Source organism: Scyliorhinus canicula, chromosome 17 (assembly GCF_902713615.1).
Source record: "Scyliorhinus canicula chromosome 17, sScyCan1.1, whole genome shotgun sequence".
In the NCBI taxonomy this organism is placed as follows: Eukaryota; Metazoa; Chordata; class Chondrichthyes; order Carcharhiniformes; family Scyliorhinidae; genus Scyliorhinus; species Scyliorhinus canicula.
In genome coordinates this window covers 90,981,599-91,112,587 of record NC_052162.1, presented here as the reverse complement: position 1 = coordinate 91,112,587, position 130,989 = coordinate 90,981,599, and the positions used below count along the sequence as shown (strand labels likewise).

General features: G+C 48.7%; 1 protein-coding gene across 2 annotated transcripts; it reads left to right on the top strand.

Annotated features, from left to right (window-relative positions):
• The first annotated feature begins 38,096 nt into the window (after positions 1-38,096).
• On the top strand, positions 38,097-124,194 carry LOC119951659 (sodium- and chloride-dependent neutral and basic amino acid transporter B(0+)-like). 2 transcript variants are annotated; one of them, XM_038774846.1, is made up of 14 exons: positions 38,097-38,422; positions 42,583-42,736; positions 49,401-49,532; positions 67,410-67,577; positions 70,378-70,516; positions 80,974-81,106; positions 81,801-81,941; positions 87,541-87,769; positions 95,134-95,259; positions 105,426-105,544; positions 110,264-110,363; positions 117,457-117,566; positions 117,657-117,827; positions 123,179-124,194. In XM_038774846.1, exons 1-14 carry the CDS (start codon positions 38,351-38,353, stop codon positions 123,314-123,316), a joined length of 1,932 nt encoding a protein of 643 aa, XP_038630774.1. In that variant the 5' UTR covers positions 38,097-38,350; the 3' UTR covers positions 123,317-124,194. The 2 variants fall into 2 exon arrangements, with proteins under 2 accessions (XP_038630774.1, XP_038630775.1); XM_038774847.1 differs by lacking the exon at positions 42,583-42,736.
• Positions 124,195-130,989: the final 6,795 nt, after the last annotated feature.

The window sequence follows — 130,989 nt, the reverse complement described above, 5'->3', positions numbered from 1 at the left end:
CCCAATCCACTTTCCCATCCCCCATCCACAATGCCATCCCCAATCCACTCCCCCATCCTCAATCCACTCTCCCATTCCCAATCCACTCCATTCCCAATCCACTCCCCCATCCTCAATCCACTCTCCCAACCCCAATCCACTCCAACGACAATCCACCCCATCCCCAATCCACTCAATTCCCAATCCTCTCTCCCGTTCCCAATCCAGTCTCTCATCTCCAATCCATTCTCCCATCTCCAATCCACTCTCCCATCCACAATCCACTCTCCTATTCCCAATCCAGTCCCCCACCTCCAATCTATTTCCCCATTCCCAATGCATTTCCCCATTCCAAATTCACGCAACCATTCCCAATCCACTCTCCCATCCCCATCCACAATCCCATCCCCCATCCTTAATCCACTCTCCCATCCACAATCCCATCCCCAATCCACTTCCCATCCCCAATCCACTCTCCCATCCCCCAGCCACAATCCCATCCCCAATCCACTCCCCCATCCTCAATCCACTCCCATTACAAATCTACTCCAGTTGCAATCCACTCCCTCATCCTCAATCCACTCTCCCAACCCCAATCCACTCAAACGACAATTCGCCTCATCCCCAATCCACTCCCACATTCCCAATCCACTCCCCTTCCTCCATCCACTCTCCCATTCCGAATACACTGACCCATTCCCAAACCACTCTCCCATCCACAATCTGCAACCCATCCCCAATCCACTCTCCCATTCCCAATCCACACTCCCATTCCCGATCCACTCTCCCAATCCCAATCCACTCCATTCCCAATCCACTCTTTCATCCCCATTCCACTCCAACCACAATCCACTCCCCATCCTCTATCCACTCTCCCATTCCCAATCCAGTCTCTCATCCCCAATCCACTGTCCCGTTCCCAATCTAGTCTCCCATCCCAAATCTGCACCCCCATCCATTCCAGTCTCCCATCTCCAATCCATTCTCCCATTCCCAATCCACTCTCCCATCCTCAATCTGCACCCCCATCCATTCCAGTCTCCCATCTCCAATCCACTCACCCATTCCCAATCAACTCTCCCATTCACAATTCACTCCCCCAACCCCAATGCACTCTCCTCTCCCATAACCAGCCTCCCATTCCCAATCCACTCACCCATTCCCAATCCACTCTCCCATCCCATATCCATTCTCCTGTTCCCAATTCAGTCCCCCACCCCCCAAACCATTTCCCCATTCCCAATGTATTTCCCCATTCCAAATTCACACGACCATTCCCAATTCACGATCACATTCCCAATCCACTTGCCGATCCCCAATCCACTCCCCATTACCAATCCACTCTCCCATCCCCAATCCACAATCCCATCCCCAATCCACTCACCCAATCCTCAATCCACTCCCATTCCGATTCCACTGCCCGATCCACAATCCACTCTCCCATCCCCAAACCACTCCCCAGCCCCAATATACTCCCTCATCCACAATCCCACCTCCCATCCCAAATCTACTCTCCTATGCCCAATCTATTCTCCCATCTCAATCCACTCTCCCATTCCCAATAAACACCTCCATTCATAATCCACTCCCCATCCCCAATCCACCCTCTCATTCCCAATCCACTCCCCCATCCCCAATTCACTTTCCCATTCCCAATCCACTACCCCATCCCAAACCCGCTCCCCCATCCTCAATCCACTCCCCCATCCCCAATCCACTCTCCCACCCCCCAATCCCCTCCCCCATCCACAATCCACTCTCCGTCTCCAATCCATTTCCCCACTCCCAATCCACTCCCAAGTCCCCTGTCTACACATCCCCAATCCATTCCCCTATTTCATTCCCAATACTGTACCCGTCCACACACCTATCCCACGCCCCCAATCCATTTTTACATGCCAAATCCATTTCCCCAATCCCAATACAAATTCCCATCCCATATCCAGTCCCTCATCCGCAAACCAGTCCCTCATCCCCACCCCTTTCCGCCATCACCAATCCACACTCCCGATCCCTATCCACTCTCCGTCGCCAATCCTTGTCCCCATTCCCAATCCACTCCCCATTCCCAATCCACTCCCCCATCCCCAATCTATTTCCCCATTCCCAACCCACTTCCCATTCCCAATCCTGCCCCCATCCCCAACCCTGCCCCTAACCACAATCCATTTTCCCATCTCCAATCCATTTTCTTATTCCCAATAAACACTCCCATCCCAATCCATCCACTGCCCACTCAATTATCCCCAACCCACACTCCCATACCCAATCCACTATTCCATCCCAATCCACTCCCCTCCATCCCCAATCCATTTCCCCATTCCAATCCCACTTCCGTTCTCCCATCCACTCTCCCATTCCCGATCCAGTCTCCCATCTGAATCTAGCCCCTTCCCCAGCCCATTCCTCCAGTTCCCCATCACCAATTAGCTCCTCGATCTCAAATCCACTCTCCCATCCCCAATCCACTCTCCCATCCCCAATCCACTCTCCCATCCCCAATCCACTCTACCATTCCCAATCCATCCTCCCATTCCCATTCCACTTTACCATCATGAATCCACTCTCCCATCCCCATTCCATTCCACAATCCACTCCATCCCCAATCCACTCCCCCGTCCCCAATCCACTCTCCCATCCCCAATTCACTCTCCCATCCCCAATCCACTCTCCCATTCCCAATCCACTCTCCCATTCCCAATCCATTCCCCCATCCCCAATCCGCCCATCCCCAATTCTCTCCCCATTCCAAATCCACTCCCCACCCACAATCCACTCCCCCATCCCCAATCCTTTCCCCCATCCTCAATCCACTCCCCATCCCGAATTCACACCATCCCAAATCCACTCTCCCATCCCTAATGCACTCTCCCATTCCCAACCACTCTCCCATCCGCAATCCACTCTCGAAACCCCAATCCACTCTCCCATTCCCAATCCAGTTCCCCATCCCCAATCCAAGCCCCATCCCAATCCACTCTCCCATCCCAATCCAGTTTCCCATCACCAATTAACTCCTCGATCTCGCATCCACTCTCCCATCCCCAATCCACTCTCCCATCCCCAATCCACTCTCACCTCCCCAATCCACTCTACCATTCCCAATCCATCCTCCCATTCCCATTCCACTTTCCCATCATGAATCCATTCTCCCATCCCCAATCCATTCTCTCATTCCTAATCCAGACCCCCATTCCCGATTCACTCTCCCACCCAAATTCCATTCTCCTATTCCCAATCCACTTTCCCATCACCAATCCACTCTCCCATTCCTAATCCAGACCCCCATTCCCAATCCACTCTCCCATCCCCAATCCACTGGCCCATCCCCAATCCACTCTCCCATTCCCAATCCACTCTCCTATTCCCAATCCACTCACCCATCCCCAATCCAGTCCCATCCCCAATCCAAGTCCCATCCCAATCCTCATGAACAGAAAACGACAGTGTCAGACAGTACTATGTATGCAGCCCAGGGGTTGGTGGGCAGCGAGTGGTCTCAGTGCGACCGGGCACCCGGCCATGGGATCTGGTATGGAGAGGCAGGGTGGGTGTTCGGCCGTGCTCCTGGTGGTTGGGGTGTAGGGTTGCAGGTGTGTGGGACATGGGTTACTGCCAGGGGCACAGTGCTGTCTACTCACCCCGGCCACCCTGAGGAGGTCGTACAGGTTTTTCCGGAGCAGCAGGACATTGTTGCCCACGGCGCTCACAGTCTCTGCCATGTGCGCCCAGGCACAGTGAATGGCAGCAGCTGGCAGCCTCCGTCCTGGGCCGGGGTACATGGTCGTCCGTCACTCCTCCCTCGCATCCAAGAGGGTCTCCAGCTCGGCATCAGTAAACCGCGGAGCTGCTCTTGTTGCCATCATCTTGTTGGCTGGGATAGTGTGTGTGGGGAGTGAAGTGTGTATATGCAGCTGCAGCTTGTCAGCCTTTGAGTGTGAATTGTGAAATCGGTGAATCTGACACCGTTTCTCATTAGAATCGCTTGTATCCCACGTGGTGCCAGTGCTCGCCTCTTAACAGTAGCAGAATCGGTCCGGGTGTCGTGAAAGTCCACGGATTCTGCGTTGACGTCAACACTTAGTCTCTGGGGCGACACGGTGGTGCAGTGCTTAGCAGTGCTGCCTCATGGCGCCGAGGACCCGGATTTAATCCCAGCCCCAGCTCACCGTTCCCGTGGAATTTGCACATTCTTCCCATGTCTGGGTGGGTATCTCCCCCACAACCCAAAACAATGCAGTGTAGGTGGATTGGCCACGCTAAATTGCCCTTTTTTTGGGAAAGAAATAATTGAGAAATCTAAATTTACTTTTAAAAACACATTGGGCAGGTTTCTGCGTTTCGCTGACTGATCAATGGGGGTTTCCCACAGTGGGGCAGCCCCACGCCTTCGGGAGCACCATGAGCTGTGGGAAAAATGGAGATTCCTGACGGTGGAGAAATCAGCCCCGAGTCCCTGAAACAGAGAATCCCACCCAGTGACTTTTATATATCTTTCTCAAATAATAAGGAACAGAGTCGCAGATTCACTACCAGTTTTGAAAACAAAAAAAAACATTAAACATAAAATTCTTGGATTCTGACAATTCTCCTTCATTTCCCCCTTAGATTTATTAAGGTGGATTGCAAAGTACATCTGAAACTACAACGGTCTCATTAATCCTAAAAGTCCTTTTTAAGCACTCAAGATGACTGTGGCCAAGTGCACACTCCACTCTGAACTCAAGTTAGTGTCTGAGGTTTTTGCTTCAAAATCCCCCCAGACGGTTGTCACATGAGAGTTTCCAAATTCAACTCCCAGAAGCAAGCTTTAAATTCTCTCAAAATAATACTTTCACTTGGCGGTTTGCATTCCGAAATCCAGTCAAGGGTTTATCAATGACACTTGTAAACAAAGCTTCCTCTTCACTCTGAACTTGAACATTGAATTCAATCCAACATTTCACTTCAACCCCATTAAAGTCTCTTTGTGTTGACTGCTGTGCAAACTGCTCCTCCTTTGACATCTGCTGTCCCACTTTGAATTTAATTACTGTGATTGTCTCTTTGAGACCCTCCAATCTCCTCATCCTCAGTGCTCCTTGGTTAGTCACTGACAATGTGTTGAAAATACCTGAATGCTAGGACAGCACCGTAACACAGTGGTTAGCATTGCTGCCTCACAGCGCCAAGGCCCCAGGTTCAATTCTGGGTCACTGTCCGTGTGGAGTTTGCATATTCTCCCTGTGTTTGCATGGGTATTGCCCCCACAACCCAAAATATGTGCAGGGTAAGAAGATTGGCCTTGCTAAATTGCGGCAGAATTGGAAAAAATGCCTTGGGTACACTAAATTTATAAAAGAAAATGCCCGAATGATGTTCAGCGCTCTTGAAGCAGAGCCTTTGCAAACTGGTGTTCTGGCACCTCCCCTGCGGGTGTCATCAGCACGGGCCCCACCACCACCTCCTCCCTTGGGATGCCCGATGCCCCCCCCCCCCCTCCCCGGGGATGACGGTGCGAGGGGAGATATCCCCTGTCTCTTGCTCTGCCAGTCCCGGAGGCCTGCTCTGATCTCGACCAGGGTCCGCACACTCGCGGCCGTGAAAGACACGGAGTGGACCATCTCCGCCTGGCCTGGGACTGCAGCACATCACGCTGCAACTGTGCCACCACCTTCTGGATTTGTGTCACATCAGTTAGTGACTGTGCCATCTCCCTCTGGGGACTGGGCAATGCAACCAATATTCCCAGCCATGGCCTGCTGTGACTGGGCCAACCTGGTTGGGGTGTGGTGGTGTTGGCATGAGGGTGGTGTGGCGGTGAGGGTGGTATGGGAATCAGGGTGGTGGGGGGTTTTGAGGGGGGTTGGCACAAGGAACCATCCGCAACTAAGCGGGTTCTCACTTCCCCGCCTGCGGCCGAGCTCAATCTCAGCGACCTCCCTTTCCTCCTGGCCGCCGAACAGGGCCCTCTGCTCAACCATGGTGAGGGACTGCAGGTCCGGCGGTCCCCCTCCTGTCTTCTCCCACTCCTGGCAGGGGGTGGCGGGACAGTAAACCGGAAAACGACAGTGTTAGACAGTCCGACGCATGCAGCTGGGGACTGGTTGGGGGTGACCAGGGGGTGGCCTGTGGGGTTGCGGATGGCAAATCCAGTCCGCGCACGACCAGCGCCACGTCGTATGGCGCGACCACTGCAAGTCATCAGCCGTGCGTTGGGTGGCGACGGACCCGGCCATTCTCCAGCCGTTTTCAGCGTCGGAGCCAGGAGCTTCACCCGGTGCCGCTGCTCGCCCCACACCGGTCCTGGATTCAGTGAGAAGTTGCCACCGATTTTTCCATCGTAAACCTCCCCCTGTAGATTCTCTATTAGAGCCAGGACTTAGCTGCTGAAACGGAGAATCCAGCACCTTATTCTCGTGTTTACCGTTGCAAAGATCAATGGCTTAAAACTATCTTGGTTTTCCTAACAAAGGAAAGGGGGACAGGAGGGGGGGAATATGTTGGTTCCCAGATCCATGGACTTGTTTGGATCACCAGACAATGACCAATCTGCTGGAGAATCTCAGTCAGTCAGGGTAGAGGCTGAGTTGTCTTTTGTTATTTAGTTTCCAGATCCTTTTACTCATCATCTGATTCCCAGGATGCTCTGGAAAATTACAGCAAATGGTGGTTCTGGTTAACCCTTGCCTGGCCTGCAATGGTGCATTTCCTGCATCGTGGTCTTAAACATTGCTGGGCTGTTTTCAGGAGCCAAGTTAGTTGTTGATTAAAGTCGGCCCTACTTTCTGGAAGTGATGCTTCAGTTTTAATTCAACGTCAGCCACACACGGCTTAGACGCTTTTAACTAACAGGGAGAGAAGGGTGGACCCTGAAGGGGAATAGAATCCAGCTCCCAGGACTAATTGACAAAAGTGAGTGTTGTCCAGGAGCACCAGCGGCAGAATCATACAGTAAGCTGATGTGAATTTGGATCATGTCAGCTTCTGATTGTTCAGATGCAATGTCAATTAAATTAGGACAGAGTAGCAATGTGGCACTCATGGATGATGTTCACTTTTATCATGTCTGTCCCTGGTCACTGCAGCGTCTGTTCCCATACAGGTTCCCTCCGGCCTCCTCATCCTTAGTACTACTTGGTTAGTCGCCAACAAAGTGTCGGGAATGCCCAAACAATGATCAGCACCCTTGGAATCTAATTATTTTCAAACTACTCCCTTGTAAGGTCCTCTTCATTCCTCAAGTGATGCTGCTTTTCTACCCTCCCATCAGAGGCGAGGGGTGGGGGTGGGGGGGGGGGGGGTCTTTTGGTCACAGTGGAGGGGAGTGTTTTGTCTGTTGTTTCCTCATTCTGGGTTCTCTTTGGATCATTTGGGGTGTGCTCAAATTTAACATTGCACGGGAGCCGTGGACGAGGGGGTGTCATGACCCACTGGAGATGGGTCATGGAAAAAAATGTCTTAAAACAGACGTCATGCCTCAAGATTTTCCCCACGCAAATTATGCCAATACATCCCATTAATTACATCCACATCCCTGTCCCCGATTCGGTTGCCAATATTTCAGAGATGATGTTCCATCCAATCATTTCTGGTTCTGTAAGCCCCAGTCCAATCCAGCGAATACCCAGTACAAGCTAAAGGAATAGGCATCAACTCCCAGTAATTGAAAAGGTATCATCAAGGTGAGTACTTCAGGGAAATGACTGGAAATTGGAGGCCTGACTCTAGGGTCGTTTGTTCAGATAGTGTCAGAAAAACAGATTGAAAGAGCAAATGTCTTGGGAAGCATTGCATGATCAGGTCCAATGTGATCTCCTGGACTTGTCTCGGCCTGTCCCACGGCAGCCTTTACGATTCTCCGCATTTGCGGAGATTCTCGCCCAGAGTCTTTGCAAACAGTGAACAAAGAGAACAAAGAACAAAGAAAAGTATAGCACAGGAACAGGCCCTTCGGCCCTCCAAGTCTGTGCCGACCATGCTGCCTGTCTAAACTACAATTCCTGGGTCCCAATCCCTCTGTTCCCATCCAATTCATGTATTTGTCAAGATGCCCCTTAAATGTCATTATCGTCCCTGCTTCCACCACCTCCTCCAGCAGCGAGTTCCAGGCACCCACTACGCTCTGTGTAAACAACGTGCCTCGCACATCTTTAAACCTTGCCCCTCGCACCTTAAACCTATGCCACCTAGTAATTGACCCCTCTATCCTGGAGAAAAGCCTCTGACTATCCACTCTGTGCCCCTCATAATTTTGTAGACCTCTATCAGTTTGCCCCTCAAGCTCCGTCGTTCCAGTGAGAACAAACCGAGTTTATTCAAGCCCTCCTCATAACGAATGACCTATGTACCAGGAAACATCCTAGTAAATCTCCTGTACACTTTTGAAAGCTTCCACATCCTTCTGGTAGTGTGGCGACCAGAATTGAACACTATAATCCAATGGTGTGCCAGTACCTCCCCTGCGGGAAGCCCAGACATGGGCCCCATCACACCCTCCTCCCTCGGGGTCCCCGATGGCCCCCAGGCTACTCCAAGGGAAGGGGGTGTGAGTGGAGCTATCCCCTGGGGCTCCCCTGCCACCTGGAGCTGCCAGTACTGGAGGCCCGCACTGCTCTACCAGGGTCCGCACACTCGCGGACGTGGAAGCACCCTCTGGGACTGGGCTATTTTTCCCATGGCGACCGGCGATTCTCCGGCCCGGATGGGCCGAGCGGCCTACCGAACCCGACCGGTTTAAGCCGGCGCTAACCACACCTGGTCGCAGCCGGCGTGATCTGCGGGCGACCGGTGAGTGTGGGGCCTGTGGGGGGCGGAGGGAGCATCGAGCACCACAGGCGTGCTCAGCAGATGTCTGGCCCGCGATCGTTGGGCCGGCATTTCTAAACTACGCACTCTTTTCCCTCCACCACCCCGCAAGATCAAGCCGCCATGTCTTGTGGGGCAGCGGAGGGGAAAACGGTAACCGCGCATGCACGGGTTGGCGACGGGCAACCTGCGCATGCACAGCTGACGTCACTTACAAGCGTCAAGGCCGGGCGCTCGGGATTCACGCGCCGCCGCTCCTAGCCCCCTGAAGGGGGGGGGGAGAATTAGGGGGCGAGGAGCGGCCTCCGACGCCGGAGTGAAACACTCTGGGTTTCACTCCGTCGTCGGCACTCAGTCTCCCGTTTAAAGAATCGCGCCCAACAATCGTCTCATTAACCCTAAAAGTCACTTTTAAGCATACAAGATGACTGTGGTCAAATACACATCTGCTCTGAGCCCAAGTTGTGTCTGATTTTCTCTTCAGTATCCCGCCAGACAATTGTCACATGAGAGTTTCCAAATTCAACTTCTTTCAATTCAAAATTCTCTCACGATCATACTTTCTCTTGGTGGTTTGCATTCTGAAATCCAGTCAAAGATTTCCCAATGACAATTATGAAAGTTTTTCTCCAATCTGAACTTGAACATTGAATTCAATCCATTTCACTCCAAACACATGGGGCGCGATTCTCCGGAGTTATCAAAACTCGGGAAGCTGGCGTCAAAAACGGGCGCGTTTGACGCCAGCCTCCGCCCCCCCGACCGGGAACCGATTCAGCTCCCCGGTCGGGGCTAGTATCGCGCGGCCGTGAACTCCGGCATCGCGGGCATAACGAATTTCGTTAAGCCCGCTAGCCAGAGTTAGCGACGGCTGACGCGTCAGATGACGTCAGCCGCGCATGCGCGGATTGGGCGACTCCAACCCACGTATGCGCGGATGACGTCATCGCGCTTGTGCGTGAAACCCGCGCATGCGCGGGCTGTTATGCCCCGCAGAAGCCCCGCGAATGGATCCATTGGGGCGGCGGTGGGAGAAAGAGTGCGCGGGGTAAGTACCCGCTGCCCGCGATCGGTGCCCACGTGGTACGGCCGTGCCAATCGGTGCCATGGTTCCCGAGAACGGGACTTTACGGCCGTTTTTACGAACGGTCAGACCAGGTGTGTTTTACGTTCATAAAAACGGCCATAAAGGACTTGGAAATCGGCCCATCGGCCAGGGGTGAATAGCTGCTCGCCGTAAAAAAACGGCGGGCAGCGATTCGTGTCGGGAGGCGGGCATGAGGGGGGGGGAGAATAGCGGGAGGGCGTCGGACCAGCGTGTCTGTAAAAATTTACGCCGCCCGCTATTCTCCGAATTTTCGTGAGCGCGGAGAATTGTGCCCATTAAGATTTATTTGTGTTGGCTGCTGTGCAAACTGCTCACAGCTGCTTTAACTTTCATCCTCCTTTGAAATCTGCTGCCCCACTTTAAATTTAATTACTGTGATTGTCTCTTTGAGCCCCTCCAGCCTCCTCGTCCTCAGTGCTACTTGGTTAGTCACCGACAATGTCCGACATCGGGGGCGGCGCATGTTTGATGCAGGTTTCATACTCTCCGCCCCCTCCAAAACGGAATCATCGCGTTGCCTGCCGCACGCCATTGGGATGGCCTCAGCACGTCACCTGAAGGCCCGCCCCTGATGAGACGACCTTCCGACCCCACAGTTGACGTGTGGTCTCATCAGTCGGGAATCCGGCATGGCAGCTGCGGCTTGTGCCCAGTGATCCACAGTTGGGCAGGAGTCGGCCGGGGTGGGGCTGACACGAGGGCTGGAGCAACTGGTGGGGGGTGACCATGGGGGGGCCAGGGAGGCACTATCTGGCTGATCGGGGCCATGCACGGCCGGCGCCATGTTTAACGGCCCGACCACTGCAGGTCATCGCAGGACATGGACCCGACCATTCTCCGGCCATTTATTTCAAGGTGGCCGGGAGCTTAAAGCGGCGTGCCTACTGTCACCTGACTGGTTGCGGGAGCAGAGGGTGGGGGGGGGCGCCGTTGATTTCTCCCATGTAACATGCCACAGATCCTCCGCACTTAGCCTCAGGATCAGAGAATCCCGCCCAAAGTCTCAGGACTACCGCTAGTTTGGAAAAGAAAAAAAAAATTGGGCTGGATTCTCGGATTCGAAGACTCAGTGCTGATACCGTGGGATACAGTGGGAATAGTGACGTTTTGCACCAGAGACAACGGCGTCCAAACTGCACAATCCTCCAGCTGGAAGGGGGGCTAGTAGGCATGCACCATAAAGCTCCTGGCCATACCTGCGATATGGTCGGAGCATTGCCGGGTCTGTGGCCGCGCATATCATGGCGGTGGCCTGCACAGGCCGTGCCATACACCATGCCACCGGCCGCACGAGGACCTGGTCTGCTACATGCTGGCCCCAGTAACCTCCCTCGCCACCTCCGGACACTCCCTCCAGTGCCTCCAGCCAGTGGCAAAGCCTCACCTGCCTGCGCAAAGACTCCAACCCATCACTGTGGCGGCGCTGGACTTAGTCCACAGCCACCACGCTGGGGTCATAAACAAAACAGCATGAGTGACACGCGTCGTTGGGAACTCGGCCCATTGGGGGCAGATGATCGGGGGTTGGTGGGCGGGGGGGGGGGCATCAGGTGTCGTCCTGAGGCCGTCCATACAGTGTGAAGCATACTCCGTGATTAAGCTGTTTTACGAGGGGCAGAGCATCACAAAATAGTCGCTGCCCCCGATTCCAGCGGAAACACAATTCTCCGGCCGATTGCCTGACGCGATTTAGCCGTCGGCAACAGGAGAATCCCGCCCAAAATCCATAACACATTTCTGCTTTACTCCCCCCTTAGATTAGCAAATACGCAAAGATTTAAAGATTAACATGGATTCCAAAGTATACCTGAAATAACAGTCGTCTCATTAATCCTAAAAGTCACTTTTAAGCACACAAGATGACTGTGGTCAAATGCACATCCGCTCTGAACCCAAGTTAAGTGTCTGTGATTTTCTCTTCAGTATCCCCCCAGACAATTGTCACATGAGAGTTTCCAAATTCAACTTCCCAGAAACAAGCTTAAAATTCTCTCATATTAATACTTTCTCTTGGTGGTTTGCATTCCGAAATCCTGTCAAGGATTTCCCAATGACAATTTCAAACAAACTTCCTCTTCACTCTGAACTTGAACATTCAATTCAATCCATTTCACTCCAACCCCATTAAGATTTCTTTTTGTGTTGACTGCTGTGCAAACTGCTCACAACTGCTTTAACTTTCATCCTCCTTTGAAATCTGCTGCCCCACTTTAAATTTATTTACGGTGATTGTCTCTTTGAGCCCCTCCAGCCTCCTCGCCCTCAGTGCTACTTGGTTAGTCACCGACAATGTGTTGAGAATGCCCGGATGATGTTCAGCTCACTTGGAAGCAGAGCCTTTGCAAAAAGCAGTGTTCTGGCAACTCCCCTGCGGGAGTCACCGGCACGGAACCCATCACCTCTTCCTCCCTCGGGCTACTCCATGGGATGGAGGTGCGAGTGGAGCTATCCACTAAGGCTCCCCTGCCAGCAGGCGCTGCCAGTCCTGGAGGCCCGCACTGATCTCGGCCAGGGTCCGCACACTCGCGGCCGTGGAGCATCTTCGCCTGGGACTGCAGCACATCACGCTGCAACTGTGCCACCACCATCTGGGTTTGTGTCACATCAGCCAGTTACAGCACCCTCTGGGACTGGGCCATGTTGGCCAGTGCCTGGGGAATGCTGCTGATGTTCCCAGCCATGGTCTGCTGTGACTGGGCCAAGCTGGAGTGCTGCTGTGATGTCCAGGTGGCGCTGGGACATTGCTGTCTGTGAGACGGCAAGCCTACCCTGGCCTCGGCCAGAGCCTGCCCAATGTTCCAGGCCCAGGAAATGCTGATTAGGTGGTGCTGGGCTGCATTGGTGTTGGCATGAGGGTGGTGTGGGTGTGACGGTAGTTTGAGGGTAGTGGGGGTGGGGGGGGGGGGTGAGGGAGACTGGCACACGTGTCAAAGGAAACCGCTACTAAGCAGGTTCTCACTTCCCCGCCCGCGGCCGAGCTCCACCTCGGCTGCCTCCCATTCCTCCTGGCCGGCGACCACGTCCAAAGCCCACTGCTTGGCCATGGTGAGGAGCCGCAGGTCCGGCAGACTGTCTTCTCCCGCTCCCAGCAGTTGTGGTCAGCCTTCTCCTGGATTGGGGGGGCGTTGAACAGAAAACGCCAGTGTTAGACAGTCCGCATGCAACCCAGTGGGTGGGTAGCTGGTGGCCTCATTGAACATGGCACCCAACCAGGCCATCCAGAAAGGGGGCAGGATGGGTGTTCGGCCGTGCTCCTGGTGGTTGGGGGGGGTACTTCCGTGAAGGCTGGGGCGGGAACTGGTGTGGGATGGTCATGGGAGGCATTATTTGGCAGGTCGGGTCCGTGTACGGCTGGCCCCATGTTTTATGGTGCGACCGATGCAGGTGGTTGCCATCTGCATTCACGCCCACGGACCCGGCCATTCTCCGGCTATTTTTGTCATGGGATCGAATCGGGAGTTTTAACCAGAGCAGCTGCTAGCCCCTCACCAGTCCCAGGATGGATGAGGGTTCAGTACCAATTTTGGCATCCTAAAATGGCACAGTTCCCACGCCTGTGTCGGCACTTTGCCACAAAATTGAAGAATCCAACCCTTCGTCTCTGAAACGGAGAATCCCACCCAGGAACTTTTATGAGCGTGATTCTCCGTTCCCCGATGCCGATTTTGTAATCAGTGATCAGGCGTAGACTCCCTCTGGATGCTGAAATCGGGGACGGCGCATGTTTGATGCAGGTTTCATACTCTCCGCCCCCTCCAAAACGGAATCATCGCGTTGCCTGCCACACGCCATTGGGAAGGCCTCAGCACGTCACCTGAAGGCCCGCCCCTGAGGAGACGACCTTCCGACCCCACAGTTGACGTGTGGTCTCATCAGTCGGGAATCCGGCATGGCAGCTGCGGCTTGTGCCCAGTGATGCCACAGTTGGGCAGGAGTCGGCCGGGGTGGGGCTGACACGAGGGCTGGAGCAACTGGTGGGGGGTGACCATGGGGGGGCCAGGGAGGCAGTATCGCTGATCGGGGCCATGCACGGGCGGCGCCATGTTTAACGGCCCGACCACTGCAGGTCATCGCAGGACATGGACCCGACCATTCTCCGGCCATTTATTTCAAGGTGGCCGGGAGCTTAAAGCGGCGTGCCTACTGTCACCTGACTGGTTGCGGGAGCAGAGGGTGGGGGGGGGCGCCGTTGATTTCTGCCATGTAAAACGCCACAGATCCTCCGCACTTAGCCTCAGGATCAGAGAATCCCGCCCAAAGTCTCAGGACTACCGCTAGTTTGGAAAAGAAAAAAAATATTGGGCTGGATTCTCGGATTCGAAGACTCAGTGCTGATACCGTGGGATACAGTGGGAATAGTGACGTTTTGCACCAGAGACAACGGTGTCCAAACTGCACAATCCTCCAGCTGGAAGGGGGGCTAGTAGGCATGCACCGTAAAGCTCCCGGCCATACCTGCGATATGGTCGGAGCATTGCCGGGTCTGTGGCCGCGCATATCATGGCGTGGCCTGCACAGGCCGTGCCATACACCATGCCACCGGCCGCACGAGGACCTGGTCTGCTACATGCTGGCCCCAGTAACCTCCCTCGCCACCTCCGGACACTCCCTCCAGTGCCTCCAGCCAGTGGCAAAGCCTCACCTGCCTGCGCAACGGCACTGCCCCCTCACTGTGGCGGCGCTGGACTTAGTCCGCAGCCACCACGCCGGGGTCACAAAACAAAACAGCATGAGTGACACGCGTCGTCGGGAACTCGGCCCATTGGGGGCAGATGATCGGGGGTGGTGGGCGGGCGGGGCATCAGGTGTCGACCTGAGGCCGTCCATACAGTGTGCAACGTACTCCCTGATTAAGCTGTTTTCGAGGGGGCAGAGCATCACAAAATCGTCGCTGCCCCCGATTCCAGCGGAAACACAATTCTCCGGCCGATTGCCTGACGCGATTTCGCCGTCCGCAACTGGAGAATCCTGCCCAAAATCCATAACACATTTCTGCTTTACTCCCCCCTTAGATTAGCAAATACGCAAAGATTTAAAGATTAACATGTATTCCAAAGTATACATGAAATAACAGTCGTCTCATTAATCCTAAAAGTCACTTTTAAGCACACAAGATGACTGGTCAAATGCACATCCGCTCTGAACCCAAGTTAAGTGTCTGTGATTTTCTCTTCAGTATCCCCCCAGACAATTGTCACAGGAGAGTTTCCAAATTCAACATCCCAGAAACAAGCTTAAAATTCTATCATATTAATACTTTCTCTTGGTGGTTTGCATTCCGAAATCCTGTCAAGGATTTCCCAATGACAATTTCAAACAAAGCTTCCTCTTCACTCTGAACTTGAACATTGAATTCAATCCATTTCACTCCAACGCCTTTAAGATTTCTTTTTGTGTTGACTGCTGTGCAAACTGCTCACAACTGCTTTAACTTTCATCCTCCTTTGAAATCTGCTGCCCCACTTTAAATGTAATTACTGTGATTGTCTCTTTGAGCCCCTCCAGCCTCCTCGCCCTCAGTGCTACTTGGTTAGTCACCGACAATGTGTTGAGAATGCCCGAATGATGTTCAGCTCACTTGGAAGCAGAGCCTTTGCAAAAAGCAGTGTTCTGGCAACTCCCCTGCGGGAGTCACCGGCACGGAACCCATCACCTCTTCCTCCCTCGGGCTACTCTATGGGATGGGGGTGCGAGTGGAGCTATCCACTAAGGCTCCCCTGCCAGCAGGCGCTGCCAGTCCTGGAGGCCCGCACTGATCTCGGCCAGGGTCCGCACACTCGCGGCCGTGGAGCGTCTTCGCCTGGGACTGCAGCACATCACGCTGCAACTGTGCCACCACCATCTGGGTTTGTGTCACATCAGCCAGTTACAGCACCCTCTGGGACTGGGCCATGTTGGCCAGTGCCTGGGGAATGCTGCTGATGTTCCCAGCCATGGTCTGCTGTGACTGGGCCAAGCTGGAGTGCTGCTGTGATGTCCAGGTGGCGCTGGGACATTGCTGTCTGTGAGACGGCAAGCCTACCCTGGCCTCGGCCAGAGCCTGCCCAATGTTCCAGGCCCAGGAAATGCTGATTAGGTGGTGCTGGGCTGCATTGGTGTTGGCATGAGGGTGGTGTGGGTGTGACGGTAGTTTGAGGGTAGTGGGGGGGAGGGTGAGGGAGACTGGCACACGTGTCAAAGGAAACCGCTACTAAGCAGGTTCTCACTTCCCCGCCCGCGGCCGAGCTCCACCTTGGCTACCTCCCATTCCTCCTGACCGGCGACCACGTCCAGAGCCCTCTGCTTGGCCATGGTGAGGAGCCGCAGGTCCGGCAGACTGTCTTCTCCCGCTCCCAGCAGTTGAGGGCAGCCTTCTCCTGGATTGGGGGGCGGTGAACAGAAAACGCCAGTGTTAGACAGTCCGCATGCCACCCAGTGGGTGGGTAGCTGGTGGCCTCATTGAACATGGCACCCAGCCAGGCCATCCAGAAAGGGGGCAGGGTGGATGTTTGGCCGTGCTCCTGGTGGTTGGGGGGGGGGAAGGGTTACGGGTGTGTGGGACGAGGGTTACTGCTGGGGGCACAATGCTGTCGACTCACCCTGGCCACCCTGAGGAGGCCGTGCAGTTTTTCTGGTACTGCAGGACTGTCCGTACGGTGTTGCCCACGGCGCTCACGGTCTCGGCCATCTGCGCCCTTAGCACCTTATGGCGCCGAGGTCCCAGGGTCAATCCCGGGTCCGGTGTTACTATCCCGACCGGGCGGGGAACGTGTGGCCTGAGCAGTCAGGAACCCAGGCGTGGCAGCTGCGGACTATGTCCAGCGCCACCACAGCCAGAGGGGACCTTGCTGCTGGGTGGGGGGTACTTCCGTGAAGACTGGGGAGGGGGGGGAACTGGTGTGGGATGGTCATGGGAGGCATTATTTGGCAGGTCGGGTCCGTGTACGGCTGGCCCCATGTTTTATGGCGCGACCGATGCAGGTGGTTGCCATCTGCATTCACGCCCACGGACCCGGCCATTCTCCGGCGATTTTTGTCATGGGTTCGAATCGGGAGTTTTAACCGGAGCAGCTGCTAGCCCCTCACCAGTCCCAGGATGGATGAGGGTTCAGTACCAATTTTGGCATCCTAAAATGGCACAGTTCCCACGCCTGTGTCGGCACTTTGCCACAAAATTGGAGAATCCAACCCTTCGTCTCTGAAACGGAGAATCCCACCCAGGAACTTTTATGAGCGTGATTCTCCGTTCCCCGATGCCGATTTTGTAATCAGTGATCAGGCGTAGACTCCCTCTGGACGCCGAAATCGGGGACGGCGCATGTTTGATGCAGGTTTCATATTCTCCTCCCCCTCCAAAACGGAATCATCGCGTTGCCTGCCGCACGCCATTGGGATGGCCTCAGCACGTCACCTGAAGGCCCGCCCCTGATGAGACGACCTCCCGACCCCACAGTTGACGTGTGGTCTCAGCAGTCGGGAATCCGGCATGGCAGCTGCGGCTTGTGCCCAGTGATGCCACAGTTGGGCAGGAGCCCTGTTGCCGACCATGGTTAGGGCTGACACGAGGGCTGGAGCAACTGCTGGGGGGCCAGGGAGGCACTACCTGGCTGGTCGGGCCCATTCACGGCCGGCGCCGTGTTTAACGGCCCGACCACTGCAGGTCATCGCAGGACATGGACCTGACCATTCTCCGGCCATTTATTTCAGGATGGCCGGGAGGTTAAAGCCGCGCGGCTGCTGTCCCCTGACTGTTTGCGGGATCGGTGAGGGGCGCCGTCGATTTTTGCCATGTAAAATGGCACAGATTCTCCGCACCTAGCCTCAGGATCAGAGAATCCCGCCCAAACTCCATAACACGATTCAGCTTTACTCCCTCCTTAGATTATCAAATACGCAAAGATTTAAAGATTAACATGGATTCCAAAGTATACCTGAAATAACAATCGTCTCATTAATCCTAAATGTCACTTTTAAGCACACAAGATGACTGTGGTCAAATGCACATCCGCTCTGAACCCAAGTTAAGTGTCTGTGATTTTCTCTTCAGTATCCCCCCAGACAATTGTCACAGGAGAGTATCCAAATTCAACCTCCCAGAAACAAGCTTAAAATTCTCTCATATTAATACTTTCTCTTGGTGGTTTGCATTCCGAAATCCTGTCAAGGATTTCCCAATGACAATTCCAAACAAAGCTTCCTCTTCACTCTGAACTTGAACATTGAATTCAATCCATTTCACACCAACCCCATTAAGATTTCTTTGTTTTGACTGCTGTGCAAACTGCTCACAACTGCTTTAACTTTCATCCTCCTTTCAAATCTGCTGCCCCACTTTAAATTTAGTTACTGTGATTATCTCTTTGAGCCCCTCCAGCCTCCTCGCCCTCAGTGCTACTTGGTTAGTCACTGACAATGTGTTGAGAATGCCCGAATGATGTTCAGCTCACTTGGAAGCAGAGCCTTTGCAAAAAGCAGTGTTCTGGCAACTCCCCTGCGGGAGTCACCGGCACGGAACCCATCACCTCTTCCTCCCTCGGGCTACTCCATGGGATGGGGGTGCGAGTGGAGCTATCCCCTAAGGCTCCCCTGCCAGCAGGCGCTGCCAGTCCTGGAGGCCCGCACTGATGTCGGCCAGGGTCCGCACACTCGCGGCCGTGGAGCGTCTTCGCCTGGGACTGCAGCACATCACGCTGCAACTGTGCCACCACCATCTGGGTTTGTGTCACATCAGCCAGTTACAGCACCCTCTGGGACTGGGCCATGTTGGCCAGTGCCTGGGGAATGCTGCTGATGTTCCCAGCCATGGTCTGCTGTGACTGGGCCAAGCTGGAGTGCTGCTGTGATGTCCAGGTGGCGCTGGGACATTGCTGTCTGTGAGACGGCAAGCCTACCCTGGCCTCGGCCAGAGCCTGCCCAATGTTCCAGGCCCAGGAAATGCTGATTAGGTGGTGCTGGGCTGCATTGGTGTTGGCATGAGGGTGGTGTGGGTGTGACGGTAGTTTGAGGGTAGTGGGGGGGAGGGTGAGGGAGACTGGCACACGTGTCAAAGGAAACCGCTACTAAGTAGGTTCTCACTTCCCCGCCCGCGGCCAAGCTCCACCTCGGCTGCCTCCCATTCCTCCTGACCGGCGACCACGTCCAGAGCCCTCTGCTTGGCCATGGTGAGGAGCCGCAGGTCCGGCAGACTGTCTTCTCCCGCTCCCAGCAGTTGAGGGCAGCCTTCTCCTGGATTGGGGGGCGGTGAACAGAAAACGCCAGTGTTAGACAGTCCGCATGCCACCCAGTGGGTGGGTAGCTGGTGGCCTCATTGAACATGGCACCCAACCAGGCCATCCAGAAAGGGGGCAGGGTGGGTGTTTGGCCGTGCTCCTGGTGGTTGGGGGGGGGGGAAGGGTTACGGGTGTGTGGGACGAGGGTTACTGCTGGGGGCACAGTGCTGTCGACTCACCCTGGCCACCCTGAGGAGGCCGTGCAGTTTTTCTTGTACTGCAGGACTGTCCGTACGGTGTTGCCCACGGCGCTCACGGTCTCGGCCATCTGCGCCCTTAGCACCTTATGGCGCCGAGGTCCCAGGGTCAATCCCGGGTCCGGTGTTACTATCCCGACCGGGCGGGGAACGTGTGGCCTGAGCAGTCAGGAACCCAGGCGTGGCAGCTGCGGACTATGTCCAGCGCCACCACAGCCAGAGGGGACCTTGCTGCTGGTTGGGGGGTATTTCCGTGAAGACTGGGGAGGGGGGGGAACTGGTGTGGGATGGTCATGGGAGGCATTTTTTGGCAGGTCGGGTCCGTGTACGGCTGGCGCCATGTTTTATGGCGCGACCGATGCAGGTGGTTGCCATCTGCATTCACGCCCACGGACCCGGCCATTCTCCGGCGATTTTTGTCATGGGTTCGAATCGGGAGTTTTAACCGGAGCAGCTGCTAGCCCCTCACCAGTCCCAGGATGGATGAGGGTTCAGTACCAATTTTGGCATCCTAAAATGGCACAGTTCCCACGCCGGTGTCGGCACTTTGCCACAAAATTGGAGAATCCAACCCTTCGTCTCTGAAACGGAGAATCCCACCCAGGAACTTTTATGGACGTGATTCTCCGTTCCCCGATGCCGATTTTGTAATCAGTGATCAGGTGTAGAATCCCTCTGGATGCCGAAATCGGGGGTGGCGCATGTTTGATGCAGGTTTCATATTCTCCTCCCCCTCCAAAACGGAATCATCGCGTTGCCTGCCGCACGCCATTGGGATGGCCTCAGCACGTCACCTGAAGGCCCGCCCCTGATGAGACGACCTCCCGACCCCACAGTTGACGTGTGGTCTCAGCAGTCGGGAATCCGGCATGGCAGCTGCGGATTGTGCCCAGTGATGCCACAGTTGGGCAGGAGCCCTGTTGCCGACCATGGTTAGGGCTGACACGAGGGCTGGAGCAACTGCTGGGGGGCCAGGGAGGCACTATCTGGCTGGTCGGGCCCATTCACGGCCGGCGCCGTGTTTAACGGCCCGACCACTGCAGGTCATCGCAGGACATGGACCTGACCATTCTCCGGCCATTTATTTCAGGATGGCCGGGAGGTTAAAGCCGCGCGGCTGCTGTCCCCTGACTGTTTGCGGGATCGGTGAGGGGCGCCGTCGATTTTTGCCATGTAAAATGGCACAGATTCTCCGCACCTAGCCTCAGGATCAGAGAATCCCGCCCAAACTCCATAACACGATTCAGCTTTACTCCCTCCTTAGATTATCAAATACGCAAAGATTTAAAGATTAACATGGATTCCAAAGTATACCTGAAATAACAATCGTCTCATTAATCCATAATGTCACTTTTAAGCACACAAGATGACTGTGGTCAAATGCACATCCGCTCTGAACCCAAGTTAAGTGTCTGTGATTTTCTCTTCAGTATCCCCCCAGACAATTGTCACAGGAGAGTATCCAAATTCAACCTCCCAGAAACAAGCTTAAAATTCTCCCATAATAATGCTTTCTCTTGGTGGTTTGCATTCCGAAATCCTGTCAAGGATTTCCCAATGACAATTCCAAACAAAGCTTCCTCTTCACTCTGAACTTGAACATTGAATTCAATCCATTTCACACCAACCCCATTAAGATTTCTTTGTTTTGACTGCTGTGCAAACTGCTCACAACTGCTTTAACTTTCATCCTCCTTTCAAATCTGCTGCCCCACTTTAAATTTAGTTACTGTGATTATCTCTTTCAGCCCCTGCATCCTCCTCATCCTCAGTGCTACTTGGTTAGTAACCGATAATGTGTTGAGAATGCCCGAATGATGTTGAGCACACTTGGAAGCAGAGCCTTTGCAAACAGCACTGTTCCGTCAACTTCCCTGGGACCTTCTTCCTCTCTCGGGTTACTCCATGGGCCGGGGGTGCGAAAGGGAGCTATCGCCTGAGGCTCCCCTGCCACATGGCGCTGCCAATCCTGGTGGCCTGCACTGATCTTGAGCAGGGTCCACAGGATCGTGGCCATGGAGCACAGGTTATGGACCATTTTTCTCTGGGACTGCGTCCCATCACGCTCCAACTGTGCCAACACCTTCTGGGTTTATGTCACATCAGCCAATGACTGCGCCATCTCCCTCTGGGACTGGGCCACCTCCCTCTGTGTCTTTGCCACATCAGCCAATGCCTGGGCAATGCTGCCGATGTTCACAGCCATGGCATGCTGTGACTGTGTCATGCGATTTCCAGGTGGCTCTGGGTCATAGTTGCCTGTCAGACGGCAATCCTGTCCTGGACCTCGACCAGCATCTCCACAGAATGTTCCAGGCCTTGGACATGCTGATTCATAGCTGAAACCCCTTGGGTAGTCCCTGGGTCTGCGACTTCATCTCCACTATGGATGGGTCTGTTTTTTTCCAGGGGCTTGACACCCGTCTGGACGGCAGCTAGTTCCTGGGATCAGCCTGGCCTCCGACCGTCACCCCCTCAGGTGCTCCACCTGGTCAACAGCGCACACAATTATGTCCCAGGAGTCTCATTACTAGTGGGTAGTGAGCGTCTCTAGGATGGTGGTGTGTGTCGGGGACACCTGTGATTGGTAATCGGTGTCACACTCCGACCCGAGCACCGGGGTTTCCTGAGACTTGGGCGGAGGGTTGGTGCCACGCTGCTCTCAGTGTCACTGCTCAGCTCATGGGGAAGCCACCGGCACTGGCTGGAAGTGGGGAATACCAGATGGACCAGGTGAGGGGGAGTGGCATATCCTGACCTGAGAAAGGACGTACTGGCGCTGGAGGGTGTGCAGAGGAGATTCACTAGGTTAATCCCAGAGCTGAAGGGGTTGGATTATGAGGCGGGGTTGAGTAGACTGGGACTGTACTCATTGGAATTTAGAAGGATGAGGGGGGTCTTATAGAAACATATAAAATTATGAAGGGAATAGGCAGGATAAATGTGGGCAGGTTGTTTCCACAAAGCAGAACGAGGGGGCATAGCCTCAAAATAAGGGGAAGTATATTTAGGACTGAGTTGAGGAGGAATTTCTTCACCAAAGGGTTATGAATCTATTGAATTCCTTGCCCAGTGAAGCAGTTGAGGCTCCTTCATTAAATGTTTTTAAGGTAAAGATAGATAGTTTTTTGAAGAATAAAGAGATAAAGGGTTTTGGTGTTTGAGCCGGAAAGTGGAGCTGAGTCCACAAAAGATCAGCCATGATCTCATTGAATGGCGGAGAAGGCTCAAGGGGCCAGATGGCCTACTCCTGCTCCTAGTTCTTATGTTCTTTATGTTCTTATATGGGCATGGTTGAGGTATGGTCATGTTGGCATGAGGGTGGTGATTGGGTAAGGGGGTTGAGGGTGTGTGGGAGGGTGGTTACTGCCTGAGGCACCGTGCTGCCTACTCACCCTGGCCGCCCTGAGAAGATGGTGCAGTTTTTCCAGCACTGCTGGCCCGTCCGGACATTGTTGCCCATGGCGCTCACGGTCTCAGCCATCTTTGCCATATTGGCACAGTGAATGGCAGCAGCTGGGAGCCTCCTTCCCGGGCCGGTGGGAAGTAACAGTAGCAGAATCAGTCCAGGTGTCGTGAAAGTCTCTGGGGGAGGCACGGTGGCGCAGTGGTTAGCACTTCTGCCTCACGGCACCGAGGACCTGGGTTCAACCCCGGCCCTAGGTCACTGTCCATGTGGAGTTTCCACATTCTCCCCGTGTCAATCCCACAACCCAAAAAGAAGTGCAGGGTAGGTGAATTGGCCACGCTAAATTGCCCATTTATTGGAAAAATAATTAAATGGGTACTCTAAATATATTTTAAAAACCTACTATGGGCTGGTTTCTATTCTCCGTTTCAGCAGCTAAGTGCCGGCTTGAACGGAGAATTCACGATAGGTTTGCTGTGAAATTATCTGCTGTGAACCCTTACCGATTCCGGGACCTGTGAGGAGTTAGCGCCGGGTGAAATTGGCGGCTCCCAAGCAGAAAACGACTGGAGAATCGCTGGGTTCCAGGCCGTGCATTTGCACGGCTAGCGGTCTGCAGCAGACTCGCCGTGCAACATGGCGGCGACTGTGCGCGGATCAAACCCACCATCAGCGACCCCACAGCCCACCCCCTTGCCACTCCCCACCTATCCCCCCAGTCCTCGCGGAAGCTTCCCCGACCAGTGGCACAGATGCATGGCCAGGGAACCATCCATTGTCTGGCCGTTTTCGGTGCGAGAGCGGGGAGTTTCACCCGGAGCCGTTGCTAGCCCCTCACCATTCTGGAATCGGTGAGGGGTGGATGGCGATTTTAATATCTTGTACCTCCCCCTGGGTCTCCGCTGAAACAGAGAATCCAGAACCTGATTTCTAATGTTTACCAATACAAAGATTAATGGCTTAATAAAACTTCCTTGGTTTTCCGAACAATCGTCAGGATAGAACATAGAAATGTACAGCACAGTACAGGCCCTTCAGCCCATGATGTTGTGCAACTAGTCTGAAACTAAGATCAAATCAACCTACTCCCAATCATTCTCGTGTACTCCATATGCCTATCCAATAACCGCTTGAAAGTTCCTAAAGTGTCCGACTCCACTACCATAGCTGGGAGTGGGTTCCATGCCCCAACCACTCTGAGTAAAGAACCTTCCTCTGACATCCCTCCTATATCTTCCACCATGAACCTTATCGTTATGCCCCCTTGTTTTTTGTTCTTTAGTTTCCAGATCCTTTTACTCAGCACTTGACTCCCAGGATGCTCTGGGAAATTACAGCAAATGGTGATTCTGGTTAACCCTTGCCTGGCCTGCAATGGTGCATTTCCTGCATCCTGGTCTTAAACATTGCTGGGCTGTTTTCAGGAGCCAAGTCAGATGTTGATTAAAGACGGCCCTACTATCTGGAAGTGATGCTTCAGTTTTAATTCCAACGTCAGCCTCGCACGGCTAGACGCTTTTAACTAACAGGGAGAGAAGGGGAATAGAATCCAGCTCCCAGGACTAATTGATAAAAGTGAGTGTTATCGAAGAGCAGCAGCAGCAGAACTAAACAGTAAGCTGATGTGAATTTGCATCATGTCAGCGTTTGATTGATGGTCTGACTGCCCAGATGCAATGCCCATCAGATTAGGATGGAGCAGCAATGTGGCTTCATGGATGATGCTCACTTTTATCATGTCTGTCCCTGGCCACTTAGTCTGTTCCAGATAACGTTGGATTGAAGTTGCCATAACGGAGTTAGACTTCAGATAGTTGGAGGCCAGACTCCAGGGCAGTTTGTACAGATAGTGTCAGCAAAACAGATTGAAAGAGCAATTGTCTTGGGAAGCATTGCATGATCAGGTCCAATGTGATCTCCTGGACTTGTTTCGATCGCCACAAGGGGGTCGGAGAGGAATTTCCCAGATTTTTTTTCCCCATATTGGCTCTGGGTTTTTAACTCTGGTTTTTCGCCTCTCCCTGGAGATCACATGGTCTGGATGGGGTGGGGATGAGTCGATATGTTGTGATGAACAAGGCATCTTAATTGTGTGTAACAAGCTTGTTGGAGCACGGAGGAAGCAGACCGTACTGCAATTAACCTTTCAAATCTCATTATTTCAATGACTAAAATTTGAAAATAAATTTGGACTGCAATTGGACAAACTTTGTGTGTTTTCTGATTCATTCGCGGGTCATAGCCAGGAACTGAAATGGGAAGTATGGAACTCTCCTTATCTTCAGATACAAATGAAATGAAAATCGCTGACTGTCACAAGTAGGCTTCAATGAAGTTACTGTGAAAAGCCCCTAGTCGCCACATTCCGGCGCCTGTTCGGGGAAGCTGGTACGGGAATTGAACCGTGCTGCTGGCCTGCCATGGTCTGCTTTCAAAGCCAGCGATTTAGCCCAGTGTGCTAAACCAGCCCATATACTAGGCAGTTTTTAATCAGTCCAGGGATGGGGGAGAGTCTCTGGCAATGCCAGCCTTTCTTAACCATCTCTAATTTACCTAGTGCCACGTTGTTGAGTGGTTTGCTGGGCTATTTGAGAGGGCAGTTAAGAGTCAACCACATTGCTTTAGTTCTGGAGTCACAAGTAGACAGGACAGGATGAGGTTTGCCAATTTCCTTCCCTGATGACGTTGAGTCAATCAGATGGAATTTTTCCAACAATCCAGAAGTTTTGAGGTCGCCATTGCTGATATTAACTTTATAATTTCAGATTTTAAATAATTTGAATTTTGGGGATTTGAACCTCTTCCTCTGGACCATTGATCCAGGCTTCTAGATGACAGGTACAGTTATATCACCACTATTCTACAGTGTTATCCTTTGATTCAGCTGAATTCTCTGAGTCACTGTTCAGGCAGCTCTCTGAGTCAATCCCCACTCACAAACATACACAAACATGTCCAGATCCATCCAACCCACCCTGTCCAGTAGACAGTATAACCTTTCACACACCTGCCACTGAGTACCACGCCACAGAGAGGCCAGAAAGGTTGTTTGGCTGTCAGTCAATCATCGTCCTATTGTGGCATAAGTCTCTGTGCTGGCCAATTGGTGTAGGGAGGCAGCGTGTCACAAGGATGAATGTGTTGGCCAACTAACGGCTGGAGCGTGGGGCAATTCATGTGATGAAACTGATAGGGTTAATCACGGCTGCGAACCCGGACAGCTAAATAAATAAATAACATTTCAATGAACTGTCAAGTCTTTTGGTTAAATGAAACATGAAACTAACTGATGGAACCATCAATTCACCAGACACGTGTTTCCGATATGAATCTAGGCTTTAATCGACTTACTTCAGAGCCAGCCTGTTACCCATTGATGAACTCTTAGTGAACTCAGGCTGACTCTGGACAAGGGTGTTTCTACAGCTGCACTAGGGGGAGGAGTCATGGGCGGAGCCAAGGGTGGAGCCCAGTACAAGTTCCTGAGTACTCCCAGAGCTACTCCCCCTAGTGGTAGGATAGCACTACTGCGCTTACAAAGACAGTGTGAATTATCATATATACATATATATATATTGCATTCACCACACTAACATCAAAGCTAATGACCTAGATATTGGGCCTAATATCTGACTAAATTGAGAACGAAAGAGGAAAACATTACATTTGCTGCACCTGTCTGTTCACTCGATCTGTTTTTCCAAAAGCAAATGGCAGATCAGATTGCAAACAGGATATCAACAGGACTGGCTTCAAGCTTCATATCCCAATATGAATGAAACACGGGACCTCAGTTAAACTGTTGTCCTGTATCGCTAAATGAACATAGACCTTGTAACATTGGCACCGCTTTCCACCCAGGTCCAATGCTGGCAAACTGCCCAAAGGAAGATTCCAGAAAAAAACATGGGCATCGCAATGAGTGCCAGCATGAGTGTGTAGGGAATAAGGAACACACCTGAAAAAAATAGAAAAGGAGAGAAGTATGGCCAGACGTTGGATTTTACATGCCCCCCCCCCCCCCCCCCCTCCCCCTGCCTCCAAACCTGCTGGCAGCTGAGCATTAAACCCAGTCCATGGCACCCAGAACTGAGTTCAGCAGTGCAGATGGGGCCTCCTTAGAACTGTTGTATTATTTTCTCAACTTTTGTACATTTGCTCTCTTGAGAGAAGGGCTTAGAACTGTCTCTGAACAGCTCACAAGTTCAAATCCCATCAAGCCAAATTCAATAAAAGCTGGTCGCCTGAGAATTAGAATAAATATTAACACAGTGTGGTAAAATGCGACTGGTTCACAGAGGTCACCAGCTAAACAGCTCAAACCTCACTGCTCTGGTTGATGCTATGTCTTCAGTTTCACACCATGTAATCATCTCACACTGGCCTCACTGCAACTAGTGATAGACAATAAATACAACAGGTCACATCACTTGCATTCCAAGAAAAATATTTTAAAAATGGACAGCAGTTTAAAGCTTTGACATTCAATCCATCGTTTCTTATGTCAGAAATATCGATCCTGTGTTATGAATCTCAGACGGCACATTGAATTTGATGCTCTTAATAAATTAATGAATGTAAGTCTGCCTTTCTCTCTCGTGCATTTTTGACTCACTACATTATTTCCTCCATTTCTGTAAGCCAGGTAAGGGAATCTCCAAACGTTGCTCAGACCCACAGCACAGCCAATCAATGGGAGAAAGTCGTCAGCCTTCGAGGACCAGCTGCCACTCTCCACCTTCTCACTATCTGCCTCCCTTTCAAAGACAAATGTGTTAAAAAATCTCGATAACCTGTGAGCCTGCTACAGTTAGCAGTAACACTATTTTTCGTGCATCAGGCTACGCTTGTAGACCTAAGTCTGCCACCTACAATGTGAACTGCTGCTTAAAAGTGCACCAATTTGCATATGCATTACCAGTCACATGGAGATTTTGTGTTTTCAAGCTTTCCATCTTTTTCTGCAGTGAACAATTGAGCATTGAGGGGTGTTCTTTCGATGCTCTTCGTCGATTAGCAGATTTTATTGAGGAGAACCGTTTCCTAAGTTCTTTACTACAGATCTTCAATTCGTAGATCACCACTTCTGGTACTATGTTACGTTTCAGTGCGTTGCAATGATTGAGTCAGTGCACCAAAGAACTTCTAGTTCGTGACTAGTTAAGGTTTATTAAATTACAATAATGTAGGTAGAAATCAATACTAATACTACGAACAAACTCTAAACTGTTAACGAGAATACGAGAGCTCATACAAAATACGACTATCAACGACATTCAGACTCCCCGAGGTTGCAGTGTCACGTGGTGTAGTTCTACTGTCACCTGCTGGTTGGAGGTCTAACATATTAACATACAGAATTGTTTATGCATATCATTACAGTGATAACTGCTCTGAATCTTCAGAGGAGAATGAGGAGCATGCAGGAGGAGTTACAGTGCGTAAAGTTGACGACCCTGATGTGGTAATAGGGCACATGCAGACGCAAACTGAGCTTCCAGAGATACCTGGGTGGACTGATTCAAGCAGACTTCTGTCAATCCGAGACAGTGCATCCCCCACTGTCAGCCCTCAGCACAAAGCTGTCCCAGAAATAACAATCCACTCCATTGAGGGCCAACATACACCGTGTTACCTATTACCTCTGATCTGTTGTGTGGACATTCACTGTTTCCATGGTTGTGAACACTATCACGAAGGTCTGAGACATCATGGCCCTCCTGCAATCCCTCTCCAATAGCCTGCAATGGGACTGCAAATGGTGACAGAGCCTCACACATTTTCTGCTGTCACTCCAAAATTGTCTACTTCATGGGTGATGCCTGAGGTTCAGCACCTGCGCAGGAAATCCTGCACCCTCCGATGGGGAGTCGCCATTGTTGCCCCTGTTTCCCATGTCTACTCCTGCTGAATTGCGAGGATCCAGAGTGTGGGTCATAGTGTGTGTATGTGTGTGTTGGGGGGGGGGGGGTGATGACATCAGCACCCAGGGCAGGGAGATGGCTCTCAGCAGTGGCCCCCTTCACAATGCCGGGTCACTCACACAAGCACTGATTGTCTTTAAATTAGTGAATCCACCCTCCACAAGCAACCCAACAGGGTTTTCTTTCCCCACGTGGCAAACCCCCTGCCCACCATTAGGTGAACGCTTGGGGTGGTGGAATGAAGTCCTTGACCACTTAAGAGCCTCAACTATTGGCGGGACAGGAAGGCCATCCACGTGGACATGCTCAGGGCAGAGGCAGGAATGTGGCAGTGTACCCAACCTCCTGCCCGATTCAATGCCCACTGCCTGCACAGGATATTACACTAAATTCCAGCTGAAATGTCTGCTTCACTCTGTGGCAACTATCCTGGTGATCCTGCCGAATTGTGTGTCTTTGAACCGGTGCAGGACTGCACATGATTCCTGTGATCACACTTCATCAGTGTGAATGACCATCTTTAGGGAGTCTCCATCCTTCTCTGGTACCAGCTCCTGACGGAAGCTTGAAGGAGCTGTGAGAAATGGAAGTCAATTTGAACACTGCAGGAGGCAACACCACACACACAGCAGCCAACATCCGAACACCCAGGGGATGGGACACAGCTCCGGGGACATGTTCATGGCCGGAGGGTAGGTGAGTGCCACGGGGAGGGCGGGATGCCTGGGGAAACAGGCCAAAGGTTCAGAGGTCAGTCCGCAATGCGGCAGGAAGTGACAGGCATCATACTGGTTGTGCACAAAGGTGTTTATTGTTTCTTTACAGTTCCATACCCTCCCAATGGTGCTGCCCCCTCACCCTTACATACACCACCATCCACTCACCCCCTTCTCCCGCTGCCCCCAGTGATTCTCAATGTGCTCAGCCCTCCTAGCTCTACCACCACTTCCCGATATATCCGTAGGAGGTGGGGGCAGCCAGCTGCTTACCACATCCCAAAGCCTTTGCTGCCCCTGGTGGCCGTCCTCTGGGGGATTTGAGGGCAGAGGACCGCGGCTCACTTGTCGACGGTACATGCTCAGCCTGTTCCATGTACTGGCGTGAGAGGTGGCCTGATGAAAGGGGTTAAACTCGGGTGAGCTGGTGGCCACCATCGCCACTCCATGGTGTAATGTTCTTGTCAGATGGTATGATTTACATTACAAGAACACTTACAGCTAAAGCTATAAATGATTCATTAACATTAATGGCCAATTACATACAAAACAGATGAATAACAGTATTAACATGCACAAGCAACCTCTCTCCCAGCTTCCTAGTCAGTCTGAGGTCACCTGGCTCGAACATTAACTTATGTATGAATGAAACCTCTCGAAACACTTCATTATGACTGAAGTCAGGGCCACCGAATGGTAGTCGTCGAGGCACGTTGCCTGGTTCTTCTTCGGCACCGGTATGATGGTGGTCTTCTTGAAGCAGGTGGGGACCTCGGAACAGAGTAGGGAGAGGTTGAAGATGTCCGCGAACAAATCTGCCAGCTGGTCCATGCAGGATCTGAGTGCACAACTAGGGACCCCATCTGGACCATTCGCCTTCCGAGGGTTCATTTCCAGGAAGGCCAATCTGACTTCGGAAGCTGTGATGGTGGGTATGGGCGTGTCCGGGGCTGCTGGGGAAGTCGACAGCAGATCGTTGGTTTCCTGCTCAAACTGCACTGCGTTCATCGGGGAGGGATGCACTGCTACCGAAGATACTGTTTGGCTTTGCTTTGTAGCCCGTTATGTTGTTTAAGCCTTGCCACAATCGACGAGAGTCTGTAACGCTAGTCTGTGACTCTAGCTTGGTCTGATATTGTCCCTTGATATCCCGGATGACTTTGCGGAGGTCTACCTGGATTTCATGTATAGGTCAGTGTCGCCTGACTTGAAAGCCTCAGACCAGGCCTTCAGTAGGAGGAAATCTCCTGATTAAGCCATTGTTTCCAGTTGGGGAATGAACATACTACTTATAATTATTTTTAAAAATAAAATTTTGAGTACCCAATTCATTTTTTCCAATTAATGGTCAATTTAGCGTGGCCAATCCACCTAACCTGCACATCTTTGGGTTGTGGGGGCGAAACCCACGCAAACACGGGGAGATGTGCAAACTCCACACGGACAGTGGCCCAGAGCCGAGATCGAACCTGGGACCTCAGCGCCGTGAGGCAGCAATGCTAACCACTGCTACTTATAATAATAATAATCTTTATTGTCATAAGTAGACTTACATTAACACTGCAATGAAGTTACTGTGCAAATCCCTGAGTCGCCACATTCCGGCGCCTGTTCAGGTACACAGAGAGAGAATTCAGAATGTCCAAATCACCTAACAGCACATGTTTCGGAACTTGTGGGAGGAAACTGGAGCACCCGGAGGAAACCTACGCAGACACAGGGAGAACGTGCAGACTCCGCACAGACAGTGAACCAAGTGGGAATCGAACCTGGGACCCTGGAGCTGTGAAACAACAGTGCTAACCACTGTGCTACCGTGCTGTTTTGGTAGGCAGTCGTCCACACTTTGCTGATGAAGTCTGTGACGGTGGTGGCATACTCGTTTAGGTTGGTCGCTGAGCCCATAAATATGGACCAGTCCACGGACTCCAAGCAGTCACGTAGGAGCTCTTCTGTTTCCTCGGACCAGCATTGCATGACCTTCTTCACCGGAATCTCCCGCTTAAGTTCCTGTTTGTATGCCGGGAGAAGGAGCATCGTCTTGTGGTCTGATATTCCAAAGTTCGGCCGGGGGGATGGAATGGTAGGTGCCCTTAATTTTTGTGCAGCAGTGGTTGAGAATGTCGTCACCCCTGCTGGGGCAGGAGATGTGTTGGTGGAGTTTTGGCAGTACACTCTTGAGGTTGGTCTTGTTAAAGGCCTGCACAGTGGAAATGGCCCCCTAGGTATTTTGAATCGCCCTCAGGGCAATTCAGAAACTATCAAGCTTGGGGCAAGACCAAAACAGGTGCATGTGATCTGTCGGCCCCCTAGAGCACAGCTCACACCTATCCTCCACCCCCATGGAGAACCCACTCATATGTGCCCTAATCAGGTGCGCCCTGTGAACCACCTGGAACTGTATCAGGATTAACCACATGAGGAGGGGAAGGGCCTCACTCCACACTCCCCCTCAAGTACCAACCCCAGCTCACCCTCCCACTCCCTCTTTGCTTCCACCGATGATGCCTGCTCCGTCACCAAAATCTGCCCGTAGACATCCAAAATCTTATCCTCCTCTTATTTGGCCAATGACAGAAACCTGTCCAGAAGTGAAGGCAACGGTACCAATGGAAATGGAGGAAGCTTCTCGCATTAAAAAAAAAATCATGCACATGAAACCACCTGAATACATCCCCTCTCGGGAGCTGGAACTTCTCGAACAACTCGTCCAGGCTGGCGAACCTACCATGAAGTAGCATGTCCCTAAAACCCTCCAAGCCCACCCCCTCTCCCATGCCCTAAACGATGAATCTAAACCAGATGGCTCTTGCAGATCGAAGCCAGCAGTCACATGTAACTCAGTTGCTTAAATTGATGCTAAATCCTCAAAGTGGTTATTATCACCAGGCTCAAAGGGGAAAAGAGAAATGGAGCAGTCACCAGGACCTCAGACTCGCCCCTATGCACAACACCTCCTCCATCGGTCCCCATCAAGAGTCCATATCCTTGAACAAGCCCCGCACCTTATCAATATTTGCCACCCAGTAGCAACATAACAGATTTGAAAGGCTGTCTATCCCTTTACAAAAATATCCTACAAACCTGAGGACTATTTCCAGGCCAGAAAATGCAGATATCATTTTATTAACTCTGGAAAGAAAGCCTTGGGGAAAAAGACTGAGAGACACTGGAACAAAAACAAAAATCTCTGGAGAACATTCATCCTCACTGTCTTCCCGCTCAGGTCAGAGAGAGGGCATCCCAACTTTTCTAATTGGCCTTCATCCCATCTACCAGACTAGAACTGTTATGTTTGAGGAGTGCGGCCCAGTTATGGGCCACTTGATTTCCCAGAGACTGGCAGATGTCCTGGTCAGAAAAAAAATGCAGCCTCCCAGATCAGCTCCCCTCCCTGGGATGTTCACCAGAAAATAGCCCAGATTCAGCTTGTACCCCGAAAAGGAGCCAAACGTCATGAGCAACTCCATTATCTCCTCCACATTGGTCCGTGATGTATAGCAATAGATTGTATGCATATAAAGACACAGAACTACAGAACCTCAGAATTCCTACAGTGCAGAAGGAGGCCATTTGGCCCATTGAGTTTGCACCGACCCCCTGAAACATCACCTTACCCATGCCCACTCCCCTACCCTCATCCTATAACTATTTAATCCCACCTAACCTGCACGTAAGTCCCTATGCTCCCTCCCCCCATCCCTCCATCTGGTAGATGACCTCAATGCAGTGGCCAGCAGCTCGATTGCCAAGGCAAACATAAGCAGAGACAATGGACACCTCCACCTTGTACCACTGTTCAGTTGGAAATAATCCGAGCTGAGAGCATGATTACTTGTGGTGGGGGTCTTGTACAAAAGCCTAATCAATGAAATAAGTTTTGGCCAGAAGCCAAACCATCCCAGGACCTCAAAGAATTACCCCCCAACTCAACCCAATCTAATGCCTTCTCCGTGTCCAATGAAATAATCACCTCTAGCTTGGTCGTTGAGGAGGGTGACAACACAACATTTAAAGATCTTCTATAATTGGCCGACGACTGTCGAGCCTTCACAAATCCAGTCTGATCCCCTGAAATCACCCCAGGTAGGCAGGGCTCCAAATGCATTGCCAACATCTTGGCCAACAACTTAGCATCTGCATTTAACAGTGAAATGGCTGATTCCAGCCATTTATCCTTCTTAAGCATCAAGGAAATCGATGCGCCAGCATGTCCAGCCGGGACACGAAATCATTAAACATGTACATCAGAAGTGGACCAACCGACCACAGTAACTTCATTACAGTGTTAATGTAAGCCTACTTGTGACAATAAAGATTATTATTATTATATCAATCTGCAAAATTGTAAAATTCAATGAGGAACCCGTCCGGACCCCGTTCTTTGCCCGAATGCATTAACTGCATACAGATTATTAAAAAAAAATTTAGAGCATACAATTATTTTTTTTCCAATGAAGGGGCAAGTCAGTGTGGCCAATCCACCTAATCTGCACATCTTTCGGGTTGTGGGGGAGAAACCCACGCAGACATGGGGAGAATGTGCAAACTCCACAAGGACAGTGACCCAAGGCTGGGATTCGAACCCGGAACCTCAGCGCCACAGTCCTAGTGCTAACCATATGTTCTCCTAACTGCATAGATATTATGATTTCCCCCCACCCTATCTGCATCTCCAACTCCTGCCATCTGTGTCCTGCTCCACCTCCAGAAGGGCAATTGAGAACCAACGGTCCACCTTGGGGATGGAGTCCACCAGTCTCTGCCTCTCCACATTCCCAGATTTTTCCCGAAGTGCCTTAGAATAGAATATCTCCCCCCTAATATCCACTTTCAGGGACTTCCCGAATGTGGAAGGCAAGGTCGCCATATTCCTGTTGAATTCAAAGTACTCAATGGCAGAGGATACACTCTCATAAAATCTCTTATCCGCGAGTAACTCTGTGTGCAGTCTCCAAGGGGGTCGATGAGAGCGGCCTGGCTCCAACATCTGGTCCACAAAATGCGGAGCATGGTCCGACATAACGACAGTCGAGTGCCCCTCACCCCATGGAGGAGAGCCCTACCCACTGCAAAGGAGCAAGTACGTGAGTAAACCCGATGGATGTGGGGAGAAAAAGAAAACTCCTGGGGCAGGATTGTCCGTCGGCGGATCCTCCGCTTTTCCGGCAGCGCACACAGGCCCGCGGATTACCCGGTGGAGTAGGGATGGCCAAATTGGAAAACCCTATTGGCCAGCTTCCGGGTCGGAGGAGCCCGCTGCCGGAGGGGGCATGAAGCACCAGCAGACAGATCTGGTGGGACGGACAATCCCCCCCCCCCTATCCCTCGGAAACCTAAATCTTCATTGGTGTGTCTCTCCGCACCCCCTCCCGTCCTCCCCCCCCCCACCCACCCCCACCTGTTCCATGAAAACCAATAAGTCCCTTACCACCCGTGAAGATCTGGGGTAGATGCCAGTACCATATTAAAGAATGCCCTGTCATCCAGTTCGATACATAGACATTGACAAAAAGCACCCATGTGCCCACTACCAACCCACTGATGATTACTTCCCTCCCACTTGGATCTGCGATGAACCACAGAAAAATACATCCTCTTATTAATCAACACAGTGCCCCCCCCCCACCCACCCCCTCCCCCCCCCCCCCCCCCCCCCGTGCCCTACAATCGGAACCCATGTGATAGACCGGACCCACCCACACCTCCGCAGCCTTGTACCTTCATTTTCAAATGAATCTCCTGGAGAAAAAGCACATTCGGCTTCAAATATCACTTGCGCGCAAACAACTGGGACCTTTTTAACTGAGCCATATAACCCTTGCAGATTCCAAGTTATCAACTGGACAGGGGTCTCTAACCACTCCCCCAATCTCCACCCCCACCAATCTGCATCCCCCCACCACCAACACACCACACCGCCAATGCAGGATCAGCCACATTTACCCTGTGAGGCAAGCCAGCAATGTTCCTGCACCAGATTCGGTTTCCGTTCACTGGAACAGAGAGTCTCAGTGTCACTGGAACAGAGAGTCTCAGTATCGCTGGATCAGAGAGTCTCAGTGTAACTGGAACAGAGAGTCACAGTGTAACTGGAACAGAGAGTCTCAGTATCGCTGGAACAGAGAGTCTCAGTATCGCTGGAACAGAGAGACTCAGTGTAACTGGAACAGAGAGTCTCAGTGTCACTGGAACAGAGAGTCTCAGTATCGCTGGATCAGAGAGTCTCTGTGTCACTGGAACAGAGAGTCTCAGTGTAACTGGAACAGAGAGTCTCAGTGTAACTGGAACAGAGAGTCTCTGTGTCACTGGAACAGAGAGTCTCAGTGTCACTGGAACAGAGAGTCCCAGTGTCACTGGAACAGAGAGTCTCAGTGTAACTGGAACAGAGAGTCTCAGTGTAACTGGATCAGAGAGTCTCAGTGTAACTGGAACAGAGAGTCTCACTGTAACTGGAACAGAGAGTCTCAGTGTCACTGGAACAGAGAGTCCCAGTGTCACTGGAACAGAGAGTCTCAGTGTCACTGGAACAGAGAGTCTCAGTGTCACTGGAACAGAGAGTCCCAGTGTCACTGGAACAGAGAGTCTCAGTGTCACTGGAACAGAGTCTCAGTGTCACTGGAACAGATAGTCTCAGTGTAACTGGATCAGAGAGTCTCAGTGTCACTGGAACAGAGAGTCCCAGTGTCACTGGAACAGAGAGTCTCAGTGTCACTGGAACAGAGAGTCTCAGTGTAACTGGATCAGAGAGTCTCAGTGTCACTGGAACAGAGTCTCAGTGTCACTGGAACAGAGAGTCTCAGTGTAACTGGATCAGAGAGTCTCAGTGTCACTGGAACAGAGAGTCTCAGTGTAACTGGATCAGAGAGTCTCAGTGTCACTGGAACAGAGTCTCAGTGTCACTGGATCAGAGAGTCTCAGAGTCACTGGAACAGAGAGTCCCAGTGTCACTGGAGCAGAGAGTCTCAGTGTCACTGGAACAGAGAGTCTCCGTGTCACTGGAACAGAGAGTCTCAGCGTCACTGGAACAGAGAGTCACAGTGTCACTGGAACAGAGAGTCTCAGTGTCACTGGAACAGAGAGTCTCCGTGTCACTGGAACAGAGAGTCTCAGCGTCACTGGAACAGAGAGTCACAGTGTCACTGGAACAGAGAGTCCCAGTGTCACTGGAACAGAGAGTCTCAGTGTCACTGGAACAGAGAGTCTCCGTGTCACTGGAACAGAGAGTCTCAGCGTCACTGGAACAGAGAGTCACAGTGTCACTGGAACAGAGTCTCAGTGTCACTGGAACAGAGAGTCTCAGTGTCACTGGAACAGAGAGTCTCAGTATCACTGGAACAGAGAGTCTCAGTGTCACTGGAACAGAGAGTCTCAGTGTCACTGGAACAGAGAGTCCCAGTGTCACTGGAACAGAGAGTCTCAGTGTCACTGGAACAGAGAGTCTCAATGTCACTGGAACAGAGAGTCTCAGTGTCACTGGATCAGAGAGTCTCAGTGTCACTGGAACAGAGAGTCTCAGTGTAACTGGATCAGAGAGTCTCAGTGTCACTGGAACAGAGAGTCTCAGTGTAACTGGATCAGAGAGTCTCAGTGTCACTGGAACAGAGTCTCAGTGTCACTGGATCAGAGAGTCTCAGAGTCACTGGAACAGAGAGTCCCAGTGTCACTGGAGCAGAGTCTCAGTGTCACTGGATCAGAGAGTCTCAGAGTCACTGGAACAGAGAGTCTCCGTGTCACTGGAACAGAGAGTCTCAGCGTCACTGGAACAGAGAGTCACAGTGTCACTGGAACAGAGTCTCAGTGTCACTGGAACAGAGAGTCTCAGTGTCACTGGAACAGAGAGTCTCAGTGTCACTGGAACAGAGAGTCTCAGTGTCACTGGAACAGAGAGTCTCAGTGTAACTGGAACAGAGAGTCTCTGTGTCACTGGAACAGAGAGTCTCAGTGTCACTGGAACAGAGAGTCTCAGTGTCACTGGAACAGAGAGTCCTAGTGTCACTGGAACAGAGAGTCTCAGTGTCACTGGAACAGAGAGTCTCAATGTCACTGGAACAGAGAGTCCCAGTGTCACTGGAACAGAGAGTCTCAGTGTCACTGGAACAGAGAGTCTCAGTGTCACTGGAACAGAGAGTCTCAATGTCACTGGAATAGAGAGTCTCAGTCTAACTGGAACATAGAGTCTCAGTATCGCTGGAACAGAGAGTCTCAGTGTAACTGGAACAGAGAGTCTCAGTGTAACTGGAACAGAGAGTCTCAGTGTAACTGGAACAGAGAGTCTCAGTGTCACTGGAACAGAGAGTCTCAGTGTCACTGGAACAGAGAGTCTCAGTGTAACTGGAACAGAGAGTCTCAATGTCACTGGAACAGAGAGTCTCAGTGTAACTGGAACAGAGAGTCTCAGTGTAACTGGAACAGAGAGTCTCAGTGTAACTGGAACAGAGAGTCTCAGTGTAACTGGAACAGAGAGTCTCAGTGTAACTGGAACAGAGAGTCTCAGTATCGCTGGAACAGAGAGTCTCAGTCTAACTGGAACAGTGTAATTGTAGTGTAACAGAATTTCAAGGTCTATTTTTATACTCTGATGTGAACTAATTCAGTCTAATCCATTGTTTTTAAGTCCAAAATTTAACAAACAGTTGCGGAGTTCTGTTTTTCCTAAGCTCCTCATTAATGCTGATTCATTGGCTCCTCTCCCATTTCAAACCAGTTGATGCAGAATGGCTGAACTTTGATGCTGAATACTCTTACACATTGTAGCTAAGAGACGCATTTGGGCCATTATATTCCCCTTTTCTGGGAATTTGGATGGCCCTCATCACGTTCCTTTCAAATCACATGCCGAATATTTCCTGCACTTTGTCCTGCTTTCGGACTCTGATTCAGAACTCATGCCTTTCACCAGAGTCACTGCAGCAGTGACATCTCTTCACACTGGACACCCATACCCTCAGTCAATGCAAAATTGTTCATCATTCTTCAATAATGGGAAAGAGAGATCTGGCTTTATCTGCATTCTCACAGCATGATCATCAAACGTACCCTCTAGATGACACAGTGAGTAATTTAATCAATAAGTAAAGTGATGTAAAACTCTGAGAGACGATGATTTGGGGATTTCGGTCCATGTGATTTACAGAGTCTCTGGGCTGAATTTTCTGATTTTGAGGTTATGTCCAGAGCATGTTTGATTTGATTTGATTTGATTTATCGTCACATGTACCGAAGTACAGTGAAAAGTACACAGGGAGGTACACAGTATGTACATAGTAGACACAAGAATAATCAACAGGGAACATTGACCAAATGGTACATCAACAAAACAGTGATTGGTTACAGTGTGGAACAAGGGGCCAAACAAAGCAAATACATGAGCAAGAGCAGTATAGGGCATCATGAATAGTGTTCTTCCAGGGAACAGATCAGTCCGAGGGGGAGTTGTTGAGGAGTCTTGTAGCTGTGGGGAAGAAGCTGGTCCTTTGTCTGGATGTGCGGTTCTTCAGACTTCTGTACCTTCCCCCTGATGGAAGGGTCTGGAAGAAGGCAATGCCTGAGTGGGAGGGGTCTCAGATAATGCTGTCTGCCTTCCTGAGGTAGTGGGAGGTGTATACAGAATCAACGTGGGGGTGGCAAGCCTGGGTGATGCGCTGGGCTCAGTTCACTGCACTCTGCAGTTTCTTGCGATCTTGGACCGAGCAGTTGCCATACCAGCCGGTGATGCAGCTGGATAGGATACTCTCTATCGCACATCTGTAGACGTTTGTGAGAGTCGATGCAGACATGCCAAATTTATTTCGCTTGCGCAGGAAGTAGAGACGTTGTTGGCCTTTCTTGACTGTTGCATCAATGTGAGTGGATCAGGACAGACTGTTGGTGATGGAGACCCCCAGGAACATAAAGCTGTTGACCATGTCCACTTCGGAGCCATTGATGCAGACGGGAGTATGGGTCGTGCTATGCTTCCTGACGTCGATGATCAGTTCCTTGGTCTTTCCGACATTTAGAGAGAGGTTGTTTTCGGTACACCATGCAACCAAGTGATTTATCTCCCTCCTGTAGTCTGATTCGTCGTTGTTTGAGATACAACCCACCACAGTCGTATCATTCGCAAACTTATAGATTGAGTTGGAGTTAAACCTTGCCACACAGTCATGGGCATATAGGGAGTACAGTAGAGGGCTGAGCCCACATCCTTGCGGGGCCCTGGTGATGAGGATTATTGTGGAGGAGGTGTTGTTTCCAATCCTGACAGATTGCGGTCTGTTGGTGACGTAGTTGAGGATCCAGCTGCACAGGGACGGGTCAAGTTCGAGGTTGCAGAGTTTGGTTATTAGTCTTGTTGGGATAATGGTGTTGAAGGCGGAGCTGTAGTCTATGGAACAGCAGTCTTACATAGGTGCCCTTGTTGTCGAGGTGTTTGAGTGTTAATTTCAGAGCCAGTGAGATAGTGTCTCCTGTGGACCGGTTGCGGTGATAGGCAAACTGCAGTGGATCCAGACCGTCTGGGACGCTGGCAGTGATCCGTCACATGACGAGCCGCTCAAAGCATTTCATGATAACAGACATTAGGGCCACAGGTCAGTAGTCGTTGAGACTGGCTACCTTGTTCTTCTTTGGTACTGATATTATGGTGGCCTTCTTGAAGGAGGTGGGGACCTCAGAGCGGAGGTGCGAGGTGGTGAAGATATCTGCGAATGCACTGGCCAGCTGGACTGCGCTGGTTCTGAATGCTCGCCCAGGGACTCCGTCGGGGCCTGTCGCTTTCCGCGGATTCACTTTCAAGAAGGCAGCTCTTCCGTCCGAGGCTGTAATAGTGGGTATGGGTGTGTCCAGGGCTGTTGGGGCGGGTGACACTGATACATTGGCTGACTGCTCAAAGCGGGCGTAGAACCTGTTCAGATCATCGGGGAGGGTTGCTCCAGCCCCAGATATTCCGCCTGGCCTTACTTTGTAGCCTGTGACCTTGTGTAGGCCCTGCCATAGTCGTCGTGGGTTAGTGTCTTTGGCCTGGGACTCTACTTTGATGCGGTATTGTCTTTTTGCATCCCTCATGGCTTTCCGTATGCCGTACCTCGATTTCTTAAATGGGTCGGGGTCGTCAGACTTGAACGCCTCCATTCGGAATTTCAGCAGGAAGTGAACCTTTTGGTTGAGCCAGGGTTTCCGATTGGGGAATACCCATATTGTGTTTGACACACTTACTGATGAAGTCTGTGACGGTGGTTGCGTACTCGTCCAGGTTAGCTGCCACGGCATTGAATGTGGGCCAGTCCACAGTCTTCAAGCAGTCCCGGCGGATGTCCTCAGATTCCTCGGACCAGCACTGCACGGTTTTCTTGATTGCTCAGCACGCTTGCATTGTTGTTTGAAAGCCGGAAGGAGGAATACCAACCTGGGGTCGGATTTGCCAAAGTGTGGTCGGGGAGTGGAGCGGGAGGCTCCTTTGATGCTCGTGTAGCAGTGGTCCAGGGTGTCTGAGAAGGACTTTCCTGAGGTTGGCCTGGTTGAAGTCTCCAGCCATGATTGTCAGGGGAGATTTGTTTCTAGGTTGTTGATGTTGGAATGTAGTTCGTCAAGTGCTTTCTTCACTTCCGCCTGGGGTGGTATGTAGACTGCTGTGATGAGTACAGAGTTGAATTCACGTGGGAGGAAGAAGGGGTGACACTTCATGGTTAGGTATTCTAGGGCTGGGGAGCAATGACACGCTAGCGACACCACATCCGAGCACAGGAAGTGTTGATCAGGAGGCAAACACCCCAGTCTTTCTACTTGCCTGAGGCCTTCGTGCGATCCATTTGGTGGATTGAAAAACCTTTGGGTGTGTCTGGTCTTACGACAAAAATGTCGGCGCCACCCCCGCACTGATGCTCCGCCCCCGGGTTCGCCTGCAGATACGGATGGAGAATTGCTGTGCCTGTGGCGATTTGCAGCGGTTGCAATGTACAACATGGCGTCGACTGTGACCGGAACCTGGCCTGCCAGATAGTGCCTCCCCCCCTGTAAACTACCCTCAATACTGCTGGACAGCCCCCCCACCCCCACCAGCACCCCCCCTCCCCCACCCACCCGCGGAACGGCTCTCCCCAACGGCTCACACCATACAGCATGGCGCCGGCAGCGCACGGACCCGGTCTGTCAGATAGTGCCCCCTTGGAACCCTCCTCGCCAACCCCAGACCACCCCCACCGGTTCCCCCGGCCCCCACCCCCAGCCCATTGGGGGCAGAGCATCGGGGGGGGGGGGGTTTCAGTCGACATCCTGAGGCAATCCCGACGGCGCGCGACGTACACACCGATGAAGCCGGTCAGGAGGGGGCGGACCGTTCAAGAAACCGTGCCGCCCCTGATTTCGGCGTCAAAACCATTTCTCTGGCCCACCTTGCCACTTAACAAATTACCTCCCTACCCAGTTGGCACGCCGCTCACTCCACCAACCTGCTACCTGCCACACAGCCAGATGGCTCCATACCACTTTGCCACCCCAACGTGCTACCCACTTACCCATTGACCTCATTCACCCATGCTGCAAAAAGCTATTTAAATACCCCAAAGCTTTTCACTGTGTTCGTGAATTAATAAAGGCTTGCCGAAATGCAACAGCTAGCAACTTAGAAAGGGGGCATGATTTTACCTGTCAATCCTGCACTATGAAGAAGGATTTCCAGAGATGGTCTGCTCCATATTCCTGAAAAAATTTAGTTCAGAAGTTTGGACTAGAATGTGGAGCTCCGACACTGTGTAAAAGAAAAATAGGAGTCGAGTGTCAATCTGATAGTCATTGCGAGCCCTCGGAAGATTCAACCCAGAGTCTCTGTAATGGTGAAAACAGTACATTTTTCTTGAGTTCCAGTCTGAGAAAGTCTCATTTATGAGTCGGTCACTTCACAGGAACACAGGAATTAGGAGCAGAGGTAGGCAATTCAGTCCTTCGAGCCTGTTCCACCATTCAATCAGATCATGGCTGATCTCTTCCTGCTCTCAAATCCACCTCCCTACCTGTTCCCCATATCCCTTTAACCTATTTTTAGAATCAGAAATATATCTGTCTCCTTCCTGAAACCATTTAATGATTCAGACTCCCCCACACTATGGGGCAGTGAGTTCCACAAATGTACCATCCACTACGAGAAGTAGTTCCTCCTCATCTCAGTTCTAAATCCACCGCCTCTCAACCTATAACTGTGACCTCTCGTTCTTTTCCTCTCTTTCCCCCCCCAGGCTGTCACCAATGGACATGTGGGTGAAAGTGACGAGAATGTGGAGCGGGGCAACTGGTCCTCGAAGACTGAATACTTGCTCTCAATGATTGGTTATGCAGTGGGTCTTGGTAACGTCTGCCGATTCCCGTACCTGGCTTACAGAAATGGAGGAGGTACTGTAAAATACAGGGCAGGGAATAGAAGGGATAAATACCAGGAAATTCTCAAGATATTCCCTACCCTTTCTCAAAATGGCGCCATGGGTTTGTTTCTGCCCATCTGAGGTCCATACAGGGCCTCGGTAGAACAATGTAACTAACAATTGGATTAGTTAGAAAATAGAAAATTAATAATTAGGTTATTACACTGACAAACCTGGTGTCTTTTCCTCAGCGGGATTCTCCATTGGCTGACGCCGAAATTGGGAAACGCGATTCGGTGGAGAATATGTTCCGATGCCGAAATCATGGGAGGCGCCGATTTGACGGCAAATCACGATTCTCCATTACCTCGACAGTGGCGCCAAGGTGGTCCAGAACACACGTACAATAAACATAATTTGCATATCATTAGCAGGCCTTACCCGGTATTCTCCAGGCCGGGTTTGCTGGGTGGGGTTGGGGAGGGGGGGGGGGGGGGGGGGGTGACAGGAACAAACCGAGTGGTCAGGGTGACCCCCCCTCCCCCCCACCCGGCGGGACGGTGGCTATGTCTAGGCATGGATCACCATGGCTGCAGCCTGCAAGGCAGCCATCTCTTGCTGTGCACCCCATTGACCGTGCGCATAGGACCCTGGTTTTACAGAGTGACACTCATCCTAACACTCCACACCCCACGCCCCCATCCCCGCGCCCCACCATCCGCCATACCACCCGCACCCGGCCGCCACCCGCCAGTTGGTCATCAAGCAGCCCACCCACGGCAAAGCCCACTGTAGCCCCTTTGAAGGCATTGGACGGGGACTGTGGAGCATACCACTGGCATGGACAGTGCCAGTCAATGGTGCCCCTGGCATCAGGGACAGAACCAGGGTCAGGGCCAGAATCATAGAATCATAGAATTTACAGTGCAGAAGGAGGCCATTCAGCCCATCGAGTCTGCACCGGCTCTTGGAAAGAGCACCCTACCCAAGGTCAACAACTCCACCCTATCCCCATAACCCAGTAACCTCACCCAACACTAAGGGCAATTTTGGACACTAAGGGCAATTTATCATGGCCAATCCACCTAACCTGCACATCTTTGGACTGTGGGAGGAAACCGGAGCACCCGGAGGAAACCCACGCACACACGGGGAGGATGTGCAGACGCCGCACAGACAGTGACCCAAGCCGGAATCGAACCTGGGCCCCTGGAGCTGTGAAGCGATTGTGCTATCCACAATGCTACCGTGCTGTCCTCACGTTGGGGCCAGGGGTGTCGAGCTTGCGGGGGGGGGGGGGGGGGGGGTGTTGTAACGTGCAGGGGCACAGCCCGCTGTGCTAACTAGGGCCACCATGTAGCCCGTTGGACCTGGTTGGGCACGAGGGTACGCACCATGCTCTCATGCTGGCTTTTCACCCCCTGCAGACAATGGATATTAGAATTCAACCAGCTATGGTGGCCTTCCTGCTAGTCACCACAGCCCTGTGGGATGCCATGCGGCTGTACCAGCTGGAGCTGCTCGAGGAGGAGGAAGCTGCAGCAGTGGAGCGTGCAGCAGCAGAGCGTGCCCCAGTGAAACAGAAGGCAGCCGCCCAGAATGGAGAGCCGGACGCCCAACAGACTGAGGAGGAAGATGTGCCAAGGAGGTGCCACATGAGGCCTTGTGTGTACTGGCAGCATCTGCCATTTGACAACCTGCCAGCTGAGCAGGAAGACAGCGGGGCATATCTGCCAAATCATGACCTGGCATCGCGCAGTTATGGGGGAGGACTCGCGCTCCCCGCAACCATCAAGGTGATGGTCGCCCTGAACATTTACACGGCGGGGCCCTTCCAGGCGTCGAGTGGGCATCTGTGTGGTAACTCACACACCGATGCATCCCAGCCCTCATAGAGTCCCTATGTAACGAGTCGGCACAATACATCTGTTTCAATGTGGACTTTGAGGTGGGTGAGGGGGAGGGGGAAGGTAGTGTGACGGTAAGGGGGAGGGGGAGGATGGTGTGGGCGTGGTATGGTGGGGGGGTTGACACACATGTCACGGGGAATCGCAACTCAGCAGGGTCTCACTTCCTTCCCCGCGGCGGAACTCCACCCTTTCCTCCGGGCTGCGACCACCTCCAGAGGGAATATTTGGGCCAGATTTTACTGTCATGGGTGTCATGACTGGTCTCCAGATGAGGTTCCCAAAATTTCTAGCCCTGGCATTGTTACCATCTGACTGGGATACACACAGATTATTATACCTCAGGTGAGGAGGAATGGACTGGCTCCCTTTCTTTAGTCAACCCCTTCTGCTGGTCGCAAAAACATTAATCGAAAAAAGTCCTTTCCTTTGCGGATCCCAGGTATCTTGAATTAAAGGGAAAGTGAGTTTCATTACTGAAGGCAAGAAAATGATCAATCACATGTACAGGCATTCATACAGATTGGAATTGAGAATTGAGTCCAAAGTATGGAAGTAAAAATAGCACATGAACCGGTCTTTGATTTTTGAGGAGCAGATGGTTGAGCATTGCGACCATTGTGATTTGAGATTCCAATAGTGTTGACTTCAGCAGGCGAATAGTCGGTTTTGAGATTCTAGTGTCCTGCAATTTGGCGGAGAAACTTTCTTGTTCCTTATCAGCGATGGTCTTTGCTGACTTGCCTTACTTCAACAATCAGAGAAAGAGAGAGATAGATATACCTGCAAACAGCTTTTGCAGACACACAAGGGCACACGCTCTTTGTTTTGAGGGGGGGGGGGGGGGGGGGGGGAGTGTCTGGGGTAGCTTTTCAGCTGGCTTTTATCCCAGTCTTTAGAGACTCCTGGAAAGTGAAACCCACAGATCCGTCTGGATATTGCGCACAAGTATTTCTTGATGAGGTGATACTCATCTCCCATTTTCTCCCATTGTCTCCAATGATGACAATCACTTTCTGGATGCTTTATGAGTACCTTGTCTGGAAGTGGGGAGTGGTTCCATTATCTCAGTGTATCACCCACCGACAATTCAGCCAGTGACTGGCTTTACATGATCAGCAATCTTTGGCCGTATGTCAATGTTCAATATTTCTGGAAGTATTTTGGTGTTTTTTCTTCATGATTATGCTGCAGGGAATGTAGCAGTGTCTGCCATAGATTAACTTGTGCTTCTGCACAAAATGTTCTGCCCTCTAATTTTCTGAACGTCTGAGCTAATAATTGTACATGGGGAAAGCTGTGTATCTGGAACCTGAGGGAACAGAGGATATAATGGGGTAACTTCTCATTCATCAAAGTGAAAGATTGTGAACTAAATAGCCCAAGGACTCAGAAATAAATATTTATTTGACTGAATAAAGTCAATGTCAAACAAGGTGTACCGAAGATTAAATCAATTGGGAGGTTAAATAACAATCTTTATTATTGTCACAAGTAGGCTTATATTAACAATGCAATATAGTTACTGTGAAAATCCTCCAGTCGCAATACAATGTGCCTGTTCGGGTACACTGAGGGAGAATTCTGAATGTCAAAATCACCTCAAAAGCGCATTTTTCAGGAATTGTGGGAGGAAACTGGAGCACCCAGTGGCAACCCATGCAGACATGGGGAGAACGTGCAGACTCCATACAGACAGTGACACAAGCTGGGAATCGAACCCGGGTTCTTGGCGCTGTTAAGCAACAGTGCATGTCATTGTCCTACCGTGCTGCCCAGGTTTATAAGATTGTTATGTTTTCGGATTATAAGTGGGAATTTCCAGTCCCGCCCATCCCGAGACTGGAAATTCCCAACTGGCGTCAACAAATGGCCCAACAAATTTTCTGTCCCGCCTTCCACGATTCCCATGATGGGCAGGACTGAAAAATCTACCCCTATGTCTTTAACTTAAGACGAAATGAAAACATGAATTGCTGACTGTGTGTTTCTGGTTTCAGTTTCGTTTGGAGCTGCAGAACTGAGCAGAATACTTTTGAATCTCTCTCCCAGAAGGTGTGAAATTGTCCCTCAAATCTTAGTTGGAACTCCCTTCAGGTACACAGAGCAGTTAGTGAGCATTCAAAACCTGAAGACAGAGCTGGGGTAGGGGAACTTTCCGGATTCCTCTCCCATTAAAGGTACCGGACCACTTGAAGGCCTCGTAAAAACTGCTGCTCCGATATTCTGTTTAACAGAATCAAGCTGTTGGTGAGTCTGCTGAAGCTGACCACTTATCAGAAACTGAGCAAACCTGAAGTGCCTCTTCCAAGGGTAAGGCTGAACTCAACACAGTTGAAGCATGTCCCCAGAGGGAATCCCACAGCCTGAGAATCCAGCATGAGTGGCCCAGCTTGAAACTCCAAATGAGCTTATGGTTCAACACCTCACATTCTGAAGAGATCACCACCTACAAAGATCTAATCCTTAGCAGCAAAGATCGCCAAGTCTCTCATACCCTTTTAATCCCTGTTATTTTTCTTGAACCTTTCCCACTCCCACTGTGCGACTGTCTTGTGTGTGTCAGGGCGGGGGGTGGGATGGGGCTTTGGGAATAGTTAGACTATTGGATCATTGTTCCATTATTTCTATTCTATGCTCATCTATTACTCTTGTTACAAATAAACAGTTTTTCTTTTACATTTTACTTATAAAGCTGGCTCTTGTAACTCATTGTGGCAATTAGTGGTTAAAGATCTTCGGAAAACACTCAAATTATTGGAAAATTCACTTATGTTGGGACTCCGAGCTCTGTGAGGCTGTAATTGACCGTACTTTTCCCAGGGTGTCATAACAATTATGATGGGAATCATGGCAGAAGAAGCAATGGGATTCTCTCAATGGATTTTTCTTGCCTCAAATAATTAATAATCTTTATTATTACAAGTATGGTAACATTAACACTGCAATGAAGTTACTGTGAATATCCCCTAGTCGCCACATTCCAGCGCCTGTTCGGGTACACATATGGAGAATTCAGGATGTCCAATTCACCTAACAAACACGTCTTTCAGGACTTGTGGGAGGAAACTGGAGCACATGGAGGAAACCCACGCAGACACAGGGGGAATGTGCAGACTCTGCACAGACAGTGAGCGGGAATCGAACCCGGGCCCCTGGTGCTGTGAGGCAACAGTGCTACCCAATGTGCTACCGTGCTGCCCCAATGACACCATGGGAGCGTTTCAGAACGATTCCCGCTGGCGCTAGGACTGGCCCAACATTATATTCAATGGCACTTAGAAATTCTTTTAGCCTCAATCAGGTTTTCAGTGCCATTCACTAGCACACCAGGGTTCTCACACGACCTGAATGGGGAAGGTCCAATTCACTGGGACTCCTCCGATCTCAGAATATTGCTGGCAAGGCCCTCACAGCAGGATCATTGGCAACGTTTTCCCCTCCCCCTTAGTTCCCCCTTCAGCCTCCCCCAGATCCCCTTTTCAGACCCCCTTGATTTTCTCCTTTCTGGCCGTGCCCCTTGGCATGCCAACCTGGCATCCTGCCATGTGAGAGATGGAAAAGAAATAAGTACACTCCCTACATTTGCCTACAAAAGGGGGTCCCTCATGGGAGGTGGGAGTCAGGGTGGCTTGTGCTGGGCTGGAGGGGTTCAGGTGGGGGGTCCTTCCAAGAATGGGGCTGTTTAGCTGCTGTTCCCATCTGCAGCCTTTATACCCTTTAAGCTGTCTGTCAGCATCTCAAAAATAAAGTTCTGCGACAATAAAGTGGAAGTCTTCCCATCTGCACTCCTATGCCAAGTTCAATGATCTGTGAAATGAAGGTAAAAGTATTCCCTTTAATGTGGTGGAAACCTTAAAAGAGGTTTTCTCACAGTCAATTTAATTGTCCTTGAAAATATTGAAGCCTGTTTGTTTGTCGAGAAGACTAAAATATTTGACCTGCATTGTTTACCTTCTATTTCACAGACTATTGCCTCTTAAAATATTTTTGATTGACAGGTCCGGACTGTATCAAATGGGGGGATTAAGATTGTTTATTTATATAGCTCTGTAGGGGCCCATTAACAATCTTAATCCCCCCATTTGATACAGTCCGGACCTGTCAATCAAAAATATTTTAACACAGGGGAGCAACTTTTTTTTAACTGGAGTTTTTTTCTGAGAGGCGGCCTCTTTTTTCTCAAGATCTAAGAATATAAGGAGCCCCATTGGGACGGCAGGATGCCCTGATGCCGGCGGTATATGTCCGGGGTTCATGCCGGTGATTACATTCAGGGAAGGGAGATATGCCTTCAAAGGTGTGGGGAGGGGGTCCCGATGTCAGTGGAGGGTGTCTTTAATTTCACTTTGGGTTTCGGGGGCCTTTGAAAACGGCGTCCTCATCTCTGTGAAGCTGGGCTTGCTGGTACATTTCAGCCCTGCCCCTCACACTGACAGCACAGATCACATCCCCCTTCAAAGAAATGGCAAAGTGTGAGAAGATCTCTTCAGGAATCCTGCCTGATTCTCTGGGGAGAGACAAAACGGTTTTCTGACTGAACTTGACACGGCCATTTTTTAGGAAAATTCCGCCCATGATTTTACATGTTTGCATGCTCAGTCTATGAATTTTCGATGTAAGTCACACTATGATTCAGTTTTCAACCTGCAATTGTGTTTCTTGAATAAATTATTATAATTATTCTTTTTATTATTATTGTTACATTTATTCTAAAACTACATAAATAAACCTGGTCTCTCTCACATTCATAAAAGCTATTTAACTTTCCATGACTCTATTTTCCAGGAGCGTTTCTCATTCCTTACACACTCATGCTGGCACTCGCTGGGATACCAATGTTTTTCTTGGAATCTTCCTTTGGTCAATTTGCCAGCCTCGGACCTGTTGCAGTTTGGAAAGCCGTGCCAATGTTCCAAGGTTAGTGTTTGTTGAGCAACACAAGATCGGCAACATTTTAAATGAGCAATAACATTTAATTCATATTGATACATTGATGAATTAAGAAAGTGTTGATGAAGTCTTGAATACAATCAGATTTGTAGTACGCCTTACAAAGGCCGGAATTCTCTGGGCTTTGGGATTCATTTTTCCCGCTGGCAGCGCATCCCCTCCCACCGATTTCCTGGTGGAGTGGCGTGATTTCAATGGGAGGTCCCATTGACAATCGGCGGAAGTGTAGAATCCCGCCCACAGGAATGGCGCGCGGCCATGAAATAGGCGCCTGGTGGACCGGTGTCTCCAGCTCAAGATGAAGAAATAGAAAAGTGAAATGTTTTCTTTTTGATTACAAATTCTGCCAAATATTCAGTTCAATATCCGGATAAATCTCTGTCTTTAATTTTATTGCTAACGTGGATATTGGTTTCATATGAAATGGGTTATAGGATAATTGAGTTGTGTTTGTTTTATTCAGTTGATCTAGAGTTTACTTGGGGCTCATCAGCCATTGAACAGGATTGAAGGACGTAGACCAGCATTATCCATTGATTTTAACTATTCGTTCTTGGCAAACGAGCCTTGCTGGCAAAACTATTATATATTGTCCATCCCTGTCCGTTGAGGGTTGGGGTTGTGGTTGGCTTTCTTCTAACTGTTCTAACTGAGGGCAGTTAAGAGTCAGCCATGCTGGTGTGGACCTGGAGACACATGGGGGTGGATTGTACCAGAGCGGATGGATTATTCATCCTCCCACCTCGAGCTAAAAGTCGGGTGAGACATCGCCAACACTAAATCCAGCTGCTCTGCAATGATAATCCACTGTGGACCACCGGAATATAAATTCAGCCTCCCCCACCCCATAAGGGAGGATGTCCTACCCCTTGAAAGTTGTCAGCCAATCTGATTATCTGGCAGCTCTGTAGTTCCAGAAGCAAGTGGTGGCCAATGCTGGGGCTACAGGAGGTCCCCAGGAAGAGAACATGGATAGCAGACTTGAATGTCAGTTTGGGGATTTTGATCAGGCAAGAACTGGAGACTATAGTGAGGGGGAAGGATTTAAAGACCAGGAGTGGGGCAGGAACAAAGGAGGGATGGGGGAGGGGCGACCACATTTGTGGGGGACATGCTTCTGAAGGGGGTAGGGGACGCCCAAATAAGGTAAATCACCTTGCTTCATGAAAACAGCTGTGCTGTCAAAGCTTTCGGACTGGCTGCCTTCATTCCACACGCCCTATTTGTGAACAAATTTGCAGAGACAGAAAGGGGTCCATTAGTGGCAGTTAATTTTACACTTAAAGGCCTTAATAGGCCTGAAGGTGTGTGGGCATCCTGATATCTTATCGACTTAACGTAATATGTGGGACAGGTTGGGAGCAGGCATGAAGTCAGTGGGCGCGATCTAACGGCTGAAATTCACTGAAAATGGCCGTAGCGAGCGCTTCCCGACGGCGAGACCACAACCGGAATTTAATGGCAATTAGTGCCGGACATTTTCCACCTCAAGATTCATGGTGGAAATGGCTATCCTGCCAACTGATTCACCTGGACCGCGTCCGGCAGCTCCCCGCTAACAAGGGGGAGCAGCTCATGAACTGTTCCCTCTGAACACACTCCAGTCAGCACACAGCCATCACATAGACCTGCTCCAGGCCTCAGAGATGCCAACGTAGCCAGGTTGCTGGATGCAGTGGAGGTGAGATGGGACACCCTGTTCCCTTGAGGAGTTCGGAAGATCAGCCACAGAGCCGCCAATGCTGCCCAGGAGGCAGTGGCAGCGACCGTCAGTTTAGGCAGTGTGAGCAGGAGGACCTCAGTACAGTGCAGGAAGAACACTAGCAACTTCCACCAGGCCGCACGAGTAAGTTGACACAGGCCCCCCGACATCGGTCCCGCCTGCCATCCCCCTGACCTCCCCTCCCCCCACCCCACACAATGGTTCCTGGCGTCTCACACCAACTCCCTTCCCAGCATGAAACTGCCTCTGAGCCCAGCAGACCCTAGAACAGTCACCACCAGCAAGGTTGGCTTGCCCCCCAAAGGTGAGGATCCACAACCTCTTCACCCAAATGACCTATCTCAGGTGAGTTGTTCGGGTCAACCAAATTGATTCTTCCATCTCACTGACCAGGGCCGGGATTCTCCTTTCCGTGGACGAAGACCCCAAGCCGGCGGGAAAACTGCCGCCAACCACTCCAAGGTGAGGAATTCTCCACTTACCTTCACTTTCTCAGGGGCTAGGTGGACACTGGAGGGGTTGGGGCCGCTCCAGCCGTTGCTGAAGAAACTGCGCGAGTTTGCGCCTGTGCCAAAGGGCCGGCGTGATCTCACCAATGCGCAGAACCACCGGCGTGTTTTGGTGCATGCACGAGGGGTTCTCTTCTCCGCGCCGGCCATGGCAGAGCCCTACAGGGGCCGGCCCGGAAGGAAGGAGTGCCCCCAACTGATTCACCTGGACCGCGCCCGACAGCTCCCTGCTAACAATGGGGAGCTGCTCATGAACTACTCCCTCTGAACACACTCGTCAGCACACAGCCATTATGAAATGAAAAATGAAAATGAAAATCGCTTATTATCACGAGTAGGCTTCAATGAAGTTACTGTGAAAAGCCCCTAGTCGCCACATTCCGGCGCCTGTCCGGGGAGGCTGGTACGGGAATCGAACCGTGCTGCTGACCTGCTTGATCTGCTGTAAAAGTCAGCGATTTAGCCAAGTGAGCTAAACCAGCCCATTACATAGGAAGGAAGGAGTGGCACAGGGTTCCGAGGATATCCATCGATGCATCACAGCTATCACCCCCCACCTTCCACCAGCGCAGAGACACAACTCGATGGGTGACATTCGTGGACAGGTTTCTGGGGCAGACTCTGGTGAGCACCACACAGTTGCTGATGAACATCAGGTGGAGGCAGAAATATCCAAGGGAGTCAGTAGTCGGAGGTCTGATGGATCCCAGGACTCAGCTGAGTCCCAGTCAGGTGCCAAGCCTCCGGACACGGTTATCCCAGAACTGATGCAGGTGCTAGAACATGGCCGTGAAATTCAGGAGGGGATGTCAGCAACACGCCAATGAGTGCTTAGCCGTTTGGAGGAGTCCTAAAGGCAATGGGCTTAGTAATTAGCGCTGGCAATGCGTGACACCAAAGCCAACACTGCGAGGGTGGCGACCGCTGTGGAGAGCCTGTAGCACGACGTCAGCGCCATGAGTGGTGGTACCCAAGGCATAGCTCAGTCAGCGACGGCCATGGCTGAGGCCTCGACAGAATATCCCAGTCGCTGGGGGACATGTCCCAGATGCAGGTGGACATTGGCGTGGTGCACTGCAGAGCATGACCAGTCACTGAGAAGCATCATGGTGCAGGCAATGGGGAGCTGCCAGATGATGTAGGGGCCTTTGGAGCCACTCTGCTCCATGGAATCAGCCAGGGCCCCACAAGCACCGTCAAGGAGGTTGGAGCGCCAGGGTCTACTTAGATTTCAGAAGTTCTTTGACACGGTGCTGTCCAAGAGGCTGTTAAATAAGTTAAGAGCCCCATGGTCTTAAGGGTAAGATACTGTCATGGATAAAACATTGTCTGACTGGCAGAAGGCAGTGAGTGGGGATAAAGGGGTCTTGTTCAGGATGGCAGCTGGTGACTGGTGGTGTGCCTCAGGGGTCAGTGTTGGGACCACAACTTTTCACAATATACATTAATGATCTGGAAGGAGCTGCGGGCACTGTTGCTAAGTTTGCAGATGACACAAAAATATGCAGAGGGACCGGTAATATTGAAGAAGCAGGGGGACTGCAGAAGGTTTTGGGCAAGCTAGGAGAGTGGGCAAAGAAGTGGCAGATGGAATAGTGTGAGGTCATGCACATTGGAAGGTGGAATGGAGGCACAGACTATTTTCTAAATGGAAACGGCTTCGGAAATCAGAAGTCCAAAGTGCCTCAGGAGTCCGAGTTCAAGATTCTCTTCAGGTTAACGTACAGGTTCAATCGGCAGTTAGGAAGGCAAATGCAATGTTAGCATTCATGTCTGGAGGGCTGGAATAAAAGAGCAGGGATGTACTTCTGAGGCTGTATAAGGCTCTGGTAAGACACCATTTGAAGTATGGTGAGCAGTTTTGGGCCCCGTTTCTCAGGAAGGATGTTCTGGACTTGGAAAGGGTCCAGAGGAAGTTCACAAGAATGATCCCTGGAATGAAGAGTGAGTCATATGAGGAGCGGTTGAGGACTCTGGATCTGTACTCATTGGAGTTTAGGAGGATCTTATTGAAATGTTATATTCACAAGACGAGCCGGAGTTGTGGTACAAAACTTTATTCAGTCTTTGAGGTTACATGCTGGTATCACTTCTTACTCTTCAATGCCTACAACTGTCACAACTTTTATAACTCCTTTCAAAGGCAGGGCTGTGAGAGTGTCAGTTCCTTAGACGGATTGGATGTAAACTGCCGCAGTGGGACATTACCCCCACTGATTGGGTTTGTTCCCCACTGATTGGGTTTATGCCTTAATCACATACAACCTATTATGTTTTCGGTGACGTTGGTTACTAAGTAACTGAATTTGTGATGTTTTTCACATATAGATTAACTTAGTTCCGCAATATTTGCTGCTGAGCACAGCAGTTGTATACATTAATAACCATCTACTCCAACAATAATAGCCATGTACTCCTGCAGAAACTTACAGGATACTGCGAGGCCTCGATAGAGGGGACATGTTTCCACTTGTAGGGAAAACTAGAATCTGATGCCACAGCCACAGACTGAAGGGCTGATCCTTCAAAACTGCGATGAGGAGGAATTTCTTCAGCCAGAGAGTGGTGAATCTGTGGAACTCTTTACCACACAAAGCTGTGGAGGCCAAATCACTGAGCGTCTTTAAGACAGAGATAGATAGGTTCTTGATTAATAAGTGGATCAGGGGGTTCTGGGGAGAAGGCAGGAGAATGGGGATATCAGCCATGATCAAATGGCGGAGCAGACTCGATGGGCCGAATGGCCTCATTGTGCTCCAATATCGTATACGGAAACAGCTGAGGATGCACATCAGAGGTGGAGGCAGCCTGCTGCTTTTCACGCCCTGTGATCTTTAATGCCTTCGGCAGACGTTCTCTGGAGGATTGTTACACCTGATACATGTGAAGCCTCTGTCACGTGATTTTGCACCCCACACGGCCCGGCCCCATCGGATTGTTTTCCTGCAGGAGAATGGGCATGCGAGAAGGTCGGTGGCCCTAGATCAGGAGTCACCGAGGCGTGTGCTGGCGATGGATGTGCAGGTGATGGGTGTGTAGACGATGGGTGTGTAGACGATGGATGTGCAGGCGATGGGTGTGTAGACGATGGGTCTGCTGGCGATGGGTGTGCAGGCGATGGGTCTGCTGGCGATGGGTGTGTAGACGATGGGTGTGCCGGCGATGGGTGTGCAGGAGATGGGTGTGCAGGAGATGGATGTGCAGGCGATGGGTGTGCAGGCGATGGGTGTGCAGGTGATGGGTGTGTAGACGATGGGTGTGCAGGCGATGGGTGTGCAGGCAATGGATGTGCTGGTGATGGTGTGCAGGCGATGGGTGTGCCGGCGATGGGTGTGCAGGCGATGGGTGTGCAGGCGATGGGTGTGCCGGCGATGGGTGTGCAGGTGATGGATGTGCAGGCGATGGATGTGCAGGAGATGGGTGTGCAGGAGATGGGTGTGCAGGTGATGGGTGTGCAGGCGATGGGTGTGCAGGCGATGGGTGTGCAGGCAATGGGTGTGCAGGCGATGGGTGTGCAGGAAATGGGTGTGCAGGCGATGGGTGTGCCGGCGATGGGTGTGCAGGTGATGGATGTGCAGGCGATGGATGTGCAGGAGATGGGTGTGCAGGAGATGGGTGTGCAGGTGATGGGTGTGCAGGCGATGGGTGTGCAGGCGATGGGTGTGCAGGCGATGGGTGTGCAGGCGATGGGTGTGCAGGCGATGGGTGTGCAGGCGATGGGTGTGCAGGCGATGGGTGTGCAGGCGATGGGTGTGCAGGCGATGGGTGTGCAGGCGATGGGTGTGCAGGCGATGGGTGTGCAGGCGATGGGTGTGCAGGCGATGGGTGTGCAGGCGATGGGTGTGCAGGCGATGGGTGTGTAGGCGATGGGTGTGCAGGCGATGGGTGTGCAGGCGATGGGTGTGCTGGCGATGGGTGTGCAGGCGATGGGTGTGCAGGCGATGGGTGTACAGGCGATTGGTGTGCAGGCAATGGGTGTGCAGGCGATGGGTGTGTAGGCGATGGGTGTGCAGGAGATGGGTGTGCCGGCGATGGGTGTGCAGGCGATGGGTGTGCAGGCGAAGGGTGTGCAGGCGATGGGTGTGCAGGCGATGGGTGTGCAGGAGATGGGTGTGCCGGCGATGGGTGTGCTGGCGATGGGTGTGCAGGCGATGGGTGTGCAGGCGATGGGTGTGCCAGCGATGGGTGTGCAGGCGATTAGTGTGTGGCGATGGGTGTGCAGGCGATGAGTGTGCAGGCGATGGGTGTGCAGGCGATGGGTGTGCCGGCGATGGGTGTGCAGGCGATTGGTGTGCAGGCGATGGGTGTGCAGGCGATGAGTGTGCAGGCGATGGGTGTGCAGGCGATGGGTGTGCCGGCGATGGGTGTGCAGGCGATGGGTGTGCAGGCGATGGGTGTGTAGACGATGGGTGTGCAGGCGATGGGTGTGCAGGCGATGGGTGTGTAGACGATGGGTGTGCAGGCGATGGGTGTGCAGGCGATCGGTGTGCCGGCGATGGGTGTGCAGGCGATGGGTGTGCAGACGATGGGTGTGTAGACGATGGGTGTGCCGGCGATGGGTGTGCAGGCGATGGGCGTGCAGGCGATGGGTGTGCAGGCGATGGGTGTGGCGGCGATGAGTGTGCAAGCGATGGGTGTGCAGGGTGTGAGCATGCTGTCAGCAGGACAGGGGTCAGACTTTGGCATAGACTGAGAAGCACCAGAGCTAACCTCACAGTAAGTTATCATCATTCCCCTGCCCTGTATAGTGACCCGGTGACAGTGCCGACACAAGTCCTTCACCCTGGAATGATGTTACACAGAACCTGGGAGGGTGGAACAGGGTAGTCGGGTGGGTGGGGTGGGTGTAGGAGAAGGTTGGAGAATAAGGGAAGGGGAGGGAATGGGTTGAAGGGTGGGGGATGAGGGTGGGGTTATTCAATAGGGGCTGATCGGGGGAGTTTGAGGGGAAGGGGGGAAGAGGGGGCGTGTGATGATGAACAATGTGCTGTCCTATGAGAAGCGGACGAGGATGAGGTCCTCCTTGGCCCTCCGGGCATGCCGGACGTGCGCTGCCGCCACCTTCCCTGCTGCTCCCACGGGTCCTTCCAGCGCTTGCCTCACTCTCTCGTTCTCTCACCGGCCTGATGGATGGCCTGGTCTGCAGAGTCTGCACTGGCCCCTGCACATGGGATGCTGTGTCAGGCCTGCGCCAACACTGCTGCCGCCTTCTCTGGCGTCTGGACACATGGGCGTCCACCAGCGATGTGGGGGCAGCCGCTGCGGGGAGGCCAACACCATCCATAGTGTTATCTCTGTAAGGACTTGGAGAGGGAAAGAGATTGACTATCAGGAAGGGCTTCCTCCACGGGACCCTCCAATCAGAGAATCCCCGCGGCCGGCATGAATCGTGCCACGCTGCCCCGACGCTGGCACGCGATTTTCAGCAGAGCGGAGATTCAGCGCTATTGGCCCCAGCGTGGTTGGCGCGGCGCCAGTCGGGGGCTGCTCTATGCGGCCGTCCCACCAATTCTCGACCATGGATGGGCCGAGCAGCCATTGTAAAAATGCTGGCGCCGTCCACACCTGCTCTCAGCCAGCGGGAAGGTTTGGGGGGCAGCCTGTGTGGGGTGGGGGGGAGGGAGGGGGGATACGACCCCGGGAGGGGGGATACGACCCCGGGAGGGGGAGTCCTCCGATGTGGCCTGGCCTGCGATCGGGGCCCACCGATCGGCGGGCCGGCCTCTCTGGCTGGGGGCCTCGTTTCTTTCGCGCCGGCCCCTGTGGATCATGTTGCGTCGGGGCCGGCGGGTTGAAGGAAGCCACTGCCCATGTGTGCGTTGGCGCCGGTGCCACTGCGCATGCGCGGACCCCGCGGCGCTCAGTTGACACCAGGATCAGAGGCTGGGGCGGCGTGAACCAGAATTGCTGCTCCTGAGGTCGTGTTGACACCGTCGAGAAACGCGTTTCCAATGGCGTCAACACTTAGCCTCAGAATCACAGAATCCCGCCCGGGTCCCTGTGTATGAATGTTTGTCGTTTCTAGCAAGTGGCTACACAACCAGACTGCACAATACAGACTGTACTCAAACAGCCTGTGCTTGCATAGCCCAAATGTGTACTGTTGAATGTGATTCAGCGACTGCGGAGTACTTGCTGAATGGTTCTAAGAGGGCAAATAGAAACACTAACAACCCATTTAAAATAAATAGTCAAATTCATAATGTGGTTCCCTTATGCTTCCTGGAAGCAACATATATTTGTTCACAGGGACCCAATCTCTTGGTGCAGTCTATAAATCCCTGTTGCTTTCCCCATGGCAACACCTTAGTCAATCAGTGTGACTGCCAACAATCCAGATCCTTTTTCTCCTGTAGTATAAATGGTGATTGTTTGAAATTTGACATCCTTACATTTATCAGAGTGAATGCAAGACAAAAGCTTAAGCAACATGACTCTTTTTTAAAGAAATACTTAATGCTTATTGATGTTGACTGTTTAAATTATTTAACAAATTTACAAGCCCCACGGTAACGGGTTCCCCCCCACAAAGGATGTGACATGCCACTCAAACATCTGGAAGGCCCAGTGGGAGGGGCTGGAAAGTTCCGGTGATTTGGTGCAGAGTGTTCACCTGGGGAGGAGACCAGGAGGTGAAAAACATCTGGGGGAACAAAGCCCAGAATGAGTCAGACCTTGAGCTAATTCGGAAATGAAAATCCAATTGTGAAATTTATCATATTCAATGTTTTAAAAACTTGAATTTTAAATGATGCCTGAAATATGGTTGAAGAATTGAAGTATTCTCCTTTCGAAAGATAGCAGGTCTCACATGGATTTGCTCACCGTGTCAGATGACACAGAAGGTGGGGGGTATTACACTGTGCTACACACATGATTGGAATTTGACCTTGGACAATGGTGGTAGGTCAAAGGGTGAAAGGGTGATGAGGAGATGGCATGAACAGAAGAGTGTAGTGAAAACAAATAGGTAGCAGGTATAACGAGGTGAAGAGTAATGTGCTCTTTAAAATGTTGTTGAGTTCACTTTTTCTTTTCAGTGAGCAACACCTTTCAGAATACCAGAGTACTGCATGGTGCACAAACCTCCCCTGCCCCCTCTTCCCGCCCCAGTTTAGTAGATACATTAGAAGGGACTATGAGGGACAAGTCAAGAGAAGGGAAAAGTGCTACTGAAGGCCACATTTGCCTGACATCCAAACTCTAAAGGAACCATCATTGGCGGTACCTTCTCCCTGAACGCCAACCCATAATAACGATCGTCTCCTGTGCAGAAAAACGAAGAATAGATTTGAATAATAGACGAGGTAGAGAGAAAGCAAAAAGATGAGTGCAGGAAAGAGAAAATTGGAGAAGAAAGACAGACAGGAACAGTCACAAGATCAACAACCATTTACATTTATGCAGCACGGCGTTGAGGTCCCAGGTTCAATCCCGGCCCTGGGTCACTGTCCGTGTGGAGTTTGCCCATTCTCCCCGTGTTTGCGTGGGTTTCATCCCCACAACCCAAGAGATGTGCAGGCTAGGTGGATTGGCCACCATAAATTACTCCTTAATTGGAAAAAAATTAATTGGGTATTCTAAATTTATTTTTCTGGCTGAGAGCATTATCGATACAAATCTTTGACAGCAGGTTAAAAAAGGAAATATTAGGGAAACTGATTAAAAATGTGGTCACAGAAGCCAGCTTCAAGGAGCATCCTGAAGCAGAAGAGAGTAAAAGAGAAGCAGAGATTTTTATGGCGGGAACCCCACATCTTAGAGTCAAGGCAAGTGAAAACGTGGCTGTCAACAATGTGGCAATCAAACTGTAAACGACAGGTTTGGAGTGTTAAGTAATGGGTTAAGTGACATTCCAATTAGTTGTCTCATTTATGTTAAGTATCCAATAATTGACACTGATATGTAAAGGGGCTTCAGGAGCCCTTTGTGTCAGGTGTTGTGATGATACAGTTTTGTGCAGAGTCTGTTAAAGTGAAATAAAGGTGTTTGTGGAAAAGGAGCAGAACCTTTGACTCTTTATACAACAGCAGCTAAACATCTAACAAATGGTAGCAGAGAATGGTTGCTGTGCAAAGGGTTGAAAGATACAATTTTTCCAGACCAAACCAAGGAGTGAGTGAGAAGAACAAAAAAGGATATATGGCTAAACCTTGGATAAAAATGGCTGGATATGACTATCCCCCCTTATTTTCTGAAAGGGGATAGTATGACCAATGGAGAAATGTAGTAGTTATGTGGACTAAGGTAACTGCCTTGGGAAAGTTAAAACAAGGTATGGCATTGGCTCTTTCTCTACTTTATGACAGTAAAATTCGAAGCAAAGTGTTTTCTGAGCTGGAATTAGTAGAGTTCGACTCAGAAGAAAGATCTGGAGATTCTATTATGTTATGTGGATAAGATTTATGAAAAGGATGATTTGTTAAGTGCATATGAAGCAAGGTCAGATATTGATAGGTTCCAGAAAATAGAGGATTTCTCCATTGAAGACTATATAATGGAATTTGTCAGACTATATAAAAGGCTGCAGAAACACAATCTGGAATTTCCACAGTCTGTGTTGGCCTTTAAATTACATGACTGAGCGTGAATGAGCAACATGGATAGGCTCCTGGCTTTGACAGGAGTTCAGTTTGCGGATAAGGATGCCTTATTTGATCAGATAACAGGAGCCTTAAAAAGGTTTCTGGGGAAACATTTGATTCCGATGGCTCTGATGGCCCAAATATGTTAGCCTGTAATAAAGCAGAATATGGAAGATACACTATTAACAGGATGGCAAAATCGTACGGCTACGAACAGGTTCCAAGACTGTAGAAGGCGATCGGGACCCGGAAATTATGAAGACAGAAACCCAGTTGGAACCTACAATAGGGAGATGAACCCCAGAAATGAACGTTTTGATGTTTTCGATGTAACTCTCAATACCATTATGCTTTCAACTGTCCAACAAGTTATAATAGAGTGTTTGAAGCGACACATGACACGGAAGAGTGAGAAGAGGAAAAAGATAGTGACCAGAAAGAATGCATTGTCCTATTAACAAGCTGTTTAATGCCGGTAATGAGGGTGCTGGTTGCAGAATCCTTCAATTGTGCTGTATTGGACAGTGGCCGCACATCTACTGTGTGTGGGATTGACTGGTTAAAATGTTACCTGGACTCCTTGAATGCTGAAAATCGTAACAAGGTTAAGGAATTTGAAAGTTCTGCAAATTTCAGGTTTGGGGATGATAATACTCAGAAGTCACTGAAAAGAGTGGTGATCCATTGCAATATTGCCGGAGTGAATCATTTCATTAGGATGGATGTTGTATCAAGTGAGTACCTTTGCTTCTGAGCAGACCGTCGATGAAGAAAGCACACATGAAACTGGATATGGAACAGGATAAGGCAATAGCTTTTGGAAAGATGGTTGACTTACAATTTACACAGTTGGGACACTATTGTTTTCCATTACTGACAAATAATCTTTCAAGTACAGTTGTTAAGGATTTGTTAATGGCAGTTGAAAATGGACTTTAGCTGATAAAAAGCTTGTTGTGTTAAAACTGCATCGGCAATTTGCGCATCCGTCTCCTCGGAGACTGAAACATTTATTAAAGGATGCAGGGGTAAGGGATGAAGACTATACTAAACTGATAGAACAGGTTAGTGATTGTTGTGAAGTTCGTAGGAAGTTTGTAGAAGGTCACCAGCACGACAGATAGTAACCCTACCTTTGGCCAGGGATTTTAACGGCATTGTGTCCATGGACCTTAAGATCTGGTTTAATGTCAATAATATATTTATTTTGCATTTTGTAGATTTAGCAACCAGATTTAGTCAATTAACGATTGTACGAAGCAAAGCAAAGAGAGCAATTCTGGATCAAATTGTGGAAAAATGGATAGGGACAGGAATGGGCCCACCAGCAAAATTCCTTACGGACAATGGGGGAGAGTTTGCTAATGATGAGTTTAGGGATATGTGTGAAAACGTGAATATCACAATTATGAATATGGTGGCAGAAAGCCCATTTAGTAATGGTGTGTGTGAAAGGAACCATGCTGTAATCAATGACATGCTGCAGAAAATTTTGGCAGATCGACCGAATTGGAAGCTAAATTCAGCTTTTGCATGGGTGGTACATGCAAAGAATTCATTGCATATGGTTGGGGACCCTAGTCCTCATCAAATAGTGTTTGGTAGAAATCCTAAAATCCCGTCCATTATGGATGACCAGCCTCCAGTTTGGGAAGGGACTATAATTAGCTCTGCCGTTGCTGAGCATTTAAATGCATTACATAGCAGTAGAAAAGCTTTTTTGGAAGCAGAAGTCTCTGAAAGAATTCGCAGAGCTTTAAGGCATAATGTACGGCTATCAAATACCATTTTTCAGCCAGGAGACTTAGTATAATATAAGAGAGACAATTTTAATGAATGGAAAGGCCCAGGGAAGATCATAGGCATAGATGGCAAAACAATTATTTTGCAACATGGCAAACAAACTGTTAGGGTACATTCATCAAGGATAATGGGTACAGATTACAAATTTTCAAATTTAGACAGAGTAGACAGACATGATGAGGAACCATGGTCATCTAGTACTCACGTGTTACAGAACAATGAGGACCAGTTAACTGATATAGACAGTGAGCGGGATTCTCCCATCGGGCGGCTAAGTGTTGACGCCGGCGTAAAAAAGGAAGTGTTTTATTCCGGCGTCAGCATCCATACCGGGACCCCATTCTCCAGCCCACAGGGGGCTAGCACGGCCCTGGAGCAGCCCACGCCGCTCCAGCTGCTGAGCCCGGCGCCGTGGGGTCCGCGCATACGCAGTTGGGCCGGTGCCAACTAGCGCATGCGCAATGGCCTTCCTCCCTGCGCCGGCCCCGACGCCAAATGGCGTAGGGCTGCAGGAGCTGGCAAGGAGGAAAGGAAGTCCCCAGCCAGAGAGGCAGGCCTGCTGATTGGTAAGCCCTGATCTCGGGCCAAGCCACTACGGAGGCCCCAGCCCGGCGTCGGTTCCCCCCCCCGCCCACAGGCCGCCCCCGGACCCTTCAATGCCAAGGTCCCGCTGGTTCAGAGGATGTTAGAACGCCGCCGGTGGGACTCAGATTTTTTTTGATGGATGCTCGGCCCATCCGGGCAGGAGAATTGGCATGCTGGCCCGGGCCGGAGAGTCGGCGCATACTCCGACCGGCGGCACGTCGATCATGCTGGCGCCGATGTCGCTGATTCTCCGCTCTGCGGAGAATTGCATTCCGGCGTCAGGGCGGCGCCGCACCGATTCTACCACCCGCCAGGGGGGGTCGTAGAATTACGCCCAGGGTTTCTGTCAAGGAACACAACACTTCTGATGAATTAGAACAGACCATTTTTCCGAAAGGACAACTGCCAAAAGTTGGTAAAAAAGTGACATACTTGCCTGAAGGGTCTAGTCAATGGAAGGATGCAACTGTTATTAGTAGAACAGGAAAGGCCACTGGAAAGTATAAACATTGGTCGAATGTACAGCATTCAGGGGAGGAAGTCAAGACAATGGATTGGGAACACAAAGTTTAAAAATGGAGGGCACAGAAACGCAGTGCCAGTTCAGATAGTACATCGGATCTTGAACGTGTCTGCAGGAAAAGGTCGAAAATTATTGAAAGGACATCCCACAGCAGAAGGAAAAGATCAAGCAGTAGCAGTACAGAAAGAGAAAGCAGGCAGGAGAGTGGAGGTAGTCTGTCAAGGTCTCGGAACATGATTAAGACTACGAATACTAATAGGAGTAGAAGCCCAAATGCACTTGATATTTTGGTGACTTCCAATTAATTAGATGAAAAAGTTATCAAAGATGTCGAACTGCATAGTTGGAATGAATTTGGGGTATATACAGAAGTACCGGAGAGGGGACAAAGAGCTCTGTCCCACAGATGGATTTTCACGGAAAAAGTTCTTCAGATGGAACTTGCAAGGCAAAGATCAGGCTTGTGGCAAGGGGATTTGAAGAAAACTTAGAAGATCAGGATTTAAAGGTAGATTCACCTCCGGCAGGATAAGGTTATTTTAAAGATCTTCTTGGCTCTATTAGCCACAAAGGCATGGGATTGCAAATCTATAGATATAAAAGCTGCCTTTTTTCAGGGGCATCAGCTCCAGAGAGACATTTATCCCCATCCTCCTAAAGAGGCCGCTAACACAGAAGGGGTACTCTGGAAGTTGAACAAATGTGTATATGGATTAAATGATGCGTCTAGAGTCTGGTATTTTTCAGTAAGGTCAGTTTTGTTAAAGTTAGGCTGTTGCCAGTTGAAAGCTGACACGGCAATGTTTTACTGGCACTATAAAGGAAATCTTTCTGGCATCTTTATGATGCATGCCGATGATTTTTTGTGGGGTTGGACTAGTGATTTTGAAGCTATTGTAATCTCTGGTTTGAGGACAGAATTGATGGTTGGAGGTCAGGCTTCCAGTGCAGTTAAATATATTGGACTGGAAATCGGACAGACTATGTTAAGGGCAATGTTACGTCAGCAATCTTATTTGAGAAGCTACAGTCCAATAGCAATTTGTCGTGGCCGAGTTTCACAAAAATACAATGGTTTTAAATATGGAAAAAGAGCAACTGCAAAGTTTAATTGGGCATCTGAATTGCTTAGGTAGACAAACTAAACCGGGCGTGAGTTTTGATGTCTTAGAGTTGAGTACAAAAATGAATGATCCCAAAGTGGAAGACATAATAAGAGCAAATAAAGCGTTGGCCAAATTAAAAATGCAGGTGTGTGTTTTGAGGTTCCCGGTTTTAGGTGACCTTAGGCACTTGAAACTCATAGTTTATAGTGATGCCTCCTCTGCAAATTTATGTGATAAAGTTTCAAGCGCAAGAGGTTTTGTATTTTCCTTTTGGGGAACAATGGTAAATATTGCCCTTTTGTGTGGGAAACAAATAAAATAATGAGAGTGGTCAAAAGCACGTTGGCTGCTGAGACGTTAAGCCTTGTAGAGGCGGTGGATATGGAATTTTATATATCTCAGATATTGACAGAAATTTTGGGATTAGGGGATTTGGGTAATATACCTATTGACTGTCACATTGACAATAAATCCCTGTGGGAAAATGTGCACTCTACAAAAAGTGTCAATGAAAAAAGGTTAAGGATAGACTTCGCAAGTTTGAAGCAGATGTTGGACAGAGGGGAAATAGCAAAAATTAAATGGGTCGACAGTAGCTATCAATTGTCAGACTGTTTTACAAATAAAGGGGCTAGTTCACAGATACTTTTGGACATTGTTGATAAAGGGCGCCTGTTTCTGTGACTGTTTTTTTTTTCCAAAAAAAAAGAAGGGGAGAAATTGTGTGTGTTTTTGAGTATCTTGAAATTTTGTTTACACCAAATTATTTTTTTTCTCCAAGGAATGATAAGTAATGGGTTAAGAGACAATCCAATTAGTTGTCCCATTTATGTTAAGTATCCAATAATTGACACTGATATATAAAGGGGCTTCAGGTGGCCTTTGTGTCAGGTGATGATAGAGTTTTGTGCAGAGTCTGTTAAAGTGAAATAAAGGTGTTTGTGGAAAAGGAGCAGAACCTTTGACTTTATACAACAGCAGCTACATGTCTAACATGGAGGAACATATAAAGATTCAAGCTGATTTTCAAGCTTGACGGACAGCTGGAGTTATTGTGGAGCATCAGGGAGAGTAAGAGTTTCCTGAAATCTTAAATTCCAGGAGATAGTCACCCCAGTGCCCCACAGGCTGAAAGTGGTCAGGGCAGTAGATGAATGGCCATTCAGAGAGTCGGATAAGACAGGCCATGCAGGAGTCTTTTATGCCACTCAAATCGATATTCACCATTCTTAAATGCTGGCTGTGTCAAAGCACTGAAGCAGTGTTGTTGAACTGTGGCACAAATGGGCAACATAACGTATAGGAAACAGCAGCATAGAGCAGAAATGCAATCATTACAGGAGTTTCCACAGTTGGGGAGGGCTGTCATTTTTGTAACCATCATTGTGAGTTCTATGTGCTGTGCTGTCTCCCTGGAGACAGGGGAAAGGACATCACAGAGAGAGTGCAGAATGTTTACAGTGGAAAGAAATGAGGCAAAAACTGTGGTACACATCTGTCCCACTGACATAGAGAGGACAGGTTTTGAGATCCAACATTTTGATTTTCAAGAACTCGGGAGAATATTAAAAAATAGAACTCCAAGTGCAAGTAATCTCTCTGGATTCCTCCCAGTGCAATGAACTGTCAAGAATCGAAGTGGGAAGATAGGGAGGGTTAATGTGTGGCTTGCATCATGGTGCAGCTGAGAGGGCTACAAATGTTGACTCACACTGGAGAAGAAAGTAGTAGTGCATTACGTAGGAGCAGACTAAGAAGGACAATAAAGAAACAAAGGTAGCTTAGAATGTATGTATGTGGGTGCTTAATATTCAAGCTTAACTGTGATCATAAAAATTGAGAAGGAATAAAGGGAAATGGTGTGGCAGCAATGATTAGGGCCCCACTTTCTTATCCTTGACCCTCACCTGAGGTGTGGTGGTCCTCAGGTTAAATCACCACCAGCCAGCTCTCCCCTTTGAGGTCATCTGGGACTATGGTGACTTTACTTCCTCAATGATTGGGGAATACACTGTAGTGTTAGAAAAATAGGACGTGCTTGAGAGATCAAGGCCAAAATGTAGTTGGTTAAAGCTGAGAAGCAAAATAAGGACGCTCACTCTACTCAATCTATCCTATAGACTCCAAGTAGTAAGAAAGATAGAGGGACACATCTGCAGGTAAATTGCAAAGTTGTGCGAGAACTGTCAAGTGATAGAAGTTGTTGGACTGGGTACAATTTAGATCAGCAAGCACAGGAGAAATTAGGGAATAAGATTTTTAACAAGTTAAGTTCCTGTCAGAAACCCTTCGGATGGGCACAAAGATATGAAAGGGTGAAGATGGGAGGCCAACTGGGAGAGCATTAGAATAGTCAAGCCTGGAGCCTACAGGCATGAATGGTGATTTCAGTCGCAGATAGATTGAGACAGATTATGTTCAGCTGGTGGAAGTGAACAGTTTTTGACAATGAAGTGGGTTTTTGGTGGGTAGTTCATCAAAGGGTTCAACACAACTTCAAGTATTTGATGGATTCCTCCTAGCTAAGATGTACGTTGTGCTGAATGCATCAGAAGCAACTCGCCAGGCCATCCGCTGCTCAAGAGCAAAGTCATTGAAGACCAGCTTTAATGAGAAGAAGATGTCTGTTAACTTTGGTTCTCTCTGCAAAATTCTTCCATCTTCCTGAAGTTTTGCCTGCCGCCTACCCCGTTTTCTCTGAATTAGGAAAGTTTCTCTCCTCTCTCACCTTCCGTGAGCTATACTTGTTTTGCGCTACTTGTGCTTTTTAAAAAAGCTGTTTCGCGAATTAAACATTACGGCATCTTATTTGTAATACAGCACAAAAATGCAGCTTAGGCCTAGTTTGCACTTTAAATTTAGAAAATTATCTAAACATGAGTAACCTAACATCACTGCTCTACTGATAACAACAGAACAAAGTTGCTCAGTTTTACCAAATGCATCTACGTGAAGTAACTTATTTCACATCAATAGAATTGAATCTAAGTTCTCTCCATTTCGTTTTAAGGTGTTGGGCTCACTATGGTCCTAGGATCAGGATTTGCCACGATTTCCTACACCTGCATCACCGCCTACAGCCTGTACTACTTGTTCGCTTCCTTCCAAACCCCCCTGCCGTGGGCAGACTGCCTCAGTTGGTGGGGCGCAGATGAAACATGCAGCAGGGCTCCCAAAGGTACTGTCTGAACGTCTATTGGGTAAAGTATGGAGACCCACTGTTCAATTTTACTCTGGGAAACGGGCTGAGGGGAGAAAATGTTGGGATTAGTTTCAATGGCCATCTCCATTTTGATATTACAGCAGAAATGTTTAGATAGAAGTCAGGAGTAAAAATTCACTGGGCTTTCAGGATAGTCACGAGTCAGCATCAAACCGATTTTGATTACATTTTTTAAAAATTAACGTATTTTCCATGGTATTGCTCATTGAGGCCGTTATATTAAAACAGTGTTTTTTTTTTACCCTCTAAATCTCCCAGCTTGTTACCTGTTCTTTGATTCTTTCTGCCTTGCTTGTTCAATCTTTCTGTTTTTGTTTCACCTTTTTATCTCCTGCTTGCCAGACGTGTGTTTGTGCTTCTTGGATATTACTCTTGTTTGAACACGAGACATAGAAGCAGGAGAAGGCCACCAGGCCCTTCAAGCCTGCCCCGTCATTCAATACAATCATGGCTGATCTAAGCCAGCCTCAATTCCTTTCCTGAGCCATTTCCCCATAGACCGCTCTCCATGCCTCGGTCTATCAAATATTTATCCACCTCCACTTTAAATACTTTTTTTTAAATTTAGAGTACCCAATTATTTTTTCCCAAATTAAGGGGCAATTTAGCATGGCCAATCCACCTCCCGGCCCATCTTTGGGTTGTGGGGGCGAAACCCACGCAAACACAGAGAGAGTGTGCAAACTCCACACGGCCAGTGACCCAGAGCCGGGATCGAACCTGGGAGATCGGCGCCGTGAGGCAGCAGTGCTACTCACTGCACCACCGTGCTGCCCTTAATTGAAATACTTCTAATGACCCACATCGCTGGCTTTGAAAGCAGACCAAAGCAGGCCAGCAGCACGGTTCAATTCCCGTACCAACCTCCCAGAACAGGTGCCGGAATGTGGCGACTCGGGGCTTTTCACAGTAACTTCATTTGAAGCCTACTTGTGATAATAAGCGATTTTCATTTTCATTTCATTTCCCCCACCCTCTGGGGCAGAGAATTCCAGAGGTTCACCACCCTCTTTGGGAGAAATTTCTGCGCACCTCAGTTTTGAATGACCGGCCCTTTATCTTGTAGCAATGTGGCCTTGTTCGAGATTCTCCCATCTACCCTGTCAAGCCCCCTCAGGGTCTTAAATGTTTGAATAAGGTCACCCCCTCACTCTCCTAAACTCCAAGGAATACAGATGCAGGCCTGGTGAATCTCCATTGATCATAGATCATAGATCATAGAATGTACAGTGCAGAAGGAGGCCATTCGGCCCATCGAGTCTGTACCGGCTCCTGGAAAGAGCACCCTACCCAAGGTTAACACCTCCACCCTATCCCCATAACCCAGTAACCCCACTCAACACTAAGGGCAATTTATCATGTCCAATCCACCTAACGTGCACATCTTTGGACTGTGGGAGGAAACCGGAGCACCCGGAGGAAACCCATGCACACACGGGGAGGATGTGCAAACTCCGCACAGACAGTGACCCAAGCCGGAATCGAACCTGGGACCCTGGAGCTGTGAAGCGATTGTGCTATCCACAATGCTACCGTGCTGCCCAAACTGCTTGGACGGCTTTGAATGTTACTCTATCCTTTTTTAGGTAATGGAGACAAAACTGTACACAGTATTTCAGGTGAGGCCTCACCAGAAACCTGTACAATTGTACCAAAACCTCCCTATTTTTAAATTCCCTCCCATTAAAGGCCAAAATGCCGTTTATTTTCTGAACTGCCTGCTAGCTTTTTGTGATTCAAGTATTAGAACACCTAGATCCACCCTGAATGTCACTCACCTGCAGTCTCTCTCCAATTAGATAATAATCTGCCTTTTGATTCCTCCTGCCGAAGTGAATGACCTCACACTTCCCCACATTAAACCCCATTTGCCAGGTTGTCACCCAGTCACCCAATCTATCCATATGCTACTGCACAATCACAATATCCTCATCACAACATGCCCTTCCATACTACTTTTTGTGTATCTCTGCTTGGCCAGAATATTTTTCTCATTCGTCCTCTGAGTGTATGAGCTTATTCCTGTTTATTTCCCATCTTTTGGAAACGTTCTTCCTCAATCTCTCAGCCTCTTCCAAACATATTCCACGTTTTTATGTTTCCAATGTTTTGCATTCCTTGTTTTCCACCCATTAGTACTCACATCTCTTGTAAATTAAGGTCTCATCTTGTTTCTTTTTGGCAGTAGATATTTGGTTGGCATATGTGAAAAGGCAAAGTACTTGTATCTGGCTTTGGTCTAAAAGCAATCATAATACATAAAGGTTTCAAAGATCGGCTTCGATCAGTCCCAGTGAACATTTTGGGATGTACAAATCTGCAATGGTGATAGGGTCCTCAATTCGATCCCGCCCTGAGCTGGTGTCCACATTATTCGCTCAGTAACTCAGGCACTGGTGTCAAAAAGAGTCGAGAATCCTTGGCGGAGCGAGTTAAGTCTATTGGACAGTGTTCGGGCTCCTTCCCAGAAAAGCGCATCAAAAGGGGGCCACGATTCGTGGAAAATAACCCCTTCAAAGACATTTACAACCCTTAGTTCCATGTAGCATTTATGAAATTTGACTTGGTCTAAACCAGTTGCTCACACTGCAGACAGACAAACTCTCAGAATCCAAGAACACCGGTAAAATATCATGAAATAAAAGTGATTGGATTGATTCAATCAAAGGGAAGTAGTGACCCTGATTATATCACTACAAATGACAACATCATTCCCAGTGAAATGGAATTCTAAAACACATTCCCCATTTTCTAGATCCACTCTGCAATCTCACTCTGGATAATGGATATTCTGAAATCGTGAATACAACATGGCTGCATGGAAACAATGCAACTTGTCCAAATGGATCAGAAATCTACGTTCCTCACCAGGGTCCAAGTGAGCAATACTGGGAGTAAGTAAATGAACTCAGATCGCTGCACCTAGAATTGGCAGAGATTTTTAAAATGTGATTTATGGGATGAGGGCGTCCTTGGCGACACCAGCATTTATTGCCATCTCTAATTGCCCTTGAGAAGGTGGTGGTGAGCTGCCTTCTTGAACTGCTGCAGTCTCTGTGGTGTTAGGGAAGGAGTTCCAGGATTTTGACCTGGAGTAGTGAAGGAATAGTGATATATTTCCAAGTCAGGATGGTGTATGGCTTGGAGGGAAACTTCCAGGTGGCATTCCCATGTGTCTGCTGCCCTTGTCGTTCTAGATGGTAGTGGTCATAAGATTTGTTCGTGCTGTCTAAGGATCCTTGGTGAGTTCCTGCACTGCCTCTTGTAGTTTACACACTATTCTAGCACTGTACATCAGTGATGGAGGGGGTGAATGTTTGTGGATGGGGAGCCAGTCGAATGGGTTGCTTTGTCCGGGATGGTGTCATGCTTCTTGAGTATTATTGGAACTGCACTCATCCAGGCAGGTGGAGAGTATTCTATCGCAATCTTGATTTGCGCCTTCTCAATGGTAGACAGAATTTCGGGAGTCAGGAGGTGAGTCACTCGCTGCAAGATTCCTAGCCTCTGACCCACTCTTGTAGCCACTGTATTTATATAGCTTTCCCAATTTAGTTTTTGGTCAACAGTAACCTCCAGGATGTTGAAAGTGGGGGATTTGAACGTGGCATGTGGCACAGTGATTAGCACTGGGACTGCGGCGCTGAGCACCCGGGTTCGAATCCTGGCCCTGGGTCACTGTCCATGTGGAGTTTGCACATTCTCCCCATGTCTGCGGGGGTTTCACCCCCCACAACCCAAAGATGTGCAGGTTAGATCGATTGGCCATGCTAAATTGCCCCTTAATTGGAAAAAAATAATTGGGTACTCTTAATTTATATTTTAAAAAAGTGAGGGATTTAGTGGTGATATTGACATTGAAGGGATAATGGTGAGATTCAGTCTTGGAGATTGCCATTGCCTGCCACTTGTGTGGCACAAATATTATTTGCCATTTGTTAGCCCAAGCCTGGATATTGTCCAGGTCTTGCTGCATTTGGGCATGGACTGCTTCAGTCGCGAATGGTGCTGAACATTGTGCAATCATCAGAGAATATTGTCACTTTATTATGATGGAAAGAAAGTCATTTGAGAATGCAGATGATGGTGGTTGGGTCTCAGGCACTACACCGAGGACCTCCTGTAGTGATGGACAAGGACAAGGAGAAATCCAGAACATGGATAATTAATTGGGCAAAACCAACTCGATGGGTTAAGAATATATCGGAGGCGAGTGATTGGGAATCAAATGTTGGTGGAGAACACGATCACTGAGCAATAGACTACATTTAAAGGGATAGTACTGCAGGCAATGTCAAGATATATTCCCTCAAAGTGAAAGGGTTGGACAGATAAATCTACAACACCCTGAATTACAAGAGAGATAGAAGTGAAGAGGAAAAGGAAGAAGTACTCATATGACAGATGTCAGGTAGAAAATACAATGGAGAATCAGACTGAATATTGAAAGACCACAGGAACCCAATATGAGCGTCTGTGAGCAGGTTATTGCTGAGTGAGTGCCATTTGATAGCACTGTTGATGACTCCTTCCATAACTTTGCTGTGATGGAGAGTAATGCACTATCAATAACCACAAATCAGAATGGAATCAGAATGGCTGCAGCATCGGCGAGCACACACATTTATACGCCGCCTACTGGGTGGAGCCAGCAGGCAGGGATTTACCCATGTACCTCTACTATACGGATTATAATACCGTAAAATGCCGTAATACATGTAATATACTACTAGCGGTGACTACCACATTCACCCCCTGTTAAAAAAGAGTCCAGCGGTGGAAAACATTCCAATTTAAGTCTGTCGGGGGCCTTGACCCTCCTCTGCAATCGCCTCAGTGCTGGTGGTGATGTGGGTGCCGACTTGGTCACCTGCGACTCCGGGAGTGTGTTGTTCTCATCTTCGTCACCCCTGAGTGGAACCAGTGGGAGGACGGATCCTACTGGGGTGGGGGCTGCGGTGAGGTTCGGTGGAGGGAGGGTGAGTGGCACAGAGGTGAATGAGGCAACTGGGGGGGAGGTGGGGCGATGTCAGGTCGGGGATCCAGCGGGTGTCAGGTCCCGGAGGGAGACTGTGTCCTGGCGCCCGTTGGGGTGTGCCACGTAGGCATACTGCGGGTTCGCATGTAGGAGGTGGAATTTTTCGACCAAGGGGTCCGACTTATGGGTCCGCACATGCTTCCGAAGGAGGACGGGTCCAGGAACTGTCAGCCATGTTGGGAGCGAGACCCTGGAGGTGGACTTCCTGGGGAAGGCAAACACACGTTCATGAGGGATCTCGTTAGTCGTGGTGCAGAGGAGCGATCGGATGGAGTGGAGCGCATCGGGGAGGACCTCCTGCCAGAAGGAGACCAGGAGATTTTTAGACTGCAGGGCCAGCAGGACGGCCTTCCAGACCGTCCCGTTATCCCTCTCCACCTGCCCGTTTCCCCAGGGGTTGTAGCTGGTCGTCCTGCTTGAGGCAATGCCCTTGCTGAGCAGGAACTGACGCAGCTCATCACTCATAAAAGAGGATCCCTGATCGCTGTGGATGTAGGTGGGGAAACCGTACAGAGTGAAGATGCTGTGGAGGGCTTTAATTACCATGGCAAAAGTCATATAGGGGCATGGGATGGCGAAAGGGAACTGGGAGAACTCATCAATCACGTTCAGAAAGTACGTGTTGCGGTCGGTGGAGGGGCCCTTTGAAGTCTATGCTGAGACTCTCAAAGGGGCGGGAGGCCTTCACCAGGTGCACTCGGATCTGGCTGGTAGAAGTGCGGCTTGCACTCTGCGCAGACCTGGCAGTCTCTGGTGACGGTCCTGACCGCCTCAATGGAGTAGGGCAGGTTGCGGGCCTTGATGAAATGGAAGAACCGGAAGACTCCCGGTGGGGAAACCGTACAGAGTGAACCGTACGGGTGGCAGAGGTCATAGTGGAGAGGCCGGAGTCGGTCCACTTGTGCGCTGGCATCAGGGGGCTCATTGAGCTTCCCCGGGCGATATAAGATCTCATAGTTATAGGTGGACAGCTCGATCCTCCACCTCAAGATCTTGTCATTTTTGATCTTGCCCCGCTGTGTGTTATAAAACATAAAGGCAACCGACCGTTGGTCAGTGAGGAGAGTGAATCTTCTGCCGACCAGGTAATGCCTCCAATGCCGCACAGCTTCCACAATGGTTTAGGCCTCCTTTTCGACAGAGGAGTGCCGAATTGTGGAGGCATGGAGGGTGTGGGAAAAGAAGGCAACGGGCCTGCCCACCTGGTTGAGGGTGGCGGCCAGAGCTACGTCCGATGCATCGCTCTCCACCTGGAAGGGGAGGAACTCGTTGACCGCATGCATCGTGGCCTTGGCGATATCCGCCTTGATACGGTTGAAGGCCTGGCGGGCCTCAGCCGTCAGGGGAAAAGCTGTGGACTGAATGAGTGGGCGGGTCTTGTCCGCATAATTAGGGACCCACTGGGCATAGTAGGAGAAAAACCCCAGGCATCGTTTCCGGCCCTTGGGGCAGTGGGGGAGTGGGAGTTCCATGAGGGGATGCATGCGGTCAGGGTCGGGCCCTAGGACTCCATTTTACACAACATAGCCAAGGATGGCTAAGCAGTTGGTGCGGAACACGCATTTTTCCTTATTGTATGTGAGGTTAAGGAGTTTGGCGGTCTGGAGGAAATTTTGGAGGTTTGCGTCATGGTCCTGCTGATCGTGGCCGCAGATGGTGATGTTATCTAGGTACAGAAAGGTGGCCTACAGTCCGTACCGGCCATCCATTCGGTCCATCTCTCGCTCGAAGGCTGAGACCCCATTAGAGACGCCGAAGGGAAACCGAAGGAAGTGATAGAGGAGGCCATCTGCTTCGAACGCAGTGTATTGGCGGTTCTCTGGGCGGATGGCGAGCTGGTGGTAGGCGGACTTCAGGTCCACTGTGGAAAAGACTCGGTACTGCACAATCTGATTGACCATGTCAGATATGCGGGGGATGGGGTATGCATCGAGCTGTGTGTACCGATTGATGGTCTGACTGTAGTCAATGACCATCCTGTGCTTCTCCCCAGTCTTTACTACTACAACTTGAGCTCTCCAGGGGCTGTTGCTGGCCTCAATGACCCCTTCCCGCAGAAGCCGTTGGACCTCCAACCTGATGAACATCCTGTCCTGGACACTGTACCGTCTGCTCCTGGTGGCGACGGGTTTGCAATCCGGGCTGAGGTTCGCAAACAGGGAAGGTAGATCGACCTTAAGGATCGTGAGGCAGCAGGCAGTGAGGGGGGTAGGGGTCCACCAAATTTTAAGGTTAGGCTTTGGAGACGGCATTGAAAGTCCAGGCCGAGTAACAGGGCAGCGCAGAGGTTGGGGAGGACATAGAGCCGGACGTTGCTGAACTCCATGCCTTGGACGGTGAGGGTCGCGATGCAGTACCCCCGGATTTCCACAGAATGGGATCCGGAGGCCAGGGAGATTTTATGGGTGACGGGGTGTACCGGGAGGGACCAGCGCCTTACCGTCATGGGGTGGATGAAGCTCTCTGTGCTCCCGGAGTCAAAAAGGCAGGTCATCTCGTGTCCATCGATCTTCACCGTCGTCGTCGCGGTCGTGAGATTGCGGGGCTGGGACTGATCCAGGGTGATAGAGGCGAGCTGTGGCTGATGCTGGGAGATCCCGGGCTCATCAGCGGTGGTGGGGGTAGCGGTAGGTGATCAACGGCCAGACGAGCAGGGGTCCTGAGACGCTATCCAAAATAGCGCCGAAGGTGGCGGCGCCCACGCGGCGCACATGGTGGGCGGCATCAAAGATGGCGGCGCCCATGTGCTGCACGTCGCTTGTGGTGATGAAGATGGCGGCGCCCACGGACCGCACGTGGCTTGTGAAGGGGAAAATGGCAGCACCCCTGGGTTGCACGTGAGGGGTGTAGGAACGCCGGGCCTGGAAACAGCGGCGACCGACCGGGCCTGGCAAACAAAAAACAAAAAGTGTCCCTTTTTCCCACAGCCATTGCAGGTTGCACTCTGCGCCGGGCAGCGCTGCCTGGGGTGTTTGTTTTGCCCGCAAAATAGCACTTGGGGCCCCCCAGAGTTGGCTGGCTGCCGCGCGGCGCAAGCTTTCGATGAGCTGGAGTCTGCAGCTGGTGGGGCCCACAAAGCCCACGAGGGTGCCGCGCAGTCAGGGGGCGTAGGACTGCACGTTACGGGAGGCCACTTTTAACGAATTAGCGAGCTGCCTAGTTCCCGCAAGATCAAGTGTACCCCCTTCCAGTAGCCACTGGCGGACGTACGCAGACTTCATGCCCATATCGTAAGTGTCTCTAATTAAAAGTTCTGTATGCTGGACTGCCGGAACTGCCTGGCAGTCACAATTCCTATCTGGGTGGTGAATGCCTGTCACAATTTATCTAATGTTGCTGATGCGATCATGGATTTCATATTGTATATTTCCAACCTTTTGGATTGAGCATCAGTGATAAACAAAATCGAAATATAGTCACACCCACCTGTGACGTGGCCACTCCCAAGGGTGCATGAAGGCCGCAGACAGAAAGTGTTTCTGCATTTGACACTGGCCACATTGTTGGACCAGATTCTCTTATGTCAATATCCATCCTGGTCCACCACAGGTAACTGAGTTTGAGCATCTTCATTTTTGTCACCCCTGGATGGACAGAGTGTGGCTCCTCGAGCAATAGCCTCCTAGGGGGTGGGAACAGCTACATTTACTCCCCATAATAATGCGTCGCCTTCACAACTTAACTCATCCTTTCTTCTCTGAAAGAGTCGTAGCTCAGACCTGTTATCATAACACCAGCCACGAAGGACCAGGGGCGGAATTCTCCATCATTGGGACTATGTTCCCACGCCGGTGTCAAAACGGTCGGGATTTACGCCAGAAAATCTTGGTTCAAAGGGGCACGAATTCCAAGCCCTACAGGAGGCTAGCAGAGACCTAGTAGACAGGAGTAGATCTCGCAGCTTTTGCTGCAGAAACGGGCCCCCATATTTCCAGGTCAGAGGCCGCGCATACGCACGAGGCGGCCGAAATATGCTCGATGGCAGAGTCAGACCACAGAGCTAGACCCACAAAGGAGACCACCTGATCGGCCGCACACCCAACCCTTGACCCCAGCACAAGCACTCCACACCGCCTATAAGGCCCCCCCCTAGCCTCCGATCGGTCCGCCCCCAACCAGGGCGAGTCCGCAGCCGCCACGCGAGTATCCCAACTGGAGCATATTAGTTCCAAGCTGTCGGGACTTTGGCCTGTTGGGGGCGAAGAATCGCTGAGCGGGCCTTTGGCAATGGCCCCAGGTAGGTCCCAGGTGGCGCGGTGTACTCCCCGAGTACGCCACTTTTTGGGGCCCGCAGAATCGGGGAAACGCCGCCAGTCCTGATTTCTTGCAGGAACATTGATTCTGCGGCCCCGCGCTGGTTGCGATTGCGGCGCCAGGGTGCAGAGAATCCAGTCCCCTGTGTTTGACTCGAGATAATAAGAGATATTTTGGGGTCCAAAGCTTCATCTGTGTCACTGACGCTGTCAACGTGCCAAGAAAGTAAGAACGGTCTCCTGTGGCACTGTTAGAGTCACTCTGAGATAGGGGAACGTGGCTCAAATAATTCACATTCAACATGTGGGTGCCCAACCTGTGTTGAAACGTATAGTTGCAGGCTGTTAACAAAGAGCCAGTTTTGGACCTTAGCCAAAGCTATGGGGGGGGGGGGGGGGGGGGGTACGGCCTTATACTCTCAAAATAACCCCAGCAGGGATTTGTGATCGGTAACAACATGAAATGTTGTCCGTGGATAAATTGGTGGAACTTTATGACTCCGAATGTTGCGGCTCGTCCCTCCTTCTCAATTTGGGAATAAACACCTTCACGTCTGGCCAACTCCTCAAGGCACAAGCGATTGGCCTTTCTGCACCATCGACCATCTTACGGACTCTATTCCATAAGGGGCATCACAGGTAAGGATTATCTACTTTGACGAGTCAAAATAGACCAAAAGACTGGATGACTGTGAAGCTAGTTTAACCTGTTCAAAGGCTTCTTTCGGCTGTTCTTTCCAATGTTATCTCCGGTGCTTCTTGATTAGTGTGTGTAAGTGTAGTTATGCCACCCTGGTTGTGGGCACGATCGACTCCAGCCCCAAAAACCCATGAATCCCAACATAAGTGAATTAACCACTAATTTTTATATTTTCCTGATATCTTTGACCCTCAACTGCTCCAATAACTTACAGGCACCAGATTTGTTAGTAAAACACAAAAGACCTGTTAATTTACAAGATAAGAGTTAAACATGTAATGGCAATAATAGAACAACGGTCTGCAAATCTAGTTACTCCCCAACTCCATCCCACCCTCCATCCACTCTTGCACACAAGACAGACGCACAGTGGTGAAGCTGAAGAATCAATATAATGGGGGTTAAATGGGACGAGAGATGAAAATGTTAGCTGTTGGGGTAATATCTTTATGATGAACTTCTCAGAATATGAAGTATTGAAAACCATCGGTTGGTTTGGATCTTCTACAATCTGCCTTCACTTAGACACCGCAGGCTGCAGGAATTCCTCTGGAGATTCACCTTCACTTGTACAGACCTCCACCAGACTGACTCTCAGTCTCATTGAGGTAGTATCAGAATTCCCCTCCTGAGAGTTTACAGCAGGTTCACCGTCCACTCTGCCTTTCAGCTGCTGGTCTGGTCTTTGTGCAGCGGTTCTGGCTGTGGGATAGAGTGTGAGAGAAGGGGTTGGCCTTCAGGACCTTTTAGGAACCTCAGGAGAGATATCAGACTGAGCTTTTACCTGCTTTTCAAACAGGGGATTAAACTTTCACAGGTCTGTCTACTGCTTAGTCTTTCAATCAGAAGTTACCTTCACAGGCCTGGCTGGGGAGTGTTTTAAAATCACCAGCCGCCACTGATAGAAAGAATGTTTTAAATCATCTCCGACTTCTGTCCAGATCTAAGCAGAAACTTAAAGCCACAATGGAACCTATCTAATATTCCTGAAACTTTCCAGAAGCGTCTTAAAGGCTCCACAAATCACAATCAAGAATCGAACAAGACATTCCAGAAGAGCTGTTTACTGCTGGCCAATTCCATTAAAATGACATCACAGGACCCTGCCACACAGCACACTGGAGGGAGGGGAATGCCCTTGGGCCAGTTCAAATGCTAGCTAGAGGCGGGGAGGGGGAGGGGTTGTTCAAAAGTCTGAAATTTAAAAGCAGCCAGCAAGACAGGGATTGAAAAGGGAAACTAGGATCAGGCAAGGATTTGCAAGAGGATCATTAGAGGGTGCAAACATTGTGGAAAGATTAGGAATAAATCTGGTGCAATAGTTCACCATTCCAAAAAGGAATTTCAATTCCAACATATTCTTGGGAGCTAATGCATCCTTAATTGTTTGGATTCTCTCCTCCATAGGGTTTATCCTGAATGATAAGTACGTCACTTCAGTTTTCTCTTTTTAGCCTTACCCTGGCTGCCTTAAATCTTTTCAAGACTTTTGACAGCACGGTGGCACAGTGGTGAGCACAGCTCCCTCACAGCTCCAGCGACACAGGTCCAATTCCAGCCTTGTGACTTTCTGCGTGGAGGTTGCGCTTTCTCCCCGTGTCTTTTTTATTTTATTTAAAAAATAAATAAATTTAGAGTACCCAATTAATTTTTTCCAATTAAGGGGCAATTTAGCGTGGCCAATCCACCTAGCGTGCACATCTTTGGGTTGTGGGGCGAAACCCACGCAGACATGGGGAGAATGTGCAAACTCCACACAGTGACCCAGATCCGGGATCGAACCTGGGACCTCGGCGCCGAGAGGCATCAGGGCAAACCCACTGCGCCACCATGCTGCCCCTTCTCCCCGTGTCTGCATGGGTTTTGTCCAGGTGCTCCGGTTTCCTCCCACAGTCCAAAGATGTGCAGGTTAGGTTGATTGGCCATGCTAAATTGCCCCTTAGTGTCAAAAAGGTAATGTCGGTATATGGGAATGGGGTGGAAGCATGGGCTTAAGTAGAGTGCTCTTTCCAAGGGCCGGTGCAGACTCAATGGGCCGAATGGCCTCCTTCTGCACTGTAAATTCTATGATGCTACAATTCTTCGAGGTGCTAGGTGATCCTCTTTGGATGCTTCTGTAATCAATGCATCATTTAGAACGACAATCAGCTTGGGTAGGCCCTGTAGTAAACTTTCCATCATGTGGTGTAATACTGCACAGACTCTGAAGGGTAACACTGGTATAAGCCTTTGTTGGTGTCTATGGTCATTTTAACTTTGATTGTTTGTACACATGCTCATATCAAATTTGGTGGAAGTTAAGCCTCCTGATAATTCAGCTTATAAATCTTCAATTCTTGGTATTGGGTAATTGGTCCAATTTGGCTGATGGATTAGTTTGTCTCCTCTGCATTTCCTGATAGCCATCTGGCTTTACCACTGGCACGATTGAAGCTACTCACTCTAAAAACTGTGCAGGTTTGATGATGCATAATTCTTCTAGACATTTGAGTTCGGGCTCAACCTTCTCATTTAGGCATAAGGGATGCAGTGAGCTCTAAAAAAACAACTTGGGTGTGGCTTCTGGATCCATGTAAATCTTTAATTTAAGGTCCTGTACCTTGTCTAACCCATCTTGGGAAACGGCCTGATGTTTTTTTAAGATTTCATGAAAACCTCCTGCATTAATTTGGAAGATTTCTAGCCAATTTTTAATTAATTTTGCGAAGCCAATCCTGGCCCATGAGATTTGGCCCTTGACGTCCACTATTATTAGGGACAGTTAAGCGGACTGGTTTTGGTAGCTTACGAGTTTGCTTCGAAGGACAGGTTTTCACATGAGGTCTCCTTTCCCAGTTTTCATAAGAGCAGAATACACTCTGATCCTCATCGCCAGTGTAATACCCTGACAGATGGACGACCACCAGGTAGATCAACGGATGAAGGGTTTATTAAAGTAAGAAACTATACAAAAGGGTGAGATAAAAGACACCATTTTCTAATACTCCAAACTCCTAACTAATTGGGACATCTGTGCTTCACCCCAAGGGTTCACGTGCTTCAGGCCCATTGGTTGATTGGGGGTCACATGATCCTCTGAGCACTCACTCCCTTAAAGTGCCACTACCACATTTATCTTTTGCACTGATGTGTGAGGCTCCCCCATCATTGAGGATGGTAATATTTGTGAAGCCTTCTCCTCCAGTTAGTTGTTTAATTGTCCAATGCCATTCAGGTATGGATGTAGCGGGACTGCGGAGCCCAGATACGATCCGCTGGTTGTGGAATCACTTGCCTCCTGCCCTTAAATATTTATTCAAATAGACGGTGTATGTAATGAACATTATCCTCATACAAGATGTTTGTTGTCATTTTATTCAGTAAAGTGGTTTTACGCCGTACCAGTTCAATGGATGAGACTGGGGAGATCGTCTGGTATTTAGCCCTGTATCTGCTCCTGGCCCGGCTGATAATTGGGGCAGTGTTATCGAAAGGAATTAAATCTTCAGGAAAGGTAAAATTATTGGTGATGAACAGATTTAAAACTAATGATAAAGTATAGATTTCTGCAAGAATTAAACTAGGATTTATAAATCATTAGTGAAGTGGGCAGGTTTATCTCACATTTGATGGCAACAGTGTATCTTTGGGGAGTGGGCGATCCATAATTCATGAGGACTTCATGCCTGAGTGAGATCTGAAGATCTTTCTCCTGAGGGAAAGAACAGCAGCAATTCTCCTAAACCCCTGAAACATTCCCCTCATTCAAGGGTTGCAGTCACTGATTCAGGGATTTGGGGTGAATTTACCATTGTTCTGGAAGGCTGGACAGGACTGGCTCAGTGATTGAGCAGATTAGGGCCATGGTTTTGTCTGAGTGAAATTAGATTCCTCTAAACATTGAGAATGGCAAAGAAACCTGAGGAGTGAAATACATTCAGCACACTCCATACAATTCTCCTGTTTAAATCTGTTACTTTTCTGAATATCAGACATAAATAAGCTAGATTTATGCAATTTAACTTCTGTTATAATATGTATCACAGTGTTAATTTTACCTTCAATGTAGCTATTATTCCTCCAATTGTTTTCTGATTCATTCTCTAATTTGATTACAATCCAATCAGTTTACCATTCAGTTGGATTCAATGCTGCAAATGTTGTACCAGCAATGCAGGGAAATCTAACAAACTCCTCTCCATGGTCAGGTGGTCTATTTCACTGCGACGTTCCCTTATGTGGTTCTGATCATACTCCTGATCCGAGGCCTTACCCTGGAGGGAGCCTATAAAGGAATTGAATTCTACATTGGAAGCCAGTCAGACTTCTCCAAACTGGCTGATGCTGAGGTAAACACAACAATATAATGGATCGAATTTCGAGTCTATTTTTAGCAATTGTGTCTGGTGATGTTTCATTTAGTTAATTTGCTGCATGTTTGATGTACCTTCGTTAAGAGTACAGCATTGTCTTTTGGGCTATGTTCAAACATAGGAAAACTTATTTCAATAATTCTGATTACTGTGGTATGAGAGTCTGACACATTCAGGCTTAACGCGAGTCTAAGTGCAATACCGCTCACACAGTGATGGAAGAAGGTACATGACCCAGACCCAGGGGTCCATGTGGTTTTGAGCACAAATGGGAAAGACCCAAGTATCGAAAAAGCTTCCTAGCCTATGCCCTTTACTGTACATGTTTAAATAGTTCTATTTGTCAATAAAGACTTACAGTTAGATGGTAAATTTTCATCCTGGAGCCCAGTCACCAACGGTGTACCACAGGGATCAGTGCTGGGTCCTCTGCTATTACTTGGATGATGGAGTTGAAAGTTGGGTTAGTAGATTTGTGTGATTATAGATTATAGTGTGTTAGCATTTATTAACAGGGGGATTGAGTTTTGAGCCGTGAGATTATGCTGCAACTGTACAAGTTGGTTAGACCACATTTGGAGTATTGTGTGCAGTTCTGGTCACCTCATTATAGGAAGGATGTGGAAGCATTGGAAAGGGTGCAAAGGATATTTACCAGGATGCTGCCTGGATTGGAGGGTAGGTTTTATGAGGAAAGGTTGAGGGAGCTAGGGCTTTTCTCATTGGAGCAAAGGAGCATGAGAGGTGACTTAATTGAGGTGGATAAGATGATGTGAGGGATAGATAGAGTGGAAGTTCAGCGACTTTTTCCTCGGGTGGATGTAGCTGTTACAAGGGGGCATAACTAGAAGGTTTATGGTGGAAGATATGGGAGGGATGTCAGAGGTAGGTTCTTTACTCAGAGAGTGGTTGGAGCGTGGAACGCACTCCCAGCTATGGTAGTGGAGTTGGACACTTTAGGAACTTTCAAGCGGTTATTGGATAGGCATATGGAGTGCACTAGAATGATTGGGAGTAGGTTGATTTGATCTTAGTTTCAGACTAGTTTGGCAAAACATTGCGGGCCAAAATGCCTGTACTGTGCTGCACGGTTCTATGTTCTATGAAGAAAGACTGCAAACATATCTTTAAGAGACATCCTTCTGTAATGATGTTGTGACAGCTGAGGGCTCAAAAGATTTCAACCTACGAAAATGCTGAAATAACTCGATGATGGAAGACGAAGAAAATATTTAATTGGAAGTTTTGCCATGAGTTGAAGATGCAGAGAAATTCAAGTGCTCTAGTCAAAAGGACTGGAAGTTGAAGTCAGATATTAGTACTTTGGCAGAAGACGTCAATGTATCTCCCTTGCAAGTCCAATTTCATGGAGTCCTTTCAGCTGATTTATTTTTTCAAAGTTCCAGGCTGCTTGGGAACCATTTACCTAATTCAATGTCAAAGGAGCCGATGAAGAAAAGTCCATCACTAAAACCTAATTTCCCAGCCAGAGCCCCAATGTGTGTCCTCTTTTCAGTGTATCTTCACCTTTTTTTTACCTTTTGGGGAAATGGTGGAAGGATTGCCAAGCTGATTATCAGCTCATTGAACCACAATGTTGAGCTGTACAACCTTCCTATTTCTAGCCTCACTGGCACGTGGCACAGGGGTAATCCCAAGATTACAGCTGTTTCTAACTGTCTACCTAACTACCTTTTGTGGGCAGCACGGTAGCATGGTGGTTAGCATAAATGCTTCACCGCTCCAGGGTCCCAGGTTCGGTTCCCGGCTGGGTCACTGTCTGTGCGGAGTCTGCACGTTCTCCCCGTGTGTGCGTGGGTTTCCTCCGGGTGCTCCGGTTTCCTCCCACAGTCCAAAGATGTGCGGGTTAGGTGGATTGGCCATGCTAAATTGCCCATAGTGTCCTAAAAAGTAAGGTTAGGGTGGGGGGGTTGTTGGGTTACGGGTGTGGGGTGGATACGTGGGTTTGAGTAGGGTTATCATTGCTTGGCACAACATCGAGGGCCGAAGGGCCTGTTCTGTGCTGTACTGTTCTATGTTCTATACCTAAACCGCTGCCGCAGAACCTCGTCACTTTTCGTCCCTGTGTCGTTAGTACCAATATATAACATGACCTCTGGTTATTCACCCTCTTCCTTCAGAATGCTTTCTGCCCGTACAGAGACATCCTGGACCCTGACACCAGGGAGGCAACATACCATCTTGGAGCTTCAATTGATTCTGATCCACATGGCCCTGGTGCTAGCCTCTTAACAGTAGCTGAATCGGTCCGGGTGCGGGGCCAGTTTTGCTCTCATGGAACTCCACGAATCCTGAGCCAGCATCAACACTTAGTCTCAGGAACAGAAAATTCTGCCGCATGGCTCTAAAAAAAGGAAGCCCAGATTGCTACCTTTTTATATTGGTTTGGTGATCATCAAAATCCTGTTATCATAATGAAATCTCCACATCATCATAATGAAAGGCATTGATTGATCCACAAACAGCCTTGAGGACCTATTAACAGCCTTTGATAAATATTATAATCATCATGCAAAAGAGAAGCAGGGAACACTTCCAGGATTGCAATATGAGGAAAAGACCAGCACCTGAACAAGCCGCACGAGGGCAGCAGAGAGGCAGGGAACCTTCCAGAAGTCCCAAAGTTGCATCGCAAAAGGATCCCGATATGTTTCTTGAACGGTACCAGCAACTGATTATGATTAATGAGGAAACAGTCTCTGGCAGAATGGCCCATAACTTCCTGGTTCTCCAGTGTTACATTTAGGGGGCACCCGTACGATGTGCTGGGAATCTCTCTTGGAAGTTCCCAAGTAAGTATTTATAATTGTTATTGTCACAAGTAGGCTTACGTTAACACTGCAATGAAGTTACTGTGAAAATCCCCGAGTCGCCACATTCGGCTCCTGTTTGGGTGCACGGAAGGAGAATTCAGAATATCCAAATTACATAACAGCACGTATTTTGGGTCTTGTAGGAGGAAACCCACGCAGACACAGGGAGAATGTGAAGACTCCGAACAGACAGTGACCCAAGCCGGTAATCGAGCCTGGAACCCTGGTGCTGTGAAGCAACAGTGTGAACCACTGTACTACCGTGCTTTTTTACCCAGCAATTTTTCAGAAGCTCTAACTTCCTCTGAATAATTCCACTATGGACCATCCAACAGAAGCGATTTAATTCACTCACCTCAGATAGTTCTGCCAATTTTAAGCTGATAGTTACTCTGAAAGATTTGGAAGGAAAAAAAAACTTCCTAAATCCTGAGTAATTATTTAATCACCCAGACCCAGATTCCCATGGGACACCCTGCGAAAACATTCCCCCCCCCCCACCCCCGGGGGACACACCACACTCCAGCCACACCATCCCACCTTCCCCCCCCCCCCCCCCCCCCCGTCTGAAACTCCTGGACTGACCCAACCTCCACACCACCCCCTCCCCCCCTCCTCTGACTGACCCTGCCTGACCAGGCACCCCCTCCCGGACTGAGACGCTACCCTCCCGGAATGACTCCCCCCTCTCCTTACCTCTCGACTGACCCCTCCCCCTTTCCGGACTGATTCTCATCCTGGCCTGACGTACCCCTCCTCCCCCCCCCCCCCCCCACTCCTGGACTGAACCCCCCACCCCCCACCCCCTCCCTCCTTCCTGAAATGATCCAATCCATTCCAGACCATCGACCCCCCCCCCCCCCAAATCACCGGGACTGACACCCCAACCGCCCCCCACAAACCAACAGGTCTGACTCCTTTCTCCATCCCAACTACCACCTCCCCTGCCACCCCCCACCCCCCAAGCAATGGGTCTGACCCCGTCTGACCTCCCCAATCTACAGGGTCCTACTCAGGGCATCCCCCCCCCCCCCCCCGGGGTTCAACTTTGACACCCCACCTTCCCATTCCTTAAACTTTAAAATTTATCTGGCCTCTGTAAATTGTCCCTTTAAGGCAGGTACTGCGGTAAAAAGGGGGAGTACTTTCGCTCTCTGCACCCAGTTACTCCACACTGATCAGCCAGGACCTTGGCTGCTCCTGTCTCACCCAGACTGAGTGAGGAATGTTGGGCGGGGCAGGGCTTTGGAATCCCAGCAAAGGTAAGTCCGATGTTATGCCACCCCTGGGCAATGTGCTGTCAATTCCAGACCGACGTGCCCGGGAGTCACAACACATGTCAATTAACCAATAATCCTGACATTTTTCGCCGTTGGCTGCCCAATAATCACAGTCATCAGGTTTGTAAGTTTCAACACAATTACTGTTTATTTATATCAAGAACTATCATGCAATATGCAGTAAACACAACTGGAGAACAACAAGCAAATACCTACTGCCCCACCCTCTACCCACAGACACAAGACAGACAAACACAGAGGGGTAGAAAGGGGTAAAATAATAAGGATGATGGTCAAAAGATAAGAGTCTTTACTTCAGATGGTCTTCTTTAGCACGCTTGTTGATTAAAGTCTCTGGTTTTCAGTTGGTAATGGTCTTTTATGCTGAATCATTCATTCAGGGTCCTTGTAGTTTAGAATTTAATTTAGAATGTTTTAGTTTAGAACTGGGGGCCGGTTTAACTCACTTGGCTGGACAGCTGGTTTGTGATTCAAAGCAAGACCAATAGCATGGCATCAATTTCTTTTTCACCAAAGGTCATTCATTAAGGTCCCACCTTTTCAACTTTGCCCCTCGCCTGAGGTGTGGTGATCCTCAGGTCAAATCACCACATGTGTGGGACAGTATGCCAGGCAGGGTACTGACGCCCACATTATATTCATCAACCAGTCAAGGGATGCTCCACGGCTCCGCTGCTGCCTCTCCAGTTTATGCTGGGCCACGCCCATCTGGATGATGATTCGGCTGGAGTCCGTGGGCTCCGAGGGGGTAGCCTGAGGGGGAGTGGGTCACCCATATGACCGGTGACTCTCTGCGAAACCACGGGCCACAGTGGGCGGCAATAGATGCGCAGCTAAATGGCTGCCTTGCAGACTTGGTCTCCACTCCTCCCCCCGTGCCCTGGCAGACCACCTATTCCCCCCCCCCCCCCCACCCCCACCCACCCTCACCAACCCAGCGGCACAACTGGCAGCCCACGGCTGTGCCTTTGGAAACATGTCTTACATCCTCTCTCTCCCTCAGCAGCCACCACACCTTTCCCGATTTTAAATACCACAAGTGAACCGCGCCATCGTCACCACCGCCTGGTGGAGGCAGAGCATTGCGGGAAGCCGGAGAATATCGGGTCGGGCCCATTCATGACATGTTAATGGCCGTTACTGTACAATTTACGTGTTTAAGGTATTCATGCCACTGGCGAGGCACAGGAAGATGACGTTCGGTTGGCCACCAGCACTGGCCTCATTTTTAGCTGACGTGCATTTTTCTGACCGATCGCATTTCACAATTCCAGCATCGCTCGTTGTTGATTAAAGAAGTTCAAACATTCAACTTAGGAGTGAACTATGGAACTAACAAATGTCTCTTATCGTTAATGCTGTTTTACCGAACATAGTTGAATGCGTTCAAGTAAAATAACCCAATTAACACCCTGATTCATTCTAATTTTTATTTGCTAGGTTTGGAAAGATGCTGCAACACAAATTTTCTTTTCTATCGCCGTATCTATGGGAGGTTTATCAGCGCTGTCATCTTACAATAAATTCCACAACAACTGTTTCCGAGACACCATCATTGTCTGCGTTGTTAACTGTGCTACGAGTGTGTTTGCCGGATTTGCCATCTTCTCCATCCTTGGGCACATGGCTCATATACAAAACAAGCCTGTTTCAGAGGTTGTACAGTCAGGTAAAGTAAAGCATCTCTCTGAAATCAATCATTTTGATAGATATGAGATGACAATTGTTCAGTGCACAGACACAATAATCAATACGTGGATCCACAGCAGTATTACTGGTGGAAAGTGTTTTCAAGTTCTGAAGTGTCACACAGTTTAATGGTGGTTGTATTATAGGGACTGGACCCCTTATCTGGCGTCCCAAATTCTGCAAGGACCTGAACACTATGGATCCCTCGGAAACACTATCTCTACGAAGCAATGCTGTCCATTATATCCAGATCATGGCGCGCTGGTCTCCGGTGCTTTGTACTGTACTGTGGAGGTTCAAAACAGTCCTTATTCTGAAGATGAGTCTACAGGAATTGCATGAAGTCTCAAAGTAATGTTATGTATTTTGTATTTTGTGCAAATGCAAATTGCAGACCCAAACACTGAAAATCCCTGGACGGGATTCTCTGTCCCTGGGAAGCCCAGAATGCATTTCCCGATGGGACAGAGAATGGGGCATCCGGGCAATTTCGGGATCTGTGCCGGGCACCGACTCAAACACTGCACGGCAGGAGGAGCGTGGAAATAAATGCAATTGGGTCATAATGAGCCATTTACATCTATTTAGCCGGCCCGGTGCACTATGCTCTTCCCTCCCATGATTCTCCGGTCCCCGTGACCGGGGGGGGTCACGTGGGCATGGCTCACTTGTGGTCTGTATAATTATGGCCACCTTGACTCACTGCGAGGTCCACCATGACAGGGCAACGATGGTAGGCCATCTGCGCCTAACCCCCGACCCCTCCCGCACCGCTCATCAGCCCCCAAACAACAAATTGCCTTGGTGCCTCCTCCCACCTCCAACTATGGGGACGATCCAACCAGTTCCACCCCCCCCCCCCCCAGACCCCTATAGTAGGGGGACCCCTGTGATGCACGATCAATTACACAAAGACGAGAGTTGGATGCAATCAAGGATTTAATACACTAAGATGTGTGGCCTCCAATAGCAGCTGGCGAAATGGCTGCTGTACAGGGGAGCACACATATTTATACTCCGCCTACAGGGCCTTACCACAAATCACCTAATATATACATCAGTGGTGACGACCACATTCACCCCCTGTTAAATTGAGTCCAATGGGGTGGAGGAGAACTATATGCAAGTACATGTTTTAAAATACAGAGGAAGAAAAAATTGAGTCCAGCAGGGTGGAGGAGAGTTATACAGAAGGATGATGTTTCAGGAGTCCCGATCAAGTTACAGGTTCAGTCGGTCCGCAGCCTTCATCTGCCACTGGGAGCGCCGCAGTGGTGGCGGCGATTCCGGTATCGGTCTGGTCCTCGGTGACTCCGGGAGCGTGCCGAAATCCTCATCATCCTCGGGCGTGAGCAGGGAGAGGACGGATTGTCCTGGGGTGGGGGTTGCAGCTGGGTGCGCCGGGGAAGCGGAGGGTGGCGTCAGGCCAGAGGGGTGTGTGTGCGTGTGGAACCTGCTGGTGCCAGGTCCCTGAGGGAGACAGTATCTTGGCAGCCGCCAGGTTGCGCTACGTAGGCGTACTGTGGGTTGGCGTGGAGTAGCTGCACCCTTTCAACCAATGAGTCCGCCTTGTGGCGTCGTACGTGCTTACGGAGGAGTACGGGTCCTGGAGCTGCCAGCCAAGTGGGAGTGACACCCCGGAGGTGGACTTCCTGGGGAAGGCAAAGGGACGTTCATGGGGTGTGTCATTAGTCGCAGTGCATAGGAGCGACCGAATGGAGTGCAGTGCGTCGGGGAGGACCTCCTGCCAGCGGGAGGCCGGGAGACCTCTGGACCGTAGGGCCTCCAGACCGTCCCATTCTCCCTGTCCACCTGCCCATTTCACCGGGGGTTACGGCTGGTCGTCCTGCTCGAGGCGATACCCTTGTTGAGCAGGAACTGACGCAGCTCATTGCTCATGATGAGGATCCCCGGTCGCTGTGGACGTAGGCGGGGAAGCCAAACAGAGCAAATATGATGTTGAGGGCTTTGATGACTGTGGCAGATGTCATATCAGGGCATGGGATGGCGAAGGGGAATCTGGAGTACTCATCGACCACACTGAGGAAGTACATTTACGGTCGGTGGAGGGGAGGGGCCTTTTGAAGTCCACGCTGAGGCATTTAAAGGGGCGGCAGGCCTTCACCAGGCGTGCACGGTCTGGCTGGTAGAAGTGCGGTTTGCACTCCGTACAGACCTGGCAGTCTCTGGTGATTTCCCTGACTTCCTTGACGGAGTAGGGCAGATGGTGGGCCTTGATGAAGTGGTACAAACGTGTGACTCCCGGGTGACAAAGATTTTTGTGCAGAGTCCGGAGTCGGTCCACCTGAGCGCTGGCACATGCACCTCGCGATAGGGCATCGGGTGGCTCGTTGAGCTTACTGGGGCGATACAAAATCTCGTAGTTGTAGGTGGAGAGCTTGATCCTCCACCTCAAGATTTTATTGTTTTTGATCTTGCCCCACTGTGTGTTGTTAAACATGAAAGCTACCGACCGTTGGTCAGTGAGGAGAGTGAATCTCCTGCCGGCCAGGTAATGCCTCCAATGCCACACAGCTTCAACGATGGCTTGGGCTTGTTTTTCGAAGGAGGACTGCCGATTTTCGGAGGCATGAAGGGTTCGTGAAAGAATGCCAAGGACCTGCCTGCCTGGTTGGAGGTGGCGGCTAGAGCAACGTCTGATGCGTCGCTCTCGACTTGAAATGGTAATGTCTCGTCAACTGCGTGCATCACGGCCTTGGTGATGTCAGCTTTATTACGGTTGAAGGCCTGATGAGCCTCGGCCGTTAGGGGAAAAAGAGTGGATTGGATGAGCGAACGGGCCTTGTCCGCATAATTTGGGACCCGCTGGGCGTAGTAAGAAAAGAACCCCAGGCACTGTTTGAGGGCCTTGGGGCAGTGGGGGAGGGGGAGTTTCATGAAGGGGCGCATGCGGTCGAGATCGGGCCCCAGAACCCCGTTCTGGACCACATAGCCGAGGATGGCTAAGTGGTTCGTGCCGAACACACACTTCTCCCTGTTGTAAATTAGGTTTAGGAGAGTGGCGGTGCGGAGAAACTTGGCAAGGTCGGCGTCATGGTCGTGCTGATCATGGCCGCAGATGGCGACATTGTCAAGGTACGGGAAGGTGGCCTGCAGCCTGTACCGGTTGACCATTCGGTCCATTTCCTGTTGGAAAACCGAGACCCCGTTGGTGACGCCGAAGGGAACCCTGAGAAAGTGGTAGAGATGGCCATCTGCCTCGAAGGCAGTTTATGGGCGGTCTGCCTTATGGATGGGGAGCTGGTGGTAGGCGGATTTTAGGTCTACAGTTGAGAAGACCCGGTACTGTGCAATCTAATTGACCATATTAGATATGCATGGGATGGGGTACGCATCGAGCTTCGTGTAACTATTGATGGTCTGGCTGTAGTCCACGACCATTCTGTGTTTCTTCCCAGTTTTCACCACTACCACTTGGACTCTCTAGGGGCTGTTGCCTGCATTGATGATGCCTTCCCGAAGCAGTCGCTGATGAAGGTGCTGTCCTGGGCGCTGTACCGTCTGCTCCTGGTGGCGACAGGTTTGCGATCTGGGGTTAAGTTTGCAAATAGGGAAGGTGGGTCGACCTTTAGGGTCGCGAGGCCGCACACAGTAAGGGGTGGTAGGGGCGCGCCGAACTTCAATGTTAGGCTCTGGATGTTGCACTGGCCAAGTCCAGGCCAAGTAGTAAGGCAGCGCCAATGTTGGGGAAGACCTGGAGGTGGAAGCCGGTAAACGCCACGCCCTGGACAGTGAGAGTGGCTATGCAGTACCCCTAGATCGCCACGGAGTGGGACCCGGAGGCCAGGGAGATTCTCTGATTGGCGGGGTGTACCGCGAGGGAGCAGCGCCTTACCGTATCGGGATGAATGGAGCTCTCGTTGCACCCGGAGTCCAGCAGACAGGAGATCTCATGCCCATCGATTTTCACGTTTGTAGAGGCGGTTGCCAGGTTGTGTGGGCGAGACTGGTCAACCATGACTGAGGCGAGACGCGGCTGGTCGTCGATGGTGGCAGACGATGGGGTGCCCGGGGGCCACGGGTCCTGGTACGATGGTGGCGCCCATGGGCCTCACGTGCCGTGGGGGGACAAGATGGCAGTGCTTCATGCTCCTGGAGGAGGGGACGATGGCGGCGCCCACTGGCCGTACGATGGGTGGGTCGGAACAATAGCGGCGACTGAGCGGGCCTGGCAGACCGCGGTGAAGTACCCCTTCTTGCCGTAGGCCTTACAAAGGGCGCTCCGGGCCGGGCAGCATTGTCGGGGATGTTTTGGCTGCCCACAGAAGTAACATCTGGGGACCCCGGGGTTGGTTGGAGGGCGCGAGGCACAGGCGTGGGGTTGGCTGACTGGGGTCCCCGATGGGGCGGCCGTCTGCGGAGTCCATGATGCGTAGGAGGGAGCCACTCGGCCGGGGGTGTAGGCCTGGATGTTGCGCGAGGCGAGCGTCAGTGAGAGCGCAAACTTTTTGGTTGTCACGAGGTCGAGCGTGGCCCCTTCTGAAAGGTGCTGACGGATGTAATCTGACCGTATCCCCGTAACAAAAGCGTCCCTCATAAGCAAGTTCGAGTGTTCTGTGACCGTGACGGCCTGACAGTCACAGTCTCTGACTAGCAGAATTACAGCACGCCAGAAATCCTCTACTGACTCACCAGCTAGTTGACTACAAGTGGAGAGGATGTGTCTGGCGTAAAGCATATTAGTCCGCTGAGCGTAGTTTTCTTTCAGTAGCGCCATAGCGTTGTCGTAGGTCGGCGTGTCCTGGATAAGCAGAAAGATGTTGGAGCTCAGCCGCGTGTAGAGGATCTGAATCTTCTGTGTTTCCGGAATTGGGTCTGGTGCAGACCTGATGTAAGCTTCGAAACAGGCTAGCCAATGTTCAAAGTCCTTTTTGGCATTGCCTGATTGCGGATCCTGGTGCAGGCGATCCGGCTTGATGCGGAGTTCCATCTTCTGAAAACTTTAGTGTATTAAATTGATGCACAATCAATTGCACAAAGACGAGAGTTGAATGCAATCGAGGCTTTAATACACTCAGATGTGTGGCCTCCCACAGCAGCTGACTAAATGGCTGCTGTACGGCGAGCACACATATTTATACTCTGCTTACTGGGCGGAGCCAACAGGCAGGGAACTACCCCTGTACCTGTGATACAGAGCCTGAACCACAAATCATCTAATATATACATCAGTTGTGACTACCGCACCTTGTAATGGGGTTTCCACCACAGGGACCACAGTAATAGGGACACACCCCACAGGGACCGGGAATACCCACACATAGCATCCCCCACACACAGAGACACCCACACAGTCCCATCCCCACAAAGACCCTCCCCCACACACAGACCCCCACCCCCCCCACATATAGACCTTCCCAACCCAATCACCACCCGCACACACAGATCCCCCCTTCAGAAAAGTCACTGTCTGAATCCATGCGTTCCAATAATGGCCTGTGATTGGCAGCTCATTAAAACCATCTACAGCTTTGATCCATTCATCTCCCTTAACGCTTCAGTGGCCTAACTGGTGAAACCGTAATGTTTGTAAACATTATGCACATCAAAGAGAGGTAAGTGCAGTGAAATCACAAGGTTGAGAGTTTGGAATGCACTCAGTGCAACTGATGTGTATATATTTGCGTGGCAAGGAATATGGAATTGCATCCTGCTTTAAGACCACTTGTGCAATCCAGCTCCAGCGGGAGAACAAGGAGCGGGTTTCTCTGTCCTGCCGCACCAGATTTCTGGTGCAGCATGCTGTCGGGATTCCCCGTTTTGCCAGCTGGTCAATGGGGTTTCCCATTGTGGGGCAGCCCCAGGTCGTCGGGAAAGCAGAGAATTCAGCCCACAGTCTCCCCAACAGAGAATCCTGGCCCCTGTATCTGGCACATGTCCGGTCCTGAACTTCTAAGATACTGGGTCCAGGGATTGGAGCTGAATGGTTAACTGGAAAATTTGGAGATTAGCCAACTTGTTGTTCAATCAGTTCGATTAAATGTGATAAATTTGAATCATCACAGGATGCCACAGGACAATTGATTAACGTAACAAAAACACAACATCGTACTGGTCTTAACATTTTCAGTCTTTCTGATCTGCTGCCATTCCATGAGTAGGAGATCAGTAATATCTGTGTCAAAAGAGAAAGATAGACATACATTTATTTCTGTCAGGACCGTTTTACAACCAATGACATACTTTTGAAGTGTTGCTTTTGCAATGTAGGAAATGTGGCTGCCAATTTACACACAGCCAGCTCCCACAAACTGAACGGTGATATTGGCCAGATTTATATTCTCTGATGTTTATTGAGGTATAAATATTGTCCAGGATGCCAAGGTCTATTCTTCTGCACCATGGCATCTTTGCTTCCTCCAGAGATCGCAGACAAATATCTTGTTTTAATGTCCCAACCAAAAGGCAGCAAAGCTGGAAGTACTGCACTCCGTCAGAATTGCACTGGAGTGTCACGCTTTTCTTTTAGCTCATGTCTCTGGAGTGGGACTTGAACCGTCTGACTCAGGGGTGCTATCAACTGAGCTGCAGCTGACACCGAAACAGTGCATCCTATGGTGACCAGACACGACAGGTTCTTACCTTCCCACCTTCAGAGGCTGCTTAACCCCTCTCTCAGAGACTAGCCCACCTACATTGACCATGTAAGTTGTGGGTAAAGATTCCATCCGTATGTACACACCCAGGAACCCTCAATATATACCCACAACCAGGTGTAAATGGATTACTGACCATTAGTATGGTGATCTGCTAGAATAGTCAGGCTTTTGAATCCGAGGTGCATTAAGTGGAAACTTACCCAGCATTGATAGCGTTCACCTTGATGATTAAAAAAGAAGTTCTAGAAAAGCAGCACGGTAGCATGGTGGTTAGCATAAATGCTTCACAGCTCCAGGGTCCCAGGTTCGATTCCCGGCTGGGTCACTGTGCGGAGTCTGCACGTCCTCCCCGTGTGTGCGTGCTCCAGGTGCTCCGGTTTCCTCCCACAGTCCAAAGATGTGCGGGTTAGGTGGATTGGCCATGCTAAATTGCCCGTAGTATCCTAAAAAGTAAGGTTAAGGGGGGGTTGTTGGGTTACGGGTATAGGGTGGATATGTGGGTTTGAGTAGGGTGATCATTGCTCGGCACAACATCGAGGGCCGAAGGGCCTGTTCTGTGCTGTACTGTTCTATGTTCTATATGTCACAACATCTCAGTCCAAATACACAAACACTGGGCAATATTAACCAGATTTTGACAATTTAAATTCAAATTTACTTAATAGCTACAGTATCTCTACTAAGCTTCATTAATTTTGCCATATCAATTGTATCCACTTGTTAGGTATTGGTTTGGCGTTCGTCGCCTACCCAGAGGCCCTTGCACAGTTGCCGTGGGCACCATTTTGGTCCATTTTATTTTTCTTCATGCTGCTCACTCTGGGATTCAGCAGTCAGTTTGCGAGTTTTGGTAAGTGTCGCTATAAGCCACCTCTATCAAATGTTTATTCAATAAAAATTACAACTTAAAATAATTGGCAATTCATAAAGGATTGCAAATATCTAGTTTCATAACTCATTTGGTTTTGAAAACAACTTTTAGTTTGGGGATTGGATTTTTTTTAAAAATTGTAGCTCAGGCGCTGCTTTACCCTGGATGGTGTTGAGATTCTTGAGGATCCAAGTCTGCACTCAGACAGGCAAGTAGAGGGTATTCTGTCACCCTCCTGACATGTGCCTTGTACAGACGGGCTTTGGAGAGTCAGGAGATTAATCACACACAATGCAATTCCCAGCCTCTGACTTGCTCTTCCAGCCAGACTATTTATATGGCTAGTACAGTCCCCGCAGATATTGTGTTGGTAATGCTATTGAATGTCCAAGGGGAGGTGGTATATTTTATCTTGATGGAGGTGGACATTGACTGGCATTTGTCTGGTGTGAATATTATGTGCTACTTGTTATCTGTAACCTGAAAGATGTCCAGATTTTGCTGCATTCAGACGTGGATTGCTTCATTAGCTGAAGAGTTATGAATTGTACTGAATACGGCAGAATCATCAGCAAACATCCCTAATTCTGAGAGGAAAGTTCATTGATGAAGCAAATTGGGATAGTTGGCCTCAGAACTTTACCTTGAGGAACTTCTGCATAGATGCTCTGGGCTGAGATAATTGACTTACAACAGCCACAACCTTTGTGCTATGTCTGACCCCAACCAATAGAAAGTTTCCCCTCTGTTTCCATTGAGTTACATTTTTCTAGGGCTCTTTAACGCCACACTTAGGGTGGGATTTTCTAGGGCCCACTGCTGTCGTGATCATCCAGTCCCATTGAAAGTCAATGGATTCTTGGCCAGCCCATTGCTTCCACTGTAGTGGCTCCTGCCGCAAGAGAAGTGGCCAGAATCTTCTAGCCTTGGTCAAATGTTTGATTTCAAGGGCAGTCATTGTCACCTCACCTCTGGAATTCAGCTCTCCTGTCCATGTTTGGTGAAAAGGCATTTATTCAGTCAGGAGCTGAGTGGCCTGGTGAAACACAAACTGAGCTGATGCAGGTTCTTTTAAATTCAATTACGTGATGGTTATGTCACTGACGAGGCGACCTGTTATTGGCCATCCCTACTTGCCTTTAAGGTGAGCTGCTGCTTTCTTGAACCATTGCAGTCTCTGAGGGGTAGATACATCCACTGTGCTGTTAGGGAGGGAGTTCCAGGATTTTGATCCAGTGTCAGTGAAGGAACGGTGATATATTTCCAAGTCAGGATGGTGAGTGACTTGGAGTGGAACTTCCAAGTGGTGGTGTTCCCAGGCATCTGCTGCCCTTGTTGCTCCAGATGGTAGTGGTCATGGGTTTTGTTCCTGCAATGCATCTTCTATGGGACATGTCATAATATACATCCAGGTTTCTGATGGTGTGCAGTCAGGCAGTGATTGACACACAGGATGACCAGTGAGCACACGGAACACAGCAGCCAATCACCAGACAGGACATGACCACTATAAAGCCAGAGGGCACTAGTTTTCCCGCTCTCTGGAGATGCAGCCTCTGAGACAGTCAGAGCCCGTGAGCAGCAACTAGAACAAACACCATGTGGTAGTTAGATAGTCTGGTCAGGCTAGCCTCAGGTCTCCAGTCAAGTCAGCATAGTGTCAACCCACAGTTAAAGCATGTATTATAGTTAGTTATTCAATAAAATCGTGTTGCATTTCTTCAAGTGTTGGAAGCCTGTCTCTCTCACTACTGCATCAAACGCAGTCCACGTAGACCCAGCTTACCCAACACATCAGGACACACTACTGCCGATGTTCGTCGGTGGTGGACAGATCAAATGTTTGTGAAAGGAATGCCAGTCAAGCGGGCTGTTTTGTCATGAATGGTGTTGAGCTTCTTGAGTGTCGTTGGAGCTGCACTCACCCAGGCGAATGGATAGTATTCCATCGCACTCCTGACTTGTGCTTTGCAGAATAGACAGGCTTTGGAGAGACAGGAGGTGAGGTAAATGCTGAGTAAATGCCATGCAGTTGCAATGTTGATGATACTTACTATCACTTTTCTGGTTATTGAGAGTAGACTGATCGAATGTTAATTGGCTGGATTGTATTTGTTCTCCTTTTTGTCGACACAATGTGCCTGGGCAGTTTTCCACACTGTTAGGTGGTTACCAGTATTGTAACTGTACAAGCTGAAGATCTGTGTCTACTTTTGAAAGGGTGGAGGGGGAGCGGGGGGACAGGGAGATAGATGCCTTGATGGATGATTCACTCGGCACTTCTAGCTGAAGCTGGTTGGAAATGGTTCAGTCTTTTCTTTTGAACTGATCTGTTAGTTCCTCCACCACTGTGGATGGGGATGTTTGTGAAGTCTCTTGTGATGAATGTAGTAATTTTAGCTATATTATATTATAGGTATTTGGTGCAGTTAGGGTTAAAAGGCTGAGTTAGTGTATTTGACTGCTGCAGTCATTTTTTAAAAAGAAAATCCTAATTTGAAAGAGAGCAAACATTCTGGGAGCCAGAGGTGTAATTAAACCACCGTATAAAGTTTGGGCTAATGCCATTTTATTTTGATTAAGGGGATTCCCTGTGGTTGGAGTTTAGCTTGATAAGGTGATATCATTGCTGGGTGGAGCTAAGTTATCACGTATTTTGCAGCAAGCACATCAGTGGAGGTCCATACGATGTTGAGACCAGAGGTTAAGCAGTTTGCTCTCATGGCAGTTCAGTTAAAAGAGATTAACAGCATTTCCAAGCAGTGCAGACTTGTCTGACAACAAGGGGAGCTGAAACAAGCTGAGAACCATCTTCTGAACAGACAGAGTTTCTGCATGGTTCTGACAAGATTCAGTTGTTTTTTTAAACAGTGTCAAAAGATCTCTCTTTCTCAAAGAACACACTGTACAAGAATGTCTTCCTATGTGCTGTGGTACTTAAAGTGGATTGAGATCTGAGATGGTTTTTCTTGTGGAGTAGGAATAAAGATAGCAGTTAATGGTATTGTATCCACTATATTGAGTAGCATTGCTTACGGTGTAATTGTAAGCTTTTTTTGTGGTGATGTTAAAAGGATATTAATACTGTGTTTGTAATAACGTTTATTTTAATATACCACATCCCTATTTTTTAATGAAATCGCTCCTGGAGTGAGGTATCCTCTTTTCACAGTCTTACAAAAATAAAATAGCATACTGGGGTTTCTGGCCGGTATCCTAGCCACTGTTGTGGTCTGGTCTCAGATTGTAATAAAATTGGGGACTCTTTGTATTAAAATTGGGGGCTCTTTGCCAGGATCTTACCATATAATTCCTTGTTTGGCCTGGGATTATTGAATTTAAAGACAGTGGGCGGGATTGCTCAACCCCCCGCCGGGTCGGAGAATCGCCGGGGGTCGGCATGAATCCCGCCCCCGCATGCCGCCAAATTCACCGGACCTCAAAAAGTTGGCAAAGCGTGAGTCACGCCGCCCGCCCCGGAGAATGGCAGGGACCGGCGCGACTCAATGGGTCCCGGGGCTGCCCGAAGTCTCGGGAGGTGCCCCCACGGTGGCCTGGCCCGTGATCGGGGCCCACTGATCCACGGGCAGGCCTGTGCCGTGGGGGCACTCGCTTACTATGCGTTGGCCGTGTCAGCCTCCGCGATGGCCGACACATGCGCGGGGATGACATCAACAGCCGCTGACGCACCCGCGCATGCGCGGGCTCTTGCCAGCTGGCGGAGTCCCTTCGCTCCCGGCTGCCGTGGCGCCAAAGGCTTTCCACGCCGACCGGCGGGACGCAAACCACTCCGGCGCCGGCCTAGCCCCTCCGCACCTTTGGGGCGAGCTGACGCTGGAGGGGTTCACGCCACTCCGTCCCCCCGGGACTCCCCGCCCTGCCGGGTACGGGAGAATCCCGCCCAGTGAGTGTGTGCGTGGCACAGTCTTTCAGATTTTGAAGTTAAATTAAGGAATGACTGGGTTTGGCTCTTTCAGTTGCAAAGGGTGTGGAGAAGTTATTCGGGATGGTTTACAAAGGCTGGTTTGGTGGAAAATCTGCAGTTAACCTTATCTGAAGGTGTAAGGAAGATAGAAATAATACACACAACTGTTCAACATTTAAATTTGCCAGAGACACAGCCTGAATTATTAGAATTCGCTCAAATTCAATTACAAATGAAAAATGAATGGGGCCTCACGGTAGCATGGTGGTTAGCATCAATGCTTCACAGCTCCAGGGTCCCAGGTTCGATTCCCGGCTGGGTCACTGTCTGTGTGGAGTCTGCACGTCCTCCCCGTTTGTGCGTGGGTTTCCTCCGGGTGCTCCGGTTTCCTCCCACAGTCCAAAGATGTGCGGGTTAGGTGGATTGGCCATGCTAAATTGCCCGTAGTGTAAGGTTAATGGGGGGGATTGTTGGGTTACGGGTATACGGGTTACGTGGGTTTAAGTAGGGTGATCATTGCTCGGCACAACATCGAGGGCCGAAGGGCCTGTTCTGTGCTGTACTGTTCTATGTTCTATGTTCTAATTAGAGACGCAGGAAGAAGATAAACAGAAAGAAATAGAATTGAAGAATTTAGAAGCGAAGGAAAAAGAGAGAATTTGAACTTCACAAAATGGAAATAAATGGGAGGGAGTTGGAAAGGAAAAAAGAACATCAACTTAATCTGTTGGAGTTAAAGGCAGTAAATGAGGAAGGCCAACCACTTCTTAGGCAAAATCTTAGCAGGGATATGTTTAGTGATGTTAATGAGAGGTTGCCTCAGGTTAAAAGGAAACCGATGATAGTGGTTGAGAGATACAAATCCTTAAATGTTTTCATTGACATAAAATTAGGCACATGAAGTCGCAGTGTTGGTGGCTTAAGAAAAGTACTGGGAAGACAGACTCATGAAAACAAGATTTGCCGATGGCTGTATTAAAGTGGAAAAAATACGTTATTCCAGTGAAAGAGGTGCAACAAAGTGTATAGCCTGTTCAGAGGTTGCAGGGTAAGCAGGAACCAGAACATTATCAACATTTTACTTGTGAGGGTAAGGTTTGCTCATGTGTACAAGGTGGAGTAGGTAAGGAGATTAACATCTTCAGGGATACAGGAGCAGTCAGTCTTTAATTATGAGAGATAAGGGAAGGGATCCCACATCCCGCCGCACTGGTTTTCCGGTGCGACGTGCCCCTTCCAGCAGTGGGATTCTTCGTTCCGGCAGCCGGCCAATTGGGTTTCCCATTGTGGGCACCCCCACGCTTTTGGACATGAGTGCACTCCCAGCGAAATGAAAGATCCTATTGATGGAAAATCCAGCCCAAGGAGTTATGGAGTTTGGAAGGACTATCGCCAGAAAAGGTGGCAATATGTGGAACTAGTGGTGACATGACTCGTGTGTCATGATGTAAGGTGAGGTTAGACAGTCCGGTGAAATGTGATGAAGTGGTAGGAGTAATCGAAAAATTACCTTGTTCAGGGGTACAATTTATCCTGGGTAATTACACAGCTGGATCACAGGTGGGAGTGAGGCCTGCTGTGGTTGAAAAGCCAATGGAAAGTCAAACAACTGAGATGTTACAAGAAGAATAAACCAGGGGCTGGTTTAGCTCACTCGGCTAAATCTCTGGCTTTTAAAGCAGACCAAGCAGGCCAGCAGCACGGTTCGATTCCCGTATCAGCCTCCCCGGACAGGCGCCGGAATGTGGTGACTAGGGGCTTTTCACAGTAACTTCATTGAAGCCTACTCATGACAATAAGCGATTTTCATTTCATTTCATATCCTGGGGTGTTTCCTGATTGTGTGGTGACAAGATTACAATGCCGCAGGTTGAGGCAGGAGGAAGAGAACTTGAGGAGTACTGTTAAGGAGGTTGAGGTTCAGTTGTCAGAACCCATGTTGATTAGATGGTTGGTAAAGAACAAGAGCAGGTGGTGGATGAAACAGATATCTTTAGCTCAAGAAAGTTAGTAGAATTACAGCAGAATTATTCAGAGATAAAGCAGTTATATCAGAAGCATATACGGAATTTGAATCTGTATATACCAGAATGTTATTACATTAGAAATAATGTGCAATGAGAAAATGGAGACCTTTACATATTCAAGCAGATAGAAAATGGGGAGAAGTTCATCAAGTGATATTACCGGTGGGTTTCTGGGCAATGCATGAGATTCCAGTAGGAAGTCATTTAGGAGGAAGGAAAACGCAAGCAAAAATACAAAAACATTTTTATTGGCCTGGACTCCATACGGATGCAATTGAATTTTGCCTTAAGTGTCACACATGTCAGGTAATAGTATGACCTCAAGCAGTAATAAAATCAACAACCTTAATACCCATTCCAGCATTTGGGGAACCTTTTACTAGCATCCGAATTGTTGCATGGTACTCCTGCCTAAAAGGAAAAGTGGGAATCAGTATTTGTTGACCACAATGGATGTGTCTACGAGATACATGGGGGCTGTTTCATTAAAAAATATTCAGAGGGTTGTAGAGGAGTTAACCAAATATTTTACTTGGTTTTGACCGCCAAAACAAATCCTATCAAATCGTGGATCCATTTTTAGGTCACAGTTATTCAAGGATAAATTGGGAATAAAGCAATTCAAATCTACTGCATATCATCCAGAATCACAGGGAGCATTACAAAGGTGGTACCAAACTTTAAAGACCATGTTGAGGGCATATAATCAGCAATCATAGAATCATAGAATTTACAGTGCAGAAGGAGACCATTCGGCCCATTGAGTCTGCACCGGCCCTTGGAAAGAGCATCCCACTCAAGCCTATGCCGCCATCCTATCCCCATAACTTAGTCACCCCACCTAACATTTCTGGACACTAAGGGCAATTTATCATGACCAATCCACCTAACTTGCACACCTTTGAACTGTTGGAGGAAACCGGAGCACCCGGAGGAAACCCACACCGACACGGGGAGAAAGTGCAGCCTCCGCACAGAGAGTGACCCAGGCCGGAATTGAACCTGGGATCCTGGAGCTGTGAAGCAACTGTGCTAACCACTGTGCTACTGTGCTACCGAGAATATCCAGAGGATTGTGTTAAAGAAATTCAAATTTGCATTATTTGAAATTAGGGATGCACCGGACGAATCAACTAAATTCAGCCCATTCAAATTGATTTTTGGTCATGAGGTAAGAGGACCACTTAAATTGATCAAAGAGAAGTTGCTGAGTCAGTGTCTGGAGATTACATTGTTGGACTATGTGTCAAACTTCAGGGAGATATTAACTAGGGCTGCTGAGTTGGGATAGAAAGTATTTAATATTGTCACAACATGTGATGAAAAAGAGACGGTTAGGAAATCAAATATTAGTAGTTTTGCTAGTGGGGAGAAAGTATTAGTATTCTCACCAATGGTAGGTGAACAATTAAAAGCAAGATTTAGTGGGCCTTATTAAATTACAAGAGAATTGAGTGAGGTGAATTATTTGATAAGAATGCCAGATAGAAGTATACCTTGCAGAGTGTGTCATGTTAATAAGGTATTTTGAAAGAGAAGGAAAGTAGCAGGAGGTATTTATGGTTGTAACTCAGGGAAAAGAGATAAATCCAGATGATTCTGAATTTGACATTCCTCAAATTAGATTGGACAATGAGGAGGTAATAAGAAAGTTACCTTCAAAATGACCTAAAAGAGTTATTAAAGTCACAGAGAATAAATTGGGAAGTACAAAAGGAGATTTTGGAACATTTTAAATTATTTGATTGACTATAGAAGGCTGGATTAGTGGTAACCCTGGTTAAAAGTGAACTTGAGAAATGGTCAGATGGCCCCACGGAATGTGAAAACGAAAGCTATTGAGGAGGTTCCAATACCATCAACTAGGTGAGAAGTTATGAGGCTTCTGGGTATGTTTGGTTTCTACCAGATATTCATGTCAAATTTGAGCATTGTGGTTCACTGAACTTCTAGAAAAGCACAGGAAATGTCAATGGACATCAGAATGTCAGGAGGCACTTGATAATTTGAAAACTGTGAACCACTGCACCAGTGTTGATGACACCTAATTATGCCAAGCAATTTAATGTGACAATTGAGGCGAGTGATGTAGGTGGTGGTGTTGTATTGCTGCAGGAAGGCAATGAAAGAATCAAAAGACCTGTCAGTTATTTTTCTTGGAAACTAAATATTCATCAAAAGAAGTATTCGACCATCATGAAGGAGATATTAAGTTTGAAATTGGTGTTACAACATTTTGACATTTATGTGCTAATGATTCATCAGAGACTATTAAACCATAATCCATTAAAGTTTTTGGAAAAGTTTAAGGATCAAAATGCAAGACTGTTCAGATGGAGTTTATTGCTCCAACCATTTAACTTGAAAATTATACATGTAGCAGGAAGAAAAGATTTAATTGCTGATGTTTTATCACGATTTTGCACTGTAAGAAGGCTGGAATGCTCAAAGGTGGAAAAGAAAGATTATATGAACTATACTCACGTTTGTTTGTATGTTTGAATGTCATATAATATGTATCTTATAGAGTATTAGTTTTGTTTAGTAATGAGAAATGTTTAGAGTTAAAAGGCTAAGAGAAAATGAAACCATCTTTTTATATTGCTGGTTCAGATTTTTAAGAGAGGAGGAGTGATGAATATAGGAATTTCTGATGTTTTGTATTACAGATATTTGATGCAAAAACGGGGGTCATTATCTGACTTCTGAAGTCGTGTTTTAGAAAAGGAAATCCTAGTTTTAAAGAGAAAAAAGATTTTAGGAGCCAGAGGTGCAATTAAACCATTGTAAAAAGCTTGAGCTAACGGCGTTTTGTTTGGATTAAGGGGATTATTTATTAGATTTCAGCTTCATAAAATGATGTCTTTGCTGGGTGGAGCTAAGTCTTCTCGTATTTTTCAGAAAGTAGGTAATGGAGTTCTGGATGAAGCTGTGACCAGAAGTCAAGCAGTTTTGCCCTCATGGCAGTTCAGTTAAAATAGATTAACTACATTTATAAGCAGTCAAACGATTGTCTGAGAACAAGGAGAGCTGAAACAAGCTGTGAAGCATCTTCTGAAGACACAAAGTTTCTGCATGGTTCTGACACGGGTTCAGATGTCTTTTAAAGCAGTGTCAAAAGATCACTCTTTCTCAATGAACACCTCTGTACTGCAGAGGTATATCTGGTGCTACTATTGTTATGCTCTCCTGCACTCCTCATTGTCTTCTAGTTTGATGGTAACGGCAGAGTGAGCAATGTGATCAGCATGAGTTTACAGACTGTGGTTGAATACACATCTGTTGCTGCTGAAGGCCTGCCATAGGTCATGAATGCTCAGTCTTGAGCTGTTGGATCAGATCTGGACCTAACTCATTTGGCATGATGGTAGTGCCAACTCAAAGGCGTTCTCCCTGTGAAATGGGTTTTGTCTCCACATGCATTGCACCGTCGTCTATCCTGTCAATACTGCCATGGACAGATGTCATTGCAACAGGCTGATGGGCAAGGACAAGTAGGTTTTTCCCTCTGTTTCTCTGACCATTTTTTGCAAGCTTAGCCTGGCAGGTAGGTCATTCAGAACCCGGACAGCTCAATCATTAGTGTTGCTGCCAAATCACTCTTGGTGATGAACATTGAAGATCTGTGGCCTTGCTCACTTTAGCACTTCTTCCATGTGATGTGCTTCATAGAATTTACAGTGCAGAAGGAGGCCATTTGGCCCATCGAGTCTGCACCGGCTCTTGGAAAGAGCACCCCACCCAAGGTTAACACCTCCACCCTAGCCCCATAACCCAGTAACCCCACCCAACACTAAGGGAAAAAATTTGGACACTAAGGGCAATTTATCATGGCCAATCCACCTAACCTGCACATCTTTGGACTGTGGGAGGAAACCGGAGCATCCGGAGGAAACCCACGCACACACGGGGAGGATGTGCAGACTCCGCACAGACAGTGACCCAAGCCGGAATTGAACCTGCGACCCTGGAGCTGTGAAGCAATTATGCTATCCACAATGCTACTGTGCTGCCCTGGTGGTGATTTAACCTGAGGATCATCATACCTCAGGCGAGGGACAAGGTTGTGATGTTCGACATGGAGAGGGACTGAGCCTTCAGCTGAGGGAGGGCTTTTGATGGTAATCTGGGATTATAGAACTGTGTAAATTATAAATAATGTACTGACATCAATTAACTTCCTTTTTCATCAGAAACAATTATAACCACCCTATTGGACCAGTTCCCAAAGTTGCTACGTTCCAAACGACTTTACCTGATAACTGGTGTTTCCTTTTTATTTTATTTCCTTGGCCTTTTATTAGTAACACAGGTATGTTATCCTTTATTAGTTTGTAATATTTCAGCCTATGTTATTAATTATAAAAAGAAGTCAGAAATTTCATAACGTTAAGTAATAAAAACCTTGAGTTTTAGTCATGTTTTCTTCCATTTATTTAACATTTTAAAAAATTCATTCATGGGATGTGGCCATGGGTGGCTAGGCCAGTGTTTATTGCTTATCCCTAATTGTCCTTGAGAAGGTGGTGGCCAGCTAGCTTCTTGAACCATTGCAATCCCTGTGGATTTGTTACACCCACAGTGTTGTTCGGATGGGAGTTCCAGGATTTTGACACAGCAATAGTGAAGGAATGTTGATATATTTCCAAGTCAGGATGGTGAGTGATTTTTAGGGGAATTTCTCGATGCTGGTTTTTCCAGGTATTTGCTGCCCCTGTCCTTCCAGATGGTTGTGGTAGTGGGTTTGGAAGATGCTGCCTAAGGAGTAATGGTGAGTTCCTGCGGTACACCTTGAAGATGGTACACACCTCTGCCAATGTCCATTGGTGGGAGAGGGAGTGAATCTTTGTGGATAGGATGCCAATCAAATGGGTTGCTTTTTCCAGGGAGGTTTTGAGCTTCTTGAGTTATGTTTGAGCTATACTCAATAAAGCAAGAGGAGAGCATTACACTCCTGAGCATTACACTCCTGAATTGCGCCTTTTAGATGGTGGACAGGCTTCGGGGAGTGAGGAGATGAATTACTCATTACAGCATTCTTAGTGTCTGACCTGTTCTTGTAGCCACAGTATCTATATGACTGGTCCAATTCAGTTTCTGATCAATGGTAAGCCCCAGGATGTTGATAGTGAGGAATTCAGTGATGGTAGTGCCATTGAATGTAAGTTCCATAGTTAGATTCTCTCTTCTTGTAGATGGTCATTGTCTGCCACTTGGATATTCACTTCATTGCAGTAAGACTACTTGTGACACGAATAAAGATTATTATTATTATTATTATTATTATTGTTAGTGTTATTATTATTATTATTACTGTATTAAATGTCAGGGCGAGGTTCGATTCACTCTTCTTGTAGATTTTTAAAAAAAAATGTTTTTTTAATAAATTTAGATTAGCCAATTATTTTTTCCAATAAAGGGGCAATTTAGCGTGCCAATCCACCTACTCTGCACATTTTTGGTTGTGGGGGTGAAACCCACGCAGACACGGGGAGAATGTGTAAACTCCACACGGACAGTGACCCAGAGCCGGGATCGAACCTGGGACCTCAGCGCCGTGAGGCGGTTGTGCTAACCACTAGGCCACCGTGCTGCCCTCACTCTTCTTGTAGATGGTCATTGTCTGGCACTTGTGTGGCCACTTGTCATCCCACACCTGGATATTGTGCAGGTCTTGCATCATTTGGACATGAACATATCTGAGGAGTCACAGATAGTGCTGAACATTGTGCAACCATCAGTAAACATTCCCACGATGGAATGAAGGTCAATGATGAACAGTTGAAAATGGTTGGGCCTAGAACTCCCACAGTGATGTCCTGGAACTAACGATTGACTTCCAACCACCGGAACCATCATCAGGTAAGTAAGGTCGCCTTATTCCCAGATGACCATAGGCTGCATTCCCCTTTGACGGGGAGAGCTGACTGGTGGTGATTTAACCTGAAGATCATCACACCTCAGGCGAGGGGCAAGGTTGAGATGGTGGGACCTTCATGAATAACCGCAGCCAGTACGGGAATTGAACCCATGCTGTTGGCCTTGTTCTGCATCGCAAACCAGCTGTCCAATCAACTGAACTAAACCAGCCTGGTATGACTCAAACCAGTGGAGAATTTTTCCCCGATTCCCATTGGCTCCAGTTTGGCCAGAGCTCCTTTATGCATCACCAGGTCGAATACTGATTTGATGCTAAGGTGAGTCCCTCTCAGCTCACCTCTAGTTCAGCTCTTTTGTCCATGTTTGAACCAAAGCTGGTGATCTGGAGGGTTGGGGATTACTGGTGAGTCCTCGATCCGGGGAGGAGTAAGGAACCAGGGAGGGTTCCATCAGCCACATTGCGTGTGTCCTCTGGTTGGGGTGGGTTCTGCTGATTCCGTGCTTAGTCTGCAATGTGGCAGCCTTTCTGAGGAGTGCCAACGCCTGATGGGATCCTAATTGAGCTTGGCCCTTGATGATACAGCATGGGGTATGAGGGTGCCCAGAGGGGTGGCCAGGGTGGGCTCCCAGTTGACGAGAGGCCTTCTGAGCATTTAAAGGACACAGGCAGCACTCAGCGGCATGAGCAGCCAGGAGCCTGTAGGTAGCACCAAAGACAGACTGCAGCTAACCTCGTTAACGCCACCAGCGAGGGACCAGAGGATGGTGCCCATTAAGGTTCCGATTACGGTGGCAAGCACGGACCTCAGTTTTGGCCAGATGCCTGATTCTCCGCCCGATCGTGGTTCGCATTTCCGGCGTCACGAGGTGGAAAATTTCGCCCTCTACTTTATTACTCAATTAAAACTCTGTGAATCAATTTACTTAGTTTTCAATCAACATGATTTGATATGTCTCACAGCAAAGAGATATGGGACGGGATTCTCCGTCCCGCCGCACCAGTTTTCTGCGTCCCTGCCGACAGCGGGATTCTCAACGTAATGGAGAATCCCGACAGCGGAGAATCCAGCCCGTGCACTTTGGAAAATTTCAATCTCGCTTTCAGTTTGTCTATAACACTCATCTTTAATTCAAAGATTTGAGCCTTGTAAAGCCCGATCAAGGATTCGAGCCCAAGCAAATACATTATGCTGACATGGCACAACGGTGACCAGGGAGTCCGGCATGGTCAGATGTGCCACCCTTTGGCTGACCAATTAAACAGAGGCCCATTCACCCATTCAAACCAAGAAATCCTGAATTCTGTGGTGCTGAATGGCACGGTAGAACAGTAGTTAGCACTGTTGCTTCACAGCTCCAGGGTCCCAGGCTCGATTCCCGGCTTGGTCACTGTGCGCAGTCTGCACATTCTCCCTGTGTCTGTGTGGGTTTCCTCCGTGTGCTCCAGTTTCCTCTCGCAATTCCCGAAAGACGTGCTGTTCGGTACTCTGGAATTTCTGAATTCTCCCTCCGTGTACCCGAATAGGTGCCGGAGTGTGGCGACTAGGGGCTCTTCATTGCAGCCTTAATGTAAGCCTACTTGCGACAATAAAGATTATTATTATTATTGGAGTGCAGGGAGTCAAATAAAGGGGCGGGATGTCAGAAGTACCCCAAGATTGAATAATTCAGAGGTGCTTCACGTGAGATATTTGTACTTGGAAGTAAGGCAAGACCTCACCTGCGGGATTCTCCATCAGTGGGCTCCTCCACCTCACCGGCAGCGCACTCATGCTTGTGCATTTCCCGATGCTGTGGAGTGGCCCACAGTGGGAAACCCCACTGGCTGGCTGCAGGAATGGAGTATCCCGCCCATTTTAACTGTCATTGCACATTCAGATGACAGCGTTAAATTCCATTTCTCGCATTTTACAATGAATTTCTTTTACACTTCTTTCTTGTTCTTTAACTGTCTTCACCTGTCACCTGTCACAAAGGAAAATGGCTGTGGTAGTTGGAGGACAATAATCTCAGCTCCAGGACATCACTGCAGGACTTCCTTGGTCAAACCATCTTCAGCTGCTTCATCAATGACCTTCCCATCATTATAAAGTCAGCCGTGCAGTTATTCGCTGATGATGCACAATTTTCAGCACCATTCTCTATGCCTCAGATACTGAAGCAGCCCATGTCCAAATGCAACAAATGTGGACAATATCCAGGCTTGGGCTGATACTTAGGCCATACAAGTGCCAGTGTAAGAGATACACTTACCATTGCCCTTTGGCATTCAATGGCATTGCCACCACTGAATACTCCACTATCGACATCCAGGGGGTTACCCTTGACCAGAATCTGAACTGGACTATCCATATCCTGCAGCGAGTAACTCACCTCCTGATTCCCCAAAGCCTGTGAGCCTACTTGTGACAATATATTTTATTTATTTATTTTATCTGCAAGGCACACGGTCAGGAGTGTGAATACTCTCCACTTGCCTGGATGATTCCAGCTCCAACAACACTCAACACCATCCAGGACAAAGCAGGCTGCTTGATTGATATCCCTTCCACAAACATTTAAACCCCCCACCACCGACGAACACTGTGTACCATCTACAAATACACTTCAGGAACTCAACAAGACTCCCTAGGCAACACCTTCCTAACCCACGACTGCTCCCACCTGGAAGGACAAGGACAGGAAACACATGGGAACATGACCACCTGGAGGTTCTCCTCCAAGTCACTCGCTACCCTGACTTGGAAATATATCGCCGTTCCTTCACTGTTGTGGAACAAAATCTTGGAATTCCCTCACATCATTGTAGGTGTACCTACACCACAGGATGGCAGCGGTTCAAGAAGGCGGCTCACCACCACCTTCTCAAGGGCAATTAGACACGGGCAATAAATGCTGGCCTATCCAGTGTCATCCACATCCTGTAAATTAATTAAATTCTTTACAATTCAAGGTAAAAAGCGTACTTATTATTACATATTATTCCATGCTACAAGCACTGTGCTGCATTCCATAGGTAAATGGGACATTCTGTTAACTGCCGTATTTGATTAACTGGCAGCACATTCGCCACGCCAGCTGGATAACAATGATTTTACTGTATTATGATTTTCATTTGCAGCGCATTTTCTAATTTTTCATTTCTTGTTAGGCTGGAATTTATTGGATAAATTTAATTGACCATTTCTGCATCGGATGGGGTCTCATTGTATCGGCTCTGCTGGAACTCATTGGTCTCAGCTGGATATATGGTAAATGCAACAAGAAAAGTATTTGAATAAAATAATTTTACCAAGTAGCTTTTCATGTGGAAAATTTCAATTTACTGTTGGATGTAAAACTAATTAATTATCAATATCATTAATTTCAATAGAAATGAAAGTACCATCATTTCTACACTCAGGAAGCAAATAAAATATCAAACATCCTGTTTGATAGAGGTGTACCAGGTGATGAGAGGCATGGATAGAGTGGATGGCCAGAGACTTTCCCCCAGGGTGGAAATGGCTGTCACGAATGGACATAATTTATTTATTTTATTTATTTATTTTTTTAAAATTTAGATTACCCAATTATTTTTTCTATTAAGGGGCAATTTAGAGTGGCCAATCCACCTACTCTGCACATTTTTGGGTTGTGGGGGCGAAACCCACGCAGACACGGGGAGAATGTGCAAACTCCACACAGACAGTGACCCAGAGCCGGGATCGAAACTGGGACCTCAGCGCCGTGAGGCGGTTGTGCTAACCACTAGGCCACCGTGCTGCCCCCGAATGGACATAATTTTAAGGCGATTTGAGGAATGTATAGGGGAGATGTTAGAGGTATGTTTTTTGCACAGAGAGTGGTGGGTGTGTGGAATGCACTGCCAGATGAGGTGTTGGAGTCAGAGTCATTAGGGACATTTAAGCGACTCTTAGGCACAGTGACAGCAGTAAATTGAAGGGGTGTTGGTTAGGTTGGTCTTAGGTTAGGATAAATGGTCGGCACAACATTGTGGGCTGAAGGGCCTGTACTGTTCTATGTTCTGTGTTCTATATCTGTACAGAAGAAGGAAGAGAAATGTTTTGGTTCAGAAGGTATGAATAGTTCTTCATTGGAAACCCAAGTATAAGCCTTGGTGGGCCGGTTTAACTTGGTTGGCTGGACAACTGGTTCGTGATGCAGAGCGAAGCCAACAGCAAGGGTTAATTTCATGTGCCCACTGAGGTTATTCGTGAAGCCACCCCCCCTCCCCCCCCCCCCCCCCCCCCCCAAGCCTTCTCACCCTTGCCCCTCACTTGAGGTGTGGTGATCCTCAGGTTAAATCACCACCAGTCAGCTCTACCCCTCAAAGGGGAATGCAGCCTATGGTCATTTGGGACTATGGCGGATTTCACCTTTTTTTACTTACCATCCTTAACTATCAAGAATCTTTTCCCATTTAATTCCAAAAGCCAATATAAGACAGGCAATCCCTTTTGCAATAAAAACAGTAAATTCTTTAAATAACTAGCAGGCCAGATAGCACCTCTGGAGAGAAATAGTGTTAACTTTTCAGATCAAGATGATCCTTCATTAAGGTCTTTGTTAGGAAAATAAAGATAGTTTTACAGGATTTGTATTTGTATTGTTAGAAATATGGTATGGTTTTAAGTGGGTTTACGTTAATGGTCCTGTGCCGAGAGGGGTAAAACCTAATTACAAATGTTCTGGACAAAGGTGTTTGTATGTAATTGTAGAGAGGGCGACTGTGTGAAGTGTAAATCAACCAGCAATGGCTGCTCAGCAACTGAGGTCATGTCAGATAGAGAAGCTTTTATGTTTAAATGTAACTAATTTGATTGCTGATGGACATACATAGTGAGAGAGAAGCAATTGGGCTTAGAAGACTAAAGAGGGAACATCTCTCTCAGCCTTGCTGGAAATAAGCCATACTATTGTTCGAGGTGAAAATATTCACACACAGGCCTTTTTGAATGAGCAAACAAGCAGTTTATTATATCAGAGCTCTGGGAGAAAGATTGGCAGCTCCGCAGCCTCGCAATACTCTTTACTTGAGCTAAGGTTCACATGGGCTTAATATACAGACTCAACAGCAAAATCAGTTTGTAATCGCATTTACATACAGCCAATCAACTTTATTCGCATCACAATTCATTACATGCAACTAATTACTCCGCCATTATCTCAGTCCATGCCATAAATAGTTATTAGTTCGTAAGCTACAGCCTTTTCCTGTTGTTGCTAATTCCCAGGTTTGTAGCTAGCCAGGCAGTCACAGATATCTTCAGGCATTCAGACCGTGGGCAAAGTTTGTCAATACTCCATGTCTTCAGGTATGCACTGGTGTTGAGTCACTTGTTTTGCACAGAGGGCTGCAATTTTCAGAGAATTTCACAGGAAATACATCGAGCTGCAGGGTTAGATATAATTTGCAACGTAGTTAAGAATTAGTTATATGTTGTAAAAAGCAGAATTTCCATATGAATGTCCCACAATCATATAATCTGAAACACAGAATTTTCCCACCAACGCCTTTCCTCCCAAAATGTCATCCAGGATCTTTCTACTGTGGTAGGTGCAATGAGCTGGAAAATTTCCCAAATTGAGGGACTACACCTCAGTTGCAACAGTCCACGCCTTAATCTTCACAGTGGCCACCCTTAATACTACCATGTACAGTTGCATCTGCCACACTTAAATTGGTGACGATACGGTCAAGTAAATTTGACCCCTCATGTTGATTCATCACTTGCCAAATTTCCAGTCTGGCTGTTTTGTGCTTCAGGACTCAGTCAACTCTGTCAGTAATGGTGGTGTTGAGCCATTCTTGTTGAGGAAAACTGAAGTCCTGCAACCAGAGTACATTCTGTGCCATTGCTTTCGTCAGTGCTTGATCCAACTGATGTTCAACATGGAGGAGCTGTGAGGCATTGCTTGGCGGAGGGTGGGAGGCATTAATCAGCAGGAGGTTTCCTGATCCATGATCTGTTGCCCTGAGATTCCATGGGGTCAAATCAATGTTACAAACTCCCTGGGACACTCTATCCCAACCGTATGGTGCTGTACTACCACCTCTGCTGATAGGCCATACACCGAGATGGAAATGGAGGAGTCTGAAACAATGGCCTGGCTCTTCCAGGGACTGGCAATCACCGTCAGATTGGCACGCCACCTGAACTTCCCATCAACTCGGCACAATCCCAGACCAGACCCCAACAGTGGCTAGAATACTGGACAGAAACACCGATATTTTATTACAGTTTTGTAAGACTGTGAGGAAAGGATACCTCGCTTAACGAAGATTGGTGAAGTCACTGGGTGACCAACTGGCTTCATTCTTACTCAACTTTACTATGGACGTTTGATAACATTGAGTGGTTTGCTAATCCATTGAACTGACCAGTTAAGAGTCAACCACATTATTGGAGCCATATGTAGATCACAATGGGCAAGGATGGCAGATTTCTTTCCCTAAAGGATATTAGTGAACCAGAGATATGTGGCTCCAGGGTTATCAATAACAATAGTAGATTTTAATTTCAGATTAGTAGTTAAGCTGTTGTTTTGGGAATTGAACATCAGCCCAGGTGTTTCGACCACCAGTCCAGCCACATTGCCACTCTGCTACCTCCCATCTCCCTCATTCATCTCATACTGTGTGTTACATGCAAACATGTTAAATCACAGGAGAAATTGGAGTTCAGACAGGAAGAGTAAATTATTCTCTGCCATCAATCCACCTTGGCAAAATGTCTTTACAATCCTGCAGAACAGGTTCCCACTCCAGGAAAGTCTCACATTTCCCATCCGTACTGAGATGGATGTTATCAGAATGGGGGAGGCTCAAATGGGGTCTTCCTTCCTGAGCTGAAGAATAGAAAGTGGATTCAGGATGGTCAAAAGAAATATCATGAACATACTGAAGCTGAACATGCCCTGTTGTTCAATCTGCCTTGATTATTGGGAGAAACCAGTAGCTGACTTGAGTCAACTAGGGGGGCACGGTAGCACAGTGGTTAGCACTGTTGTTTCATAGTGCCAGGGTCCCAGGTTCAATTCCCGGTTTGGGTCACTGTCTGTGCGGAGTCTGCACGTTCCCCCTGTGTCTGTGTGGCTTTCTTCCGAGTGCTCCGGTTTCCTTCCACAGTCCAAAGATGTGCAGGATCGGTGGATTGGTCAAGGTAAATTGCCTTTAATATCCAAAAAGATTAGGTGGGATTTCTGGGTTATCGGTTAGGTGGAAGTGCGGGCTTAAGTAGGGTGCTCTTTCCAAGGGTCAATGTAGACTTGATGGGCCAAATTGGCCTGCTACACTGTAAATTCTATCATTCTACGTGGTAAACTCAAGATCGGCATCAACTGTCATCAGCAATTGGCAGAGAAATGGCTGCGGCAAAGTCTTCAATAACCAGGTGTAATCCGGCACGAATGAGGGGATCCTGAATGAAGGATGCAGAAAGAAGGTGTTAAGATCTCAAATAATGTTATAATTGGATGGGAAGATCCCAGAGTGAAACCCTTAATCAAAAGACTGTGGGCTAGATTCTCCGCTCTCGGGATGCTCCATTTTGCCGGGAGCCCGGCGGTTTCCCGATGGCTTGGGGCTGTCCCATAATGGGAAACCCCACTGAGAAGCCGGTGAAACGGAGCATCCTGCTGGCGTGCTGAACCATAAATCTGGCGTGGCGGGATGAATAAATCCGCCCTGTAATGTTTTACTTCTTTTGCAGAGTCACAGGGTTGTTAACTAATTTTAACAAGAAAAAAAACATATATTAAACAATAAAAAATTGCATTGTGATTCAAAACGCCATTACTCCCCCCCAAGCTGAACAAGTACGCACAAATTTTAAGATTAACACGGATTACAATATTTCTTTATCTATGATGTTCTCATTAACATAAAAAGTCCCTTTTATGTACACAAGTTGACTGATAAAACACAGTCCTCTCTGAACCCAAGTAGATATGTGTGGATTTCTCCTGAACATCCCCCCAGATGATTCTTATACAGTAAGTCACCTTATCTCACTGAACACTGGCTTCTACACAAGAGATTTCGAATTCCACTTTCAAAAGTCACACTTCCAAATTTTCTTTTAAATTATCCATTCCTTCTGCTGCTTCCACCACGGTTTTGTTTTTGGGTTTTCCACTCCCTTCAGGGTTGCTTTGTCTTAAAGGCTTTTTCACAAACTCCAAGGTCCAGCCACTGATTTTCACAATTATTTCAAATAATGTCTCCTAAAATGTAGTAATTCCTTACAAATCTTAGCACAACTGCAGATATCTCTGACCTCTCATGATCCAATTACTTTTCAACTCTTTGTGACAGTACTGAAGCGTAAACTGTTCTGGTTCCCAGTTTCTTCTGCTCCGCCAGCTGCCGCTGACGTCACACCGGCGCATGCGCGACGTGGGTTTCTCTTCCGCTTCCGCCATGGCGGAGGCCGTGGCGGCGGCGGAGGAGAAAGAGTGCACCCAGGGCACTGGCCCGGAGTCTGAGTGGGGGGGCCTCGATCGCGGGCCTGGCCACCGTGGGGGCACCCCCCGGGGTCCGATCGCCCCACGCCCCCCCAGGACACTGGGGGCCCGCTCGCGCTGCCGATCCCGCCGCCACCAGAGGTGGTTCAAACCTCGGCGGCGGGAGAGGCCTCCCAGCGGCGGGACTTCGGCCCATCCGGGCCGGAGAATCGCCGCAGGGGCCTCGCCGATCGGAGTGGCGTGATGCCCTCTCCCGCCAATTCCCGGGTGGCAGAGAATCTCTGTCACGGCGGGGGCGGGATTTTTGGCGGCCCCGGGCGATTCTCTGACCCTGCTGGGGGTCGGAGAATTTCGCCCCATGTCTCTAATTCCCTTAATTAGCTGGACTTCAGATTTCCGGCATCTGTTTTCTTCACCGTTACTCCAAAGTGTTGGTGGGAAAATTCTGTGTTTCACATTATATGATTGTGGGACATTCATGTGGGAAATTCTGCTTTTTACAATATATAACTAATTCTTAACTATGTTACAAATTATATCTAACCCTGCAGCTGATGTATTTTCTGTGAAATTCTCTCTGAAAATTGCAGCCCTCTCTGAAAAACAAATGACTCATCACCAGGTGCATACCTAAAGACAATTGACAAACTTTGCCCAAGGTCTGAATGTCTGAAGATATCTGTGACTGCCGACTAGCTACAAGCTGAGGAATTAGCAACAATAGGAAAAGGCTGTAGATTACCAACTAATCACCATTTATGGCATGGACTGAGATAATGGAGGACTAATTAGTTGCATGTAATGAATTGTGATGCGAATAAAGTTGATTGGCTGTATGTAAATGCAATTACAAACTTATTTTGCTGTTGAGTCTGTATATTAACCCCGTGTGAACTTTAGCTCAAGTAAAGAGTATTGCGAGGCTGCGGAGCTGCCAATCTTTCTCCCAGAGCTCTGATATAATAAACTGCTTGTTTACTCATTTAAAAAGGCTGGCGTGTGAAGGGTGAATATGTGACAAAGTTGGGACTGCCAGTTCTGGAAGCAGCCAAGGGGATAGTCGAGTGCCGAGGTGGGCTGGTTAAAAAAAAAAACCCTTGGCTCCAATGGACATCATCCCATTTGTATTAAAGACACCATACACACCGCCCCCAGCCCCCCCCCCAAAACCTTGCCAACTCATCTTTCTTTGCCTATTCACTCTGTATACACTATGTACATAACCAGTAAGCCCTATAGAAGCAATGGCACATGTGTGGTACTGTTTAGGATTAACAAACACCCATTCACAAGTAATCCCACATTCAGATAATTCTTTTATGAGCCTGAGATTGCAGCCAAAGATGCATCATTAATTTATTCGGGGATGAGGAGAAAGTTGTTGATAGTTATTTCTCTGTGAGCGCTTTTGCCAGTCTCTCAATATTAATTTGCGGAAAGTGTGACGGAGTTCAAGCTTCCATTATTGATATTTTAATGATCTATTTGATACTTTCATATGGTTATTGGAACAGAAGTTATTTTCAAAAGATTTGTGAACGGGTGTTCTATAAGGTGTTCTACACACACCATTTTACTGTAGGAGTTCATAAGTGAGAAAAAGAAGGCAATTTGCATTCATATAACACCTATAAACACAATTAAATGTCCAAGGCACATCATGTGTGCTTTATCAAGCGGAACCTGAGACCAGACTAAATTGAAATATCAGAACATCATTTATTAATCAAGTTTGAAATCCTGAGTGATGCTTTCTCTGATTTAACCTGTTCATTAGTGACACCCAGGTCAAGATGAATTTCGGCAGTGAACAAGCTGTCCTGAAGACTGGACAAACCAAGTGATTGTGTCTCTCTGCTTCCTTGTTGTTCACAGGGGTAAACAGATTCATCAAAGACATTGAGATGATGATTGGGGAAAGGACTTGGCTCTTCTGGCTGTGGTGGCGAGCGTGTTGGATTTTTATCTCTCCGTGTTTGCTGGCAGTAAGGAGATATTACATCTTTTCATGATTTGTGCTGCTATTACTGTATCATTCTGTTTCCAGTCATGCTTTGTATAATTATTTCACTCAGGTAATCTTCATCTGGTCATTAGCAACCTTTGCCACACCAACATATGGATCTGTTGAGTACCCTGTGTGGGCCACAGCACTTGGCTGGTCTCTGATCATCTTCTGTATTATGTGGATCCCCATTGTTGCCATTGTGAGAGTTGTCCAAGCTGAGGGCTCCACCTTGTATCAAGTAAGGAAACATCTTCAATTCTTTCAAAAACTAAATAGAAGAATTTCTGGCAAGACTCCCAGTGCTCACCATACTTACAGTGGACGATCACCTGAAAGTTGGTGTAAGGAGCCATTTTCAGGAAGTTCCACGTTTTCTGGTAATGCTGGTAATCTATAATTCCTTTCCTCTTCAGGCAGTCAGCAGTTCCCACCATTTTAATAACAGGAATAACCAAAGGCTGGTTGCTTGGAAAAAAGGGACGTTGCCTTTGCACCTGGCTGTTGACCCTCACCCTCCAACATCCAATCACAGGCAGAAAGTGAAAGTCAATGGGTGTTTTGGGAATTGATAAAGGAGGTATCAGAAAGGCAGGCTGTATTTAAAGCTCACCAGAACTGGATCACATGCCTCCATGAAAACTGAGGGAAGTAAGGGTGCAAATTGTGGAGGCATTAGTCATAATAATCCATTCATAGAATGGTAGAATTTACAGTGTAGAAGGAGGCCATTTGGCCCATCAAGTCTGCACCAGCCCTTGGAAAGAGCACCCTACGTAAGCCCACGCCTCTACCCCATCCCCGTAATCCAGTAACACCCACCTAACCTTTTTGGATACTAAGGGCAATTTATCATGGCCAATCCACCTAACCAGCACATCTTTGGACTGTGGGAGGAAACCCACGCAGACACTGGGAGAACATGCAGACTCCGCACAGACAGTGGCCCAAGCCAGGAATCGAACCCGGGACCCTGGAGCTACGAAGAAACAGGGCTACCCAGTGCTACCGTGCTGCTCACATTCCTGTGAAGGTTCTGAGTGCCATTGGACTGGAGAATTGCAAATGTTACACCTTGTTCCAACACCTGTGTAAGATTCAGCCAGAAACTACAGGGCAGTCAGTTTAGCCTGTGGTGGGAAAGCTTTGAAAAACAAATAGCTGAGAGAAAATTATCAGTCACCCAGAATGGCAGCACAGGTTTTCTGAGAGAATATTACCTTTAACTAAGTTGATTGTGTTTCGTTGATGGTTACAGAGAGAGTAGATGAGGGTTGTGCAGCTGGTAGGTTACATGGACTTCCAAAATAAGTTTGATTAAGTGCCGCATTTAAGCTTGCTGGCAAAGATCATGCCCACAAGGCCCATTGAATAAAAGGCACAGCGGCATTATGGATTCAAAATTGGCTCAATGATAGTAGTCACTGAGAAATGGCTGTTTTTTTAGACTGGAGAAAAACTTCCAGGGTCACTATTAGGATGCATTGCTTCACGTGCACCTCTTTCTATCTGGTCTATTGCATTTACTGCTCCCAATGCAGTCTACTCTACATTGGAGAGACTAAATGCAGACTGGGTGGAAGCTTTGCAGAACACCTCCGGTCCGTCCGCAAGCAGGACCCAGACCTTCCTGTCACTTGCCATTTCAACTCACTGTCCTGCTGTCACATCCACATGTCTGTCCTTGGCCTGCTGCAGTGTTCTAATGAAGCCCAATTGGAGTAACAGCACCTCATCTTCCGATCGGGCGCATTACAGTCTCCCAGACTTAATTTTGAGTTCAACAGCTTCAGACTGTGAACTCTTTACCCCAATTTTTTGTTTCAATTTATTTTTATTTCTTCCATTGATCTGTTTTTCCCCTCACCATTGTCCCCCCCCCCCCCCCCCTCTCCCCCCCCCCCCCCCCCCTCCCCCCCGGCCACTTGGGCCAACTGTTCCTTGTTGCCCTTGAACACACCGCTCAACTTTTTCCTGCCACCCACACATTCTAATCTCTTTATGTGTCACTATCAGCACCCCTCTTAGTCTTAATCATCCCCATTTACATTCCTTTTCTCTTCTGTCCTCGACATTGTTGTCTATAGCCACCTATTGCTGGCCCCCTATCCAACCCCACCGCTACACCAACCCCCCCCCCCAACTACAGTATAAATCTGACCCCATTCCCAGTTCCCTTAAGCTTTGACCAAGAATCATCCAGACTCGAAACGTTAGCTCCCATTCCTCTCCACCGATGCTGTCAGGCCTGCTGAGATGGTCCAGATTTTATGTTTTCGTTTCAATATGAGGAACTCAGCTTTTCTTTGATCTGTATTGATGACCTCGAATGGGGTGTGCGAGGCAAAATTACAAAATTTGCAAATGGCACAAAAGGGAAGGGAAAAGGGGCACCAGCTAAGCTGTTCTTGGAGAGACAACATGGATGCGATGGAATGAATGGCCTTTTGTTTTGAAAATATTCTCTGATTCTGTTCTGTCTGAAAGCAGAATATCAGAAGCAGAAAGTTGGGTGAGGGAAGGATGGTGGGGTGGGAAGCAAATGGTTCATGGTCAACGAATCAGTAGCTTGCACATCACGTCAGATAGCGGGATGATGCTGAAGTGGGATCACCATCACCAGTAATATTCTTAGCAATTGATATTACTGGACAAGTCAGATCCCAGAATGGAAATTGGCCCAATAGACCCTGGGTGGCATTCTCCGTTGCCCGATGCAGATATCGTAATCGGCGATCGGGTGGAGAATTGACTCCGATGTCCAAATTGGGGCCGGCGCTGGTTTGACGCCGGTCAGCCATGCTCCACCCCCTCCGAAATGGCATCATCGCATCATGCGCTGGGTGCCATTGCCACGGCATTGGCCTGTCATTGGCAGGCTCTCCTACGATGCTCTGCCCACAGTGGGCCAAGTTGCCGATCGCGGACTGTGTTCTGCGCCCCCACACTCGGTTGGGATCCGTGCCGCTGGCAGGGGGGCTTCCGCGAGGGCTGGGGGTACTGGTAGGGGTGGCCTGTGGGGTTGTGGATGGCGTGATGGGTCCGTGCACTTCCGGCGTCATGTTGCATGTGCAACCGCTACAGGCCGTCGCCGTGCGCATGCGTGGTCAGGGACCCGGCCATTCTCCACCCGTTTTCGGTGAGTGAGCCAATAGGTTCACCCAGCGCTGATGCTAGCCCCTCACCGGTCCCGGAGTTGGGGGTCCACGCCGATTCTTTTCATCGTAAACCGCCTGCGAATTCTTTAATCGAGCCAGCACTTCGCCGCTGAAACAGAGAATCCAGCCCCCTAACGTTAATTCTTTTGTTCAGAAACATGCAGAACGGCGACTGAACTTTTAACAAAAGCATAAAACATTTACTGATTAAGAAAAGATGAAGAGCTGGATTCTCCGATTCTGCGGCTATGTCCGGAAGAAGCGTCTTTTGACCAAAACATTGACGCCACCCCTGCACCGATGCTCCACCTGGTGTGGGGCTAGCAGCCATGCCACGTAAAGCCTACCTGCCGATACGGACGGAGAATGGCTGGGTCCATGGCCGCACATGGGCACCACAGCGGCCGTGCCGTACAACACGGCGCCGGCTACGCGCGGACCGGCCTGCCAGAACTACCCCCTGTAACTCCCCTCGCCACCCCCAGATCACCCCCCACCTAACCCCCCCCCCAGCCCCCGCTGATGCCCCACCCCCCCGCGCCACCAGAACGGCTTCCGCCTCGAACCGTGGTGGCGCTGGGCACAGCCTGCAGCCGCCATGCCAGGTTTACGAAAGTTGAAAGGACACATGCCCCAAACCATTGGGAAGTCAGCCCATTGTGGTGGAGCATCGGGGGAGGGCCTCTGGTGATGTCCTGAAGCCGTCCCAACGGCGTGCAGCGTACTCCTCGAGCATCTGAAAAATGGCGCCGACCCCGATTTCGGCGCAAAAAGAGATTCACCGGCTGATGGCCGAACGCGATTTTGATGTCGGCAATCGGAGAATCCCCATATCTTTTAAACAACTCCTTCACCCACAACTATACCTTTACAGATATATATATAGATTCATAAAGAGAACACAAGTTCTTATGCTCTAATGTTCACGGTAAGTACACAGTCCGCAGGTAGCCCGTGAAGATCCTCAATGCGGCCCCCGAGGCAGTTATCAAAGTTCCTGTCAGTCAGCTGAATTTTAATGCAAAGGTCTGCTTGGAGCTGCTCCTCGCACACACACACACACACACACACACACATACACGCAACCACATACTCCCACCTACATACACTGACCCTCCAACTTTCTTGTCATTTTTATTGCTATGACATGGCATTTCTTAAAACATAAACTTTTTTTGAAATTCAGTTTATTGTCATATGAAACCTTGGGCGCGATTCTCCGTAAACATTTCTAGGTGTGCTAACGAGCGGGAGTAGACACGAGTTTCCCGATGCTCAGCTCAGCGAGGCCGGCAAACCTATTCAATTAATAATGCACATCTGGTGGAGGCAGGAACCCCCAGGCGAGACAGCAGTCAGAGGTCTGCTAGAACCCTGGACCCAACTGGGTCCAGCCTGATGCTGAGCCTCTGGAACAGGGTTACCCGGAGCTGATGGAGATGATAGAGTACAGCCGGAATATTCAGAGGTAGATGTCAGCGTCACTCCAGCAGATCCATAGCCGATTGGAGGAGCCCCAGAGCCGTAGCGGGCGCAGGAGTTGGCACTGGCAATGAGTGGATTTGGGGAGAGGAGAATGGGCAAGATCAGAGGGATTCCTTTCCATGTATGAAGCGTTTGTGACTGGACATTGCGAATAAGACATTCCTGATTACAGCTTTGTGCTGTCAAGAGTTTTTTTTTAATGGTGTTTCGAGTTGGTTTTAGTGAATGCAACCAACATGAGAGCTGGATGCTCCAAAGTGAAGTAAAGTGGCAGCAGGAACGAGAAGCAGGTTTTATGACCCTGATTGACATATGCAATTCAACAGGACCTGCTTCAGACATGTCTGCACTTTACCAAGATGGCGTCCTGCGTACTTCCCAGCTGAAGTGCATGCAAGCATCTTGGGCACCATTTTCAATCCTAATGTGACCCCATACAGCTCAAAAGGCAGCCCCTTTTCAGGTCAATTTAACCCCCGCAGCTTTGTTCCAGGATGAGAAACTTGGACATTGATAATAGTTAATTATAATCACTTAGTGGGCCAGCCTGAATCAAATGGTTCTGATTTTGACATCCTGGTTTTTTCATCAAGAGGAAACATATTATTAACCCAATAACTATCTTGATGTGTGAATATCTGCAGTAAAGTATTTTCAAGATTGATTATTGGAGTTTAGACATGGGAGTTTAGAAATGGGAGTATAATCTCTGTGTTAAATTTAAGGTTAAATAATTTTTGGTATAACTCATGTGTTGGAACAAACTGCAGGATAATATGATGAAGATCAGTTGTTATTCCAGGTGGAACATAGGAACCAAGAAACAAAGGAACAGGAATGGGCCATTCAGCCCATCGGGTCTGCTCGACCTTTCAATGCCATCCTGGGAGATTTATGGTTGGTTAAAATTGGGCAGAAATGATTCAGCACTTCACTTTTATTTTCACAGAAAATTTCAGCGGCTTGTACACCAGCTCCAGATTGGGGTCCATACTTGGAACAACATAGAGGGGAAAGATATGGAAACAGGCCTGATTCTACCGAAGGCCCTAACCGCGTGCAACTCCTGGACCTTCCTGAGATGTGAAAATTTAAGGGATCGTTTCTTGTTCAGATTGTAAACACTGTAAAATCCATCACCTTTCTGGTGTTCTTCCATTGTAATGACGGTGGGAGGTCTCCAGAAAAGCCAACAAATTCACCTAGATCCAGGTTCGACTTTGTCTGAAGTTTTCTCAGCCCACTGTAAACTTGGGCATCAATTTGGAGCAAGGTGGCGCAGGATAGAATTATTGAGCATCAGAGCTCCTGCTTCGTGAACCTTTCGTCATTCTCTGACCTGAGTCCTGGTGTTAAATGGATTAACGCCAGATGGTGAAGTTTGAAACCGGGCACAGATTTTTTTCCTTGGTCATAGGAATATTTACGGGATGCAGCGTTACAGATCTCTGCCTCCTATCTATTAACCCGGTGTTGCAGCTAACTCTCTTTATATGTGTTCTCAGTCCTTAATCAAACAATGTCCATCGGCTGTGTATTTTTAACAATATAATCAACAAAATTTACAGATTCCCCTGTGTTGTTTTAAACATAAACTGAATAATATACTTCAATTAATTACAAAGCAATCAAAGAGAAACAAATTGTTTTGCCATATTTCCGACAACCCATTACACCACAAACAATCATCCCTCTTCCAGTCAACAATTTCTTGGAACTAACATTTGTCTCTGTAAAACAGTTTGATAAGTGGTGACTAGATTTTATTTTAGAATTCTCTTTTCTCTCCAATGCTAGGTTTTGTTAAAGGGATTAAATACTGTCCCTATGACTTTCCAAGGACAACTGCTTCAGTATGTTCTATGTTTGATTATATTTGTCCTTTTTCCATGGATTTCTTGCTCAGCAGCAATGGTATCTCATCCGATATGACATCTGTACTAATAAAGTGGCTTACACCAACTATTCTATGTTTACTTTAGATTTATATCACTTGTACCGAGGTTCAGTGAAAAGCATTGTTCTGTGTAGTCCAGGCAGATCACTCCATACATTTTCTTTTTTTAAATTTAAAGTACCTAATTCTTAATTTTTTTCCAATTAAGGGGCAATGTAGCATGGCTAATCCACCTAGCCTGCACATCTTTGGGTTGTGGGGGCGAAACCTACTCAAACACGGGGAGAATGTGCAAACTCCACACGGACAGTGACCCAGGGCCGGGATCGAACCTGGGACCTCGGCGCCGTGAGGCTGCAGGGCTAACCCACTGCGCCACCGTGCTGCCCAGATCACTCCATACATGAATACATATAACATAGACTATATTATAAACATACTATAAATACATGGTGTAAATACATAAACATAGACAGCTCACAGAAGATTGTGCTAGAACTGTAGAGAAGATGCGTAGATAGATCAGTTCAGTCCTTAAGATCAGTTCAATTCATAAGAGTCTGGTAACAGCAGGGAAGAAGCTGTTTTGAACCTGTTAGTGCGTCTTCCCAAACTTTTGTATCTTCTGCCTGATGGAAGAGGTTGGAAGAGCGAATAGCCCAGGTGGGCATGGCCTTTGATTATGCTGCCCGCTTTGCCAAGGCAGCGGGAGGTGAAGATGGAGTCAATGGATGAGAGGCGGGTTCATGTGATGGACAGGGCTGTGTTCAAGACTCTCTGTAGTTTCTTCTGGTCTTGGGCCGAGCAGTTTCCATGCCAGGCTGTGATGCAACCAGATAACATGCTTTCCATGGTACATCTATAAAAACTAGAGAGAGTCATTGTGGGCACGCCGAATTTCCTAAGTTTCCTGAGGACGTAAAGGTGCTGTTGTGCTTTCTTGGTCGTGGTGTTGACGTGGGTGAACCCGGAGAGTTTACTGGTAATGTTTACACCTAGGAATTTGAAGCTGTCAACCATCTCCCCCTCGGCATCATTGATAAAAGCAGGAGCATGTACGGCACTTCACTTCCTGAAGTTGATGACCAGCTCTTTAGTTTTGCTGACATTGAGGGAGAGGGAGAGGTTGTTGTCATTGTACCATGCCACGAAGTTCTCTATCTCCCTCCTGTATTCTGACCCGTCATTGTTTGAGATTGAAACCACTACATTAGCAAACCTGTCGTTGGAGTTGGAGCCTAATTTTTCCACACAGTCGTGTGTGAAAAAGGAAAATAGTAGGGGGCTAAGTACGCAGCCTTGCCGGGCCCTGGTATTGAAGACAGTCATGGAGGAGATGTTGTTTATCCTAACTGATTGCAATCTGTGGGTCAGGATGGCGAGGATCCAGTTGCAGAGGGAGAAGCCAAGTCCTCGGTTTTGGAGTTTATCAGCTTGGCTGAGATTATGGTGTTGAAGGCAGAGCTGTAGTCAATGAACAGGAGTCTGACATAGGTGTCCTTGTTATCGAGGTGCTCCAGGGATGAGTGTAGGGCCAAGGAGATGGCATCTGCTGTGTACCGGTTGTGGCAGTAGGTGAATTGCAGGGGATCAAGGCATTCTGGGAATATGAATCAGAGATTCATAGAATTTATAGTGCAGAAGGTGATGGAATTGATGTGTCTCATGACTAACCTCTCCAAGCACTTCATAATGATCAATGTCAGGGCCATCGGTAGCATTGTGGCATGTCGCTTGGTTCTTTGGCACCGGTATGATGGTGGTCCTCTTGAATCAGGTGGGAACCTCGGAACAGAGTTGGGAGAGGTTAAAAATTCTGCAAATACACCCGTCTCTTGGCCTGCTCATCTTTCTTTTCAGTGAATTTAGCATATTGCCATTCCCAAACCTGAAGCAAGAAGAACTTTCATACTCCTTGACGTTACTTCAATCCTTACTACTAAATAAATCCAATTCAGGTTTCAGCCAATCTCTTCCACAAGATGAACACATGACAAGTACAGTCATTAGCAGAATGAAGTCTCTTGTGACCATTACAATTCCCTCAGACTTATCAACATTGTCCCCTTCCAAATATCCCATGTTTTGTGTCACTTTGAAACCCTTGTTGGTACATTGCGGACATTGTTTACCGCCTAATGATGTTCCAAATTACATCCAAAACACCTGTTCATGATTCTTTGGGCATTCCTGGTGTTCATTCTGCTATTTTTATGACTGCATTCCAATTATCTGCCAGGTCTACGAAAAAGAACGCATCCTCATTTCTTTTGTCTGTGACTCCTCTGTTGTGTTGACGACAGCGCCCTCTGTCCGAATGGTCTCAAAATGCCACCAGGGTTGAATCCTTCACCTTGTGAGACTCTGCTGAATTTCCCATTGTGGCACAAAGGCTGTGGGATATGATTGCTTTCACATGAATATTTTTAAATCTGACCCCAAATCTTTCTCTTTCTAAGAATCTAACTCCAGTTCAGATCAGGAGATAAATGAACTTCATGACCAATGGAAAACTTAAGTAGATAAATGGACATCTTTGTTGTGATCTCTGTATTAAATAATACATGATCAGACTATGTTAAGCAAGTACAGGCAAATGAATACTAGATGGCCTCGACATCAGGACCGGTATAAATGTTTTCCCGCTCTTTTTAAAGAAGTGTGTGTCAGGATTACAGGGAGAACAGAGGTGAGAAAGCTAGAGAGAAGAAGTTATTAGTTATCAGAGTTTCATATCTAATTATTTAATAGTTAATATTCTACAATTGTTTATTTGTTTTACTCGTTTAGTATTAAGTAAAAAGAACTCAGTTTGTATTACTCAATAAATTATTTAATCATCACTGGAAGATTACGGCTATCATTTAACAACTTGGTTTGATGAAGAGAGTAATAAATATATTACAAATCACAATATAACAGGCCTTACCAAAGAGAAAACAAGGGATTGCAGTAGCTGTGAATGTGCAACACTTTAGTGCAATTCAACCTTTTGACAAGTGAGCCCTGAAGCAGGAATTTCCAACTAGGATTTAGGCATGACCAATGTACATCGTCTGTTAAATTTCATGATATATTTTTCTTTGGAATAACCATTTATCTTTCTAACATGGCAAAGTTTGATCACACCTCAAATGCATCGAAGAGATCGATGTTCTTATTCTGTTTAGCCATAAACCTTAAGAGATTATCCAAATATTCCTCAGTCTCCACCAATAAGCTTCAGCTCCAAAAATACTCTGCTCCTGATGGTGCTTCTGTTCGGAATCGATAAGCCACTGCCATCCCTTGTTTTCTCTTTGTTTTCTCTCCATATATGTACTTTTCCATTGGTCATTTTGTTCTTAGACATAGAATTTAGAGTGCAGAAGGAGGCCATTCAGCCCATCGCGTCTGCACCGGCCCTTGGAAAGAGCACCCCGCTTAAACCCACACCTCCGCCCCATTTCCATAACCCAGCAACCCCACCCATACCCTTTGGACACGAAGGGCAATTTATCATGTCCAAGCTACCTAACCTGCACGTCTTTGGACTGTGGGAGGAAACCGGAGCACCTGAAGGAAACCCACGCAGACACTGGGAGAACGTGCAGATTCCGCACAGTGACCCAAGCCGGGAATCGAACCTCGGACCCTGGAGCTGTGAAGCAAAAGTGCTATCCACTGTGCTACCGTGCCGCCCAAGTGAAAAGTCCTGGAAACAAGGCAGATATTCATACTGTAGCAGAAGACTCCATTCAATCTCCCTCACAAGTCCAATTTTAGACTAATTACAAACTTCTGTCTGAAAAAAATCGTATTCTTCTTCGTTTCCAAACTTCAACTTTGGGCAACCGCTGTCTGCCACCATGTTAAACAGATTCAAGCCAGATGGTGAAGTATAAAGCAGGACACAGATTATAGTAGGTTTATTCACAGGATGCAGAATTACAGACCTCTGCCTCCAAGTGTCCCAGCTAACTTTTTACTCGTTTGAGTAAAACAATTAATCAAATGAATAAATTAACTAAAGAACCACCCCTTGGAAATGCACTGTGACTAGAACATAAAAATCAAAGGAAACGTAAATTAAAATGTTGTTATGGGGAGTGGTAATGCATTCCTCACAGCATCCAGCAATCGTGGAAAGCCTCAAAGAAATATAAAGACCGCCCTTTGACAATGCAGCACTCCATCAGCACGCCACTGGACGTTTGACTTTTTTATGATTAACATCTGGAGATTGACTATTTTGGGGGCAAATGTGCGGCCAACTGGATCACAGCTGCATTGACTCACTCCTTCACCACACAATATCCACCACCTGTGATTCTGCAACAACCAAACAGTGACACCTGGTGTTAATACAGAGGGTCCCGGTTACTGAACATTGTGGACAAAATCTCCTGCTCTCACAACTCCCACCTACACAGTGCACAGTGGCTGGGTTCCCCTCCCATTAGCTACAGGATGCAGGAAAGATTGACACAGAGGAACCTAATCCACACTGATTTATATCACCAAATGCTGACACACTGACTCAAGTCATTGATGTATTTTCTGGCACTAACACAGTTTAGTCATGATCTGTCGACTGGGCCGCACTCTCTCAGGAACTCAGTTTTAACATCAGACAGGCCTTTAGAACATAAGAATCTTCTACACTGTCTCCACTTTCCTGTCTTCTGTACTTCTGAGTCTGTGACAATGAGGCTGCCCTTTTACTCCTATACGTCCTCCTTGTTCAAGTACAATGGCTTCCTAAAACCACACAAAATGCCCACTGCACAGCCACTGGCCTTGATTTCAAAGAGAATAGAGAGTAAAGATAGGGAGGTACTGTTAAAACCTTTCAAGGCCACACCCGGAATACTGTGGACAGTTTTGGTCCCTTTACCTAAGGAAAGTATACTAGCATTGGAGGCAGTCACAAGATTGATCCTGTGCATGGCGGGATTTTCTTATAAAGAGAGGTTGAGTAGGTTGGACCTGTGCTCATTGGAGATTAGAAGAATGAAGTGAATTTATTGAGACATATAGCTTTCTCAGGGGGCTTGACAGGGTAGATGCTAAGAGGCTGTTTCCCTTATCAGAGAGTCTCATATCAGAGGGTATAATCTCAGAGTAAATGGTCACCCATTTAAAACAGAGATGAGGAGGAATTTTGTCTCTCGGAGGATAGTGAATCTGTGGAATTGTTTACCAGAGGGTAGCAAATGGAATCATTTGGCGTGCAAGAGCTGCCGAAGATCTGATCGTAAACTGTTTACATTGTAGTTCTTTTTCATCATTCGTACACAACTCAGCAACTTTACAACACCACTCACACTGAGTCAGCCTCTCAAAATGCATTGAATCCATCAGGTTAGCATGTTTTCATCACTCACAGTTCCAGCTGCAGGGAAAGAGAGCACAGAACACAAGAAAGAGTTGCAGGATCAGACGTGGTCCTCTCCAGATTGTGCAACTGACCACCACCGAGGGGGAGATGCTGATGACTGGAGATGGCTTGGCTTCTCTGACCATTGGAAGTGGGGAGCTCTGAGTCATTTGGTGACATAATTATCAGTGGTCCCCATGTCACCCAGCATTCTGTCATGTTAACATGATTTCAGAACTGGATGAATTGTTTCCATCAGATAAATTGTATCTTACTCACCTTGCAAGTCTTGCTTCATATATTTTCTTCCTTCCAGGGCCTTCAAGTGTGCAGTCGGAGTCAATGAAGTTTGTAGGCATACATTCTCAGAGGAATCAACCCTTCTGAAGGCACACCATTACAGGATTGATGTTTACCGTGCAAAAGTTCAGATACTCATTCCATGGTGAAATCATGTAGGCGCTGGGCTTTATTACACACCTCACAAGTGAACAACAGCGGACAGTGATGGTCAGGTTGCCATGGAGATTCCACATTGCATGCTTCAGCCTCTGTTATCATAGAATTTACAGTGCAGAAGGAGGCCATTCGGCCCATCGAGTCTGCACCGGCTCCTGGAAAGAGCACCCTACCCAAGGTTAACACCTCCACCCTATCCCCATAACCCTGTAACCCCACCCAACACTAAGGGCAATTTTGAACACTAAGGGCAATTTATCATGGCCAATCCACCTAACCTGCACATCTTTGGGCTGTGGGAGGAAACCCGGAGCACCTGGAGGAAACCCACGCACACACGGGGAGAACGTGCAGACTCCGCACAGACAGTGTCCCAAGCCAGGAATCGAACCTGGGACCCTGGAGCTGTGAAGCAATTGTGTTATCCACACAGGGCAGAGGGGCTGTAATTAACCTGCGATTGATTGAGTTCCATTCTTTTACTTTTGGGAGGATGAACCCTCTCTATCTCATCCTCGAATGCCGCTCACTGCTTGAACACTTATTTAACTTCAAGTGACCAATTCCATTCGACTTTTGCCAAACCACACCTTAGTAAAATTGGAATTTGCCCACTGTAAATCTAAATGCTGGAATAAAATCTCATTATATTGGGTGACAGCAGGTAGAGTTGGCGTGACCAAACTTCCTGCACCACCCTCTCTCACCCTCCCTGCCAACCCCACTGTGATTTCTACCTGCCTGACTATGGGATGCGGGTCCTGGGTTGGCAGAAACATCATGGAGAATGGAGATGGAGAATGATGACGAGCCATACTACAATGTGCTCTGGTGTTCTGCATCTTTTGACGATGTTTGACCCATGCTCATCGTAGCACCTTCTGCCGTCCACCTGGGAGGTCCCAGCATGAGAGTCGGCCATTCCATAGCGCTATCCCACCTAAAGCTTGCGACGGCTGCGGTGCAAAGGGGTTGTGGGGGTGGGGTGGGGGGGTGTGTTGGGGTTGAGAGGAAGGGGGAGAGGAGGGGTAACGGGACAATGTGC

Excerpts from the sequence above, each read along its gene's own strand:
- LOC119951659 (XM_038774846.1), top strand. The coding sequence starts at position 38,351 with ATGGGAAAGAGAGATCTGGCTTTATCTGCATTCTCACAGCATGATCAT. Across the intron at positions 49,533-67,409 it reads AGCCGTGCCAATGTTCCAAG|GTGTTGGGCTCACTATGGTC; the intron begins GTTAGTGTTTGT and ends TTTCGTTTTAAG. Across the intron at positions 87,770-95,133 it reads TTCAGAGGTTGTACAGTCAG|GTATTGGTTTGGCGTTCGTC; the intron begins GTAAAGTAAAGC and ends TCCACTTGTTAG.